We start from the raw sequence: 144,179 nt of genomic DNA on the forward strand, positions 1-144,179 counted from the left end.
AATCCATCTGGAACATTATCAGAGATAATATCTCCAAATTCCCCTAATAAATCTGAAACTTCAAATGGTATTTCACTACTACCTTCTTTATCTTTCCTAGGAATCAAAGCATAGCACATATGTTGATGTTTCATGCCATCTAAAAACTTCCTGCCATCAATAAGACAAATCCTAGCACTACTACATACCTTTTCACCTTCCTTTTTCATAGGCTTCAATTTGTGGTGAACTCCATCCTTTGTCAGAGAGTATGTGTTTGCATGTCCATCATGTATTGCATGTCTATCAAACTGCCATGGTCTACCCAACAATAGATGGCAAACATCCATTGAAATAACATCACAGAGAACTTCATCATGGTAACTCCCAATTTTGAATTTTACTAAACATTGTTCACTTACCAGGACCTTATGATCATCTTTTACCCAAGAAATCCGATAGGGTTGGGGATGTTTCTCCCTCTTGAGCTTTAGCTTAGAGACCATCTCTTCTGATACCAAGTTATCAGTGCTACCACCATCAATGATCACGTCACAACATTTATCCTCACACTTGCATCTGGTACGGAACAAACTCCTCCGCTGTCCTGGTTCATTTTCACCGCTTAGTAGGACTCTTTCATTTACCAAGGTCTCTCCTCTTTATGCATCATTTGAATGTGATGATTGTGCATCCTCATCCACATGAGCAACCCTAGCTTGGCCCTCAGCTCTCCTATCTGTCCTTCCTTGTCGTTGAGGGCATTCAAAGGCACGATGACCTTCTTCATTGCAATGGAAACAGGTACCACGGAAGCCTCCTCTTCCTTGTCCACGTCCTCTACCTCTTCCTCTTTGATTTCCAAAGTCACCCTCATTCATCTGGTTTCTGCTAGTACCCACATCTTCATTTTTCTTTTGGGTTTCATTGCGGCCTCCAGATGATCTACCGCTTCCCCTTCCTCCTTGACAGCGCCCTCTTTGTCTTCCTTCAAACCTTTTACTCAGCTTCTCTTCAACTCGTAGGGCAAACTGGTATGCCTCTTCAACGCTGGTCATTCTTACCAGACTTAATTCCTCCTGGATGCTAGGTCGCAACCCACTAATATAACGAGCAACCTTCTCCTTATTTGCTTCTGCATGCCCCGCTCTAATCAAGAGTCGGTAAAACTCCTCTGTATATTCTTGGACTGATCTTCCTGCTTGCTTTAACCCATGCATCTTCTTAAACAGATCAAGCTCGTAGTCCACAAGAATGAACTGCTTCTTCAATTTGTCCACCATGCGATCCCATCTTGTGATCTTCTCCTTTCCTCTTCTAAGTCTTTCCAGTTGAACCTCTTGCCACCAGATTTTGGCATGGCCTTTCAGTTTGGCCTTTGCAAACTTAACCCTATCTGGGTCCCTTATATCCTCATACTCAAAGTATTCTTCCAGTTCATTGATCCAATCGATCAACTCATCTAGTTTCAGATTTCCTGAAAATATACCCATTTCAATTGTAGATCTTTTCCCAAACTTAGTAATGGCCCTAAAAAGCCTTTCCTCTACAGGATTCAGAACTTCCCCGTCAACTTCCTCTTCTGGTCCCATTACTTCCTCTTCATTGTCATCCTCATTATTGTCACCTGCGGCAACATTTGCTCCTCTACGAAGCTCCTCTTGCAATGCTTGTACCTGCCTCTAGAGGGCTCTAACCTCCTCAGGATCAATAGCTCTGGCCCTTCCGCCACGCTCTCTTCGTGGAGGCATCTTCTAACTCGAACCCACAACCACACAGTCCTGGTGCAAACTGCCTCACAGTCGGCGCTCTGTCTACACACTCAAGAAAACCCGCTCTGATACCACTTGACGGGGACACAACCCAAGAACAGAATGGACACAACAAAAAAGAGAAATTATATTAACTGAGAAAATAAGCTAGTACAAATAGTACAGAGAAAATAAACTTCAGAACATGCCCTAAGGGCTTACAATAGCATAAATCTGGAGAATATTTCTCCTTTTAGCACCTCCTCTCAAGCTCCACTCCGAACTGCCTTTTACAACGCCAAAAATCTCCTTAAATAGACCCCGAAGGGTTAAGGACTACGAGTACATTCTAGAAAGTGCTAGTAGGCATCCACCGACAAAATAGAAGGTTTCAGAAGCTGCGTTAGAAGTCGGTGCAAATCTAGAAGAATCCAAAAACGGTAGCCGAACTTCCGGGAGGCATAACTTTTGAACCGTAGCTCCGATTGATGAACCGTTTACATTTTCGAAAAGCTCTCGAAGCGCTCTATAGCCCTATGGACTAGCTTCGCTCGTCCCCCATTTTTCGACCCTTTTCGAGGTCATTTAATGCCCCAAACCTGACTTTGAAGCATTCTTAAGAGGTCTCCAAAATCCGAAAAAACTGCAATAACTTTCAAACCGTGGGGCCTATTGACCTGATTCATTTTTTGGAATGCTCTAAATCATGATTACATTCATCTGGCCAATTCACACCTAGTTTACCGAAATGATGGCCCAAATACATGCTCCTATTTTTTCGAAATTTTCAAACGCACTGATAGTTGAACTATGAGAGTTGGAACCTTTATTTGAGCCAAATGGGTATCCAAAAATGTAAAGACATGAAATAGAAACTAAGTCTAAGTACATTTTTTTTGGGTGACACAGGATTGCCTTTATACCTCTGGGTGCTCCTGCATCAGAGAGGCTGGAAGGTCGAGGGCCCATTAGCCTGTTAAAATAATAATACAAGATTTTACAGGTTGTACAAGGTGCTAGTGAGATTGATAGTGTAGAAAAGCAAAATATAACAAAGCAAGAAGGCAGAGGATGGGGCTTGATATTATCTATGTAGATTACAGAGTGTTTGCAGCTTCAGGTATCACTGCTGAATGTGATGATTGGCATCATTTCTCAGATGTTTTTTTGATATCATGAATAGTTTGGTGCCACACTGCAGTGGGAGTTTTAGCAAGATTTGTTTTTAGTTGTCATGAGATGGTTTCCTCCATGTGATTGGAGATGTACGTTATTGTGTCATCATGAGCTCTTGATTCTAGATTAGAACGTTGACATGATACAGGTTCTCATGGCAGGTTATGCTCTTTAGAGCATGAGGTTCTAATTTGTGGAGATCAAGTTGTCATGTTGTGTTCCAAGGCTACGCAGGTGTGCAGTGGGAGTTTTGACAATTGATCTTGGTTAGTGCTCTTGGTATCATGCAGTTTGGCAGATTCGTCTTTATGAAACAAAAGCTGACCACTAGATGATGTACACAATCCTAAGGAATGTTCAACCTAGAAATTTCACAAAATGCCAGTGTTGAAAATGCTCCACCCATGTACCTATCTGAATCTTTTAAAACTTAAGGATAAGACTGCCATTATTTGAATATGCTTTCTACACGTACAGAAAATGAGTCGTCATTACATCGTAATTGTGTAACTGTCTTCAGTGAACAATAAATAATCAGCAAATTTTATAATATAACCGTATTCCATCAAAGGTTTCAAAATATGGATTACAAAGGTAGCCTATTGTGATGAATTTCCATAGTACCAAATTGTATTCCTTCAAAGGTCTGAAAAAATGGATCACAAGAAGATATCCTATTGGTGTAATGGCTCCCATCCTACTATACTAGAACTTACATTTCCAAGTACACATGATCCTATTTTTCCAGAAAGTTGACTGGAAAAAGCTTCCCCACAAACAGATAATGTTACTCAATTCCCAAGCACTGCCCAAAAATAACTTGAAAACATGATCGCATGGATCCCTGTAGTGAGGTTCACTCACAGAAGGAGGTGCTTCAAAATAATCCTTGCTTTGATGAAAATGATTCAAAATGAAGCCACACTTAATGAATCTCAGACCAAACCACAAAGCAAGAATGTTCCAGAGCGCAAAACTGGATCTTTCAGATCATGAAGATGCATGGGACATTGAAAACCAGTTATTCCTATTAAAAAAGGTAAACTAAGCTGAAAGGGGGAATGACATCAAAAACGTTGATGCCTCCCTTCTCATAATGGAACAACCATGTCCTTCCTTCAATATGTTTGTACACGCTAAATCCAGTTTCCTGTGCGAACCACTTTAATGGGAAAGATGAAAGCCATGGAATCAAAAACTTAAAAATATGTATGTGAAGCTACTCTTGAAGTGGAACAGCATGTGTAGGTCCCCCACCTCTACTACCTCGCCCTCGTCTGCTGTAGTAGTTCCTAGGGGGCTGGGTACCCTGGTCATAATATAGACCATATCCATTAGAATAACCAACTCTGGCTCCACGATCTCCTCGTCCATTTCTATATCCTCGACCTCGACCTCTGCTTCCTTGGCCCATACTCCTTCCTCCTCTCTGGCTCTGATTACTTCTAAAATATCCCCCATTCTGTGCATAATATTGCTGCTGCTGTTGCCCAGTGTTCTGCTCCTGAGGCTTTGGCTGTTGATTTAGTTGTGATGTATGTGCAGGACAATGCAACAGCTCCTGACGAGACTTATCCTGTTGTTGTTCAAGAATAACACCAGCAGGAATTTGATTCTCTTCATTCTGCAAAACACAAAAAACAGCCTTTATGGGTATTTCTGACAAGATATATGAAAAATGGAAATGAAATATTAGCCCAGTTCGATTTAGAATTTTGAAGTCGATTCCACCTGCAGAACTTCTGATGAACCACTGCTCTCTCCAACATACTGAGAAGATGCATTGCCATCCCCAACAATATCTGATGCTTCGCTCGTACCAACTGGTTCAGAAGGTTGTTCCTCTTGGTTCTGTTGCTGCTCTGTTTCAATACGGTTCTGCAAAATTATTGCAACACCATTTAGTAAAACTAGCAGGAAGTTCTGTTAGGGACAGAGGATTGATAAAACTAGCATCTAACATAGAATGTATAGGAAATATCAGGCTAACTTCAAACACATTGCACTTTCATACATCCAACTGCAATAGAAGTTGTATAAAGGCCAAAAACACAGATAATTATCTTACAGACATGAATAAAGTGTCAAAAATAGATTCAGACCTCAAAAGCTTAGAAACTACTGCAAGAAGAAAGAAACAGACTTGTTTGCAAAAACATAGCAACTTTGCTCCACTTTCATAGCATTTCTCCACAATAAATCAAAAAGATAAATAGCCATGTTTTGTGCATGCTATTACAAATCTTCTGATGGAAATTCAGTTAAGGAAAAAGACTTGATTTAACTTCATTTCCTCCTTTATCTAGTCCCACAAGCATGCAGATGCCCTACCTCATTTGATTGTCTTACATCTATAACAATTCACTTCTCTGCATGTTAATACTCAGACTTAAGGTAAACTTCAGTATTTAAATTTGTTAAATTTTGAAACATCATAGACATGAAAGAACAAATCAGGATCAGTCAAAGAAAATAGTAGGCATAACTGGCATTGCAGCACCAATCCCCAGACATAAAAGATGAGAGAAAAAGTATTAACTAACATGCTTGTTTGAATGAATTGGTAGCTGTGGGACAATAGTACTTGTGGACAGGATACAAATTGGAAATTGAGTATTGTTGTGAAGTTTTCACACCATCACCCCATTGCAAATGGCAACCCTTCTTTTTGGTTCAGTTGTAGGAGTAGGTAGTCTAGGAGCCTTAGGTGATAAAAAAAATTCAAGCCTTTGGGCCTTAGTAGGAGGTATAATGGTTGCAAGATCTAGTCAGGGGGATCAACTTTGGAATCAGCCAAATCTTAAGAGTAGTAGGTAATGACGTCTTAGGAGACGGCCGATCAGATTAAAAGTGAGGCAGGCACAGGGCAATTTGTCTTCATCTTGAGCATGAAAAGAAGATCTGCTCAGGCCCAATGCATGGTCTTGTTTCCAGCCAAAGAATTAGGTACAACTTCAGAGAAAAAAATGACCAAGACTAAGGGGGGTGTGATTGTGTACATATGGAATTCTGATCAGAATTCCTCTTATTAGAGGAATTCTGCCATGTAAATTCCTCTATTTAGATATCTTCACCTTCACAAAGACTTAAAAACTAGGTAAAAAGTAAGTCTTTGGGTTTGTGAAAGGGTCAAATTTGAAAGATAAAGGTGAAGTTTGGATGATTTGAAAGTTTGGGAAGGTTTTGAGTGCCAAGAATTCTGGCAGAATTCCTCTGAAAGAGGATTTCCACCATGGAATTTCTACCCAGCATGATTGCCTTAATTTTGGTAGTGATTAAAATTAAGTGTCAAGCAAAAATCAAGGTGATGAAGAGGGTAACTTTGGAAATTTTTGACATTAGAAAGACAGTTTTGATGCATGCTGGAATTCTGGCATAATTCCTCTGATTAGAGGATTTCCGCCATGGAAATTCCTTTATCAAAAGAATCTCCACCCAGCCTTGAATCTTCTAATTTTTGATGTGATTGGAAGTTTGATAGAGGAGAAAGGAGTTGCAATAGGCAACAAAGTTTTGATGTGATTTGAAGTTTGGCTTAAGTGTTGAGATAGGCAACAAATTTTTGAGATAAGTTGCAACTGCTAGAGGTTGGCAGAACTCCTCTGATTAGAGGAATTCTGCCCATGAATTCCCCAAATCATGAAAACTTTTCCTATGAAGGACGAATTCCCCTATAATGGAAAATTTCTTAAGTTGCTAAGGGACCGATAAACAAAGATAAGAAGCCAACAAACTAAGCCAAAGTGAGCATGAAGGAACATTGACAATTACTCATATCTCAGGAATTCTGCCAGTCATTATTGTTCCTCAAATCATAGGACATCTGCCCCTTACAAGGGAAGATAATTAGGATGAAAGCTCAATAACAAGGTGCTGAAGAAAAAAATTGGAAGCAGGAAGCATAAAATTTAGCAACGGAACAATCTGCACTGAGATGTTAAGCTTGAGGGAGGCCAACATTAGCAAAATTCCTATGATTAGAAGAATTTGGCCCCCATAGATTGCTCAAAAGTTCAAAGCTCCGCCTCTTCATGTATTAGATTTGCATCAAATTTGATTGAGTAACCTTTATGAAGGTTGAGAGGGGTGATACTTAAATTGCTGGAGGAAGTTTACCCAAGCATTGAACAAAGAGAGCAAAGAAACTATTGGCAGAATTCCGCTAATATTCCTCTGATTAGAGGAATTCCGCCCAGGATGATCTCCAAGCGGGTTGGGTGAATTTCAATTGAATTTAAATTTTCTTCCCTCCATTAAGGTCAGCCTAGAGGGCTTAAAAACAATTAAATAAAACCAAATTCATTGGCCAATCAGGGCTATGTTGGCCTGCATTGAATTAAGTGCCTCTTCAAGAAGGCAGTGACTATAAAGAAGACTAAAGTGAATTCATTTTGACATCACCAGTTCAAAACAATTTTATTTCTGTAATAAGGGCAGCAAGCTACAGGCAGAAAAATGCTCTCTGATAAGCTCAGATACCAATACCTGCTGGGAGGCAGTGGAGGCAGAAGCTGATGCAGACGGAAGCCTAGAGGCGGATGGGTGCCCTGTGGGTACCCCCCGGATGCCACCCACAGGCACCCGGATGCCATGACATGCAGCATTCACTTTCAACTTCAAATTCACAGGCTATAAATCCTCAACAAAATCAACAAATTGCAGGTTTGCCCCAATTGCAATCATCTTCTGCATCATGTGATCTCCAATCACTCATATGAAACCAAATAAAGCAGCAGCAAATAACTTCCTAAGTTATTCCTCTTAATCAGCAGGATTATCAGACACAGAGTATTCAAAAATTGCAATTGCTTATGCAACAACAGGCAGTGCAGAGCTTTCAACCGAACAAATCAGCATCAGTTCAACAACAGCAACAATCACCCCAATCCTAGGTGGTACATCATCAGCAGAATCACCAACATTATACATATGCATACACACAGTATAACTGTGTATATATATATACACGCGCGCACACGCATCAACATCCACCCCAAAAAAGAAAATCCTGCATCTGCTTCCAGATCCACATCCGAATCAGTAACTTAGCTAATAAATGTCAAATTGGCCTTCATTCAGTGAATTGTATCCTCGGTCAACAGCAAATCATCATAAGAAGGCAGTGCAGCTTGTATAGAAGCAATATATTTGGGCGAATTCATTCCCAAAGGTAAGATTTGTGAGTAGGAAAAGGAAATCTGAATGTGCTATATAGTACAACATCCGTCATCTTAGGTTTAATTTTGTCTGAATTCTTAGTGGCCAATCTGAATTAATTAATTAAATTCCCAATTCTTTCAAGCCAGAATGCTAGATGCTTTAGGTAGGAAACCAGATTTGCATAAGAGGGGATTACAGATGACGTAAATTCATTGAAATCCTACCCAAGTCAATGAGTTGGAAATTGCAAGGAAGAGGTTAGATCTTGTAGTTATGAAATTTCATTTTGTCTCTTCGATGTTGATACAAAATGATTTTCAGGTTTACTCTCTTTTTCTTATCAATTTTACAAACTAGATGCACTCTTCTCTCTTGTTGTGTGAGGTGAGTTGCTGGAAAGGAAAGCTGACGAACACTCAAAGATCCTAGATGAAAAGGAGATCCAATCCAAATTATCAAAGTACAAATTCAGATGAAGATCACAAGATAAGGTTCAGGAGAGCAAGAAGGATCAGATCTCGTGAAGGCACCATCAAGAAGCTCAAGATAGATCATGTTTACAAATTCAAGATACAAGTTCAGTTCAAAGTTATCAGAAAATCTCAGATGATGGAATAGATTCGAGGGAAGCACTTTGAAAAGCATGAGCCATCGCAATTATCCTCAAGGAGTTGAAGAGTTAATCGAAGTTACTTCCTAACCTAAGTTACCATATTTGCCCCTCGGAATGCAAATTTGACATTCGATTCATAGCTAATTTGAAGTCGGCTCCGGTTCTTGTGTTTGATGAATCCTGTCATCGGTAAATATTGTGTAGCGGACGGGTTGATGTCGTCGGTAAATACTATGTAACCGATGGCCCCTTCGGGAAAGTTCTTGTTATGTAGCCAACGGACCCCTTCGGGAAGGTTTTTCGGAAAGTATATATACACCCTCCGAGATCATTGCAATCATCATTGTAAGCATTATGTAATCTCTCTGGCATATATGCAAATAAAAGGGGTAATGCTGTTACATGTTCTTATTTCATTGTCTGTATACATTAATTCACTTACCCCATACGGTTAACATTTGGCATCGTTGCCCATGGACTTGGAACAAAGGCAAAGGCATGAAGACTATGCCAAATCAGCTTAACAAGGATAGAAATAAGATAAAAGGAAAAGATGGAATACGCACCGCACAAAAAAATTTAATTTTGGCACAACAAGCCAAACGCAGACAAAGGTTTCAGCAGATTGCCGACGGACACTGAAGCACCGAGGAATTGTTGGAAGAGACTCGACAATGGGTGAAATTGGTGGAAGAAGCAAGGGAAGAATTTTTGAACCTATATTCGCCGAGGGAAGAGAATCCAGACGAAAGGGAAATAGCTCACACAGCTCAGAGTGCCCAGGGAGCACAAGCGTGGAGTGAACTCTTTGTCCGCAATACACTTCCGGAATGAACAATTTCGCTTAACAAAAACCCTTCTTCACCAAACAACGCAATTTTTGGGAATAAGACGACTGCCCAAAACAATGTCAGTGTCGGAGTGCAGAGTGTTGGTGTCAAAATACAAAATGTCGATGTCAAAGTGCAGAGCGTTGGTGTCGAAATACAAAGCATCAATACCTGAGTGCAAAATGTCACTGTCAAAGTGTTGAACTGCGCCGATGCCGTAGTGTCGAACAACGCCCATACACAAAATCAAGTAATAATGGCAGGGCCAAAAGAGAAGTTGCCAAAGTTTGATGGTGATGGAACGGTCGATCCAATCAGACACTGTAAGACATGCGAAACAATTTGGACGGCGAATGGCGTAACTGACACAAATGAATGGGTGCGACAATTTCCAACAACCCTAAGGGTTGTAGCAATCAATTGGTTTTCCAATACAGATCCCCAAAAATTAACCAATTGGGCGGAAGTTAAAAAAAAATTTATCACCGAATTTCAATAGTTGCGCGACAACAATGAGATTGTAACAGAGATATACAATAGAAAGCAAGCAAAACATGAAACAGTTTGAGTTTATGCCAAAAAATTAAAAGAATTAATAAACAAGATAGAAAGTGAGCCGGCAGATGAGCTGCAAAAGAGATGGTTCATTGAAGGACTACACCCGAAGTTATAGAAGAAAATGAAGATTGTGTCACCATCGTCATACACTAAAGCATACAATCGGGCAATGAACTTAGAAAGTGAGCAAAAAACAAAAAAGAAGAAGAGTAGCTCATTCGATTCAGATGACGACGTGTCTTTGGAAGAAGATAACAGCGATGACGAAAAGGGCAGGAAGAAGGTCCGAGCTCTCCAGAAGGATATGATCTGAATGATGAAGGAATTTAAGAACATGCAGAAAAAGATGAAGGGAAACGAGCTATGGTGCACAGAATGTAAGACAAAAGGTCACACGAAGGGATCCTGTCCAAGGAACCAGTTTTGCAAGATCTATCAAATCATGGGACATTCCACAAAAGAATGCCCCTTCGATATGAAAACAAGAAGACCTCAACAAGTGCTCCTGACCCAGGAGGCTTCCACATTAGGAGGGAGCAGAAACAACAATAATGAGGATGCCACATTGGGAGGGTACAGAAATAATAGACGACAGCAAAAAAACAACAATGCCAACAATAATAATGGGAACCGCAGCCGAATTCAATACAATGCGAACGGCCGCCCAATGGTTCAATGCCGAGCATGCAATTTGTAGGGCCACTTTGCTCGAGACTGTACAATGACAAACACACCAAAGTTGTTATGTAGATGGTGTAGTCCTGGAGATCATGAAGATGCCAAGTACCCGAAATTAGGAGTGAATTTGATCACCATCGGGACGAATGAAGAGGAGGTTCTGGCAATCACATGGAAGCAAGCAAAATTGTATATATACTTTCCAAAGAACCTTCCCAAAGGGGTCCGTCGACTACATAACAAGAACCTTCCCGAAGGGGCTGTCGACTACACTATTTACCGACGACATCAACCCGTCGGCTACACAATATTTACCAACAATATCATCCCCCCAAAAAGAAAAGTCGTCTTCGGACGACAACACAACAAAACTCAAAAACAACTAATTACATTAATGCATAGATACTAGACAGACAAATGTGTCTCTGACTATATAGATCGGCTTTGTCGTAGCTGATACCCTTGTTCTATCTAGACCTTTAGATCAACTCTGATTTGAGAATTCTCTTAAACTACCTCCTTCATCATCATCGTGACCTCATGGCATTCAGCTTCTTTCTGATCATGTGCTTTCTTTGCTAATTGCTTTTCCTGTAGTGCTGCTGCAAGTTGTTGTTCTGCTTCCTGCTTCCCTCGTACAATTTCCTCAAGTTGTGCCAATAATGTTGTCTGCTTCGTTTCCCATGCAATTTGCTGGGTGGCAAGTCTGTCGAGGAGCCTTCTCTACAGCCTCTCAAGCTTCTTGCCCAACCTCTGCTCGTCGTCTCTCTGTGAGCACCAACTCTGCCAAAAACTTGCCTCTCTCGATGATGTCACTAAGGCATGAATGGATATCCTTATCCTTTTCCTCCGCTACTAGTATAGGACCCTGTGTCCGTACCCTTCCTGCTTTTTCTGGTACTACTGCACTCTAATCTCCTACCTCTGGTGATGTAGGGACCTCGACAATCTCATTGTTCGACCAAATCACCTCTAACTGAAGGTCCTCTCATGGGAGACTGAATGGAAGGACCTCTAGCAACAGGGGGAAGTAGTCGTCGTCTCAGATACTCACTTGCCCAACTCGCTGAGCTAATCTGTACAGCTATTGGCGCTTAGTGCTTAGCTTCTGGCATGCTCAAATCAACACCCTGATCTACTGCATCATCCAACAGTGTGTCGGCTATCATGACTACTGCATCTGTCCCAATCACCTCTAATCGGACCTGCTCTTGTGCCCTTCTCTGACTATCTCCTCCCTCTGTGGCCATCAACTCTACTACTAGATGTGGCTAAGGCAGACTCATTGCTACTGACTGAGGTGATCCATGCTCTTAAGGTTCAAAGGTTGATTCTCTCCCCTCCTGAACCGCTGGTTGAGGTTGCGTTTCCGTAGGTTGCATTCCCGTAGGTGTGCCCGCTGATGATGCTGTCCTCCAGCTTCCTGAAGGTTGGGTGGCCACTGAGTGTGAAATTGATCCTGTCACTCCTGTTGTTGTCAGTGATCTGGGGTTTAGGGCGACCGGGGTCATTAGGACTGGTTGCCTAAACTGCCCAAACCCTGGAATGTGAACATTTGCAATAGTGTGTACATGCGGTGCTAAAAAAGATGCCGTAGCTATCATTGGGGCAGTCATCAACTACTATGGAAAGCAAAGTGGGGTTGCTGAAATCACCTCGAATTCCTCATCATCTTCCTCCTCATCTTGCTCCACCTCCTCCATCTCCTCTAAGTCATCCTCCTCACAAGACGTACCTATCAGCCACTATCTGTGTTTCTGGATTCCTCTATCTCTTGCCGTATCCTCTTCTGGCCAATGCCTTTCTACCCTCCAGGTGTGTCTAAATGCCTCCACTGCATTATTGGAGGCTCGTCGGGTACTGTCGAGCTTGGCTAAATTTCCAATTTTTCTTTGGGTATCATCCTCGCAGTTGCCTCCAAAAAGAATCTGATGGCATAGTGTGGCATGTAAAATGTTTTATGTTGCAAAGTCATGAACTCATCCATGTGTGTGGCCAATAAAAAAGCCCAATCATAAACCCTCCCATTCATGAGTCCGTTCATCATACTGACCAGTGGAAAGGAGATGTTTGACGCCCTACTAGACCCTGTAAGTCGACTCTTTATTACATCCATGAGGCATCTCCAATGGCCTTCTCCAAAATCTGATTTCCGCAACCCTCTTCCCCTCGAGGTGTCAGCAAGGGCATCTTTCTTCTGTTGTACCTGATCCTTGCACACTAATTCCACCAACTTCTATTTTCTCTTCTTGTCCATCTTTCTTGGCTTGCTGTCAATTTTCTTTCCTCCTTGTGTCGTCCCTAGTATGTCGAATACCATGGTAAAGTCAATTGGCCGAAATGATACCACTACGTCGTATCCCAAGTACGAAACTGTACTTTTACGAGAGTGCCTATCATAAACCTCAATCATGATACGCAAAACACCTTCAAAATCTCAAATACAAAAAACTAGCATCCGAATTTTCATTCCACCATTTCCTGCATTTCAGCCCATTCAACCCTTTGAATGCTACGTTCTATGGTGTTATCTGTACATCTGGCTAGTTCTGCACTTTGGCTCTTTGTTTGCCCTTGTCTTTTCTGCCTAGCCGTGCTCTAGAAGGCCCTGCTTGTGTATTCTGACTCATAGCTGAATCGTGATCGAGTTTCTTCCTCCAAGCCCTTTTTCCGACTGACTTCATACCTAATACTCCTTTGTCAGTATGCGAAATAAATTACCGTTCAATCAGTTACTTTTCCCCCCTGACCTTCGGCGGTACCAACCCCAAGCCACTTATGTATTTTTATTATTACTTTTCTGCTTCTCCTATACGTCGTACGACTATACAGTCACCTTTCTCTACTGGTGTACCATACAGACACTATGCAGACCTGTAGCAACTCAACGCACCCCTCTAGAAACAATTCGCAGGCCACTGGAATTTACTTGCAGGCCTCCAAATTTCGTACATAGCCTGCCTAGGCTTAGTCACAATCACCAAAGATGATCACTGACAACGTGGCCCTGAATTCTCAAATGTAGGCTAACACAAATATTCAATCCCAAGTCCAACATGCCATGACCCAATTGATCTCGCACCTGGATATGAAATTCTCCTTCCTTCAGTTGTGATAGTCGACTCCTTCCTTATGCCTATTGTATCAGCTACTTATACGGTGGACTGAATGATTCAATATATTGATGAACCCCTTCAATCAAATAGCCCTTCATAAGTTCGCAACTCCTCTGCCGATAGATGTACTGATACCCTGATACTTATTTATCCTGCATACGGTGAAGTGGCGTTAAAAGGAACACCATTCGGCAACATTAAAAAAGCATTGTTCAATGAAATTAAAAACGTCATACGGTGGCATCCTGTCATGGCGTACAGTGAAGGTGTACGGTGGAGGGGCCGTACGGTACACTCGACTTTGCACATGGTGTCGACTTGATCATCGTACGGTGTCTTCATATTGCCATATGGTGACTTTAATGAATTTTTTATTTTTATTTTTTATTTTTTACTCACATTTTTACTACTACTCGACATTCAGCAACGACAAAACAATTCAGCCAACATATATCTTCAACTTGGAACCATTCACCGTTTCTAGAATTTCCTGCCCGTCCAGCGTCCATAACTTTATTGCTCTGTTATCACCTACTTCCCAGATCTGATACAGCCCAACCCATTTGACTTTAAACTTGTCTGACTTGATTTAGTTCCGGTTGTCATGCTTCAACACTAGCTGTCTTGGTTGGAGCTTGTTCAGTTTTAGGTGTTTATCATGCCACGCTTTGCGCCGATTCTTTGTCACCTCCATGGCCCATTGTGCCAATAGCCACTTCTCCTCGAGCTTGTTCAGATTATGTACCATTTCCCTCAAGCTTGCCATGTCACCTAACTTATTCTCCAGTGCAATCCTCAAACTCGATATCATGAATTCCACTTGTACCACTGCCTCTTGTCCAAACATCAACTAGAACGATGTGTCCCGTTGTCACCTTGTATGTCGTGCGGTATGCCCAGAGGGCAGAGGGTAGTTTTTCCTGTCAATCTTCACCTTCGACCACACAACTTGTAGATGATTGCTACCAGGATCTTGTTTGTGGCTTCCGCTTGTCCGATGGCTCTTGGATAGTGCGGGCTCAACAATGAATGATAGATCTTGAATTCAGTAGTGAGCAATCGAATAACATGGTTAACGAAGTGTCCTCCCCTATCACTTGTCAACTACAGTGGAATCCCGTACCTGGTAACTATTTGCTCATAAATAAATCTCGCTGTGCTTACTGCCGAGTTATCTGGTAGTGCGCATGCCTCCACCCACTTGGTCAGGTACTCTGTTGCTACGACAATGTATCAGCACCTAATTTTGCTTACCTTCAGAGGTCCGATGAAGTCCAATCCCCATCTTTCAAAAAGTTCCTGCACATGCAAAGGATTCAGAGGCATGAAGTCCCTTTTTAACGATTTCCCGGCTCACTAACATGTGTCACATGCAACGACCCACTCCCTCACGTCGTTGTGTACGGTTGGCCACCATAGTCCTGCCAGGAGTATCTTTCGCGCAATTGTGTCTGGCCCCATGTGTCCTCCTGCCGATGCTTCATGTGATTCCTTAAGTACCCTTGAAATTTCCTCCTCTAGGACGCATCGCCTTAGGATCTGGTCAGGTCCCATTTTTTATCATAGCCCATTGATTAATTGAAATGTTCGGCTCCTCAACACCAATTTCCTTCTCTCATTTGGTGGCATTTCACTCGGAAACTGTCCTGTCGAAAGGTACTCTCCAATGCTCATGTACCATTTCGGCAGTACTGCAATCTGAAATAACTGTGCATCAGGAAAATCGGTGTTCACTCCATCCGCCGGTTCTCCTATTTTAATTCGCGACAGATGGTCTAGCTGACATGTTTCTTCCCGGCCCATACAATGATTTTGAAGGTGAATTCCTATAGCAAAAGTAGCCACCAGCTGATTCTTCCTTGGATGACAGGTTTATTCACTACGTACAACAAAGCTTGATGATCTACATAGAACACGAACGGTGTCACCAGCAAGTAATGTCGAAACTTCTACACCACGTAAACCATTCCTAATGCCTCTCGTTCCATTGTACTGTAATTTTTCTCTTCCTTAGATAGTAGTCGACTAGCAAAATACACTGGGTGATCTAGCACGTGGTTACTTGTCTACACTAGAGTTGGTCCTATTGCATAGTTGGATGCATCGATGTGAACATAAAATTCCTTGTTCCAATTCGATTACGCCAAGATAAGTGTTGTGGCCAATCGTACCTTCAACCCTTCAAATGACTCGTCCTATTCTTTCTCCCATTTGAATGGTTCCCTTTTGCATGTTAACCTGTCCAGTGGGTATGATACTTTGGCAAAGTTTTTGATGAATCTTCTATAACAGCCTATGTCCCAGGAATGACTTTACCTTTGTTACATTTGTAGATGGCTGCATTTTCATTATCACTCTAACTTTGTCTGGATCTGATTTCAATCCCTCCTTACAGACTATATGCCCTAGCAATCTTCCTTGCGGAACCATGAATCTACATTTCTTTGGATTTAAGGCTAGTCATGCCCTTCGACATCTTTCCATGCATTCGCCCAACGCCGTCAGATGTTTGTCTTCAGTGCTGAATACGGACCAGTCATCCAAGAATGCTTTGAAATATCCGACTAGCATTTTTTGAATGTGTAGTATGCATCTTTGGAACGTCGCCAGCGCATTGCACAAGCCGAATGGCATCCAGTTGTATGCATACACCCTGTCTTCTACCACAAATGTCGTTTTCAGCTTCTCCTCTTCTGCTCTGCAAATTTGCATAAATGAATAAATCTCATGTCCAGCTACCTCCTCCAACATACTGTCTGTAATGGTATCAAGAAGGGGTCATTGATCGTTACGGCATTGAGACATCTGAACTCAATACATATCCTGATTTGGGTGGTATCCTTCTTGAGGGATATTACTATGGGTGACACCCATTCACTTGTTTGAACCTTAAAGATAATACCTTCCTCCAACATTCGGTTGATTTCTTCTGTAACTCGTGCCGCATAATTTTTATTCATCCTGTAAGGTCGCTTCCATACGGGCACTGCACCTTCGACTAGTGGGATGCGGTGAACACAGCTCCGACGGGACTCCTTTCAAATCCTTATATGTCCAGGGGAATACATTTTTGTATTCCAAGAATATTTTTAATGTCACTGCTTTTAGTACTGCATCCAAGTTATCCTCCACTAGTACATTTTTTGGTTCGACCTCATCTCCCAAATTCATTGTTTGTACTGTGCCTTCATTATATTTGATCGGCTTCCCCTCACCGAATACATGTGCAGGTGTTCCATCCAACAGTGCATCCCCTTCTTTTATTTCCGTGAACTCTTTTGGAAATCCGTCTCCGTTGTGCCCTTCCTCTATCATTAGTATGTTGCAGCTCCGAAATAGCTCATAATCCTTCATCTGCCAATGAAATAATCCGTTCACCGAGTCCAAATCATCGTCCGTTGATCCACATTCCAACAGTAGGACTCCATGATCCGGTTCCATTCGCTGCTTCCCTTCATTCTCGTCTTCAGAATTAGATGATAGTGCTTCTTCGCCCACCATTTGCATGTGTAAATCAATGATGAATTTTCGCCTTTTACTTTCCAATGAGTGTATTCTTCTTCCAATCATGCTTGACCTTTGCTTGTACGAGCCATCCGCCGCCCTAAATGTCGTCATATCCTCTCCTCTTCAATGGGATGACGACGAAACCGAGTAGGAATGATTGTGTTCCAATCTCGACGTCCTGATGGCACAACTAGTGACAATTGGAACACAATCATTTCTACTCGACTTCGTCATCATTCCGCTGAAAAGGAGAGGATAAGACGCCATTGTGGGCCGAGGATGGCTTATACAAGCAAAGGTGAAGCATGACTGGAAGAAAAATACACTATCACTGGAAAGTAAAGGGCGAAAATTCATCATCGATTTACACACGCAAATGGTGGGCGAAGAAGCTCTATCATCTGATTCCGAAGACAAGGATGAAGGGAAGCAATGAATGGAACCAGATCACGAGAGTCTTATGGTTGGAAGGTGGATCAACGGACAATGATTTGGATTCGATGAACAGATTATTTCACTGGCAAATGGAGGATTATGAGCTATTTTAGAGTTGCAACATACTAACGATAGAGGAAGGGCACAGCGGAGACAGATTTCCAAAAGATTTCATGGAAATAAAAGAAGGGGACGCATAGCTGGATGAAACACCCGCACATGTATTCGGTGAGGGGAAGCCAATCAAATATAACGAAGCCATAGTGCAAACCATGAATTTGGGAGATGAGGCCGAACCAAAAAACATATTGGTGGGGGATAACTGGGATGCAGTACTAAAAGCAGCGACATTTAAAATATTCTTGGAATACAAAGATGTATTCGCCTGGACATAAGGATTTGAAAGGAGTCCCGCCGGAGCTGTGTTCACCATATCCTGCTAGTCGAAGGTGCAATGCTAGTATGGAAGCGGCCTTACAAGATGAACAAGAACTATGCCATACAGGTCACAAAAGAAATCAACCGAATGCTGGAGGTAGGTATTATCTTTAAGGTTCAAACAAATGAATGGGTATCACCCATAGTCATATCCCTAAAGAAGGATACCACCCAAATCAGGATGTGTCAATTTCAAATGCCTCAATGTGGTAACAATCAAGGACCCCTTCTCGATACAGTTCACAGAGAACATATTGGAGGAGGTAGCTAGACATTAGATTTACTCATTTATGGATGGGTTTTCAGGATAAAACCAAATTTGCATAACAAAGCAGGACAAACTGAAAACAACATTTGTTGTAGAAAGCGGGGTGTACGCGTACAACCGAATCCCATTCGGCCTGTGCAATGCGCTAGCTACGTTCCAACAGATCATACTGCACATTCGACAAGATCTTTGTCCAAAACTTGAAGGTGTTCCTGGATGACTGGTCTATATTCAGCACCAAGGACAAACATCTGGTGGCATTAGGCAAATGCATGGAAAGATGTCGAAGGGCGCAACTAGCCTTAAACCCAAAGGAATGCAGATTTATGGTTCTGCAGGGAAGATTGCTCGAACATATAGTCGAAAAAAAAGGATTGAAAACAAATCCGGACAAAGTCAGAGTCATAATGGAAATGCAACCATCCACAAATGTAATGGAGGTAAAGTCATTTCGGACACATAGGCTATTATAGAAGATTCATCAAAAATTTTGCTAAAGTATCATACCCACTAGACAGGTTAACATGTAAAGGGGAACCGTTCAAATGGGACAAAGAACAAGATGAGTCATTTGAAGGATTGAAGGTATAGTTGACCACAGCACCCATATTGGTGTACTCAGATGAGAACAAGGAATTTCATGTTCACGTGGACGCATCCAACTATGCAATCGGAGCAACTTTGGCGCAAACAAGTAGCCACGGGTTAGATCACCCGATATATTTTGCCGGCCAACTACTGTCAAAAGCATAATAGAATTACAATACAACAGAACGGAAAGCCTTAGGAATGGTCTACGCCATGCAGAAGTTTCGTCATTACTTGTTGGCGACACCGTTCGTATTTTATGTCGACCATCAGGCTCTGTTGTATCTGGTCAATAAACTTATCATCCAAGGAACAATCAGCCGTTGGTTACTTTTGTTGCAGGAGTTCCACCTTCAAGATCACTGTACGGCCTAGGAAGAAACATATCAGTGCAGACCATCTGTCGCATCTCAAAACAGGGAAACCGACAAATGGAGTGAATGACGATTTTCTTGATGCACAATTATTTCAGATTGTAGTACTGCCGAAATGGTACACGAGCATTGGAGAGTACCTTTCAACAGGACAGTTTTCGAGTGAAATGCCACCAAATGAGAGAAGGAAATTGGTGTTGAGGAGCCGAACGTTTCAATTAATCAATGGGACAGGACAATTTCCAAGTGAAATGCCACCAAATGAGAGAAGGAAATTGGTGTTGAGGAGTTGAACGTTTCAATTAATCAATGGGCTATTATACAAAATGGGACTTGACCAAATCCTAAGGTGATGCGTCCTAGAGGAGGAAATTCCAAAGGTTCTAAAGGAAGCACATGAAGGATTGAAAGGAGGACACATGGGGCCAAACACAACTACGCAAAAGATACTCCTAGCAGGACTATAGTGGCCAATCGTACACAACAACGCGAGGGAGTGGGTCGTTGCATGCGACACATGTCAACGAGCAAGGAAACCATTAAAAAGGGACTTCATCCCTCTAAATCCCTGGCATGCGTAGGAACTCTTTGAAAGATGGGGATTGGACTTCATCGAACCTCTGAAGGTAAGCAAAACTAGAAGGTGTCAATACATTGTTGTAGCGATGGAGTACCTGACCAAGTGGGTGGAGGCACGCACACTACCATATAACTCGGCAGTAAGCACAGCGAGATTTATTTATAAGCAAATAATTACCAAGTATGGGATTCCACTGCAGTTGATAAGTGATAGGGAAGGACAATTCGTTAACCACGTTATCCAACTGCTCACTACTGAATTTAAGATCTATCATTCATTGTCGAGCCCGTACTATCTGAGAGCCAACTGACAAGCGTAAGCCACGAACAAGATCCTGGTAGCAATCATCTACAAGTCATGTGCAGTCGAAGGTGAAGACTGGGAGGAAAAACTAGCCTCTACTCTCTGGGCATACCGCATGGCATACAAGGTGACAATGGGACACACACTGTTCCAATTGATGTTTGGACAAGAGGCAATGGTACCAACAGAATTCATGATACCGAATCTGAGGATCGCACTAGAGAATAAGTTAGGCGACATGGCAAGCCTGAGGTAAAGGCTACATAATCTGAAAAAGCTCGAGAAGAAGCAGCTATTGACACAATGGGCCATGAAGGTGACACAAAAGCGGTGCAAAGCATGGCATGATAAACATTTAAAACTAAACAAGTTCCAACTAGGACAGCTAGTGTTGAAGTATGACGGCCGAAACAAAATCAAGCCAGGCAAGTTTAAAGTCAAATGGGTCGGGTCGTATCAAATCTTGGAAGTAGGTGATAACGGAGCAATAAAGTTATGGACGTTGGACGGGCAAGAAATTCCAGAAACGGTGAACGGTTCCAAGTTGAAGATATATCATGCCCGAACTATTCCAAAGTGCAGAACCAGCTGGATGTACAGAGAACACCATAGAAAGTAGCGTTCGAAGGGGTGAATGGGCTGGAATGAAGGAAATGGTGGAATGAAAATCTGAATGATCACCTCGTCAAAGCAAGCATATGGAAGGCGCAGGTAGAGTGGGCAATCCATATGCCTGTTTTCTATATCTGAGATTTCGAAGGTGTCTTGCATATCATGATTGAGGCATATGATAGGCACTCTCATAAAAGTACAGTGCTGTACTTGGGATACAACGTAGTGATATCATTCCGGCCAACTGACTTTACCAAGGTATTTGGCATACCAGGAACAGCTCAAGGAGGAAAGAAAATTGACAATAAGCCAAGAAAGATGAACAAGGAGAGAAAATGGAAGCTAGTGGAATTAGTGTGCAAAGATCAAGTACAGCAACAGAAAGATGCCCTTACTGACACCTCGAGGGGAAGAGGGTTGCAGAAATCTGACATCAGAGGTGGTCATTGGAGGTGTCTCATGGGCATGATAAAGAGTAGACTTACAGGGTCCAGTAAGGCGTCAGATATATCCTTTCCGTTGGTCAGTATGATGAACGGACTCATAAATGGGCGGGTTTATGACTAGGCTTCTCTATTGGCTACACGCATGGATGAGTTCATGACATTGCAGCATAAAACATTTTACATGCCGCACTACGCCATCGGATTCTTTTTGGAGGCGACTACCAGGATGATACCCAAAGAAAAGTTGAAAATCTAGCCAAGTCCGATAGTACCTAGCAAGCCTCCGATAATGCAGTGGACGCATTTAGACACACCTGGAGGGGAGAAAGGCGTTGGCTAGAAGAGGGTATGACAAGAGATAGAGGAATCTGAAAACACGAACAGTGGCCGGTAGGATACATCGTGAAGAGGACGACTCAGAGGAAATGGAGGAGGTGAAACAGGTTGAGGAGGAAGATGATGAGGAAGTCGAGATGATTTCAGCAACCCCACTTCACATTCCGTGACAGTTGACGACTGCAACATTAATAGCTACGCCATCATTTTCAGCTCCGCATGTGCACACTATGGCAGATTTTCACATCCCAGGGTTTGAGCAGTTAAGACATCCAGTGGTGATGACCCCAATCACCCTAAACCCCAAATCATGGATAGCAGCAGTAACAGGATCAATTTCACATTCACTGGCTGCCCAACCTTCAAGAAGCTGGAGGACAGCATCACCAGCGAACACACCTACGGGCATGCAACCTAGGGGAACGCAACCTCAACTAGCGGTTCAAGAATCGACCTCCGTACCTCAAGAGCAAGGATCACTTCAATCAGTAGCAATAAGTCTGCCTCAGCCAAATCCAGTAGCAAAGTCAACAGCCATGAAGGGAGGAGATGGTCAAGAAAGGGCACAAGACCAAGTCCGGTTAGAGGTGATTGGGATGGATGCAATAGTCACGATAGACAACACACTATTGGATGATGCAACGGATCAAGGTGCTGATTTGAGCATTCCGGAGGGTGAACACCAGGTGCCAGCAGCCGCACAGATTAGCTCAGCAAGCTAGGCGAGTGAGTATCTGAGACGACAACTATTTGCCCCTGTTACAAAAGGTCCTTCCATTCAGTCTCCCATGCGAGAGGATCTTCAGTTAGAGGCAATTTGGTCAAACAGAGTGCAGCAACACGAGAGAGCAGAAGGAAGGGTACAGACGCAAGGTCCTATACCAGTAGCGAAGGAAAAGGATAAGGATGTCCATTCATGCCTCAGCGACATCACCGAGAGAAGCCAGTGCCTGGCAGAGTTGGTGCTCACAGAGAGACTGCAGGAAAAGGCTGGGCAAGAAGCTCGGGAGGCCACAGAGAAAGCTCGGGAGGAGATGGCCAACCAACTTGCCACCCAACAGATTGCATGGGAAACAGAGCTGACAACACTGTTAGCACAACTCAAGGAAATTGCATGAGGGAAGCAAGAGGCAGATCAGCAACTTGCAGCAATGCTATAGGAGAAGGAAACAACAAAGAAAGCACATGATCAAAAAGAAGTGGAATGCCATGAGGTCACATTGATGCTGAAGGAGGTAGTGGAGGAGAACTCACAGATCAGAGTTGATTTAAAGGTCCAGACGGAACAAGTGTATCAGCGACGACGCAGCCGATCTACACAATCAGAGACACAGCCTTCTAGTTCATGATGTTTATGTTGTTTTTTATCTATGAATGAATGTAATTAGTTGTTTTTGAGTTTTGTTGTGTTGTCGTCCGAAGACGACTTCTTTTTGGGGGGGATGATGTCGTCAGTAAATATTGTGTAGCCGACGGGTTGATGTCGTCGGTAAATACTATGTAGCCGATGGCCCTTTCGGGAAAGTTCTTGTTATGTAGCCGATGGACCTCTTTGGGAAGATTCTTCGGAAAGTATATATAAACCCTTCGAGATCATTGTAATCATCATTGTAAGCATTATGTAATCTCTTCGGCATATATGCGAATAAAAGGAGTACTGCTATTACATGTTCTTGTTTCATTATCTGTATGCATTAATTCATTTACCCCATATGGTAAACAAATCCCTTGCAAATTCTCTTCTTCGGACCCTGGATGAATTTGGGCGAATGTCGAGTGTAATGTCCCCATTTTTAGCAAGTCTACACAATTGATGGAGTTAGCTCATCATAGCAACCCTCGTGAACTGACAAGATGTTTTGGGGGTCCCAGTTGTGAACTTACTATTTTTAGTAGGTCTATTTTTGGCAGCTGCTATTATTGGCAATGCAGTGGGTGGCTCTGCCAATTGGTCGTCACTTGCAATAAACAAGGTTAATAATTGTATGAGCTCTTATTTATTCAATAATTATTAAGTGCATTATTATAATGATATTTGTTAGTGAAAAAGGATTTGAACTTGTAATAGCACTTGTGGAGTTTTATGTGTTTTATAAGTTACTATTCCAATTAATATATATATGATATAAAGAGGCATGCATCTTGAAGAGACATGTCTCTTTAATATATTAACTTACATTAGTTATAACACAATAATATACTCTCAATATATTATAATGAAATATATATATATATATATAATAAGATATATATATCACTCTTAATATAAGTTAATTATTCCATATATAACATTGTCATATATTATATATCTCATATATATAAAATATAATTTATCCAACAAAATTATAACATTAACACTTCCTCTTAATGAAGAAGGATAGAACACATAGATATTACACCATAGGTAATACTTCAAAAATAATACATATAGGAAATCTTTGATCAGAAGATTTCTAGAATATAATATCATGTAAGTATTGGTCTATCAGAATATCAACATATGATATTCACCAATTACTATTTAATATCATTTTTGGTAACATGAGCATTGGCCTATCAGAATATCAATCAAATGACATTCACCAAATACTCTGAGTAATGGCCTATCAGAACATCAACTAAATGATATCCACCAAGTACTCAATGTGGTGATGGCCTATCAGAATATCGAGGCAAGATATACACCATGTACCGAAAAATATATCTATACAAGCAACTTGTAGATAATCAAATTAATGATATCAACCGCCTAGTTGTTGATTTATAAGATAAAGCCTTTACATGAAACAATTTTGCAAAAATGAATCATGCTACAAATTATTGTAAGGACATCACTTTACAACAACTTCTCCTAATACAAGTGATAATCATTTGGAAGTCGTCACCTCTTCATGATGTACACAGGGGACAGGCTCATACATGTATGACATCAAAAGTTCACATGAAGTCTCCATGAATACTATCATGTGGTGTTGTCACAACATTCACCATAAGCATATCAGAGAATAAGGTTTCTCCCTCTTAGTTTGATATCAACTTTTCTGACTTCTTAGTGCAAGGTTCTCTCCGATGAAGTATTAGACTTCCTCTAAATCTGTTATCATCCTTCTACTTTCTTGGTAGCAAGTCACGTCATGCTTCCCTAGTTCAATGGGTATCCAGATAGCATAAAGCCTTCCAGCCTACATACATGAGACTTTATCCCATGAATCAGTCTTTTAGCTATTATAGTTTCTGACCAGTGTTGAATCCATCAATAAGGTCTACTCCTTTTGAACCATTATCATCAAAAGTTTGATTTAAGCATTTTTATTTTTTGTTCCCTCTCTTTTTCCAAGGTTGCCTCTAATGAACTATCAGACTCCCTCTCATAATTTCACTCATCAAGGATATTTGTTTCAAGAAACTCACATTATCCAACCTAATCATTAGATGATTCGTGAATCCTAAATCACAACTTCTTTGGAGCTACTATCATAAGATTGAGTCTGCACAATATTTGGTAGCATACCTAATGTACCAATCTTCTTTTCCTGCAAGAACATCCTCAGAGACAAAGGAAAAGATCAAGGCAAATAGCTCTTTATAGTAATTATAGAAATATAAAATAAGAGAGATTACAATGGGTAATACATGCAATACCCGAGGATAATAAATACTTATCTGCAATAATAATATAAGTTGCTCCAATGAAAGTCCATATGCATCAAATCAGGAAATGCCTCCATGTAAGAATTAAACAATTTGACTACGTCTTTTCTGCTCCCATATAAGAATGGTTCAAATGGGAATGGAACATAGGTTATCATACCCCCTTACAATGTTGGATACCCACTCTTATATCATTAAACATATAAGTACGCCAAAAACATTGCATATTATATGGTTGGATTCACCAAAGTTTAACTGAATCATATCTACTCCCTCTTTTTCCTGCATGAACATTCTCGAAGAAAAGGATCAAGGCACATAGCTCTTATAATACATAAAATAATAAGAGAGAGACTAATAGAATACTCAAATAATAGAAGACCGTTCGAATAAAATATAGATAAAAATCCAAAATATATACTTTGAACATATATGCATATAAGCATTCAATATTCTAAGTATATATTTTTATTCTATATTTTAACACATTATTTTCTAAGGTGATCAATTTCCAAATCTATAATCACCTAAATTTTTAAGAGATTGTTGCACATCAATTTATCCTCTTATGTTAATAACATTTGTTATTATCCACTCTTGAATATATGAAACAAATAATTTCATCACTATCATCAACCAATATAATTAACTTATTCTTAATATATGAAATAACATCTATATTCAATATTGTCCATAATGAATTATTTCATATACCTAATAATATTATTAGAATTTTGTTCCAATTAATATTATCATTAACATTGAGTAAAATTATAAATAGATTATTTGTATTGATACTCTATCAATTAAATAATCATACTTACCTTCACTTTCCATTTCATGTGATACCTTCACTAAAAATATCTTCCCTTGTGAAATAAAGAGTTTTCGCAAGTCTTTGCACTTACCTCCCATAAGCTCTCCGGATTCTTTGATATCAGATTTAGGTTTTAAGAATATCCATGTATAGATATGGTATTTCTTGTATTCGCCGTGGCTTTAATGTGCTCGGTACCCGAAACCCTTAATTAATATTTGGTGTATGTTAGCGATTAAATTGGTATGTTCTTTTCAAAGTCTTTCCCACACTCGGTGATTGATGGTCTTTGCACGCAGGTAGATGAGATCTCCTGCTACTTTCCCTTGGATTGTTCAGTATGTTTGCTTATTTCAAACGAATGTCTATGGTTGTCTTCCGTTTGAATTGTTCAACATCCAAGCCAAGTGGAGGCCTATCAACCCTCAAGACTGAGTGTCTTTTGACCCACATTATGTATTCCCGTGGTCCATTTCCTAATTTTGTGGCGGATATTTGGTTTCGCTACTGAGACTTCTTTCCAATCTATCCTGCAAAAATTCCCTTTGGAACCAATGCCGAGTTATTCTTGATGACGTTCCTTTCAATCGCCTTGCTAGAGTATTGTAATCCAATCGAAGTAAGTGTATGTATGTTATTTTCTTTCTCTTTCCTATCCAATAGTCACCTCCCCTTGTACCGTCCACAGACTGATCCACATGGAAGCTTTTCGTACCTTAACAGTGGGGTCTTTATGTGCGTTGTAAAATTTTAATCCGCCTCTTACACAATACACAAAGACCTTTCTGTAGCTTGCCCTAGACCTTATAATCTTTCTTGCACAAGGGAGAAGTCGATACATGATGCCTGGAACCAATACCCACTTTGATTGAGTGGTAATTTTCACATTGTCATTGTAATAAACGTTTATGGACATAAAAATCAAATCTTCTGCAACACTTTTAATGAGAATCGGGCCTTTGATACTTGAAGATACTTTGACATTGATATCAAAAATAGTCAATATGTGATTGATCATCGCCCATCCTATAACATTATTTGTATCCTATACACGATAGCGAATGTCAGCGATACATTTCTTATCACCAATCAATAATCTTTGTTATTTATTTCATGATTTAGATGACAGTCAATGAAGGTAAGGAGGTTGATCTAGTGGATGCTCTAGTCTTCCATCATAAGCATAATCATTGATTATTGTAGTCTATGACACTACATTCCTTACAGGCAGGAAGGGAACCTGCTCCGATACCATGTTAGTGAAAAAGGATTTGAACTTGTAATAGCACTTGTGGAGTTTTATGTGTTTTCCAAATTACTATTCCAATGAATATATATATGATATAAAGAGGCATGCCTCTTGAAGAGATATTGTCTCTTTAATATATTAACTTACATTAGTTATAACACAATAATATACTCTCAATATATTATAATGAAATATATATATAATAAGAGTGATATATATATATAAACATTAACAATATTTATATTATTATAATAATGACATTTAGAGATATTTCTAAATAATATGTTGGAAAGTTTCAAGTGTTGAGTTCTTTTGGGAAACTTCCACGATTTCTAAAATGGAGTTTCATGAAACTTTGGCCAACGAAAAGTTATAAATGAGAGCTCATTTCATTGGGAAAAGCACGCTTGAATATATACTTTTGCTTTTGTTGCCTTTGTGGCTTTTCCTGAATTCTAAATTGTGTGCCCTTGCTGAAGTATACAATTGGCCAACGTCTCCTACTGTATTTGCTCTAGCTAAGGAGAATAATCTTGAATATTATATTTCTCATTGATTTTCTAGCTAAGGGTTGGTGAAGTTTTCCTGAAGATTGTTCAAATTAGGTGGTGGAAGCGATTTGTTGCTGAGTTATAATATATTGCAATTGTCTCCTACTGTGTCTACAGTGGCTTGGAGATTTTGATTGTGTTCATTCTGTGAATTGTGGAGGCCTGCAATTTTCTTTGCTGAGGATCTAGATTGATTTTTGGGTAAACGAATTGTGCTTGGTGGTCTGCAAACTTCTGAATATTAGTAGCTGTGGTAGGCAGACTACATGATGGTAGTGTAGGGCAATATTTTTTGAGTCCCAGCCTTGCATTAGAAGTGGGACGGCTGTGGTGAAGCCAGCGTTAGCAATTGCTAGGCCTGCAATCCAACATAGCAGCCATGTGGTGGTAATTGGGAGGCACGGTTTAGCTCTAGCCCTCACATGTCATTCTTCCAGCATTCTGCATTTCCAGTGGACGGCTAAAATACAACCATTGTCTGCGGTTGGGTGTTCATATTGGGAAGTCAACGTGAACCATAAGAGAATAATTTGGTGGCACAGCTGTCAAACATATTTGCAATCCATTTGCTTTTTTTATAATAAATACTTCTGACTTATGATTGTTCAAATTAAGTGCACAAAGTATTTCTATTCAAATATAGCCTGATTTTATATTCTCATTTCAAACTTTTGGAGTTGTTGATCTGGAAAATACCAAAAAATTATTAAAAACTTTTAAAATTGCAAAAACAATAATTTGCGCATTAATATTCAAATTGGAAGCCAGTTTGGATTTTCACATTGAGTGAATTTTGTAGTTGATAGAAGAGCCCAAGAGGAATTTGGAGCGAATTTGAACATGCAACCAAAAAAGTTTGACTTTTCAATGTTTTTATTGTTTTGAAAAGGCGTTTTTTTGGTCTAAATATAATCTGATTCATTATCCAAACCCTTAAACACGCCCGCACTTTATATGGTGGTATAAGAATTATTTCCTGCGGCATAATTTTACATATATATAAAAAAAATTAAAAAATAAAAATTCTTGTATGGAGGAACCCAAAACGAACCCGAACCCAACCCAAAAAAAATTTGATTGAATTTTGAACCCAAATGTCGAACCCGCATCCGAAACAGAATCCAAACCAGCAACTTAGTTCCTATCAATCGAGGAAAAAATTGTTTGCAGTTTTAACAGACGTTCAACAAGATAGGATTCAACGAACATATTCTTAACTAGAGCTACAAAGGTAAAGATGATGAGGTGGCACCAAGCTATCTTCTCCATTCTGAAAATTCCAAATTTAAGCACATTCATCAAATCAGGACAAGTGTCCAAGCTTTTCAGTGGCTATCAAATATACTGTAATTTTCATAAATTGGTTGTAAATTTGGCAACCCCAATTAGTGTTTGTAAGGTTAAATCTTGGCCCTTAATCTTGGATCCATCCTGGCCCTTCATTGTAACTGAACATCTATAAAAAGCCAAGGCCTTCTCATTTGTGGCAATTAGACAGCTAGTAGAAGAGATTGGCATATGATTAGAAGAGAAGCATTAGATAGCTATAAGTAGAATATGCTAGCCAGTGGAAGACTTTGATCAAATTGTTGCTATGATGCAATCAAAGGAATTGATAGTTCTTTGTTTCTTCCTCATGGTGGATTAGTTAGTCTTGCACAGTTTCCTCAATCTTCCAATTGTCTAGAACATATATACATATACATATATACATACACACACACACACACACACACACACATATATATATATATAAAAAAAAAAAAAAAATTCAAAGAAATGCAAGAAAAATATACAAATTTATATCATCTGACAGTATGATACTCATTCTTCACAGTTGTATCCAGTTGTCTAGAACAGCTTAAGTACAAGATTGTATTTAAGCTGTTTTGAGCATTTCCATGACATTTCTACATGTCTAGAACAGATTAAGTAGAAGGCATATTGTACTCAATCTGACAGTTGTTTACATCGCTCTTGTCTACACATAAACAATTGCCAAGTTGAGCAATAAAATTGGCAACCTTGAGTAATTAAGCAGCTGTTTACATTAGGCTGGTCTGCATAGAAGCAGTTTCTGTTGTTGGTAAAATGTATAGTGCAGCCGACGGGTAGAGTAGTATCCGAATGGGCGCGTGATGCTTGAGTCACCCCTTCGGAAGGGTATATGTACACGTCTGAGATAGACTTTGGAATCATCATTGTGATCATTGTAGTCATTGTATTCGGATTGTAATCAGTAAATGCATATATGAATAAAGTATCTGTTCTATGTTGAATCATGCTATACTACATGTGTTAAGTTCTTACCCTGTACGGTAAACAGTTTCTAGATTGAGTAATCGATATTGAAAAGTTTCAACAACTTAGGTCATCAGACTCTACTTGTAAGATTGACAAATTGCATAAGAGAAATGGTCTAGCCAAAAGCAATGAAGCAAGCTGAAAGTCATGGCTCATGCATTGTGAAGACAATACAAGAATGATGTTGAATTAAGGATGTTGCAAAATCCTGCATTGTGGAGTGCAACTCCTGCATACAATTGCAAAAGGTAAACTCGAATTTTATGGAAACTATTTGCTTTTATTTTTGGTTTTCCAGAATGTGATCTTACCTGGAAGAACTTAAGTAATCAACATATTTTAATTATCTAGAACAGCTTTAATAAAAGACATATCGTACACACTCTGGTAGTTGTTTACATCAGCCTTGTCTACATATAAACAGTTGTCAAGTTGAGCAATAAAATTAACAAGCTCCAGAAACTAAGCAGATGATTCACATCAGGCTAGTCTGAATATAAGCAGTTGTTTGGATTAGTAATCAAAGTTGACAAGTCTCAACAGCTTATGTCATCAGACTCTACATTGCAAAAAAAAATGTACATTGCATAATAATATCAAGCTGTTTTTTTATTAATAATAAAACATTCATTTTGATGCTGGGCCCTCAGATGCTTGAGGAAGCTGACAGGTGCCCTCTAGATGCATGCAGGAAGGCATCCTGGGCACTCGGATGCTCCACTGGGTGCCCAGGATGCACTTCCTACACCCATCCACAGGGCTCCAGCATCAGCATCAGACCAAATCTGCTTCCCAATACAGGCAGGATGTTGTGAATTGGTAACTAAGGTAAGAAACATTTGAGTGTTTCTTAGAAGCTTGCCCCAGGTGGGTGGAGTCACTGATTAAGCTACATCTAGTAAATGTGTAATCCAGTTTCTGGGATGAGATTGTGTGTGAATTTTTATCATTAACGTTTTGGATCATAATCCACGATCCATCATCATGGATTGTGGAAATCTCCTTTCATCAATACATCTTGTAGAGTTCAAGTTCATCAATTCCTTGCATTCCTAGTTAGAAGTAGAAAAAGAAATTTAGTTTGAGTTGAAGTGGACGTAAACTATATTTTCATTGCACATTGTGAAGCCAAAACTTTAGAAGAGCAAACAGTTGATATCCAGCAAATCACATATTTCACTGAGCAAGTATCCATGGTAAATGGAACCTTGAAGTCATTTGTGGATCTTACATTGCAAGCCTAGCATGAAAGATGACCTTATTTCAAGAGGGGATTGGATATTTCATGTTTCGCCTTGAAACATTGAGTGTTTGATTCTGAATGTTGTAGTGGAACAAAACTCACATCAACAGGTATAAAGCTTGCATATTAAATATTTGTTACAGCCTTGGTCAAGTCCACGCTTCCTAAAGATTGTCAGATTGGCTAGAATGGACCAAAGGTGTGCACAACAGTTGTTCTTGTTCCAGTTAATCAGAATCTAGCTCCTGAATATTCATATTTTCCAGAGATGGAGCTAAGGTTATATAGGCTCGGTTAAAACCCACTGAGCTCATTTACTGATATAAAGACCCTACCAGACAATCACCAGTTTCAGATTTGCTCATGCCAGTCTACTCTGATGTCTGTCAGAGACCAATGGCATTGCCATGCTTCTTCGATTTCTTAATTCAGGTAGGCATGTAGGGTATGATTTGTCATGCCTCAAATTTGGCTCGCCCATTATCATAGATATTTTTTGACATCAAAGCAAGAGCTTATATATTAAGAAAAGGATTAGAACCATGACACACATTGAAATAGCCTGGCTTATATTAACAACAAAATTAAAAGCTTCTAATCTAGAACTCAATTACAACATTTCTCAATTCAAATATATATCATGAATATTCTAAGTTTCAGAGATAGCATTTATAGTCAGGAAAACACCGTTAGACTTAATCTTTAATGTAAATAATATTTTCCAATTCAATACCAAATGGATATTTTCAGACTGACTGTTTCTGTAGCAGCAAAATGATGATAGTTCCTACATACAGTGACCTTGACAGCTCCAGGTGCCTGAAAATCAATTTATTCTTATTGCTTGCACTTGCACTTGCAGACAATCCCATGATAGGCACACCTTCAGTCCACCGGAACTTTATTGTTCCTTTTCATTGGGTTGGTTCTCTCTTTAATAAGTGTAATATCTGATTGCATCCCCTTCTGCAACCTGTGGGCTCTGTCGTGCAAATTGCTGGAGCTGGCCTTACCTGTTGAAGACAAAGCAAGGATGCAAATTGCCTTCCTTGCACCTCAATTATGTTGTCACCCTTCTGTATTTATCCTAGGACAGCAAACCCTTCTATCCTTGCCCCGTGGGCACATGAATTATTGTCCCTCTACTGTAGCTGCAATCTGCTACTGCCTCAAAAGCACCAAATGGAAATTAGGCATTGAAGGTGAAATTGGAAAACTCAATTTAACAATAAGCAAGGGCAGGGGCTGCATCTTAACCTGCAAATGACCTGGGATGTTGTCCAGAATCAGAGTCGTGTGCAAAAGAAAGGTGTTGATTCTCAAAAGCATGTCCAAACTAAACAACAGCCTCATGTTAACTGGGCGATCCACAAGGTCAGCCAAGCTGGCCCAAAATAAGAATTAAAAACAAACATTTTATTTAAAATTATTATTTATCTCCCAAGTCAGCCAGGACCGACCCAACATATAATTGTTAATTCCTATTAAATACAATCACCTCACACACCCCATTATTAATTTTTTTTTGAAAAACACTGCCACTTCTTAGTCTTTGGTCAAACTTCCCATATTTTATTCTCAAAAACATTGTGACCAACATAAAACCACTCTCTTCCATGGATATTTATATAGAGCAAATCAAAAGGGGGCTTTAGGGCACCACCTGGTTGGTCGGCCAGCCCTTTAAATTAGGTTCATCATTTTCCTCCCATCTCATTAATATATCCCACTTCTTTCTTCTCTTGTATACATCCTGTATTTTCTGACAATTCTCACATCTTCCTCGTAAAGTACTTCATGCTTAAAAACTCTTGTCCTCAAATGATTCTTTGTAAAATTCTCCATATATCCCTCATAGTCACGGAATGTCACAAGAGCAGTCTGCAAATGATACCTTGACCAGCAATAAGTACGAACATGCTCAAGTCCACCATCTCCAACAGAGAAATCAGAAAATTCCAAAGTCTGAGGCAGAAGTGTGCCCTTCCTCTGACTTTCCATATGCCCTTTCTCAACTCACATTAGTTGCCAAAATAACTCAAGAAATGGAATCTGCAGGGAACAAACACAGGTAGAATGTGAGAAGCTTGGGAACAGCCATACAATTTCATAACAGTTGAATATGTATGGATGAACCAATCACCTAGTTGTATTCATGGCCAACCTTAGGTCTGATCTCCTTTGGCCTCAGCAATGCTACAACTAACTGGGATAACCTTTGAACTTTAACTCCTAAAAGATGAAGAATCCTTATCAAAAATTAGTGTGGAAAGTGACAAAATGAGATACACATCCCAAATATACGTCCAGCATTGTACAGGTAGCCTTTGTCCACTCTCATCATATGTCGTCAATGTTGGATTCTTATCCCAATAGCTTATGTTCTCATAGAGAATAAAAGTGCATAGCAGAGAATAAAAGTTGAGATTAGTTGTTCTTTGATTATCCTTAATTCTCATTACTCCCTCATGAATCTGCTTGATGATATTAGAAACAAAGTCATACTCCACATTGACTTCAGGAATTTGAATATGCATTCCACTGCACATCATTCCAGCTGACATTTTTTATGCATGGTAGATATAAATGAAATACCTCTTGAAACAAGTTGTATCTGAAATGCTTAGCAGTCCATTTTTATGTCCCTTTGGTCTGATGGAGCATCTTCCACCCTTTCAGTTCTCTTTGGATGCCCCTGCTCACCTCCTTCCCTCCCAACAGAAGCTGAATGAGCACATCAAGCTTGATAGCTACAGGCAGTATATTGCTGCAACATATAGGAACCCTCTAGGGGAACTCTGCCCAAGGATGGCCTTTTATGCAGAGCACTACATGATTATTCAAGACGGGATTATTGTGCACCCCTAGTACCTCACTCACCATTGGACTCATGACCTCCATATTTCTTTGGGTTCCTTTAGGGTGGGCTCTCACCGCTTCGTATTCAAACTGACCACCAAACTAACAGGGATGATAGGATTTGCCGCCTCTACCCCACTGGGGAGGCGGAATCTGAGATCCATTTTATCTTTCGGTGTCCTATCTACTATGAGATTAGGAAGAGGTTTCATTGTCTTTTCAAAGACTGCAGGTCCCTCTCCTCTTCCTTCAGCTACACTAATCAGTGGTGTCTTGCTCTCTATCTCCAAAAGGCCCTGCAACTTCATGAGCATACATTAGAGCCTTTGTTTCTGTCGAGGCAAACCCCTGACCTGCCCATCACCTCTTTCTTCACACTCGTAAGAAGCAGTTGCTCGACCTTGTCTCTTTGGACCACACTAGATCTGTGAGGCCTTGCAGAGGACGCACTCAGCAGCTTCCCTCTTCTTCCAGCAGATCCTCCAGACAGTCCGGGATACATCGCCCCAAACCATATCCTTCGATTTGGCCTACTTCTCACCTATGATGAGTATTTAGTATTTTCTAGCTCTGTTCTTTTGCTTTCTTGCTTGTTCTTTTTGCGGACACCTTGTGGTGCTCTGGGTGCTGGTTATTGCCTTGTACATTCTCCAGTCTCTTGGACCCTCGTGGTCTCACTTGGACATTAATAATTTATCTTATCTTCATCCAAAAATCTTAGTTGCAAAAGTCCAACTCAGCATAAAAGTCTCGAAAATTCTTCTTTTGCCAAGTTCAGTCAACAAGGAAGTATTTCTTTCTGAAAACCTATATATATGAATCATAAAACCTAGCTAGAACCCTCAAGATATCCACATTGACAAAGTCATAATGCCATTTCCCTGTCTAAACTGCTTACAAGTACTTGTATGTCCCTTTGGTTTGTACCTAGGAACTTCTGCAAATCTTAAACTTTCTTTGTGTTTCTTAGAGTGCTTTTCTTCTTCACCCAAATTAATCTTAGTTACAAAAGCCCCACTCAACATAATTACCTCATAAATTCTTCTTCTGCCAAGTTCAACCAACAACTAATTGTCTTTCTTTCTGATAACATAGGTATATGAATCATGAAACCTAGCTAGAACCCATAATGTCATAATGTCATTCTTTGCAAACAAGGATCTCCAAACCCATTTTGATAAAAATATTGAGCAAGTTCCAACCAGAAATAGGTATTTTTACATCTCAACATTCTTTGCAAGACTCTCTCCACAAATCTTAATTATAAGACATTTCCATGGTTCATCTTGGGATGTCTAAGAAATTGCGATATAAAGGCCACTCTTTGCTACCAAAGGCAAAGACTTGGTTGGATTTACTCATTGCTATAAACTTCAGGCTTCTAGAGATACTAGGGTTATAAAGCTTAAAACATAAGACACATTCTATTTTATACCAAAAATAGAGCAAGAATATTAATGCAGAGCAATTCTTCACTTGAAAACACAAGTAACAAGTTGACAAAACTTACTATTTGATCATTGCTAAGAAACGCTACTCAATACAAGAATCATTTACAAGATGCTCTGTCTTCAATTAAATGCCAAGCGAATGAATTTGGGGAATCATACTAATATTCAATCAACTTGAACTGCACTTAAGCCACAGTCTTTTCTTCATTTAATTCAAACCTTGTGAACAAGTAGTGAATTTGGTAGTTGTGTTTGTCTTTTGAATTTGGACCATTGATCTGATTGGAATTGTTGGCTATTGACCAAGTCAACATTAGTTTCACTTCAAAGGTGACTCACAATTTCCATGGTGGCACCACGTTGTAGCCCTTTCTTACTCCTGCAAGCCCATAGGCTCAATGGCCTCCATCTAATTCTTCTTGTGGAGCCACAGGGAATATTTTCCTCTAGCCCAACTAATCCCACTAGACACTTGTAATCTTCCCACTATCTCACATCAAACTTGGCCTTTACGTCATTCTTCCTGCATGAGGACAGCATACATTCTTTTCATTCATAACCACGAGACATGGCCATATCCTACTACTTGACATGCCTCTTTGCTAGAGTACTCACGGGGCCATAGCGTGTAGATTATCTCCATCCATCTTGTCATCTTTGAACTCACCTACAATCCCATAAGGGCTTGGCAAATGACCCACTAATATTTGTTGGGCCACGAGGATGGCATCTCCATTAACCACAAGGTCAATCTTCCTTCATCCTATTGTCTTACAGGTCTTCCAACACTTGGCTCATTACCACCATGGGGTTGTGGGGTAACCTTCATGCTCAATATTTACACGAGCATGTCAATTTGTTAGCCTACAAGGGCTGGGATGTTAAGAAGTTAGCTCACACGGAAACATGGGGAGCGCAAAAACTTAAACACGAGTACATGGCATTGGTGACGACTAAACTTAACTTTGGTAGACTATTGTATATGTGTGGGGCACCAATGACTTAAGTCACTACTTGTACACATGAAGACTTTTCATGTTATAAAGAAGGGGACTTCACTAGGCAAAAGGTCAGAGACTTGAGAAATAAAAGATAAACTCTTTAGAATCACAAAACATGTGACCCCGAAAATTTAGACAGTAAACATGGGTTTGTAATCAGACAAGGGAATAAAGAGTCCCAACTGATAATATAAAGAAGTTCAAGACATGGGGCCAGTTAAAACTCGTTGGTTAATAGCTTGTCCTTCCCAATATTTGGCTTATACCTTGACTCTTTATGTGCCCAATGTGGAGGAAAAACAAGCTATAATCAACAAATGGGTAAGTGTATGGTTAATATCACAGAGCTCTGAATTTTAAGGGTTCAGCTCCCCTCTGCAAAGATTTGCAATGAATTTGATCCTACTTCCAACTTGGGCTATGCTCTTAACATAAGAGTAAGAGAGGAAATTACTAAGTCACCCAAAGCCTCGAGTAACATAGGCAGATTGACGAATATAATAGCCCACATCATGCACAACTATGAATGCATGTAAACCACTTTTCAATTCTCATACTCTAACCCCTAATATGCAATCTATTCTATCTTCTATATGCTCAACTACACTAACTGATGCAAACTAAAGGGGAGATGGAAATATAATCAATGACAAGACAACACTCAAATCGCCCAAGTTACTAAGCTTATAGCAACACTCGGATTACTTTTAAAACTTAACAACATCCCATTAACCATATCCCAACTCCTTGCACAAAAATGAACATGCAAATTACTCTAACTTATACAAGACAAGGAGAAATGAAAAATAATTGAAAAAGATAGCATGCTCAAATTACCAACTATTGGGTAGAACACATAGATTATTATTACCTTAAATAGAGTCATCAACAATCACATTCCACTCCAATGCACATCTAAACTAACATGAATAGCACAAATCTTAGTGCAAATGCAAAGTCTCACTCAATAGACACAGCTACAAGGGTTTGTTCACGCCAAAATTTGTCGATCCTCTATTCATCATTCGAAAAATTACGATTTTTAGGCCCTCTTAGAGATTTGCCCAGTTACATTAATGATTACAATCCAGAGCATTCACAGAGGCATAGCCCAAAATTAGGATTGACTAGTAGTCATCTATTACAACATAAATGCAAGGAGAATTGCCAAAAATGGCTACAATAGACAAAGAAAGACAAAGAGACACTTGTCAAAACTCAGACTGAAGAAGCATCATGAGAAGAAATTGTAACACTTATGGATGTGTTAGCTCTTCTTCTTGGGCATTATAGTTTTAGCCTTGTGTGCTTTCATGGCATCCAACACTATCTTCAGCTCTTTGATACCTGGTATGTAGATGTTGTCAGCTCTGACTACCCAATAGTCATAGTCTTCTATTAATTCCTCTATTGTGGCGACCTTGGATTGGAGCTTGTTTGATGCTTGCTTCAAAACGCCATCAATTGCAATAAGCTCTAGATCTTCGAGTCTTGGAAATTGGCAAGACTGATTCTTTCTTCAATGAACTCTTAAGTATTTTGATTTCATTCGCCCAATGTCCAACTGTTGCTTATTTGGAGCCACCTAGGATTCAGTGTTTAAATCTTTTAGGTACACATATCATTTTCAATCACCTTTGTCACTAATCTACATACACTTTTTAGTTCTTGCTCTGAATTCTCCAAGCTCTCTTCCTTGAACTCCACTGATTATTTCTAGTGGTGTAATGGCTCTTTTCCTATCCTCCATATGCCATGACTAATGGCAACATCATTCTTCATATCCAACACCTCCTATGACAGGGCCGATTCTTGCGTTAGATTCTCAACTTCCACTTGCATTGAGACTTGATGCTTAGATATAGCCTCTCTCAACTTATCCACATCTAACACTAGACTTCCAAGGTTCTCAATTAAAGGAGGACCTCGGGCCTTCAAGTCATCAGTACATGTGTGGCCTATTTGACCAAAATGCCTCTCCCATAGTAGCTTCACCAATAGGTTCTTACTTCCTCTACAGAAAGGTGCTCGAGGTAGCACTATATGTTGATACAATTACAAGGGGCCCGAGCATAGCTCTGATATAATCATTCAATTTCTTAGGCCTTCAAGGTTGCCTTTGTCTGCACCAACTCGTCCAATCTTGACATTGGAGGACTTCCATACGTTGAGCATGGTATCATGCATTGGAGGCCCCATATCATGTGTCTTTACTTGGTATCATGCATCGGAGGCCCCATGTCATGTGCCCTTCTGAGGCTCTGCTATCTCCATGATCATATGCCCTGTATTGACATCAGTAGCAAGAGCTGCTAATGTCTTCTGCTTCTTAGCCTTCTGGGATAGGGGTTGTGATTACATAGCCTAGGCTATGAGATTCTTAGGTGGGACACTGTCCTCCATCCCTCTCTTCTTCCTCTCAATAGTATCCTCCAACAAAGAGTTGGTTGCAAGGGCATTAGATGCAGATTGTAGCGTCACAAGATCAAACAACTTCCTTGCAATTGGAGGAGTCTCCTTCTAGATAAAGAAAGGAAACGTTACAGTCTTAGTTACAAAGTGAGCGGGTGGATTACCTTGATCAGTTGCTTGTTCTTGTTGCTATTGTGGAGTCTCTTGAACTTGTTGATCTCCATCAAGACCACCACTTGGCTGGTTGCTATCCCCGTCTAGGTTGATCACTGGAATTGTAGAGGAGTCCTTGGTTGTTGATTGTTCCTTTTCTTTCTCTGCCTTTGTATCTTCAACATTTCCAATGTTTGGCAGCGAACCTCCTCCATGAGTAGGAGTAACTTGAACATTCTTCTCTGGAGACTGGTCTCCTCCTCCAACTGATTGAGAAGCACCCATGGATGCAGAAGTGGTAGTTGCAATGGTAGAAGTAGGTGCTGAAGTCGTTTGAGCTCCTCCAGATACACTAGCAGATGAACCTGTATCTCTCGTTCTCTTTTTTCTGGCACTCGTCCACTCTACCCACTTATCAGTCCTTTTTTATGATTACATCCATGAGAACCTCCATATTGTCAATTATTGGGCCCTTAGGTGGAGTAGACAAAATAGGTTTGTCTTTCATCTCTCTTTCATCAGTAGAAGACTGCACATGAGAACCATCATCTTCAACATCACTAACATCAATGTTGACCTTATATAACTTCACTTGCTCAATTGTGAGCCTCGACCAGAACTTTTCTTGGGTATGGACTTCAAGGTAGCAATCAGCCCAATAATCTTCAATGTCAAGTACATGCTTGAAACTGGAGCCAAGCTGAAGATTGTCCCCTACATAATTCACAAGATCAGACTGAGGCCTTATCACTTGATAATCCTTCATCTTACATTTTCCTTCAAAGGCCTTTAACAAATTCCTTGCATCAAATCTAGATGCACATGAATATGCTCCAATGACAATTGGGAAAGGGGTTCCCACTTTCTTAACTATTGAACACAAGGTATTAACTCCTAACACTTGTCTACATAAATCAATTAAAACTATCTTATCTTCAAGGTACCTTGGTAGTCTCCATGGGAATCCGCTGATTCTAATGTAGGAGAAAGCTGGAAATTGAATAAACCAGCACCCAAATTGAGTGACTACCGAAATAACTTGTAGTGTGTTGGTTAACAATTTGTTCCCCTATTAGATTTGATAATCTTGACTCTTTGATACCTAATGTTTGGAGAAACAAAAGGATGTTTACCAACAAATGGGTAAGTATATATACTTTATCACTAACCTCTGAATTGATTAGGTACAGCTCCCTATGATTTGCAATGATATACAAAGAATATGTTTTTAAGAGATCAGAAGTCTTGACATCAAAAGCTCTTAACCTGAGAGCAATAAAGGATAACCAAATTGTTTGTAGCACAAACAACTCAGGCAAGACGTATATGAATAACCTATCACACTCAAGAGTAGTAAAAGATAACCCAATTGTTTGTAGGCACAAACAACTCAGGCAAGACGTATATGAATAACCTATCACACTCAATGGAATGATTGCAGTAGATTATCTTAATATTTTCTACCTTCTAATTCTATTCTAAATGCAAATTACTCATTTGAATGCAGAAGTAGGAAAGAAAGGATAATACATATGAGGGCAAGTGGAATTACTTTATCTATTAGCCTTGAATGAAATGGAATTCAACAAGTATCTAATAGATTCACATATATTATCCTTCAGTTTCCATATATTATCCTTCAATCTCCAATGGATTATCTAACATGTATGAAACTATCAAGAGAAGAAACAAAACCATATATGATGCAACAAATGGAATTATTATACTACAAAAATCAAAACGAAGTGGAATCCATCTGATTATTTACAAGATCATACACAATCATCTTTCAACTCCAAGTGCAAAGCTATCTGATGCATGGACCACAAAACATGAAAAGCAAATACTGCAAATGGAATTACAAAACCATACCTGTTATGTCAAATGAGATTACATTTATAGTTCTCTATCATTTCTTAATTCTGGCAGAGCAATAGTCACAAATAGAAAATATAATGAGGATAAAATGTGACGTGACATCTTCTCCATTGATGATTCTGAAATAGAGATATTCCTGAAAAATACTCCATGACCTTTCAGCTTCTTGTGATCTCAGAAAACCCTATGAAAATCGTTTATTCTTCATCTTTTGTTGTTTGGCACCAACTACGCAAATTTCATATTCCAACGTTCACTGCATTTTCAAATTCTGACTGTCAATGTTAAATCAACGATCATGATTTAAACGTTGAGATTTTCCTTTATGGTGTCCAACATGGGTCCACCGAGTACACGTGTCTTCTTGTTGTTTTGTCGCTAAGAATAACAGTCAAGCAACTTTGTATAGCGAAATAGCGACAACTGTGAATCTCTTTCCAATCTGACAATGATAACAGAATGATGTTAAATTTCTTTACTTCGCGGCGTGGGTCCCTCTTTCCAACTAGGTACACCATGGCAAACAAATAACAAACTTTTATTGTCTAACATCGGACTGGTTTGCTTTGTTGGCACCTCGTGACTAGACTTTGATTGTGCTTCGTGAAAAGTGATGGCCCACCGGACACGTCTCATTGTCACTTGCCCCCATTGTTTATTTCTCGAGCACTTCCAGAATGTGGGGAAGTATTGTGCGTTGTTCTTTCAAGATGTGACGATGCTTGCAAAACTGACCCACCTCTGTCACTGTCAGAGAATCTATCCAATCGCAATATGCCAATCTGACACCCATTCTTACATTTACCTTTTTGCGGCTCACAAACTAAATTTGGCCCCACAGCTCCACGTGTCGAATAGTAGCTTTTTCGCATTGTCTAAACCTCAAGCATCTTTGAAAAGCAAAAAAGCAACGGACGTCGATCTTGTAAGATTCGACGATTGAATGCATTCTCTTTTCGTTTAATATTTTAATTGGGACCCGATCTGACAAGTAAGTGTTTGACATTTCAACTAGCCAATAGCAAGCATTCTTTCATTCAATTGAGTTTTCAACTTGGTGATGTGGATGATCAGACGTGTTTTGATTCGTCAATCCAATTTCAAACCTTGGTCTTCGCCACCATTGACCGTGTTCTTCGCCATTTCTACGTTTTTGAGTATTCAATCTGTATTCAAATCAATTGATCTTGCTTTCGACTTGTGCTTGTTGTCTGTATATTAATCTTTGGCCTCAATCTTCAATGTCCTCTGTTGCATTTGCTCTATATATGCCCGTGATAATGTATCCTTCTCTAGATATAGATCTTTGACCATGGAATTAGAAACTTTCAAAGATGAAGAGTTGCTTTTCAACATGAATCTTTGCCTTAGACATGATTAGGAATAAGGAATTATGAATTATTAGAAACATCCAGACCTTCTCATCAGGAAAATGCATGACAAACCCTCCCAAAACCTATCACCTAGCCATGGACTAGGAATTTGGTCATATGAAATCCCGCATTAGTTAGCTAAAAGGAAAGATGAGAAGAAAGGCCATCCTATGGGCAATCTAGACTCGGACTCAAAACATTGATACTTGACTCAACTTCAAACCCTAAAGTAAAAATGATATGATTGAAACTTGGGCAACATGGTGAAAATCTTCTCTGGGCATCCTTGAAGCTCTCTACATGGCCTCGTAGTGAAGGCATCATTCACCTTTACAAACTCCTCATAACTCTTTTCCAACTGCAAGCAAGGCTAGAAGTCATAAACTTTTGTGGTCTCATCAAAATCTTCAATGCATGGCAAACCAAGCCATAGAGGATGTGTTTCCAAGACATATATAAGATAGGAAGACATATAGAATTGCTTATATACCATGGTCGAGCCCCATCCAACTAGTCAATTCATCACAGATAATTTGGGCCCAATCAATGTATTGGTCATCCGCACAAACTGCTTGCACCAGAAAGAAACAGTGCTCCATAAAATTTAGAACTTCCTCATAACCTTTTAGTTTTAGTAACGAGGCTAGAATGTCTACAATTTCCCTCTCGAGACTAGTTCTAAACAAGGTCTTGGGAAGCTTACTCTTCTTGCTCTTCGGTGGTAGGAACCATGTCATCAGAATGTCTCAAAGTCTTCTTTTCATTGAACATGGAGGCGCTCGACCCGAGATCTATGTCACAGAATTCAATAGTTTCTAGAATCCTGAATGCACCTCTGCATTAAACCTCTGTCAAATGTGTGTAAGACCAAGTTGTCTTGCATCATAATTTGCTTCGTTATTGGGTTATATCTGGTTATGCACTCCTTAATGAGCTCTAGTGCCTAGATGGCTATTGGAAAACCAACAGCCTCTACTAGCCCACTTTCTTTTAGATTCGAAGTGATGGGATGAATGGGTTGAGCGTTGAGTCTTCTATGCAGATCTCTGAGATTGTAAAATCTAAAAGACATGTTTCTATAGCTCGTTACCTCACTTCAAGACCTGGCAATCTATCAATTCCACCAATTCTCCCTACCACTCACTTTATAGCACACAAAACAAGAGAAATTTGTGCTTAACATGAAATTGTGCTCATTGCAAGATGAAGAAGTGAACTTACCAGCGATGTGATCTTATTGAATTAAAATTTGAACATAGGGCATTGGATTTCCTATGTCACATGAGTGAGAAACGGACCCTTAACTCAGATTTTTCTTTTAATGGTCCAACGATTTGGTTTGCATTTAATTTAGTAGGTTAACGGCTACTTTCCATATCAAATCCACCATTAATGGGGAGTCATACAATGAGTTTTAGAATTTAAGCTTTGGCGTAACGGGAAATGAGTGTTTCTGATTCTTCTTTACACTAGGTTTCAAAGGAGTAGCTTATCATAAGAGAATATGACTCTTAAGAAAACAATGTATTTTGGCTTAGTTGGGAAAGAAGCCTCACCTCTGCTTTAATTTACTTTTGTTAAGATTGTGGTCTTCGGGCTTCTTATTCAAGTAGGGAGAAGTTTGCTTTCTATTCTTTCGAAATCCTTCAATACTCAAGCACTTTTACTTGGGGAAGCATGCTATGAGAATCCTCGAAAGGATATTCATTCCCACTATCAAAAGATATACTCCAAGTATGCTTTGTAGAAATAGCAGCTTATAAGGTGCTCCTCCGGCGGAGGAGTAACTAAAATGATGCAACTTCAACACAACTCAAGCTTAATTGAAACTCGCTCATCTGAATGGATTCCTGGCTCGATCCTACTCTAAGAATCTTCAAAGGATGAAATCTTCATATGAATACCTCATGCAATTGATCAAATGTGCTCTTTCAGAGAAAGAAAGTCGTAGGTACTCTAGCACATTGAAGATGACCAAACTCCGAAATCGCTATTCATGTCTTTGAGACACTCCAAGGATTGATCTTTCTCGCTCAGGATGCCTCTACATACCTCTAGGAAGTGATGACTTAAGATGCATCATTTATACACTTCATCAAATGCTTGTTTCAAAAAATGAGGTTCGCGGGTGCTCCAACAAGCCACCACGCACTAGAAACAACCAATTTCCAACATTGTCAGTTCTAGCTCTAAGACATTCCAAAAATGATTCATTTTTTCTCAAAAAGTCTTAAAACATTTAATGGGCCACAAAATCCAACATCCATACTCCATAAAACAAGCAAGATCTGCACTTTCAAAAAAATGCCTTCCGGGGTGCTTTACTGTTCAGATCGCACTTGCAAGGGTGATTTCTCAACGAAGAATAAGTTTGTCATTTTTAGCTCTGGGGCACTTTGCCAATAGTTCTTCCTTGCTTGAAATCGCTCCAAACATCTTCAAAATGTGGAAATCACCTTCATACTTCATAGAATGTGCCTTTGGAAAATGGGAAAGTTAACTTCGATGCGCACCAAAAAGGGCTTGTTTCTGACTTCACTTCTTCTCCATCTTGAGGAAGCCTTAGGACACTGAATCCTCTTCAAGCAACATAACATGGAGTACTTATATTGTAAGGAAGCTTGCAACTAAGAATATTTGTTTCCACATAACCCATAATAGGTCTTAAATAAATATGTAATTGAAATCCACATACAAGAGAATAGGCAACATACCCACAAAAATGTGACATGATATACTCTAGGAAACCCTCATTGAGGGAAAAACCCAGCCTCCAAAAGTATTTATCACCATGTATTATTATTCAGCAAAAACACCATTGCAATACAACCATAAAAGCCTTCAAAGCCATAGCCACAACCAAGCAATTCATATCAACAAGCATGAATCCACACATCCCATGCCATGCTTCCAACCTTCACAAATGCTCCCTTGGTGAACCTGTCAAGCTTTGTCCTGCTTGACTCTTTTTTTTTGCTTTTGTCTTCCTCACACAACAACTACCCTTGTAGTTGCTTATATAGTAGCAAGTCCCACAAAACCACCAAGTGGTATTACATAAACCATGTCCTAAAACGATGTGCTACCTAAACCATTGACCCCACATTTAATATTGAAAATTTAATTGTTTTTCCCAATATTATATAATTACATGAAATATTATCGCAATATTACAATACAACTCATCAAGTATATCCCATGAGAATCTTTACATGTTATACGTCTATCTAGGTGCTCCTAGATACAACATTATATAATAAAATAAAATAATACAATATAACAATATTATGCAATGTGTGCAAAACCTATAATTAAAACAAACTCCCACTTCTTGTACCTATTGCATAGGGTCAACTTGTAGCCACATAAATGAACAAGGGAACAATCCCTTCTAGCACGTCCACCATCATGGATCAAAGTACACCATGTACTCCATCCTAGTAGCCGCAACGAAATCAAAGTATCTAGCATCTCAAACATGAATGATCTCACCTTTTATTATGCCAATGCCACCGAACATACATAGAAGCCATCCAAAGAGAAAGTCACCTAACCTATCACATTAGAAGATCATAAAATTTTGTACCAACTAAAATGCCAAGCACAAAAAACCCGATCCAAAGGTAATCACATGTATCCATAGCTGTCAGAATATCCATAGCTTAAATAACACCCATAGCAAGTGTCAAACCCATCCAATTATCCATACCTCCAAAGGTACACCAAGTGAATCTCACATTATCAACATATCCAATCTGTAACTTGTAATCACAAGCCTCAAGAGAAATACCTATCATATATATACCAAGAAGCTCCCACTGCAAAAAATAATGTCAAATCTGTAACCAATCCACTCACAACATCTTAACGAACTGAATCCATGTAGTCTCAAAGACATCTACAACACCAACCAATAACCTACAATAACAACTCTCATAAAAAGATCTCCAACAGTCTCCCAAGCTCTCCACAACCAACAGAGGAAAGAGATAAAGGAATAACCACGTCATCTCTCACATGACATACATGAACACAAACCAGTGACCACAATCTCCAGCTAATCTCAAATCTAATATAAATGAAACTAAACATCCTAAAAGATAACCAAGACTAACGAGAAACCATCCAAATCAGAACCTATATCATGTCCTACACACATGTAATGATCCCATCTTTTGGCCTTCACGTTCTCCAAAGTCTAAGTGGAGGATAAGAAGAAATTAAATTAATTTCTTATAAAGTCATTCAATTAAAATTAAAAGGTGGCTTTATATTTAATTAATTTAATTAATTATTGTATTACAAAGGAGATGTGTCTAGAGTGTGTATTAATTATTGGAAAGGTGGAAGCCTCTAGAAGCACAATTAATTATTGCAAGAGAGGAGTTTCTAGAGAGTGCATTAATTATTGGAAGGGGGAAGCTTCTAGCACTTGCAATTAATTAATGTTTTAGTTCTTTCTACAAGGGTGAAGGAATAGGATAAATAGGGGTGAGAGTCTCGTTGTTTAGCATGAGATTATTGTATCGGATGATTATGACTTGCATTTGATAAGAGCTTGGATGTGTGAATCACACTCTTTTTTGGCAATAGAGGACGTTCATTCTCTGTTGTAACATTCTAGACGTCATTCCCTTAGGGTTTGGCCTTTGGAATACGTCTCTTTGTACTTGATTGTAACATTTTTAAAATTAATATAATTTCAGTAGTTGATTCAGCTTTTGGGCATTCTTGGGTGTCCATTACAGTGGTATCAGAGCTTCCTTGCAAAGTCTTCCATAAAGTAATAACCGGTGTGTGCCCATTACAGTTTATAATGAAAATGCACTTCCAATTTCTCTTAACTTGAGATACACAAGTAATGGGAATGAAAGGAGAACAAATAATCAGCAAACAATTACTGCATGTACACAATCAAATAGATGTTCATTCTGATGTCAGTTGTTGCATAGGAAAAGAAAACTTCCAATATAACTACTCTAAATGATGTCAAACTTCGATCCAATGAGACTTGCCGGAAGCCCTATTGTGAGTTTTCACCCCATCGCCACATTGCAAATGGGGACCACCTCTTTCATCTTTTGCTCCTGCTATGGCAGGTCAATTTTGTCAAGTTCTAGGTTTTGTGCAAGGGTTTTAGGTGTCATTTTGAAGCTGTCTTGTTGCCTAACTCTTAGAGAAAGGGGCAGAATTTTGTCAAGAGGTGAGATGTTTTTTATTGGTTGAGGGAAGAAAGATTTTGAACCAAACTTACAAGTATGCCCCCTCTTAATGATGAGTTACGCTTTTAATGAATGGTGATTTTCCTAAAGATAACTACTGCAATTATTAACTAGGTGAAAGCCTCTCTCCTTAGGATTTCCACTCTTCTCCTCAGCAACTTGAAAATAAATGAAAGGACTACATGAAGGGGTGAAATGGCACGTTTTGGGAGTCTTAAGTGGCAAAATCCATGTTTGGTGGAAATCCCACCACATTAATCTTCCCAGACCCAATTTTCCTTTTTACATTGCACCAAAATCAGCTCCAACTAGTGTTAGAGATGAAGAATGTTAGAGTTAAAGTGACAACGATGAAGTTTTGGAAAGACGTAAGCCAACAAAGCTGAAGGCAATGAACTTGGTGGAAGTTCTCTAATCTTAGGATTTCCACCCATGGATTCCTCCCATGTCAAGAATTCCACCCCTCCATTTTTATAATTCTAAACAAGAATTGGAGATGAAGGATGCTAGTTCAAAGGAAATTTGATGATAACAACAGAAATGTTTGAAATTATTGAAGGAGAAAGCTAAATCGTGTTTGGTGGAAATCCTCTGGCCAAGTGATTCCCACCACATTAATCCTCCCAACTTGGAGTTTCCCCTTACCCTTATATTTTCTTTTTCTCATGCAAGGTGACAGACAAATCATCGGAGAGTTCAAGGAAAGCAATTTGGACACCAAATGAAAATATATCATGGATTCATTTCCTGATGAATCTTCCTGAATGAATAGATCATACAGATTCTGATGGCCCTCCCACAGATGTCAAAAGGGCTCCTTGAACACTGCCCAAATCTAAGCAAATGCTCCATAAAGGCTGAGGATATAAAAGAAACAATCTTCCATGCTTGCAACATTACTTTGTGTTCCAGGAGGAGACTCATGCTGCTATATTCACTTGCAAACACTAATATTCTCCCAATCCCCCATATTCCCATCGCTAAATCACATAGAGCCTCAAACAATCTTCCAATGATGGAGTATGAATTCATATTGGAGTTTGATATCAGTTATGACTATCAACTCCACTATACTTAAAATTATTATTTGCAAATATTAAGAGTCCCTTTAATTTTAATATTTAAGCATGCAGCTTTGTATAAACGCAATATATTCTGCAGAGGCACCAAATACAAAAATATAATTCATCAAGTAATATTCTTGGATGATCCTCGATAATGAGCAGCTTTCTGCACGACAAATAATCTTATATTATTATGCCAAATAATTATCATCTTTGGCATTATTAAAATCTTTGGTGGACCCCACACACAAAGTTTAATCATATTTCAAATCCCTCAACTTATCCCTACCTAAAACACACGATACAAGCTATCATTTCATCATGAAATCTCAGAGGTCAGTAGGGAACCCACTTTGATACCATGTTGATTTTTTCAGATTGTCTATGATAAGATATTGTGTGTGTATTGTTGGATAATGAGAGATTAAGAATTATTCTTCCTTTATATTTATTGGTGGTGCCCATTCCCTAAGGGTCACCACTCTTCCCTTAATATAATATATGATATGGTATAATTATTACTATTTTTTAGTATAATAATTATATTAAATAATAATACAATTATTATATTATCAATAATTATATCATCTCAAGAATAATCTAATCAAATAATATAGTTATATTATTATAATAATTACATTAAAATAATTGTATCACAATAAATTATATTATCACAACCTTTATGTTATCTAGATCAACTTTAAGGAATCCAACTATAGCTACCATAACATTAAAAGGTCTTTGATATCAAAACTTGGCTAACCATCTTTAGATCTCATAGATTCATCATTCTGCAAAACAGTAAATCTTAAACTTCAGTGTGACACAAACAACCAACACTCCCACAGATCAGCAAAGGTTTCAAACAGCGTTCACATTCAAAACTGGCAAAGGTAAAAGCAATTGTCGGCCATAATTACCAGGTGATGCAGGGGAATACCGGTACAGGGACAGCGATGCCAATCAAATTAGGTTGTGCAAGGCAATAGATAAGACGATGGCTATATTACATATTATTCATAACCACCAGAAATTGTGGGTTGGAGGATGGGGATACAATATGTTTCTACGATGGAATTTCCTGCTATCTACATTATACTCTAGTAGACAGATATCAAAGCTCATTCAAACTACATAATTCACAGAGCAATAGTCTTCTCTTAGACTTAATATTGAAAATGGAGGGAGTGAGTTGCAGACAAAAAATAAAGAACCATGCTTTGAATAATCTTAACAGGCATTTCATCTTCTGATAATGTCGTTTCCTGGTAACTACATTGTATTCTTGTAGACGATATCGAGGCTCATTCAATATTTATATAAATCATTCACACGCCCATAGTTTTCCGTAAGACTTGATAATGAGAAGTGGAAGGAGTAAGTTACAACAAAAAAATAAAGAACCATACTTGATGTAAATTCATTTATATAAATACTTGTAGCAGGAGTTCCAAAAGGGAACCACAAGACATCAAGAATGTAGTTGTCAAAAGAACTAGACAACCTGAAAATTTAACTTAAAAGATGCCAAATAATATAGTGCTCTCCAGTTAAATTGGCATTGCAGAATAAAGATACTAAAAAATAAAAGAGTAGGTTCACACAAAAATTGTTTCTGTAAGAGGGAGTACACATACTTGATACTGAAAGTAATTTGGTTCCCCTTCCATTTGAAGAATGTCACCTTCTGTAGAAGACTGATTTGATAAAACATTAGGAACATATAAAGAAACATCTGGTGCCACTGCAGATGCAGCCTGCTGACTGAGTATCTTTATTTCGGGAGTCATGACAAAATACTCCGATGAAGTAATTCTGTTTAGTCTCTCTCTCAAACCTGAGTCTACAAATTTGTTAACAAAAACATATAGAACATCCTAAGAACTCAATTTACCATGGACCATCTTTATAAATAGAAAACAATTGCAATAATGCAAAACGCACCTAAAAACATATGATAATATGATATTCTAACATGAAAAAATAATGATTTTTGAAAACTATTGTTACTAAATTCTCTGTGAAAAATAATTTATAAGACCAAAGTGATGGAACATCCTACAAAACATACTAAAAAGTTTTGTTACTTTTCTGTTATCTGACAGTAGAGTGGACCAGGTAAATAGAAGAGCTTAACTGTGATCACATTTAAATAAATTTAGTAATAAATAATCGATAATAATGTGCGATTGCACTTCAAATCTAAAAGCCTAAGAAAATGGTTTTTTTGTATGAAATGGCAAATCTGCACTACGAGAAAAAATATACTGATTTAATTGTTTAGAATTTTCCACTATCCAACTATGAAAAAAATGTGCACAAGTAACAGCTTTGACAACCTCTCAAGGATACAAGAAATAGGAATGTCTGGATGAATAGGCTGGTCCGAGTTGCATAGCCACTGTTGTGCATGATGAATGCAGTTCTGGAGGGCATCCTTGTGAGATATTGTTGTATTAAATGGCCTTGATGTCAACAATGAACCAAGGAATGACAGAGCATCAAGATCATCTTCTCTCAAATGATCTGTCGCATCTTCTGTAACAAAATCATAAGAAAGACAAGATATTCTTTCATGCATTTTCGTCCACATCATTGATGCAAATCCTTCATGAGAAGTGACATGAAATAGTTGAGCAAAATACAGAAATTTTAAGAGGCCCTCAAGTGAATCAGGGGCTTCATCATTCACAATAAGGCCCTCTTCCAATGCCTTGCCAGTTTCCTCTAAGCATCCATTGGGCAGAACATCGTTTCTGTCAGTCTCTGCATCCTCTATTATTTCACTGTTAGCATTGTTGTTTCCTGCCTCATTTGCAGAACTATTGTCTTCATCTCGTCTCTGAAAAAGAGATACCGTCAACAAGGGAAATTTAAAAAGAACCTTACATATTTAGGAAGTTGGAAATCACAACAGATACTCTCAACTATTAAGTTTTTAATTTCTTATTGCTAATAATAATGTATCTATTTTCCAATTTCCTTAAGATTTTATATGTTATATAAAAAAATCTGATGATTTCTCATGAGAAGAAAATAGCCCATAGGCAGATACAAGTCATCAAAATTTTCTTTACCATCAATTCTCTCTCCCTTTCTGCAAATTCTTCCTTCACGGCAATACTGAGTGGTTGCTTAAACTTCTCCAATTCATCAATAAGAGTCAACACACCAAGTTTGGACCGGAGAACATCTTCCTGTTCCTTGTTGATAGTTTTTCCCTTTAATTTGTTCTCCTCAATTTGGAGAATACGATTGTGCTTTTTCTTAAGAGCTCTCAGGCGTTTGTTGATGAAACAAAGAACAGGACCTTCTTTGCGAAAGGTTGAAGAATTCACAGAGCCATCAGGAGTTCCAGGGACAGCTTCCAAACTCACCATTGAGAATTTATATCGCTTTAAAATAAAGTTAAAACAAGCAGAAGAAAAAAATCAATGGTTTTACAAACTTCTCAAATATCTACAATCTGCATACACAAAATGATCATCTAGTTTTATAGAAAACTGTATTACTGCCAGTTCAGGCAAAATTATATCCCAAAATTAAAAATTTCTTTGTCAACAATTTTGACCTACCTTAACAAAGCTCTGGCTTGTAGAAACGTCAATATAATCTTCTTGATAACTGACTTACCAAAATTGAAATGCCTTGAACCAAGCAGAACAAAGGCAGGAGCACTCAAATGCAACCAAAGCTAAAACCTGCTAAATTTGTCCAAACTTCAAACCTCTGCAAAAGAATAACATTTGAGCGCTAAGTCAGACCTGTGTACAAATCACTCTAGTAAAATTGATCAAAAAAATCACTTCAATGCTAAAAATCCCAAAACTAGGAAACGCTAAACAAAGCTACGCTCTCTCTTCTGTTATATGTGGAGAATATTAGCAATTACATACAACTTTTCTTTTTCTTAATTTTGTCAAACTTTCAGTTTGCCAAAGAAGTTCCTAATTTAGGCAAATATGAAAAGAACTAAAAGAGCTTCTCAGCCTTGATTTTTACCACTACTCAATTCAAAAAAATTGTTTTAAGTGAAAGCAAATTTGAACAAAACTAACTCAACTCTTTTGTAATATGATGAAAATCTGTTAAACTCATGGAACTCTTTCAAGTTTTCCAAAATTTCAGTTCTACAGAAAACAATTTTGCAAACTAAACTGTGAGGCTTAACTAGTGCACTGGCTATCCTTTCCCTGGTTTACCTAATAAGAAGAAGACCTGGAGCATTACTGAGTAAGTGTGAACTCTTAGGCTTGTATTCTCATCTATTTTTAAGTTGAGGGTGCATTTTTTATGCAACTTTATGTGAATCTGAGTTCTAGTCATGCTTCTTATGCACTTAGTGGCTCCTAGCCAAAAGAGTTAAATTGTCCCCTTCTAATTTACTAAGTTTTTAAGTGATTTAAACTATGCTACCCCAACTTTCCAGGATGGGGAAATGGATTTCCAAGATGTGTTTTTTCCCCAGAGCAAGGGACAGCAGGAGACACCTGTGTGTGTGTGAGAGTGTGAGTGTGTATATATGTATGTATGTATTCATTGATTTCAGAATTACATAACATTGTCGCATTCATCATAGCAACATAATTTAAAATATCAATTCCATTCATCAAATCAATATAGAATATAGCATCAAATTGAATCGTCATCTAAGAATAAGAACATAGGATGACATCAAAAAACTCAAATGAGCGAATCAATCTACTGGTCGGTATTGAACGAATCAATCTGCCATAGCAGGGTGATATATTTAGACTTCAGAGCCCTTGCTTGTGGTTTGTGGAGAAGAATTGAATTTATTGTGCCAAACCATTCCTATACATGTAGCAGCCATCTTCTTCGTGGTAGACTAGTAGTAATAAACTACAACAGTGTATTTCTGGGTGCTTATTGCTGCTATTAGAGCACTACCAAAGCTGGAAACAATTTGAGTATTCCTCAACCCAGCGGCAGTCATTTCCAGGTCTGCAATATGAATATCATAGAGAAGTCTAATTTACAATCATTTTCAGGGCTGGTTTGTTCAACAGAAGTTTGAATTTTCAGTCATAGTTAGATGCTGAGCTTGTGACAACTTCCAAAAAAATAAACTTCCCAAATATGTTATGTTAAATATAACATATTTTATTATTTTAATTACTTCCAAAACATGGGCTCTTGGAATGGGCAAAAATCGTCATTTATTAATTTTTTTAAAACTAAATTTTATTTTGAAATCAGAAACTTCAAGCCATCCCTGGAACAAATGGGAAACAGCTACGGAGTCCATGGGATGGTCAACGCCAGCTGGAAATGTGTTGACAGTTGCCAAAGTTTCAGAGACGCATTTCCAACTTTCCTCTATGGGTGGGGACAACTTGGAAATGTTTCCGGCCATCCCCAAGTCCCCAAAACAAAGATTGATTTTGAAACCCAAGGCTTAAAGCCAAAAACACGTCCCCAAATAACATAGGATTTAAATAAGCATGTGACAAAAAGGTGTAAGTAGCATAGGCTTTTGTAATGCTCCCTTTCTAAAGTAAAATTTAGTAACAAGTGAACACAAGGTCTCGTACCCCCTCCCAAACCTTGAAGTACCCATCCCCAAGACATCCTCGCACTAGGACTTAAAATACCCAAGTTACCCCACCTCCACCATTCCACAACCATGTTGCTTCTAGGATGGGTAATTGAATTTTGATTTTTGACTGTTACTACTGGGTATGTACTATGTTACTATGTTGAATGTCCAATGGTTCTAGTTCATATTGCAATTATTTTATGTTCAAGTATTTTAATTTGGTAAGTTATATTGAATCGTCATTTCATGACTAACAATTCAAGTTCTATATATACAGTTTACAATACCCCTCCCTACCCCGTCATCCCCTCGCTTCCATGCCCTAGCCATCCCCCTGCTAGAAAGTATGTCCACCAAGATAACTAAGAGGGGAGCATTGAATCGGTTATGCAATTTAAACAACTCTCAATATCCTTATTAATTCTTAAATATGAAAACAGTAGATGCAACAACCACAAAAAGATAACCATACACAATAACACCGGATATGTTAACTAGGGAAACCCTTGATCAAAGGGAAAACCCCAATGGGGATGGTACCCACAAAATGATGTATTAATATAAAAGTTCTTTGTGAAAGGATGGACCCTGTTAGGATTCAATGAAATACAATCAGTACATATCAATCCCTGTTAGGGGACTTTGAATCAATGTTAGGAGATTCCAATCCTATTAAGAGTTGATAAGAAAACCACTGAACTCACTGTCCAAATAGCCTTTATACTATCCTCACTAAATAATACAATTGTACATCAACACTGTCCAACAACAACTTCTTCGCCAAATATAGTTCCTTGTAAGCTCATCGTGCATCAACTACACTAACCACTTCTCTGATCCAAAAGATATTCACATGTAAGTTCGCACAATACAGTATCTCATTGATTACATATTATCCGCACTGGATGATTACAACCAAGGAAATCATCCTTCCTTTATAGCAAGTCCTAGAATAAATTATTGAGTCGGGCTTGAGGCTTCTCAATTTACAATAATAATATAGGACCAACTTAAGATATTACATTTACACGTTACATTACAATATTACATTGTTTCACAATATTATACACAATTGTCGGCTCACAGCCTTCATAACTCTTCACTAGTTGCTCATTTAGATGTGTGATTAACCACACCATCTTCAACATGTCTTCTACCTTTGTCCAAGTCCACTTGACCAAATTCCATCTCTGTTAGGAGATATAATTCAAACAACAGTATTTGCTTCCCAAAGCTCTATCTGAACGCTGCCTTCACTAAATCCATCATAACTCTATCTAGTCTTCATAATTTCGTGCGTGCTCTTAACTATAGCATCTATACATTCCGTAGAACATTATCTCAAGTGTGCATAAGCTGATCTGCATTCCTCAAACCGCACAAAGCCAAACTCTATTTGCTTCTCAGCTAGTCTTCACAGAATAACTAATATGTTGACATCAATGACAAACTCTGTCATGAATGCAACACACAACTTCTAAATCATGTCTCTAGCACTACTAGAATACTCCCCCATAGGAATACCATAAGCATTCATGCTAACAATCTCTCCCTTTGGCATTGATGGCAATATTAATAAAAAAATATCCAAGTTCCATGAATACCAAATCTCTCTGTTCCAATTGCTCTCCCATTCATGTTGATCATGAATGTCATTTGTACAATAACCAACATACATAAGGAAGGTGTTAATATGCCTTATACACCGTCATCTTTTCAAATCCTCTTCGTCAATCTTATCTCTCTTCCAAGAACATCTCTCCCCATAGACATCAATAAGTATATAATCATGTGTTATTCTCTCCCATAAATATATAAAAGGATTTTCCATGTGTTACTCTCCCCATTGATATTAATCAATATATAAGGATGTTTTTCCTGTATTACTCTCCCCCATTTACATCAATATCAAAGGTATCATTATGTCAATTCTCTACATACGATTTGCAATAAGCTCAAGTGTCCAAAGACACCGTTAGATACCAGTTACCAAGAGTCCTTAATGACTCAGCTCAAGCACAAATACTCCCCCATAGAGGAAGCATCAAGCATCCAGTACAAATCAAAGAAACAATGCTCTATTACCACTGGACTAATGCAATCTCTACATCAACTACTCAAAAGTAAGATGGGGCATAATAACCCCAAGCATGCCTCTCAAGTCAAATGTGTTATTCGCCAAAGATTTTGTAAATATATCTGTTATCTGCTCCTTTGTCCTAATGTACTCCAATCTAATCTCTCTCTCTCTCTGAAACTTCCACTCTCAAAAAGTGATAATAGATATATACTTTGTCTTTGAATGTACCATTGGATTCTTTGACATACTTACTGTGCTTGTGTTATCACAATGAATGATAACAGGCTTTGTAAACTCAATCTCAATGTCCTTCAACATTTGTTTCATCCATATAATTTGATTACAATTGTTTGTTGCTGCTACATTCTCTGCTTCTGACGTACTCACTGAAATACAGTCTTGTTTCTTGCTTATCCAAGAAACCAATCTTCCTCCCAAGAAAAATGCTCCACCACTATTATTTTTTTGTCATCTACACTTCCTGCCCAATCCGCATCAGTGTATGCACATAAAGTGAAATCATTTGATGTAACAACTACATTTCCCGGGTCTTAATTAACAACTAACATACTCATAGAATATAGTTATTACTTCATTTCCATAGGAAGACAATTATATCAATCATGTTCGTGTGAATGAGATTTACCATTAAAATCAATTAAATAAAATTTCTTAACTAAGAACTTAAAACACCATTAATGAATTTATTGTAGAAATTAAAAACCACATACCATGGAATTTGAATCGATAAATCATTGTAAGAATGCTTCTGCAATCATCCAGATTAGTTCGCAAATACCACTATAACAATATCAAATAACAACTACCATCCAATACTGCTATAGCGAAATTAAATGACGAATACCACTGAATACCAATTTACAAAATTAGGGCATCACATACCACTGTATCAATTAGGGCATCAATTACCATTGGATCATTTAGGGCTCCTGATACCATTATATCACTTAGGAGTTTAGATACCATTGTATCATTTATGGCTTCAGATACCATTGTATCACTTAGAGCTTCAGATACCACTGATTTAATTAGGGCTTCAGATACCGCTGATTCAATTAGGGCTTCAGATACCACTGTATCATTTTTTTTCCTTCTAATTGCTTAACTGTGGGAATAACATAAGATTAGAAGATATGCTCATATTTATTATTCATATAAATAAAACATTGATATAACAATCCATTAGATAAATCTTTCTCTCGCATCTAAATGTAAAATAACTGTAATGATGAAAAAACTCAATTAATCTTACCCTCTTCTTGCATATACTTCATAAAAGTAAAACTACCTATTTCCGAAAACAATTGAATGCATAGCTTATCTTTGTCTGTTGTACGTCCGACAACTTGAGGAGAGGTGAAACATTGTCAAGGGCTTCACCACCCAACCTCAGGCCATAACTTTATTCCCCACACAATCTCTAATGAGAAAGGCCCTCCCTACCCAGAATTGGACTTGGAACATCTGTCATCTACCTAGCAATCCTGGTATCTATAACACTCAACTTGACAACAAGAGATTACAATAACATGACCATGCATGAGCTATTAAATGATATTATTCTAGATTATATGTATCATATCTAACTTTCATTTTCTAAGTCATTACAATCTCCATCTCACCTCTTCACCCTTTTCCATGGCTATACAGCCAGTGAATCTTATGTATTCGAATTTCAGAGCAATCGGCTCTATCAATTATACAAGAAGATTACATGCATCCAACATTTCACAATCTGGGATTACATGATTAGGTTCTTTAAAGATTCCAAAATTGATTCTAATATTGATTGGCATAATAATTTATGGATCCATACCATGGTTACTTGGCTTTCACTTGCCATGAACAAGGTTAAATTTAAAGAAGGTCAATCTGTCATGATAAATATTGAGAATTGCTGCTATGAAATTCAATGTTATTGCACTTTTTATTTCAGATTTATTGTATTGGAAAACTCTCCCATAAGAGATACTATTCGACTCTTTTATGATGAATCAGGAAACTATGAAGTAAGAAGAAGATTCATTAATCATATCATGGATTATTCAGCAAGCTTATAACGTAATCATGGGTAAGAAAGATAATCCTGAGCCTAGTCGGCTACTATAGAAATAAATAAACATAATGGAATGGTAATCCCATGACCTGTTAATGATTCGAAAATGTTTTGATGATATCGAACTCTGTTCGATCTCTTCAGCTGCTTGAGACATCACCTTCAATGCTCTCGGCCGTGAATCTCAACCGAAATTACTGGCATGGCAAGGAATACATATCACTCTGTTTATTCAAGTTATTAATCAATATTTGCAAGGGTAAATCATTGTATATTGCTATGAAGTCGGCTAAAGAAATCTGGAAATAAAACTACAGAAGGAATCCAAAACTATGGAGGTAATGCATCCAACACTTCTCTTGGCTTCCATATAAAGGAACAAGCCGTCACTTCTTGGCTCCCACCGATTACAAAAAGATTATTCGCCCATTTGAATTCCAAGTATTAAATCGATTGGAATAAGAGAGGGAAAAGAAAATAAAAAGGTTGGATGAGAAGTTGGAAAGATTATAATACAATTTGAATTGCTAAATATTAAATTGATTTTCATGCCAAGTGTTAATCAGTTAAAAGCAAGAAATTTAAATGGAAGATATTTAAATGGAAAGAATAGAGTTGGAAGATTATAATTCAAATGTTATTACATTTCGAATATTATTATAATCTTATATTTATTTATGTACATGTAAATATATTAATAGAGTAACATCACTTTATTAAAATTATTATAATAAAATGGTGCCATATCATTTTTATATTTATATGCACGTATATAAATATATCTATTATAATAATAAGGTGAAAGATCATATTAAATCCTTTAAGGTATGTTTTATATTTTAACTCAATTATTTATGTTTCTCAAATTATTTATTTAAATAGCTCATGCGGGTCTCACAAATGTTTCCTGTTCAAGTCGCTTGGTTCTCAACCCATCTGCCCAGTAATGGTGATGCTCATGTGCCTAATTCTTTTCTAACAATGCTTCCACCCCTTCGACGTGTTTTCTGCAAGGAAATTCTCCGTAATTAAATTATATATTATTTAATCATAAATAATCATAACAGTTAACCATCTTCTCTATTCCATGAATTCATGATAAATGATCAACTAGCTTGTTATCTTTACTTGAAATGATAACGACTAACCATCTTACCATTTTGCAAGATTATAACAAATTAATCTGCCAACTGACTTCATGTGAACCTCAACGGCTATATTTTAAATTAGGTCAAAAATTGGGATGTAACATTTGATCTATCATAACATAATCCATAATCAAATGTACCCTTCAAATATCTAAAGATTGTCTTTACTGCTACATAACATAAGTCTTTAGGATCGGCTTGAAATATTTCCACAATTCCAACTACTTTAGAAATCCACCAATCATAGATTTGTACTTTTTTTGCTCAAATGTAGGGGTTTCACCTTTGCTAGATAACTTATGTCCAATTATCGTAAGTGCTCTAATGGTTTTACAACTTTCCAAACCAAATCTCTTCAACAAATCCTTTAGATACTTGGCTTGTGATATGAAAATACCATCTTTTTTTCTGAACAATTTGCACTCCCAAGAAATACTTCAACTCACCAATCATACTCATCTCAAACTCTTTCTTGATCTCTTCTGCAAAAGCTTCACTTGCTTCATCATCACCTTCAAACATTATGTCCTCCACAAATACTTCAACAATTAGTAGGCCATTGTTAATCTTTTTCAAATATAAGTTACTAGCAACATTACCTTTTACAAATACCAAACTTGTCAAATACTTATCCAATCTCACATACCAAGCTCTAGGTGCTCGTTTCAGTCCATATAATGCTTTCTTTGATTTGCAAACCATATCTTCTTTGTTTGTCAAAGGAAAACCATCAAGCTGCTCAATGTATACCTCTTCCTCTAGTTCACCATTTAGAAAAGCTGATTTGACATCCATTTGATATACTTTGAAATTCTTGTAAGCTGCATATGCCAAAAACATTCTTATTACTTCTATTCTACAACAAGTGCAAATGTTTCTTCAAAATCAATTCCTTCTTGTTGTGAATAGCCTTTACATACCAATCTCGCTTTGTTTCTTACAACCTCACCTTGTTCATTCATCTTGTTTCTGAATACCCATTTAGTTCCAATAACATTCTTATCCTTAGGTCTAAGAACTAATTCCCATGTATTGTTCTTCTCAATTTGCTCTAGTTCTTCTTTCACAGCTTTAATCCAAAAGTCATCTTTACTAGCTTCATCAGCACTATTAGGTTCAACTTGAGAAATCAAGCATAGTTGTTCTTGTACCTTGTTTCTTGTCATAACTCCTATGTCTTTGCATCGAATAATCTATTCAACAAGGTGATTCTTGATCAAGTTTCTGTGAGGTGTCACCACTACAACTCTGAGTTCAGCTCTAGGTTCAATTCTTAGCTATTCTCTTTGTTCTTCTCTTTGTGCTTCTCTAAATTTCATTCTGCAAATCAATGTCAGTCTCATAAAATAATTCTTGTTCAGCATTTTTTCTATTAGGCCTTGGATTAGTATTATAATCAAGTATCCTTTCCTAAATTCTAAACTTTTCATCAAATCTCACATTTGCGCTCTCAACAATAATCTTAGTTCTCTGATTAAAACATCTATATGCTTTACTTTTCGATGATATCCAAAGAACATACTTTTATTGGTTCTTGAATCAAACATTTCAATATCATCATCTCTCTTAATGTAACATTTACTTCCAAAGATTCTGAAATATTTTACTAAGAGTGTATGTCCAAACCAAAGTTCACAGGGTGTCTTATTTTGTTCATAGTGTACACTGTTGTATTCACCGCTTCTCTCCAAAAGATCTTAGATACATTGTTCTCAAACATCATTTCTCTTGCTACTTATGTCACTGTTGTGTTTCTTCTTTCTACTATCCATTATGTTCAAGTGTCTTTGGGGCTGAAAGGTGTCTCTTTATACCATTATCTTCACAAAAATTACTAAACTCATTTGAAGTAAACTCTCCTCTATCAAATCAAAAACATCTAATCTTCAAACCAAATTCATTCTCAACTCTAATCTTAAATGTCTTGAATTTCTCAGAAAGCTTCAGATTTCTCTCTAAGAAATACGAACCACATCATTCTAGTGAAATCATCAACAAGACTCATAAGATACCTCTCACCATAGAATGCTCTGGCCTTTGTGGACCACTCAAGTTTGTGTGCACAATCTCCAACTTCGCTAAAGTAGTGAATTTCTTGCTTCGAAATGAGTTTTTCTTTTGTTGTGCCATTACACATTCCTTACACATCACAATAGTAGGTTTCATAATCATAGGCAAATCTCTTACTGCAAATGTAGTACTGACTATCACAATGTTATCAAAGTTGATATGACAAAATCTCTTATGCCACAACCAACAATCATCAACCTTAGCAACTAAACATGTCATCTCAATAGGATTCAATTGAAATGCATTACCTCTTGTCCTTGTACCAATACCAATCAATGAACCATCATTATCTTTGATAATACAAGTTTTCTCTGTAAATTGCAACTAATATCCCTTGTCCACTAGTTGTCCAATACCTAAAAGATTATGTTTCAAACCATCCACAAAGTAAACATCATCAGTGTTGTAATACCCCAAAATTGGCTCATTGCTATGACCACCAATTCTGGTCTATTTCAATCAATCCTAAGTCCTATGTCACTAGGCAATTATTATTCTGCTACTCGCTACTTGACTTAATTGTCAAATGCAGAAAACCCTAAATCTACATTAATCAAGACATCTACTTAATTCCTAAGTATTGACTCATATTAGTCACATTAAACGTATTTGATTAAGATTTAATTTAATTCGAAGTATTTATACTTTAATTAAATTAAGTTATATCCCAAGACTAATGTACCAAGGAATTAAAAATGTTTAATTTAATAATTATGCCCACTTTAATTAATTGAATGTGATTATTCAATTAAATGGAAAAAGCATTTATGAGGTCGTGTCTCATTTATTAAATTAAATAATATCTTCAAAATCCGCTCTTCAGTTCTAAATGGAAATTCTCAGTTAACTACTCATCGAACTATAGAAGTGACTTAATTCACTTACTCTCACACTAAAGTGAATCTGAGTTGAGCGTTTCTTGCACTCAGGATCTGAGACAGTTAACTGCATCTGTATTGGGAATCTTCCACTTTGATTGACAACATTGATATGATAGTGGACATGACGACAGGCTATGAGATGTACTCACTAATGGATGAGTTTTCTGGTTACAATCAGATAAAAATTGCGCCAAAGGATCAAAAGAAAACTGCTTTTACATGTGCATGGGGAACTTTCTGCTGGAATGTAATGTCGATGCATAAGACCATGGAGAACTATGTGGATGATACCTTGGTCAAAAGTCAAAACACAATACTCATCTGCAAGATTTGGGACCCATCCTAGATCGCATGGAAAAATTCAGTCTTCAGCTCAATCTTAAGAAATGCGCATTTGGTGTCACATCAAGAAAGTTGTTGGGATATATCGTGTCTGCAAAAGGAATTAAGGTGGATCCGAAGAGAGTTCAAGCAATTATGGATATGCCTCCACCTTGAAACATCAGTCAAATGAGAGGACTACAAGGAAGACTCCAATCTATTCGCAAGTTCATCTCACAGTTGGTGGATAGAGCACAACCCTTCACAAAGACTTTACACAAGGGTGTCAAATTCAACTAGAGTCAAGATTGTGAGCAAAGCTTAACACAGATTAAACAGTATCTTGCCAATCCACCATTCTCGATGCCTCCTATCTATGGGAAGCCTTTGATTTTGTACATTTCAGCAATTGAAACATCTCTGGGAATTCTATTAGCTGAAGAGGACAACGATAACAAGGAGAGCTATTTACTACTTGAGTCGCACACTGATCTCTTATGAGAGAAACTACAACATCATTGAGAAAGCTTGCTTGGCAGTTGTCTTTGCTTCCCAGAAGTTGAGATGCTACACGCTTGCCCACACTGCGTGTCTCATGGCTAAAATAGATCCACTAAAGTACTTGCTCAGTAAAGCAGGTCTCACAAGAAGATTGGCTAAATGGGTCATGATACTCAGCAAATTTGACATCCAGTATGTTGGACGAAAAGCCATCAAGGGACAAGTGATTGCAGATCAGCTAGCAGATGCACCTATGCAGAGTCTCCTACCAATGAACATTGATTTCCCCAATGAGTCAATTCTGACACACACACCAAACATGGGTCATGTTCTTCGATGGGTCCTTCACACACCAGGGATCTAGTGCTGGATTACTCTTCATAACACCACAGAGATATTCATTGCCCAAAGCATACAAGATTTTGTTCGCTTGTACAAATAACATTGTTGAATATGAGGCTTTGATCAATGGCATGAAAATTGTAGCTGAGTGGAGAGTGGATCAGTTAGACATCTTTGGAGACTCTCAGCTTGTAATCAACCAGGTTAATGATGTGTATCAAACAAAGGATGAGAAATTAGTTCCTTACAAACGCATGGTTGATGACTTGAAGAAGTATTTCGCACACAACCTTCCAGCAGATTCCTCGAACAGATAATAAAGCAACTGGTGCTATGGCTACTTTGGCCTCCTTGCTACAGATGCCTGAAAATGATCTCCGACATGAGTTCCTGGTGGAAGCGTTACACTACCCAACCTACGACACCCCTGATTCCAAGATGATGTATTCTATTGTAGGACAAGACTCATCCCGCTACCATCACATCTATTCCTACCTCCATAATCAAACCATTCCGAAAGCTCTGACCCGAAATGAGAAACGTTACCTTATCCGTAATGCTTCGCGGTATGTCATTATTGCTGATGATCTGTTTAGGAGAGGTCTCAACGGAACACTCCTTAGGTGTTTAGAACCAGACGAGTCCAAACGCGAATTAATTGACGTTCATGAGGGCATTTGCGAATCCCACTCAAATGGCTTGATGCTAGCTCGCAAACTCATTAGCACTGGTTACTATTTGCCTAAAATGGAGCAAGAAGCTATCAAGTACGCTTGGTCCTGCAAGCAGTGTCAGCTCCATTGGAATCTGATCCACGCTCCAACCAAGGAGTTGATTCCCTCTACTACAATGTGGCTATTTCAACAATGGGCCTTTGAATTGGTGGGTCAGATTCACCCAACCTCTTCTAATGGACATAAGTTCATTATCACGGCTACAGACTACTTCACGAAGTGGGTAGAGGCAATACCTCTCGCAATAGCAAATGGCAAAACTGTAGCTCTTTTTATCACAAACTACATCATCTGTAGGTATGGTGTACCATCCTCAATCATTACTGACAATGGAGGACAGTTCAAAAATAAAGACCTCAAGGAGCTATGCAAGCGATTCAAAATCACACAACATTGGTCTTTTATTTATTACCCCTAGGGTAATGGCCAAGCCGAGGCATCCAATAAGGTGATCCTCAAGATCCTCCATCGCACAGTCAGCAAATCTGGGGGAGATTGGCACCTCCAGGTTAATCCAGCCTTGTGGGCATACAGAACAAGCATCAAGACTCCAACGGGTACAATGCCCTATGCTTTGGTTTATGGAGTGGATGTTGTGCTTCCAATAGAGGTCGAGATTCCTACCTTAAGAATCTCTATGAAAGGCCTTATTACTGATGAAGAAAGAGCTAGTGCTACTAGATGAACGTCGACAAGTGGCATGTGATCATCTGCAAGCTTATCAACAGTGAATGTCAAGAAGCTACAATCGAAAAGTTAGGCTACGTGACTTCTAGCTGGGTGACCTCATCCTAAGAGAGAACCCCAAGAATCAACAACAGGGAGTCCAAAAAGAAAAGTTTGAACCAAACTGGCTTGGTCCTTACATCATTATTGCAGTGTATGGATCCAGTGCTTACCAGCTTTCCACAGTCAAGGGAGAAGTGCTCAAGGAACCTGTCAACACTCTCCACCTGAAGCGGTTTTACAGTTGATCTGATCTCAGTAGCTCTTTGTACATATCTATATGTCCTTAAAAAAATCCTAAAAATCAGAAAAGGTCCTGAAAAAATTGTTACCCTGGAGAAAACCTAGCAATACGCACCTTGGTAATACCAAAAAAAAAAATTAAAATTCAAAAAAATCCCAAAAAATTGAAAAACAAGAAAAGTGTCATTGGTGAAAACCTCGAAACAAGCATCATGGTAGCAAAAAAAGAATTTTTGCCAAGAAGGTGAATACCTGGTAAACAAGCGCCTCTTGTTCCCAATGCTCCATCTTGCAGCGCATCTTCTTGCTTTATGTACAGTTGTTCTACTGCTTTTCCTGCTTTCTGCTCATGTATCCATGGATTGAGTCTTGTCATAAGTCAAGGGCATTCCCCTTCAGTGTCATAAGAATCTTGCACAACAATCACTAGTGGTCCTCACTATGTTTGCCTATTGTCACCAATGTCAATCCTTGTCAAGATTCTCCTCATAGAATCTCTTTCGCAACAGTCACCAGTTGTTCTAATTGTATCTGCCTATTGTTGCTCAGGTCACATTTTGAGATTTCTTTATGGAAGATCTATCTTGCGTCAGTCACCAATCGTTTTGGCTGTGTCTATCTACTGTCGCTCGGTCCTCTTAGGTTCTTCACCTCGAAGATTCCTCCTTGACCTCAGTCACCAATCGTTCTGACTGCATCTGCCTACTGTTGTCACCCTATTGAAGAGATTTCTTTCATCCATGTTTTGGACGCTACCACTTGACATCAATTCCATGACAAACATTGAACTCAAAATGATATACTTGTCTGGATATGTTGAGCTTTTTCCTTGTTTGTTTTTCTTTTTGCTTTCATCATGTCTACTCGAACAACTCGATGATGCCATCTTTGACTAGAGAAGCGATGACTAGGGGCATGGTCTTTTCTTTGTTTTTTGTTTGTGGTTTAGTTCCAATAAGCTGACATATTCTTATAAGAGGGGTGTCCACTGTAAGAGCCTCCATCTCGTATTGGATGGTCGGGTGTACCTCGACTCCTTTTATATAGATACATCAATAACGTTGGTTCTTCTCCTTGTCTATTGGAGTGAACTCTTCATGCTACAGTACATACTGATACTCGTCCTACTAAGTGAACATATGGGTCACTACGAGTATATCTAGCACACTTTTGTCTCAGGTTACGAACGCAAAGGTCATTGCAGACAGAATAAATACTGAGTACTTAGCATAAGATGGATCTCTTGTGTGTTTGGTGTGTCTGCCATGCAAGCAACATTCTGGTCATCCTAGTGTTTATGCTCTGATGCTTATGTTAACTTGCTACATTAAAAGGGACAAATGTTCTGGTCATTCTGGCTTCTTGTGCCTTGAATGCTTACATTTAATCCCAACAAAACTAGAACAAATGTCATATTCATATTCCTATGATTGCAATGTCAGTGGGAATTGTATAGCATTTGGAATTTTGCTACATGCTCAGTGATGATAATTGTCGAGGCTTGGTAACTAGACCTAGGGTTGCATCTAGTTTAAGGTTGCATCTAGCTTAGGGTTGCATCTAGCATAGGGTTGCACTGCATGAGCACATGGTTCGATTACAAATCTACTTGCATCCTTTGTAATAAGGGATTGTCTGCTTCTTAAAAGCATCATGTTTCTTAATGATTGCACAAATGATCGATTAATCACCCTCTTGGCTATTTTGGCTGCTTTGAACTCATTTTCGGGACTGAATTCAAAATCTAACACACTAAAACAACTGAAAAACGCGTTTTAAAATTTTGGGACTGACACAATTGAACGCTTGTGCAGTCGCAATTTTTTTGATACTTTGCGATTCTTGGAATCTTTTCAACTCAAAATTCTTCAAATTTTCAAAATTAATTCTCGAAAAAGTCAACTCTAGTCAACTATTGGTCAAACTTGGTCTTTTGGACCTTGAAATCACTTCAGATCAACTTCCAAATTTCTTCTGATTGTTCTGATCTCTTCTATATTCTTCAGATCGTTCTGATCTTTTCTATATTTCTTTAGATCATTCTGATCTCTTCATATTTTCTTCTGATCATTTTGGTCCCTTCTACATTATGCTAAATCTCAGATTTCTTTTGCATATCTTTATCTACTACTTCAAATTATACTTTTGGTATGTCATCTTTCGATTTCGCTCTCGAGGGGGCAGGATGATTACATCATTGAACTGGAATTCCAAATCAATCTGAATCTTTATTGCTCAAGGGCATCTTGTTCCTATCTTATGCCCTCATCACTTGGGGCATCTTATTCCCCTCTTTCTGGCATCTTTGCCATCTATCACATCTTATAAAGAGTTCGATGGATAGGTATTGGAACAATCTAAACCCCTACTCCTGAGGATCAAGCCTCGTTCTGGGGATGATTCTATGACTCATAATTGGATTTTGTTATCTCTTATCAATTCAGGTATCTAGATGTTCTATCTGGATCCTTAAAGGTTAAGCTCCGTTCTGGAGATAATCTTTAAAATGCTTATCAATTCAAGTATCTAGATGCTCTATCTGGACCCTTAAAGATTAAGCTCTGTTCTGGAGATAATCTTTTAAATGCTATCAATTCGAGTATCTAGATGGATCCTTAAAGGTTAAACTCCGTTTTGGAGATAATCTTTAAAATGTTATCAATATTGGGTATCTAGATGTTCTATCTGGATCCTTAAAGGTTAAGCTCCGTTCAGGAAATAATCTTTAAAATGCTTATCAATTCAAGTATCTAGATGTTTTATCTGGATCCTTAAAGGTTAAACTCTGTTCTGGCGATAATCTTTTAAATGCTATCAATTCAAATATCTAGATGTTCTATCTGGATCCTTAAAGGTTAAGCTCTGTTCTGGAGATAATCTTTAAAATGCTATCAATCTTGGGTATCTAGATGTTCTATCTGGATCCTTAAAGGTTAAGCTCTATTCTGGAGATAATCTTTAAAATGCTTATCAATTCAGGTATCTAGATGTTCTATCTGAATCCTTAAAGGTTAAGCTCCGTTCTGGAGATAATCTTTTAAATGCTATCAATTTCAGGTGTCCAGATGTTCTATCTAGATCCTTAAAGGTTAAACTCCGTCCTGGAGATAATCTTTTAAATGCTATCAATTTCAGGCATCTAGATGTTCTATCTGGATCCTTAAAGGTTAAGCTCCGTTCTGGAGATAATCTTTTAAATGCTATCAACTTCAAGTATCTAGATGTTCTATCTGAATCCTTAAAGATTAAGCTCTGTTCTAGAGATAGTCTTTTAAATGCTTATCAACTTCAAGTATCTAGATGTTCTATCTGGATCCTTAAAGATTAAGCTCCGTTCTAAAGATAGTCTTTTAAATGCTTATCAAATCTTGGGCATCTAGATGTTCTATCTGGATCCTTAAAGGATAAACTTTGTTTTGAAGAAAACCTTTAAAATGCTTATTGAGTTAGGTATCTAGGTGTTCTACTTGGATTCCTTAGGATTAAGCTTCATTCTTATTTTCTTTGAATTGAACGTGTTACTCGCACATTCATTCAAAGAGGGGCAAAATGTAATACCCCAAAATTGGCTCATTGCCATGACCACCAATTCTGGTCTATTTCAATCAATTTTAAGTCCTATGTCACTAGGCAATTCTTATTCTGCTACTCGCTACTTGACTTAATTGGCAAATGCAGAAAACCCTAAATTTGCATTAATCAAGACATCTACTTAATTCCTAAGTATTGACTCATATTAGTCACATTAAACCTATTTGATTAAGATTTAATTTAATTCGAAGTATTTATACTTTAATTAAATTAAATTATATCCTAAGACTAATGTACTAAGGAATTAAAAATGTTTAATTTAATAATTATGCCCACTTTAATTAACTGAATGTGATTGTTCAATTAAATGGAAAAAGCATTTATGAGGTCATGTCTCATTTATTAAATTAAATAATATCTTCAAAATCCTCTCTTCAGTTCTAAATGAAAATTCTCAGTTAACTACTCATCAAATTAGAAATGACTTAATTCACTTACTCTCACACTAAAGTGGATTTGAGTTAACTGTTTCTTGCACTCAAGACCTAAGTCAATTAATTGCATATGTATTGAGAATTTTCCACTTTGACTGAATCTTGGCTTCAATCCTGACTGTCGATTTGAGTTGATCTCAATTGTTGATGGATTCCAAGAATTCTATTTAAGAGACTCCTAATTCCTCATTACAGAAGTTGAATTGAATTTGCATCGAATTTCTGTCAAATTGTGCACTCATTTGCTTACTATCATCATAGCTTTTTATTGCTTAGATTTAATATCATATAGTTTTAATAAGCATACTTATAGTCTAGTTTATTTTATATGCTATTAGATTAAGTGCATATCTCATCTAGATTACCTGCATCTCATATAGACTTAATTGCATTTAAACCCTTTGTTCTAGAATGGTCTGGTTGCCTACATCTCAACTCTGAGAGCATAAACAGGCAAAATCCTTCTGGATAGAAGGCAATAGGTCGCACTGTTGGACCTCTTGGATGAACCATCCCATGTTCATTCTAGGATGAATTCGCAGGTAAGGACCACGTTGAAGTGTGTGTGAGGTTCACAGGCCCACGAATTCACGCATACAACTGTTAGTCTTTCCATCAAGTGTTATAGATCATTTTCCTTTTATATGACAAATTGCATTATTTCAACTCTAACAATTCCTCCATCATAGCTATTGAATTCCACAAACTTATTTGTATCTCCAGTCATGTGATGGGAACAACCACTGTCAATAATCCAATCAGATTTCTTCTTTTCAACTTGTAATACTAATGCATTTCTTCTCTAACTTCTTCTTTTTCAGGGCTTTCTTCCTTAATAGCTACAAATCCTATTTCATCATTATCATCATCACTTTTACTCAAGAATTCTTCTAGTTGAGCATAAAATTTGTCATCATTTGCAAAAAGACAATCCTTGGGCATTCTTGATTTGTAGGTCTTCTTATACTTCTTTACTCTTATAGGACATTTAGAAGAATAATGACCAAGTTCATTACAAGTCCAACACAAAGATTTTGTTACCTTTACGTTCTCTCTTCGTAGGCAAGGCAAGACCTTCCTCAATCTTCTTGTCTTCTTCAACTTTTGTTTGGCTGCTACTGGCATAATCTCCACTTGTACTTGCACTCCCTATCAACATAGGCTAAACACTCAATGCGTTGAAAGCAATTTCAACTCTAGGCAGTTCTCCACTCTATCTCATCCACATTTCTGTTGATTAGTCTTCCAAGAAGAGTCTCTCTTGTAAAATCAGTTGTCAAAGGAATAACTTGTTCAATCATTTGTGTCATCTATCTATATGCAAACATCAAAGTTTTCCATATCTTCCATATACCTTCATTTTCAGATTTTTCTCCTCCACAACCTTTAATTCCTGTAACAATCTCTGATATTCTAGCATAATCACTTCTCACATATTCATCTTCCATCATTTTAGCAACCTGAAATAAGCATATCCAATTCTATAATCTAACCTTTTGAGCAACCTTCAAATGTACTTCCAAATTTCATGAGCTAATCTCAAAAATTTTACTTTAAAATATTCAGTTTCAAGAAGAGTTGATAATAGTACTTCTCTAGCAAGCATATTGAACATGAATACATCTTTTTGAGCTTCCTCAAAACCTTCAAGTTTGCCTTCTTCAATTGCATCCTTCAAAATTATACTAATCAACCAATAACTCGAACCCATGCTTAGCACGTGTGTCTTAATCTTCTCCTTCCAACTATCATAGTTAACTCCATCAGACTTTAGACTTTAGACTTTCTTTATTGAAATACACCATAGATCTCCTTAAGTTGTTAAGCTTTTCCTTTAAGAACCTGCTGCTCTGATACCAATTGTTAGATAAAGTCCACCAAGGTAACAAAAAGGAGGGGTTGAACCAATTATGCAATTAAAACAACTCTCAATATCCTTATTAATTCTAAATTATGTAAATAGTAGATACAACAACCATATAAAGATAACCATACACAATAACACCAAATTTGTTAACTAGTGAAACCCTTGATCAAAGGGAAAACCCCAGTGAAGATGATACCCCCAAAATGATGTACTACTATAAAAGTTCCTTGTGAAAGGATGGATCCTGTTAGGAGTCAATGAAAGACAATCAGTACATATCAATCCCTATTAGGAGACTCTGAATCCTTGTTAGAGGATTCCAACCTTGTTAGGAGTTGATAAGAAGACCATTGAACCCACTGCCCAAATAGCCTTTGTACCATGCTCACCAAATAATACAATTGTAGATCAACACTATCCAACAGCAACTTCTTTGCCAAATATAGTTCCTTTTAAGCTCACCATGCCTTAACTGCACCAATCACTTCTCTGATCGAAAAGATATTTGTATGTAAGATCGCACAATAAAATATCTCGTTGATCACATATTATCCGCACTAGATGATTACAACCAAAGAAATCATCCTTCCTTTACACCAAGTCCTAGAATAAATTATTGAGTCAACCTTGAGGCTTTCTCAATACACAATAATAATATAGGACCAACTTAAGATATTACATTTACACATTACATTACAATATTACATCATTTCACAGTATTAGACACAATTGTCGACTCAAATTCTTCATAACTCTTCACTCGCTGCTCATTTGGATGTGCGTGATTAACCACAATATCTTTAACATGTCTTCTACCTTTGTCCAAGTCTGCTTGACCAGATTTCATTTCTATTAGGAGATACAATCCAAGCAACAGTAATTGCTTCCCAGAAACTCTGTCTGAATGGTGCCTTCACTAAATCCATCATAACTTTGTCTAGTCTTCATATTTCCGTACGCAATCTTAATTGTAGCATCTATACACTCTGTAGAGCATCATAACAAGTGCACATAAGCTGATCTGCATTGCTCGAACCGCGCAAAACCAAACTCTGTTTGTTGCTCTGTCAGTCTTCACATAATAACTAGTATGTTGACATCGATGACAAACTCCTCCATGAATGCAACACACAACCTCTGAATCATGTCTCTGGCACTACTAGGATATTCCCCCATAGGAATACCATAAGCATTCATGCTAACACCAAACACCGTCCCAAAAAGTCGTCCTAACGTCCCACCATCCTGACATACCCTAGCGCTGGTGTTGCACTATTGCACTACAAATTAACAGTAAATAATAATAGAATTAAAAGGCTTGGGGGCAAATCTCAATTAGCGAGAGTTTGTTATGAAGCACAAGGTCACACGGTCCACTATCCCGCCAACCCACATGGTACTAGAGGGCGTGTCGCACAAGTGTCATTGGTCATGTTAATAAGTTTACCCAGTGTTTATAGGGGGTACCATCTATATATATATATATATATATATATATATATATATATATATATATACACACTTGAGATTGATATGAGAAATCTACATGCATTCGGCACAAGGATAAGTGATCAATTAATAACAGCAACTGCTATTACAGAACATTGACAATATGGAGATGGCTCGGATAATCGAATAAGACGGATTCATCAATTACAGTAGCATTTAAGGATAAGAGTTATTTAAGAATGCAAGAATTCATTTTAAATGCTGTAAATAATAATGTTGAGTCTAACGTGAATAGCTATATAAATACATCCTACTTATTGAAAACCGCAATAGCTGTCGGAAGTGGTTCGAAGAAGCTTTGAAGGATGAATTCTTCATTTGCATAATTGAGCTCCTTGCATTGGTGATAGGTGTTTAATGGTCAATCTATAGCAGGCTGGACACCTTTTATTGTTTCTGCAATTTATGAAGATTTAAGTCGATTGGGATATTGTCAACAGAGATTGTAAGGATTGGACAATTTGGAGAATAGTTTGGTCTGCAGTAAAAGACTTATGTGTGGGATGGGTCACTCCAAGTAGCTAGTTGTGTTCAAGCAGCATCAATAACAGAAGAAATAACATCCCATTCAGTTCAGGGACACAATATAACAGCGATCATAAATAAAGATTAATCGTAATAGAATGGATGGGATTGCCATACGGAAAAACCAATTAGTTAGTCCATCCAAATAGTGTGATGAATGGGATCCACAGTATGGATACAATAAAGAGATGCACTCTTAAGGTTTGATATTAAATGAGGATCAACTTCATTCAAAGGAGCAAGGAAGGAGATTATTATTTATATCTGGCATTCCTTGAATGGAAGAGATAGATTTACATATTGGATACTGATTTGATGGGAAAGGATAAGTAAAAAATGAAAGAGGTACCAGAAAGGTGTGCATGCGTGTGTGTGTGTGTATCCATATATATATAGATATATATAATACACACACACACACATATATATAGATATGTCACCTGCATTCATCATAGGAAATCAATTATATTATAATGCTGGCAAGCATCATGTGACAGCATAGTATGGTATAATGTATATATGAATCAATTCTGATCTACAGAATTCCATTAGCCTATCAGGGCTTAAGAACCATATTATAGTCTAATATATATTCTATCCTAACAAGACCAATATATACACTTCTAACAGCAAATCGTGGATTTCAAGCACCCTAAGGACAAATATAGAGCTTATAGATGTTTGGGAGAGAAGTAAGAATATAGAGCTTAAGTATGTATAATGTATTAGTGATTGTTTCTTAATTTAATCTGATTTAAACGCATACTGATGCATGCTAATTTTTGGGAATCAGCAGCCTCCCAGTAGGGGATGTTACAAATTGTCATTTCCAAGTACAATCCAAACCCTACTTGAAAACTTTACACAAGTAGAATCCTAATAGGGGGCATTACAGTTTTCAAGGAGCTTATTGGTTTACTTTTAGGGTTCAATATGGAACATTGGATTAAAAGGTGGTGGATCAATAGCCGAGATAATTTCATCTCTATGGGAGTTATTATATAACTCTCTAGGGTTCCTTTAAAGCTGATTATGTTCTGTTATGAGTTTGTTATTTATCGCTGCTGCAATCTTGGCTCAAGTTCTGAAACCTTTTACTATCCCTAGTTTTGGAAAGATATATGGGCTCCCTCTGATCAGAAGGGTATCTTTCAGTGGAGGAGATTTGATTTGTGAAACCCTATCAAATTCATTTTTCAGGGCTGCAATTGTTTATTGGGTTTGGAGACCAATTTAGAAGTGGAATGCAGAGTTCATGTTCCAATTTGGACTCACTATGGCAACATATCTTCATACCTCTGAGTATCATTGAGGACGACAGCAACAGAATAGACCAATTTATCAGACCTAGCGCTGCTTTACTGGGTGTTTGATAGGGTTGGCTAGGGTTTGAGGTCTTCTATAAAGACAGCTATTAATTCTCAGATATTTGCATGAAAATATAAATATTTTAACTATCCTTAAATCTAGAAAATTAGAGAAAACAATGTAATCCACTTTTTAAATTTCCAGGCTGAATTCAAGGGATTTTCTCTACTCTAAGTTCGGTAATAATCAAAATTTTATTTGTATTTGCAGAAAAACCAGTTGTATAATATAAAATAAACCTAAGTTCATAGGAGAATTTCTGTTATGCACAGAATTTCGGAACTTTGTGAGCCCTAATTTTGGACATATTGTTATTTTTCTATTATCCCTATTGGGATATTACACTAATCTTAACAAACACATCAGATTCTTTTATCAAAATGTGAAATGTGAGATAATTACAACAAGCTTCTTCCTATTTCCATGATTCTACCATAATTCCACTTCAGCAAACAAGCAAAAAAATGAAATTTACAATTAAAATCCCTCCATTCTTTTGGTAGAAAATGATGCTTAAGATGCTTAAGGTAATTACACTAATAAAACTCAATCCTGTCCAAAATTCCAAATCTGCAAAAATAAAATTTGGTGGCAAAATGGATGTAATTTTCTGGCATATGCTCAAATTAAAGAAATTGAAGAAGAATTAAATATTAACTGCTACAAAATTACCAGAATGTATCCTGTTGCCTTCTTTTTGACAAATTTAAGGTCACTCCAAATAATGTCAAATTCCAATCATCCCAATATTCTTTCTTGCAAATTTCGTCAGAATAACAGATGTTGCCTCTCAAGAATTCTTCAGATCAATGAATACTCTTCTAACAAGAGCCATGTACTATTATTCTTACAAAATACTGTTATTGTACAGCAAAACTCTAAGAATAAATCTAGCATTTTTTGAAAAATGTCAAGAATATGTATATTTAAACAAATTGGTTAAATTAGATCAGATCCTTTAAATTTCACAAAAGAATCTTGGCAAAGAAAATCAAATTTCATGCAAATTTCACCAATTTTTCACAAATTAACAAAATGTTTGTGAAAATATTCACCAATTTATTTTTCCCGCAAAAACAAAAGGTGGGACCTGCCTAAAAGAAACATTTGTGCATATTTCACCAAAATTTCCAAGAATATATCATGAAATATTGGCCAAACATTTTTCCAAATTAAGATAAAGAATGAGGAACCTGCAGAACTCACTCGGAAGGCAAGATTCATTAAAATCCCACCATAAAGTTAAATACATTTAAATTTGGCCATTTTTCGCAGATAAAGAAATTAAGAAGCCTATTCAAATTATTTTTCCAAACTTCAACGAATTTTTTGCAAGTTTCACGACTTTCTTTTACGAACTAAGGGAAAGCATTCATGGATTTTTCACCACTTTCCCCAAAATTAAACAGGGGTACAAATTTCTCGTAACTTTTCTCAAATTAAAGCCAAAAGGGGGATAACCAGTAAAGCCTTCTGAAAACAAAACAGATAAATTCCACCAATTTTTTTCCAGCTTGAACCAATATTCATGCGAGTTTCTCCACTTTTTTTATAAAGAAAATCAAAAAGTGGAAAGCATGCAAATCTCGCCTCAAAGCAAACATTCGTGCAAATTAGCAAAAACAACAAATTGCCAAAGGATGCAACCTCAACTTCAGTATGTTTTTCAAAAAATGAAAGTAAAAAATCCTACCAACTCGGCCAATAAAAAGGAAATAGCTTAACTCAAAATTCGGCAAGTTTCGCACCAATTTTTACGGCAAATAGAAGCAAATTGTAGAAAACCTGCAAAGCTCGCCTTATTCAAATTAAATCTAGTATTCTGTTAAAAAGGTAACAATTATGTCAAAATTCTTCAGATTGATGCAAATTTTTACTTCAATTTACTCCGAATTAAGACAACTGTTAAGGACAATTTGATATTTTAAGGAGCACAATTTGAAACGAAAATGTATAAACCTGAAACCAGATTTTGCCGCGATTCTTAATTCTTTCGACTTTCAAATTCGTCGCGGAAATCTGGTGTCCTCAGTATACTTGATGGCCATAAAATAAATATGAATTCTTCGCAGGGGAGCTTCGAGGGTTTCTCTTTCGGTTTCCGCTATCTTCACTTCTGTTTAGACTTTTTCAAAAGCATCTCATGACGTTTTCACCGCGAACTATAGCGCATCTCTAAATGCGCTTTAAAAAGACGACCTAATGAGGTGAAACGTATAAGCTTTTAAAAGGAAAAAAAAAAAAAAATTTAAATAGTCCTTTTCAATTAATAAAATTTACTAAGATTACAATTCACAAAAAAAGGGTCGGGAGATACAAGATCACCTCACGAAAGAGTTCAAACAGTCGAAGTCGAAATAAACAACATGGCCTCAGCCAGAAACTATAAACTATTCATCAAAAAAAATACAACCTCAAGCTGCCAATGCAATACAGCAAAGGGAGGAGGATCATTTTTATCTGGAAATCCCCACACATCAGTGAGATTGTGAGGCGGACTGGGAACAGTCCAGCCGTCAGCAGCATCTGCAGGATCCGAGGTAGTTTGAGTCTCAGCATCCTTCTTGTCTGGCCGCGGAGGAGAAATTGCCAAGGCCAGCTGAGGAAACTTGCCAGAGTGTGCCCGTCCAGGGGGAGGAGCCGAAAATTGGCCAGAAGCCCGCCCAGGGGGGGGAGCCAAGGACCAGCCAAAACCACCACGCGGTGGGAAAGCGGAGCGGCGCCTCCAACCGCCATGACCACCACTGGGAGAGCAATGGCGGGGACCTTGGGAGCGCGGCGTGTGTGAATGGCGGCCAGAGGACTGGCGTCGGGAACGGCGACCACGAGACGAGGAGGCATCGGCCGAGGCATCCGGAGGCACTCTGGCAATGGTGCAAGGAGCATTGCCACAATGATTTAACAAATCTTGTAAGTGTGCAACCTCCAGGGCAACTTTATTAGCTTGCACCTGTATCTGCATAATGACATTGTTACAAATGCATGCCTTAGTGTACATAGCAATGTTAACATCCAAAAAATTGTGAGTGAATAAAACTACATTCCTATCTTTCCATAGAAAAAACAAAATTTTCATCCTGAAAGTATACCAAATCTGGGAGAACTTCCAAGGAAATCTGGGGGAATAACCCAGCAGGATCATGTCCCATGAAAAAGGTTTGGGCCTGAAAGGCTTGAAAAAATCATGAATCCAGTGCCAATAATTCTGAGCACGCTTGCAAAACCAAAAAAATGCAAAAAGGACTCAGGTTGGCCACAGAAGGGGCATCTGGGATCAGGAACCCCAATGTGCTTGAGCCGAGGCCCTAGGGGAAGACCTTGGAAGGCAAGGCACCAAGCAAAGTGCGCAATCTTAGGTTCTGTAATGGCACTCCAAATGGTGTCGAATCGTTTTCTCCATTGAGAAAGCGAAGAATGCAGATGCCACCATTGATTAAATGTGTCCACCATTGGAAGGTGGGGCGTAAGCCATCTATATCCCATATTGGGCTTATAATTGGTAAATGGAGTGGCAGGAAACCACTTCTAATCATACCACCAAGGACGAACAGACTGAATCCCCACTTTATGAAGTAAGTGCACAGGGATGGAAGACAACAGAAGGTCATAAGTCTGGTGATCGACATGAACACGGTGGTATTGAACTTGCATATCCTCCCATGACCTGAAATTCATGGTGACTCTTGAAAAAATGTCCTTGGTAGTGCGGATGCCACGTTTAAAGAAACGCAAAGCACTGGCACCTTGAGTCTTGGCAAGAGGAGTACCCTGGAAGGCAAACAGGGGAGACCACCAAATGTTCTGTTGATTTAAGGACAGCCCATTGCGAAACTCATCACCAGCCCAACAAAGCCAAGGTTTAACAGTTTTCCAGGCTTTCCAGATGCTCTTTATAACAAAAGAACCCTGTATGACCACTGGTTCACGCATAGTGAGAAGGGTCTAAAAACCAATCCCCTTCCATGACGGTCTGTTAGCAGGGAAGCCTGAAGAGATGCAATGCCTAACAAGAATTTTTCAGGCTTCATCTCCAGAAATAGCTCTGATAATCTATTTAGCAAAGAGGGCAAGGCCCTGCTTCCGAGTGGAAAGCAGGCCGAGACCCCCAGATTCCCTTGGGAGACAACAAAAATCCCAAGCAACTCTGTGAAAACCATGATGGTCAGAACCAGAGGCCCAAAGAAAATCTCTGAGGAAACGTTCTAATTTGAGATAGGAAGCTTTGGAGGGAGCCCAACAAGAAGAATAATACACATGGGTGGCAGCCAAAATCTTAGAACAAATCTGGAATTTACCAGCAAGAGAAACTATTTTAATGTCTATAGGCAAAATTTATTTGGGCCTCGAGAAGGATGGTTATAACGACGGTCATGTCAAAATTTTATTTTATTTTTAGATAGATGTATATAATGAGGATCATGTAATAAATATAGAATGTAAATTACAATGACAGCAAGAGAATTCTCAAAACTAGCAATCTCACATTGAGATGCAATGGGTACGTCGAAGAGATATTGGAAGTCAATTAAAGAAAGAATCGGTCTAGTTTTTCATGTGTGTGTGCAACTAATACATAAGTTGGTAGACTATTTAAAATAACTATGCATCCATTTACATCACTTCAAACACAAATACATTGAAAAAACTCTTAATTAGGAAGATAATTATGCATCTTTAACATAAACCCAATCTTAAACCTTATCACAAACATTAAAGTGTGATCCTAATAATAATCTTAATCATAAACATAAACTCTAAACATACCCCAAACTCTAGTCATGAAATAAGCGTAATCATTATCCTAAACCTAATAAAAACCCCAATTTCAACCTTATTTCCAAATCTAACCTCAATCATAACCATATAGAAAATTGCAATTGTAACATTTAAAGTAATCATGTGTAACCCATTAACCTAACCATAATTATGATTATAAACCCTATTGAAACCTTAATCGGAACCTTAAATCTACCATTAACCTTAACCCTAAACCCTAACCCAACCTTAATGCTAAATAAGATCATAACCCAAACTCACCCAATCCTAACTCTGAAAATGAGATAAAGAAAAAATCTTATCCTAATCCTCACTCCTAATTTCAACTTAAAAATAATCTAACCCTATAAATAAACCTTCCTATAATCGTAATAATAAACTCTAAATGTAATCAAAATATTTAAAGAACTTACTTCCTAATCAAATATTACAAACAATAAATTATAATTACATCATTTATATGTAATAATTTAATTTGAAATATAAATTTTATGTATTTATCAATTTATTAAATATTACAAATTATAAATTATAATTACATCATTTATATGTAATAAATTTATTTAAAATATAAATTTAATGTATTTATCAATTTTAATATATGTTTATATACTAGTGCATTTAATAAATCATTTAGAAATAATTATAGATTTTTGTGAATAAATTTACTTACATCTCTAAACAAAATATATCTAACAGTTGCAATTTATCTCATAATTAGTAATAAACATAATAAGTCATAAATAGTAAATATTATTCTAATTTTTGACAATTTTATTAAACTGAATTAATAACTTTAATTTATAAAAATTAATACTATACGTTAAGTATGTAATATTTACACATTAAAAAAGTACATAATAATTAAATTAGAAATTCAATACATAATGTGATCAATAAAAATTTACATATTTAAATATGAAATCCAAAAAAGGTGTTGTGGTACAAAGCCATATATACAAACTATTATAAAATTAAACATAAAAATAATTAATTTCTTAAGTAATTTTAAAATTGGTCATAAACTTTGATTTAACCAAACTTGAATATGTATCAATAAATGAACAACTTCATATAATCTCACATTCAATTTTAAAGACAAATATTTGCAAATATATTTTAATATAAACATTTAATGTGATTAGAATATGCCTATAACTGAGTAGCAAAAGTTGGCAACAATGTGAGTGGATGTCCAGGAAAATGTGGGAAAAGTCGGTAACGATTATAACAGGTCTAGTTCGTTATCTTGATTTTTGTGTGGATGAATCACAAGCAAAAGATATTGTAGACACTTAAAATAGTCCCTAAACACTATATTAATTAATTTTAATATTTCCTGTGACGTTGTAATTAATTATTAATTAATTAATTATATTGTTCACATTCTTCTACTTATTTAATTATATTAATTAATTAAATAAGTTCATTCTCTTAAGTATTTAAATTTAATTTAAATACTCCTAGCTCTAGTGTGTTAAATTAATTTAACACATGATCCTCCATGTCTCCCCCCTCTTTAAATAAATTTTATTTATTTAAATCCTCACACCCCATTAATTCTTCTAAACCCATGATTAAATTAAATCTCATTTAATTTAATCTTAAGCCTAACCTAAAGCCTAGCCTAGAACCATCATTTTCATCCTCTTAAGCCTATTTCTTCTCTAATCCCACTTAATCATTTCTAATTATCTCCCTAATCCCCCTCATTAGCCTAAGAGTGTGCTCACACATTTGTGAGATGGCATGCCTACACACTCTTGTCTCCCACTCTTCTTCTCAAGTTTGCTCACACGTGTGAGCAAATTTTGAATTCTTGACCATTTGCATGGCTTGCATGTCACCTTATGTGGCACTTACTTGGATGCCACCTCACCAAGCCCTCCCTCAAGCCTATAAATAGAGGGCTTGTCTCAAGCATTTGCATCTCATTTTTATTGCATTGTTACCATGTTGGTTTGAGATTTGAGTTTGCATTCATAGTTTGAGCTTTCATGGTAGTTTGAGCTTGCATTGGTAGAGTCTCATAGTGATTTTGTAGGTTCATACTAACAATTTGGTAGCTGATTTAATTTACATCATGCATTGTTAATCTAGTTTCTACATGCATTTGTAGCTTCGTTTTAGCTTGCATTTTTATCATAGTTTGCATATCTAGTTAGGTCTTTCATTACATATCATCTTCATCTTTGAATGCCTTCAAGAATGGCTCTCTCCATAGTCATTTCTTGAGGTGTTATTCATCTCATTTAGTCTAGATTCATACCTTACTTGCATACACACTTGCACTCACTCACTCAAGAGATTCATTTATTGTTGTGTTTGGGAGAGCACATCAAACATCCCCCCCATCTTAACACACCAACAAGGCCTCTCATGGGTGCCTTTGTTGAGCTGTAGAGGTGGTTGGAAGGTTGGATTTTTTGGTTGTTTAGGGTTGCAAAACCCAAGCAAGCATTAGTTGATATTTTGTTTTTTTCATTTTGATGAATCTTTGATGCAATTTCAAAATTTTGAACTAGTGTTTATTTGTTAACTCATGCTTCTTGCAGGTCTCATTTTCTAGCACACATTTTGGCACACCCGGTGGGACCCACGTTCCTGTTTTCATTTCAAAAATTTGCAAATAACTCTGATTTAGTCGTAAAATATCGCATTGTCATCTCTGCAGGCCGCAGCGTCGTCTGCGTTTGTCGTCTACGCAAATCAACGTTAGCGTCTCCACAGTAGTTCCAAACAATACTCTTATTTTAGTTCTGTCGTCTGCGTTTTTTGTTCTATCATCTGTGTTTCTAGTTCTGTCGTCTACGTTTCTAGTTCTGTCATCTATGTTTCTAGTTCTGTCATCTGCGTTTCTAGTTCTGTCGTCTGCGTTTCTAGTTCTGTTGTCCCCGAGGTGAGTTTTGTCGTCTCCAAGATTAGTTCTGTCATCTCCAAGGTCTGTTTTGTTGTCTCCGAAGTTAGTTCTGTCGTCTCTGAGGTTTGTTCTGTTGTCTGCAACGCTAGTTTGTCGTCTACGAAGTTTGGCGTCTCCAAGTTTTGGCGTCTCTGCTTTTCAAATTATCGTCTGCATAGTTTAGCGTCTGCATGTTTCGTCGTCTGCACGTTTTGGCGTCTGCACCTGTATTTTGGCGTCTCCGCATTTTACCAGAATTGTTCAATTTTTAACAATAATTTTCACTAACTGATTGACTTGCAGGTTTTAACTAACGGTTTTCATGCAGAGAAGTAACCTTAAAAACATTAAAAGCAAAGCCAATAGTGATTTTAATCACTAAAGGAGATTTGTAGTGATTTTTATCACTTAAAAACTTAAGGGCTAATTGACTTGTATGGATTAAACACTTTCATTTGAATGCATGAATGTTTAGATTAGCTCACATTTGGACTTTGGTGCTAAAAATGGACATGAATGTTTAGATTAGCCAACATTTGAACTTTGGTGCTTAAAAAGGACATGAATGTTTAGGGTAGAAGATACCTTTGGATTTGGTGCTTAAAAAGAATTCACACCATCTTGAATGCTTTAAAGGATAATGGACATGTATGCCTAGGCTAGACAATATTTGGAATTGGTGCTTAAAATGGACATGTATGCCTAGGCTAGATTACATTTGGGTTTGGTGCTTAAAATGAAGTCATACACTCTTGAATGCCCTAAGGTAAATTAACTTTATTTCTTGCATTTTTCTTTTCAACATTTTACTTTCACGCACTCGCTTTAGTTTCTTGTTGACGAACCCGTATTTTCATTTACGTTGGCGCTATTTCAAGTTGGAAAGAACCTTGCATGTTTTAATCACGAGTGTCTTCAAGTAGATAGAAAACTTAAAGCTTCATTAAGAAAGAACAAGTGTCTTTTAAACCCCAAGACCACTTGCGTATTCTCTCCCCTCGCGCCTTTGGGCGATCTTGGGTGCACAAGAAATAAGTAGTTTTGTTTTTTTTAATTTTTAGGAGGCCTGCTTGGGGATTTCATCACCCCTTGGGACGACCTCAACTCTAGTGTTCTGGCGGAGTATAAAAATCAGGAGGTGAATCGAAAGACACCTCTCTTGGAAGTGGAATATTGTCACTCTTGGCTAAGCCCCAAAGAACTTTATACCTTTAGGAAGTGAAGGAGGAGATTTGGGTTACCGTCTCCCCCCGGCTATGTGGCAGTATTTCCTTTCATCTATAAATTTGGGCCTCACGTACCTTGTGTATATCGAGGACTCCCTCTAGATAAGCCTTGTTCATCCTAGAGATAGCCTTATTAGGGTTGTTGGCATGTTCAGCGTGCTTGTTCAAACATTCAAAAACCAAAGCCAAAACATCAAACAAGTTCTAAAACGAGTGAAATTGTGAGGTAACCTTTTATTGAGTGCATAGGTTAAGTGAGGTCTTCTTGACTCACGGCTACTTTTGGTAGTTTGCATTTTGGTTGAGTCTAGTCACTCTGAATTTGGGTTTTATTTTATTCCTACCATGACCAATAAAGTCAACCAAGTCAAATATAAGAAATTGAAATTGTCCAAACCACCTATCTACAAGGAAAGGAAGAACCTAGCATACAGTGACAAACAATTCCAATACGCTATCAAAGACATTCAAAAAGAAGAAGTTACACAAGACCATTATGATAGAATTGAATACAATGGAAAACTTGAAACTGGTCTGTTTTCCCAGGAGTGAACCCAAGGTTTTTATTTCCAGTAAACAAGGATTGAGATAGTCGCATTAGTGACCACAACCATATCTACCTCCATCTTTCCAAACTCCTAGTCCTCCACCTTCAAATTTTATTCTAAAGAGCTTAAAACTTAAAACATCTTTTGACAATACAACACTAGACCTTTCATCTATAAGCAAACATTTATCCTAATCACACATACTTATTTGGGATCACAAGTCTATCTCCAAACAGTAAGCAATCAATTTGGTGTCCTATCTTGCCTACAAGATCACTTCGCTATCTTTGGTAGGAGAAAGATACTATTATCCTCTAATCAGTCTTTGTTTGCTAAACCAAGGTCTTTTGTTCAAACTTGGGTAGTTGACCCTTTAATCACATAAGGTTAATAGCTCTTATCCTCATTTTCTTTTTCTTCCATAATCTTCCACCCATTGGCTTAATCACTCTTGTATGGTACACACATGATTAGGAAGGTTCACATTTAATCCCATGTCACATTTGTGGGAATCATTGAGGCAATCGGAGATGGAGAATCCTTTTCCTCCACTCACAACTTCATTAGGGAATACAATTCCCTCTAGTTCGAACCTTGGTATACCTAACTCAACATCCACACGAGAACCAGAAGATCCCTTCCATAACACAACTTTGCAGGATAATGATGAAGAAATATACCAAGATGAAGATCATATTGACCCTAACAATGTACCTAGTGATGTCAGGACATTCCTTGCAGACTCCTACAACGTGGAAATGATGGAAAAATCCATTAGGGCAAACAAAACTGAGATATTTCTAAATTTGGTCAAGGATGGTGTTAATGTTCCCCCAAGCTTTGATGAGAACACTTTGTTTAGACAAATTACAAAAGGTGGTGCACTCGTGCTGCCCACTTCAAATGCAGCTCCGACTTCTAGCAAAGGGAAAGAAACCATGGTGATAACTAATGCTATGCCTACATCTAGCACTTCAACACAACCTACATTTCAATTGAGTGCAGAACATATTCAACAGATCATTAGTGCCCTGCCCAATGTTACCACACATGCTAGCATTCCACAATCTACCTTGACAACTTCAACTGTGGGATGCTTAGGCATTGGACAAGTGCCTACTCAACCAATGGCAATTCTGACACAACCAATGCATTCTTCTTATTTACAAGTGCCAACCACTATGGTAAAGACATCCATGCCAATTCCAACAACTACATATCAATACATTGGCCAAAGTGGAGTGCCTCCACCACCTCATACTACCCACAATTTAGGAGGTGGATTTGTGAACACCCAACAATCACAAGTACAACCTAATCAAGATTTGGCTCAACAATTCCAAGAATTGCAAAATTTGGTCCTTAACATGAACAACAAAGGGGTGAAGGATGTCTCTTTTGAGGAAATTTGTCCTTTTCAATTTGATAAATCCATTAATATGGTGTCATTTCCAACCGGTTTTGAAATACCTAAATTTGACAAGTATACAGGAGAGACATGCCTCGTCACCCATCTCAAGGAATTTTCCATTTTGTGCCAAGAGGTAGCCTACAGTGATGACTATCTTAAGAGACTCTTTGCACGAAGTCTTGGAGGCCCCGCACTTGAGTGGTTAATGAATTTACCTAAGGGCTCCTTTACTTCTTTCAATGATTTGACAAGCAAGTTTATAGCACAATACTCTTACAACATTGAACATCATGCCTCATTGAGTGACTTGTGCAACACAAAACAACGAAATGGAGAAACTTTTGCCAACTTCCTACAAAGGTGGAGACATCTTGCTAATCGTATGCCATATAAAATTGAGGATTCCCATCTTGTGGATATATTTATCAAGAATTTGATACCTGAAATGTCCTTCCACATGAAAATGGCTAGCCTTGAAGACTTTTCCACTTTAGTCAAAAAGGGCAAGAATATTGAAAATGGACTTTTGGAAAAAGGTACCATCAAACATTATAATTCATCATCCTCCAACAATGAGTCAAACAACAATAGCAAACCCAAATTCTGGTCCAAGAATAAGGGTATTATGCATGATGGTGTTACTGATGTCAAAAACCTTCAAGGAGGGAACAACAACAACTACCACAATTGAAACAACAACAATTCAAATCATGACAATCAAAGCAATCAACAATCTAGGAATCAAACACAATTCTTTCCACGCAACAACTACAATCGTGACTATGATCGAAATAGAAAGTTCACTAACTTTCGTGAACCTTTGGAGATCATCTTTCACAAATTAGCGGATCACAACTTGATGGTATTTCCTAACACACGTCCTTTTGATGAAAATCAACCAAAGTCAAAGTGGTATAGGGAAAATGAATATTGTAAATACCACCGTATCAAAGGACATGACACCAACAAATGTATCAAGCTCAAAGTTTTTATCCAAAATTTTGTTGATGATGGGGAAATTGAAGTAGAAGGAGGTCCAACTTCTAAAAATGCTAAATTGAAGATATTTCAAAAACCATTTCCTGATCACAACAATGATAATAACAATACCAATAATGTGAATCAAGCATCCACATCAAATGCATTACCTTATGATTATTTTACTAACCACATCTCAGGGTTTGACTCCTTATGTGGTCACATTGAAGAATTAGATACTCATGTGAATACCCTTGTCTTGCAAGCGGCTGATTGTGATGCCACCACTCGACGAGGAAGACTCACTTTACAAGCTGCCACTCCCAATAACACAAATCCAACAATGCCACATGCGCCTGCTATGCCATCCACCTCACAAAGGCTCGCTTCTTGCTATGATGTTTTGTCCCAACTAGGTAAGACTCCTGCACAAATCTCCATTCTTGAGCTTCTTACCACATCACCCATCCATAAAGAGATCTTGGAGAAGGCTCTTTTAGAGTCTCGTGTCCCTAAAAATATTAATGCTTCCTAATTTAATGCTATGATTGGAAACCTTGCCGCTCAACAACACCTTGTCTTTACAGATAAATATTTCCAGGGTCCTGATCCCCACCATAATTTGTCACTCCACATTGAAGTCCTTATACAACGACATAAGATTAAAAGAGTCCTTATAGACAATGGATCCGGTTTGAACCTTTGTACCTTGAAAATGATTCATTTCTTGGGACTACTAGAGGATCTCCTAGATGTTAATAAAAGGATCACAATAAAAGCATATGATGAAAGAGAAAGAGAATCAAAAGGAGTCATCATGTTGCCTCTAAAGGTTGGACCAGCCATCATAAATACTGAATGCCATGTCTTAGACTTGGATTTGTCATATAACATCTTGCTTGGTAGACCATGGGTACATACACTAAAGGCGGTCCCATCCACCTATCATCAATGCTTGAAATTCCCCCACCAAGGAAGAGAAATCACAATCCCAAGGGATCCCACTCCTTTTGAATTTTGTAAAAGATTGGAAGGTGCACCAATGAATTTTTGTCCAATAAGTGAGTTTGCCAAAGTTGTACCTAAATCTCTCACCATAACAGAACCACCTTCCACAACAATACTAGAATTAGCTAATGAGGATTCAAGCTCCCACAAGGGAAAAGAGAAGGTTGAAGATACTAAAATTAACACCACAGGAAAGAAGGTCACTTTTGCTGATTTAGGAATGGGAGAGTATAAGTTTGAAAATGCCTTGTGTGTGGGACAACTACCACTCTCCCCTCGTTCCTTTGGAAAACCTTCTCAATTGTCACCTTCTGCTAATAAGGAAACCATGCAAGTTAGCAAGACAACATTTGAGCATTGGGTTCACTTAGTGATGAGCACATGGAAGATAATATCCAAGATTGGCTATATTATGATGGAAAAGATGAACCTGTGGAGTTTCCTAAGGATAAATATGTTAAAGCACCTCCCATTATTGAAAACATGGGATACCATGGTACTGGCCTTGGACCGAAAGAAGATGGAATTAGACAACCCTTAGAAGCTAATAGCTATCCTAAAGGACGAGGATTCTACTCCATTAAACCTAAGGTATCTTTTGTTGACAACTATTGTACGGTTGAACCTGATTCTGAGACTGAAGAGGAGGAATTCTTTGAAGTACCTTTCCAATACATTGAAGATGACCTAGATAATTATGTCCATGCCATTACCATAGATTACCTTTCATCCATTAACCTACCTCTCACCAATCCTGACATGATAGACTGGGACCTTCAAGATACACCACCAGCTCTTGATATCTGTAAGTTTGATGAAGCAGTGATGGCACTTTTTGGCCTTAAGAATCTTCGAGAATACGAACATGAGATCCAATACAATGAGGAAGCCTACTTTGGTAGCCAAGTCAACTCTCTTAGTCGCAAAAGTGAAAAAGAAAATAAAAATGGAAAAACAAAAAACACATCCTCTAGTTAAAACTCCCTTGGGGCACTTTTGCATGAAGGAAAAGATAAAATAAAGGACACATCTTCTGGTGAAAACCTCTTAGAGGCGCCAGAAGAGGGAGAGCTTGACTTGCCACTAGAAAAATCACCTATTTTGAATGAGGACACAATTCCAGTCAATTTGGGAACAGAGGATAGTCCACAAATCACCTACATTGCTGCTACCTTAAGTCTTGAGGAACAAAAAGCCATGACTAAATTCTTAAAAAAGGGAAAAATCAATTTTGCATGGACATACAAAGACATGCCTGGCTTAGATACAGATTTGGTTGTACATCATTTGACAGTTGATCCCAAGATTAAACTAGTAAAGCAAAAGTTGCGAAAAATGCACCCTAAGGTAGCACTCCTAGTAAAAGTAGAGTTACAGAAAATGTTAGAGGCAGAATTCATCCATCCTATTGACTATCCTGAGTGGGTCTCCAACATTGTTCTTGTAGGGAAAGCATCTGGGGGCATCCGTGTTTGTTCAGATTTTCGAGATTTAAATCTCGCATGTCCTAAGGATGATTTTCCACTTCCTAACATAGACATCATAGTGGATTTGACTATTGGACATGAGATGTTGTCTTTGATGGATGGGTTTTTTGGCTATAACCAAATCAGGATTGCAAAAGAGGATCAACATAAAATGACGTTCACCACCCCATGGGGAACCTTTTGTTATCAAGTCATGCCTTTTGGCCTGAAAAATGCTAGCGCCACTTATTAACGCGCAATGACTACCATATTCCATGTTCTTCTATATGTCATAATGGAGGACTATGTTGATGATATTCTAGGAAAGTCCAAGACAAGAGAATCCCACTTTGATGTCCTTACCATTATTTTTGATAGATTGGAGAAATATAAAGTATGCCTTAATCCTAAGAAATGTGTATTTGGGGTCAAATCAGGCAAACTATTAGGCTACATTGTGTCAAGAAGAGGTATTGAAGTAGATCCAGCAAAAGTGAAGGCCATCATGGATATGCCTCCACCTACCACATCGAAACAACTCCGCAGTTTTCAAGGAAAGTTACAATCTATTAGGAGATTTGTGTCACAACTAGCAGATAAAGTCCATCCACTTCAGTATTTTCTTCGCAAGGGAAACAAGTTTCAATGGGATTGCCTATGCCAAAAAGCATTTGAACAAATTAAGACATATTTGGCTAATCCTCCAGTTTTAGTACCTCTAGTTGCAGGATGACCATTGATTCTATACATTTCAGCTACTTCAGTTGCCTTAGGAGCACTTTTGGCACAGTTAGATGATAAGGGGAATGAGCAAGCCATATATTACCTCAGTCAAACACTAGTTGGCTATGAGTTAAACTACACTTCTATTGAGAAAGCATGTTTGGCTGTAGTCTTTTGTATGCAAAAACTACGTCACTATATGCTTAATCATACTACATATCTCATTGCCAAGATAGATCCACTCAAGTATTTGTTATCAAAAGCCGCCCTCACCGGCCGAGCAGCAAAATGGCTCTTAATTTTGAATGAATTCGACATTGTTTATAAGGATCGTAAGACCATTAAAGGACAAGTAATTGTAGATCAGCTTGTTGAAGCTATTAGATGGAATATCAAAAACTTTCTTGTCTTTGGAGACTCACAATTGGTCATTAAACAAGTCACAGATGAATACCACACCAAGGGTGAGAAATTGTTGCCCTACCGTAGAATAGTTGAGGATCTTAAGCAGCATTTTACAGAGATTGTTTTTCAGCAGATTCCAAGGGCCAATAATAAAGCAGTAGATGCCATGGCTACTATTACCTCTATGATTGCCATGCCAGAATATAGTCCTAAATGTGAGTTTCTCATCGAGAATCTTTTTACTCTTGCTTATGAGCAGACTGATTCCGAGTTGGTGTGTGAGATTGTCAGTCCTGAGTCTTCATGGTACGCTGACATCTTTGCCTATTTAGATCACAAAACCATTCCCATAGCCCTCACCCCAAACCAAAGCAAAACTTTTGTTGGCCGAACTGCCCGCTATACCATCCTAGGTGATACACTTTTTCGAAAACACTTTGATGGAACCCTCCTTCGATGTCTCAATTCAGATGAAGCCTAAACAATGTTAGAAGAGGTTCACCAAGGGATTTGTGGTGCCCACTCTAGCGGCCTTAAGTTAGCGAAAAAGCTTCTTAGGACAGGTTACTATTGGTCCACTATGGAAGCAGATGCATATCAGTTTGTGAAAAGATGTGTTCCATGTCAGCAACATGGTGATTTGATACACGCTCCCGCCCAAGACCTTTAGCCACCATCACTCCATGGCTCTTTTCCCGCTGAGGATTCGATCTTGTTGGTCAAGTATACCCAAATTCCTCAAATGGCCACAAGTACATTATTGGTGCCACTGAGTACTTCACAAAGTGGGTCGAGGCTATTCCATTAACCTACATCACTGGCAAACAGATTTCGAAGTTCATCCTGAATTACATTATTTGTCGTTTCGGTATACCTCAAGATATCATGACTGATAATGGAACCCATTTCAAAAATCAAGAGGTTGCCACACTATGTAGGAAATTTGACATCACCCAGCATTTTTCCACCAGATACTACCCCCAAGGCAATGGCCAAGCTAAAGCTACCAATAAAACCATCTTGAAAATCCTAAAGAAAACGGTTGATGCAGCTGGCCGTGATTGGCACATCCAAATTTCTCCCGCCCTTTGGGCCTACCATACCTCCATCTGTACCCCCACAGGAGCCACCCCATTTTCCCTTGTTTATGGTTCTGAAACCATCTTTCCCATTGAAATTGAGCTCCCTTCCCTCAGAATCTCTCTCAAGAATTTGATATCTGAAGAAGATTACCAAGTTGCTCGCTTGCAAGAGCTAGCACTCCTTGATGAGAGATGACTGAATGCCCTAAACCACCTCCGCATGTATCAAAATTGCCTTCAGCTTCAGTATCATAAGAAAGTCAAGCCACGAGAATTTGAAGTGGGTGACTTAGTTTTGCAGCATAACATGAAGAACCTCCAGAATCGTGAAAAGAAAGGAAAATTTGAGGCAAATTGGCTAGGTCCATTTATCATTACAGCCAAATATTGTTCTGGGGCCTATCAGATTGCTACTCCAGAGGGAGATCTGTTCCCTGAGCCTGTAAATATCCAGCATCTCAAGCGGTTCTATGCTTGAGCCTTTGTAGTTCTTGTACAGTGTTTATAGTCCCGCAAAAATCCAAAAAAATTAGAAAATCAAAAAATCCAAAAAAAATCACAAAATGTTCCTGAAAAAAGCCATAAAAAGCAAAAAAATATTCCTAAAAAAAGTATAGATTCATCCATTGTCTATAAGGCTCGTTTTGCTTCATTCCACTCCACCATTCCACTTCCCCTGTGCAAAGTCTTATCTAGCCTTTTGCGTTTCATGCATCTAATAAAAGACCTCTTGTCTGCGAGGCTCCATTTCACTTCCATCTTTTGAAAGACCTCTAGTTCGTGAGGCATTTTCTGTCGAGTGATTGTCATCCCATTACGCTGAGCTTTTTCACAATAGTGACCACCCTTGGCCTTACACAAAATCACCATTTGAGACTTAATGCTTCAAGAAACTTGTTCGCTTCACAACCCTTGCTGAAAACAAACAATTTTATGATTATTTGACATTTCAACTTGACACACTTTCATAGGATGAATCCTTCCTATAGGTAACATTGTGACATTCACTTCTAGACCTAAGGTTCTTGGCAGGAACTGTGGACTGAATGACTACTTGGTCATGAGGTTTCTTTTTGGATGATTTTATTTGTGTGTTAGTGATAGCCTTTTATGGTGCACCTTGATCTTCCATATTTTGGTTGTACCAGAATAGCTGTCATTAACTACACATGTTTTCATGGTATGATCTATTTTTTAGGCTTTACTTCATGTGTGTCAGTTTCAGGTTATGTTAATGCGTTGCGTAATGGGGGCAACGGGTTAGCACACATCCCACCAAAGATCCCTAAAAGACTTTGGGTTTGCCCAGACCTCTCCATTGCATTTATGACATTTGATCCCTCATGACTATGCAAACTACACCTATTGTCCTAAAGTCTCTATGGTTTTGTATGTCTAGCCCACGCAAAAGAGTCATGACATTTATGCTTCTATAGCATATAATGAATAAACTCATTTTGCAAAATCAACTTAAGGTGTGCTCTCCATATAAACACAACAGAATCTCTTGATATCATGTAGTTAGGATGCATGGAGTCTAGGGTTTCATTCGAGTCGTGCTTGAGACAAGGTCCTATTTATTTCCCCCCTCCTATGCTAGGCTACTAGGTTTCTATGAGTGACAGTTATGACATATATTCATTTATTAGTTCATTTCCATTAAGTTGCATTAACTTCTCATTATCGCATTCATTCATTTTCCATTACAATAGTATTCATTTGATTCATCTCATTTAGTGCTCCTTAGACTTTTTTAGTTCATTTTATCAGATTGCATTAGTTCATTAATTGCATACACTTTAGTTATCACATCTAGGGGCATATACATCATCTCACATATATATAGTGCATCACTGCATACATCTTATAAATCTGCATCACACACATGTTAGACATCATATATATATGCATACATCATAAATCCATACATATGCATCACATACATCCATACACATAGAATCATCAAATCATGTCATGTATATATCTCAAAAAAAAAAAAAAAAGTTTGTATAATCTATATACATCATGTAGGACAAATGCATCATCAAAATAGCTGCATCTGCACATATCTATCAAAAACACTAATCACCTTATACAATCAAGTAGCTGGCTGTGAGGGCCAGACTGTTATCCTATAGACTGCTCTGATCTGGCTCTGCCACCTGAGATCCATGAGCTGGCTCCCCTCTCAAAATTCGACTGCTGCTGGTCAGCAGGTACAGCCTCCCTATATAGTGACCTATAATAGGTTGCCTCTCGTATGGCTCGTGTCTCTGCTCGACTAGCTGTAAGGGCCTCTTGCATCACTACGACGGCTGCCCCAGGCTGTACCATCTGTATGGCTATATCCTGCTACCTGCGGTATCCGTCCAGCTACGCCTGATGGGTGGCTCGCTCAGCCTGTAGGGTAGCTACCTCTGATCGGATCCTCTCTGCCTCTGCTCGATCCCCCGCCTCTACATGGGTGCCCAACCTTGCAAACTCCCCCGCATCCACCCGTGCCTATAGGGCCGCTAAGGTCTCCTGTGCACTATCTCCTCTAGCCCTCTCCACCTACAACTCTGCCTGTATGGCCCCCATGGCCTGCTCTAAGCTGTCTCCTCTGGCCCTCTACACTTGCAGCTTTCCCTGTATGGCCCCCATGGCCTGCTCTAAGCTGACAGCTCATGCCTGTTGCACCTGTGCTACACCCTGTAGTCAAGCTACCTCTATCCGTAGGCTATCCCTCTCGGCCTTAACCATGTCTGGGTCCTCTCCCTATACTTGTCCCTGTGGTGGTGCCTGCGGAGGTGCTTGTAGTGGTGCCTGGGCTGTGCCTGTGCCTGTGCTTGTGGTTGTGCCTGGGGTACTCTTTGTGTTGGCCCTCGTGTTGGTGTTGCCCCTGGCCCTCTCCGCGCTCGGACTCTATGCTCGTGCGGTCCCTCCTGTGCCCCCTGTGCTGGTGGTGGCATCATAGTTGCCTGTCTACCATCCCCCGCTCCATCTCCCTCCCCCTGTGCCTGCTCTGCTAGTGGAGGTGCCCTTGGCACTATAAGCCTGACCGGCTGGTGAGCTACCCACCACTGTGTGTACGTCGGTGTCATACCTGCGTCTCCCCTATCCTGACCATGCAACCATGGCACTGTTATCATCCCCATCCAAGATGCTCGGGCCAATCGTACAGTGGTCCCATGTCCCCATAGCTGACCATACTCCTGTGACACCACAAGGTATAAGAATCTATCTGGTACTGTATCCTGTACCTTGCCAAACTGTCGTCGCACTCGAGAAGGCGTATAGCGCATAATCACACGCAGAGATCGACCAATGATCCAGTAGTCCATCTGTGTGTATGGGAGATACATCTGATCCTCCGTGTCATCCTCCCCACTTACTGCCAGTGTCTGCCCCCACTGCTCTACCCCGTCATAGGGAGTCCATTCGAACATAATGATCTCATCTATACACCGACACCAGAATCCCATAGACTTCGTCGATGTATATTGGATAGGAGGTTGGTATCTACAGGCATATGGCTCCCTAGGCTGTCTAGTCTCTCGTTGAGTAATCGATCTTGTGACTCCAATGTGCTCCCATGACTAGACCATCAATAGCGTCAGTCATGGTCCCATAGTGCGCTGGGTCCAATATGCACACATGTGCAAATCGTGATATAACTCAGCCAAGATAGTCTGTCCCCAACAGTAGACTGCTCCCTCCTCCTGTAGTAGAGTGCTCAACACTCGTGCCCACCCGATCGACCACTCGTGTCCTGTGTGATCTGGCAGCATCTGCCATATCAATGAAGCTAGGTACACTGCTAGCCTCAGTAGCCTCTACTCTAGTACACCCCTCCATGACAACCAGGATCGCTGGATGGGTAATCTCTGTTGTCGTCGGCCAAAGCACTCCCTCAAAAATAGATCTGACCCCTCTAGTACATACTCTAGATAGCACCTTTGATCGGTACTCACAGGATCTGCCACACATCCAGCAGTGTGACTGTAATCTCCCCCGTCGGAAGATGGAAACTCCCAGTTGGTGTGTGCCATCGCTCTATGAGAGCCGATAGCTGCACTGAATAGGCCCTCAAATTTGGCCACTCATGAACGTGCTCTAGCCCGCATAGTCGCACGTGTTCCCAATCTACATCCGTCAGCCTCTCCTGTATCGTCATGGTCGGAGGATAGTGCTCCCTCGACCTAAACACCACTGTCTCCTCCTGTAGCATAGACATGCAGAGCGTCAATTTTGCTAGCCTGTGATGTACCTACAGTGGGGCATCTTCCCTTGCCTCCCCCTATTCTACCCTCATTGGCGTGGCCATTTTTTGGCGCAAACACTAATCTGCGTAGACGACGATCAGCGGAGACGCTGATATGCATAGACGTCGCTCAGCGAAGCCGCTGATCAGCGCAGACGCCAGTTTGTCTATCTTCTGTCGTCTGCGGAGACGATGATGTAGTTTTGTCATCTCCACTTCCCTTTATCGTCTGTGCAGACGACAGGTTGGATCCTATCGTCTTCGCGGGCCCTCTTTCCTCTTTTGGCGTCTGCGTAGACAACAGAATGTATCCTGTCGTCTCCGCGAACGTCGAGATCCCTGCTTTGTCGTTTGTGTAGACAATAGGGTAGAGATTGTCGTCTCCGCCCATATCTTTTTTTAGTGCATTTATGGCCTCATAAATGCGCCTAGTCTAGCCTAACCTACCAAAACACAAAGAGGATCAGATGACTTACCGGTGGGCTCACCTCAGCTACTTGCTGGTACTCTCGCACACGCTCACCAAGCTGTAATCGATCAATGGGATCCATATCAGCTCTATGTGCTCTACTCGCGGTGTGATAATGACCTTCTTTGGGCCCCTCAGAGGCTTATATAGGCCCCCTGCGGACCCCGTTTGAACTCCGCTCTTCCCTGAGCCGTATCTGTCCTCCGTTTACCCGCAAGTCATGCAAATGTTGTCATTTATTCCCTTTTCTTATTTTCCTTCTTTCTTAAGACCTTTTTCGCAAAAATTGCCCAAATTTTATTTTTTGCTCAATTTTTGCGAGGGGGCACTCTCTTCCCTTGTCGTCGCTTCAACACAATTCCTAGAACTCCTATCCTTCTCTGGGGCAACTTATATTTTTTTCTTTGATATAATGTCGTCCTGACACCACATCAAAGAGGGGCAAAATGTAGACGCTTAAAATCATCCCTAAACACTATATTAATTAATTTTAATATTTTTCGTGACATTGTAATTAATTATATTGTTCACATTCTTCTACTTATTTAATTATATTAATTAATTAAATAAGTTCATTCTCTTAAGTATTTAAATTTAATTTAAATACTCCTAGCTCTAGTGTGTTAAATTAATTTAACACATGATCCTCCATGTCTCCCCCCTCTTTAAATAAATTTTATTTATTTAAATCCTCACACCCCATTAATTCCTCTAAACCCATGATTAAATTAAATCTCATTTAATTTAATCTTAAGCCTAACCTAGAGCCTAGCCTAGAACCATCATTTTCATCCTCTTAAGCCTATTTCTTCTCTAATCCCACTTAATCATTCCTAATTATCTCCCTAATCCCCCTCATTAGCCTAAGAGTGTGATCACACATGTGTGAGATGACATGCCTACACACTCTTGTCTCACACTCTTGCATGTCACCTTATGTAGCACTTACTTGGATGCCACCTCACCAAGCCCTCCCTCAAGCCTATAAATAGAGGGCTTGTCTCAAGCATTTGCATCTCATATTTATTTCATTGTTACCATGTTGGTTTGAGATTTGAGTTTGCATTCATAGTTTGAGCTTTCATGGTAGTTTGAGCTTACATTGGTAGAGTCTCATAGTGATTTTGTAAGTTCATACTAACAATTTTGTAGCTAATTTAGTTTACATCATGCATTGTTAATCTAGTTTTTATATGCATTTGTAGCTTCGTTTTAGCTTGCATTTTTATCATAGTTTGCATATTTAGTTAGGTCTTTCATTACATATCATCTTCATCTTTGAATGCCTTCAAGAATGGCTCTCTCCATAGCCATTTATTGAGGTGTTATTTATCTCATTTAGTCTAGATTCATACCTTACTTGCATACACACTTGCACTCACTCACTTAAGAGATTCATTTATTGTTGTGTTTGGGAGAGCACATCAAACATCCCCCCCATCTTAACACACCAACAAGGCCTCTCATGGGTGCCTTTGTTGAGCTGTAGAGGTGGCTGGAAGGTTGGATTTGCTGGTTGCTTAGGGTTTCAAAATCCAAGCAAGCATTAGTTGATATTTTGTTCTTTTCATTTTGATGAGTCTTTGATGCAATTTCAAGATTTTGAACTAGTGTTTGTTTGTTAACCCATGCTTCTTGCAGGTCTCATTTTCTAGCACACAGATATAAACAATGGTGATGCTTTCTATCGTCTTGCATCTTGTATTAACCATTTTAAACCATAGATGTTATTTTTGAAGCTTGAGAACTTCAAAATAGTACGTCTTTAAAGTAATTATAATATCGACAAAGACTGGAGCAACATGACCACACTGATAATTGACTTAAACAACTATTATCAAAACTTGGTCTCGAAAATCAGCTCTAATCTCATTCTTAAGATTTTGAATAGTTGGGTTATTGTCTATTTGGATAGGTCAAGGAAGATTATGTGAGATGCTACAAGATAGGACTAAATAAACAAGTTTTAACAAGATTATACTAGTTAATTTTTTTTTATCATTTTTTCTAAATTTTGAAGGTGAATTACTTGCATAAAGGTTTGCAATAAAGAAAAAAAATTCTAAATCCTAAATTAACAACTATTATGATTTCCAATATCAAATTATGTGTAAAAGGTGACAAGGTTGAGAGAATTTACAAAAATAACAAACTCTATCACAGAGATCAGCCACTAAACACTTAAATTACAAATTAGATGTTCATAATTTGTTGAGCAAATTTCGTGAATAGACACGCGATTCTTGAATATAAAATTTGTATTCAAATCTGCAAAGTTAGCTACTAAATGCATCGAAAATGTAATACTATGTTTATAAAGTTTAAACGTATAATTATCAACCCTTATTACATCAAAAACTCAAGTTTATATAAAGTATATTTTTTTAGATTTGTCAAACCCATAGAGTTTTTCCACATTATTTTATGGGAAAAATAAAAATAAAATAGTAGTTAACTTCATAAAACTACTCCCAAACTATTGCAATATGATTTCACATCAAGTTAAATGAGTTCACAACTCAAAATGACTCTTATTTAAGCAAAAAAAAAGCCTCATTATTTGGGGCAAAAAGTCTAGTCTTATGCATTTTAATTAGGTTTTATTATCATTTAACTAAGTTGTCTTGTGTGTACAACCTTGGATAAGGACTAAACACATGTTGACAAGAATCTAGAAGAAAATTTATGTATGAGAATACTCAAAAATAATTTTAAAAAATGACTACTACACTTACTTTTGTAGGTTGACAAAAATCTATAAAATGATAATTAGAAAACATCTCTATGGATTTAGAGACCTGTTACAAGATCTATTAAAGTATCATTGAATTCTTTCACAACTTTATCTACATCATTCATGTAAGGCATCATCATATACTCAAATTGGACTTGTTAGTTTTCTTAGAAGATTCTCAATATCTTGTTGGCATGCTCTAATTGTGTAAGTTTCTTTTTCATATTTGCCAGTGCATGTTTTATATTTATTGTTGAATCAATAGATTCTTTGGATTTTCTCCCTTGCAAAATGCCCTTGAGTTCTCAAATGGTTTTGTAAATACTTTTCATTTTAACTTGCACTTCCAATTCCCAAAATGCACAAGAAAGAGCCTTTACAAAATCTTCATCCTTCTATATCAACATGTTAATCAACTCACCTCTATCCAAGATTATGTTTTGTTGCTTTATGTGGTCTTTCACGGCCAACTTGATAGACCTTTACTAAACCACCTACGAATTAATATTCTCAAGCTCCAAAATTTTAGTTGTTCTAGAAATTTGTTTGCACTTATATACATTTTTTTATTGTGGTTTCACAACACGCGCCATTTCAAGCACCTACCTGAAAAAGGGACTCCTTTTTTTTCTTTTGGGTCTTTTTCTTTGGTTTGAGTTTTGGGCTTGTGAGGTTTCACTTGGTTTCTTGATGTGTCGGATTGAGTTGACTTTTTGAGTGTTCATGATAGATTGGTGTTATCTTAAGTAATCCCTTAAAATATTTCTAAGTCTTCTAGGTCTCTAGGGTTTGTCGAGTTTTCTAGTTTTTTTAGTATTTTACACAAGTATTCTAAGTCAGACATCTAGAGTTTCGGAGGTTCCAAGACTTGTGAAACCCTAAAGATCTGATTCATGTTTTTCCCCCTTCTCCTTCTTTTGTTAGTCTTTTGGGATTTTGGAGTATCAGATGTCCAAAACTCCAAAAGCTTTGTCTTTGGATTTTTGCCTTAAGTTTCTTTATGAACTTTGACTGTGGAATATCAAAGATGCAAAGGTTTGATGACCTCTAAAATGTTGATATCTCTGATTCTTTGTCACTTCACCCACACTTGATATTTTTCAGAGTTTTTAAACCCCAATGGTCTAAATTGGGGTTGATGCCACATCAATGTTGGTGTATACGGGGTTTATAAATGTAGTCTTCATAGCTCCTTTTTTCATCCTATGAGTTTGAGGTCTTCATCTTTTTCTTTGTAATTTTTATGCACTTTCTAGATTTATTAATTGTGCTTCAAACTAGATAATCAAGATATTTTCTGTGGCTTCTCATAAATTTTCTTTCATTGTTGTCATCTCAAGTAAGGTTTCTTAGTTTTTCTCCTTTGTTCCTTTTTCTTTCCATCTTTTTGTTATATTCATTATTGTTAATTTTTGGCTATGGTTTCTAGGTCATTAGGTTAGGATTTCATTTTTTGTCAAAGCGTAGCAAGTTTTTGTTGGCAGTGGGCTAGCGTCCCTCATAGAATCTGCAACATGGCTTAGCTAACTCCTATGGTTCTATAAGACTATTGGTTGTATCAAGCATTAACAAGTAGATCTTTTGGTGCAACGACAACCCTATCCTTTCAAACAATTGGTATCAAAGTTTGGTCACAGGTTTGAATCTTGCTAGCCATGGCGAGTGACACTTGGAGGGGGATTGTTGGCAGTGGGCCAGCGTCCCTCGTAGGATTCACGACATGGCTTAACCACATCCTGTGGTTCTATAAGACTATTGGTTGTATCAAGCATTAACAGGTGAATCTTTTGGTGCAACAACAACCTTTTCCTTTCTAACAATTTTTGCACTTGCCAGAGTTTTAGACCTCTAAAACTCTAACAACTCCATTACATCTGCAACCATCTTACAATCAAAACTGAGTTTTTAGACTTTTAGACCTTCCATTATTTTTGACTAATAACACCTCTACAAACTCTAACCACTCTGATATGCATAAACACATAAGTGCATGAGTTTTCATCCTTTTAGGCCTTTCAGAGTTTTGCACTCTGAAATTGTACTCTAGCTTTGACACTATGAAAGTCTGATTTTGGACCACTTTGACTTTTATACCATACCATATTAAATTGGAATCACTCTAATTTAATGAAGGTTTAGCACCTATTTAATGTGAGATCATCAATCTCCTTGCACCTTTCCTTCTTTCTTCCCTTTTTTTGTCCATTTTCCTAGGTGGAATTGGGGTAAAACCTAATAGATCCTCTTTAAATGTCCTATTTTAATGGTTTTATGCTTGACATAGGATCTATGCTCCTAGGTCCTCCCTTCCCTTCATTTAACCACTTGAAATCTTCTCTCTATACCAAAACTACTATATCTCAAACTCTGTGTCTGATTTATGGGATCTAGGGCATGTTTTGGGATCCCAGAGGTTCTGAGACCTAGTTGTAAGGGGTGTGGTGCACTCCCAATCAATCAAGGATGTAGTGTACCTTTGATGGGCCAATCAAGGTTATAATATGCCCTTGATTGGGTCCTTTGTTCAGGTCCCATGTCTAGATACCTTTTGGTGTTAATTCCTAGATAGATTGACCTATGAGAGTTAGTCAATTATGAGCTCTATATAAGACATTCCATTTGCTCCATTTCTCATCCAAGCATTTGTCTATGATCAAGCTCTCACAAACTCAAGCACTCAAGCATTCAAGTCTTCAAGTCTTCAAGCATTCTTCAAGCGTTCCTCCATTGGAGATCAAGGATTCAAGCATTCAAGCAACTATGGGAGCCATCTTCAAGATCTCCTTCAATCCATTTAAGATCATTTTTTGTTTCTTCTACATCCATTCATCTTCATCTTCTCGATCCAAATCAATTGATGAAGTAAGCACATTGCATTCAATTCGATAGATCCTACTATTGTAAGGTGAATTCATACATTTACTTTACAATCATTCTATTTTAATTGTTTTAATCCAAGGTTAATTGCTAAATTGGGGCTTGACCAAGGCAAAATCCCCATAAACAACAAAAAATGTTTCTTATTGTACATTGTGGATATCAGATCGACAAACAGGTTACAAATCTGAGAACCCTTTTTGAATTTATTTGGAATTATGAAATCAAAATTAGTGTCACACTCATTTTTTAGGGCTGATTGGGTCACCTCTGATCATCCAATTTAGCCTTGACAAATCACTAAACGATTTCTAGGTTTTGTTTGTTGTATAATTTTAGGCCTAGATCCGATGATTTTCATCCATTCTGATCATTATAACAAGCATAAAAATAGATTCTAAAGGTATGTTCTCCACCTTATTTGTCCTTTCATCATATTTTCTTATGTCTAGCTCTAGCTTATCATATCATTTAGGGTTTTCAAGGATTTGGTTATATTTTCCTTCTTTCTTTCTAGACCTAATTTGAATTAGTGCCCCTTTCTTGTTTGGTTAGCACTAACCTTTCTAGATTTAGTTCTTTAGAATTGGGATTGAAAGGACCTATCTCGTTGAATTCCCTCTCTTTTTAATGTAATGTACATGGTTATGTGATGAACTTAGGTCTCATATCCTTGATTCACATTTCCAACACTATATATACTCAATTCCTTGGCTTTTCAGTCTAGCAACCCTTTTAGCCTCTGAAACATTATTTGCACTCTAACACTGCAAAAGTTTGAAAAACTTGCTTCTTCTTTTTTTTGAGTCTTCTTAATTAGTTTTTTCAGTTTTACCTTAATGGTATGGCTCCTTGATTTAGAGTAAGTTACTTTATTGTTTCTTGATAAATTTAAAATATTATTTTCAATAAATATCACTAATGATTATGTTTTCATATAGGAATTGCTAATATGTCTACACCACATCCATTAAAGTACAATTATATGGGAAATAAGAAACCCTTAATGACAGGTAACAAGAACTTGGAGATCCAAGACATAGAGATTGGTTACATGGACTACGATACCTTCCTTCATCAGACACTTGGTTCAAAGTTTCAACTATGATGGTGTTGGTAGGTTTGGTGAATTGTGTCACTCAACCAATGTCAATCCAATTACTAGATATGATTTTGACCTTGGCATACCATTATGTTGAAGATGAATAGGTGGTCAAGAACTCAGTTGGAAGTATTTTTTTGGACTTGAAGTTGGACATCATTAACGACGTATTTCACATTCCTAAGGTAGATAACTTCTTCCCAATCTCCATTGAGATGGATATAAGTTGGTTTTAGGAGAACATAGAGTAGGCTTATAATTATGATTAATGAGAAGTATCACATTACATCGGTCAAGAGGGACAAATTTTTTTTAAAAATATTATGCACAAAGAATACTTGATTGATGATATTGACTATGCATTTGTATTACTAAGAAGGGCATATGGTCTCATTCATATAGATAGCTTGGAACCATACATGGTTCATATAATTAAAAGGATTAAGAGAATGAAGTATAAAATCGACTTAGCCAACATCATAAGTGATAATCTACATGGTAAGTTGAAAGGCATGAAAGACGACCCTCAATTCTACATGACCTCAAATATTTTTTACTTGCTAGCTTCTAGAGAATAGTATGGACTACTTTAACAAAGAGATTATCCTTCAATGATCCTAATGCTTGGCCATACATTGTGTACCCTTAGCTAGTAAAGAAAGACAAACTAAAAGAGGAAAGTTTAGAATTCAAGATTGTGAGTGATTTCTTTATCTTTTTCATCATTTGTTCAATTGCAGGTAACTATACAAAGAGGATTTTTGAGGAGGTTGTTTATAGGGTCTATTCCATTAGTGCTTATTATACACAAATTAGAACCTTCAAATATATTCAGATTGTTGGATGTACTTTTTACCCCAAGAAACTTTTGTGTTATCCATAAGATAGAGTAGTACTCTTGGAGATTCACATCCTTAGAATTGCATTCCATTAGAAAAGATACAAATATAAAGTAATGGAATCATTGACATTACTTGCAACCTACAATTTTTTTTGAACACTAAAGGCATTTTCATGAGTAATCATATAAGTCTTTTTTCAAGTTATCTAAGCAATTGACAAAAAACCTAAAGGAATCTTGGGAATAATCTTATTACTCTTCCACGAAATAATTTTTATCTCAAATTCCTATTGTTGCCTCATATAATAATGATGCTCAACAAAAGTGACACTAGAAGGAGTCCCAAATTTAAATTCTCTTATGGAAAATCTTGGAAAATTAGAGCGCTGGTGATGTATAAACCCTTCATCATCACACTAACAAAAGTTGTAGCATAAGGAGGACCAAATTGGAATTCACTTTTGGAACAACTTGGAAAATTTGAGTGCTGGCGATATACTAACCCTTCATCATCACAACAATATAAGTGATGTTAGAGGGAGGCCCCATAGAAATCAAGGCTATAAAACAATGAATCTTCCTCCCCTAAGAAGCTTTGATAGGTTTTTAGAGATCATCACTGAATAAGGGAGAGTTTATTGAACTCAACCATTTTCATAAAACCCTTAGTGACAAAGGGAGCTCTAAAGGAAATTCTTCATCATCTCCACTTTTCCTGCAAGGATCACCTTTTTAGCATGCTCAGAATATATTTTGTTAACCCCCATATAGTACTTCCATAAACATTTTGGCTAATCAAAATCCACCTCCACCACATCCAATGGCCTTCTTTGTCTAACACACAAAATTTACCATTGAACTTGGTGTCCCATCTTCATGAATTTCCCAAAAAAATTGAAAAATTTTGCACCCATTTTGTGTATGGAGAATCATAGATAATGAAGAGCACATATATCCTTTTAATGGAATATGAAATCACAAGGAGATTGTATATCAAGATGTGGTTTTCTACTTATTTCCATACACACTTGGTGAATTTTCTTACAAATAGTATTTGAATCTACCATGAGGATCCATTTCTATATTGGTAGAATTTAAGACCAAATTTCTTAATCAATTGAAGCCAATGTGGATTCTAGTACCTTGCATCACAAGTTTATTACTACAAGAAAGGAGCCCACTAAGCTTATTACAATTTTTAATCATCATTTCTACAAGATGCATCATAAGCTCAAAACTCCCTATATTGTACCTTAGGCAGTGGATATCCACATTTATCTTATGGCTTTGGATTCTGTTTAATTTTTTTGCAAAGGCTTCCACCCACTAACATTGATACTTTGGAAAAGGTGTACAATGAAGCCATAAAATCTTCTCAGCAAATGGATCCACAATGTAGACAATTTTTTGGCACTCGACCTTCCTTAGGTAATGTTTATGCTCTAGATCAATTTTCAGAAATCAATCAAGCTTTGAAAAATCATATGCTTATGTTGAACCTCATTTCAACACCTCAAATCACTACCCCACCACCAAAAATTACTTATCCCAACAACATTCTATGAACAATAAATTACACCGCAAACTGAACTTGACAATAACTTGGTTTACGAACTTGATGATATGAAAAAGACTTTGTCATAGTTGTCCAACAAACTTATATTGATGAAGTTAAATCCTTCTAAAAATTAATTTAATTATCAAAGATAGCCTATCACTCCAAATAATTATCCTCATAAGTAAAACCAAAATTATAACTCCTATAATAATAACAACAATAGTAATTGTACCGTCTTAAAATGGACACACCTCATTTCGAGACTTTTAGTTGTCCTTGGCATGGTTTTGGTCTCTTCCTCTCCACTCCCAATCTATGTTACACTTATATATCATTTCTTATCTCCTAGAATGGTCCCTTAGGTGTTATTTTGTCATCTTTTTTGTTATATCTCATCTACATTACATCACCTTCCTATTCTATTTGCACCTTCTCCTTCGAGGGCTCTTTCTACTCCCTTCTCTAGGAATAGGTTGACGTGTTCTAGAATAAGTTGACCTAATCCCTCCCAACTGAACCTTTTCCCTTTTAGGTTGACCTCTTCCCCAAAGATTTTGGCCTATGGGGCCTGATGTTTCTCGAAGTTTCAAATTATTTATTTATTTTTCTCAATCAACTTGTATTTTTTTCTTACCTAAAAACTAGTATAAAAGGAGGCTTGGGTATTCATTTTCACATAAAAAATTAGCAATCCATCAGGAAACCATTCACACTCAAGCTATGATCAAGCACTTAAGGAATCCTAGAGCTCAAGACATTCAAGCAAGCATCTTCAAGCATTCACTAATTCCAAGCATTTCCTCTTTGCATTATGATTATTCCTTCAAGGTGGCAGTGGAGTTTATCTTCAAAGAAGGAGATCTATCATTCCAAAATCCTTTAATAATGTTCTATCTTTCATCATGAAATGTCACATACATTCCTATTTATGAGGTTTTGAATTCTTTGATTCCCATTTGATTTCTTTGAGGCAAGTCTACTACATTTACATACTTGATCACACATCAAATTCAATTGCATCTATGAAGGCAATTGTATCTTTCATATTAAATTATTTATTCCTACTACATATTAGCATTTTTTTTCTTAATTATATTTAAATTCAAGTTTGATTCCTCAATCTAGGGCTTGAGCATGAGCAAGTCATTCAAGGTTGATTCCTCATACATTCCTCAATTTTATGTGTGCAAGAGCACAATAGAGAAATTTTCATTGCAGATCTGGAAATAACTCTAAGAAAGCTTTCTAATGAATATGAGTTGACCTTGTTATAGTGCCCTAGGAACACAAGGACATCATGGAATCATTTTGAAACAATTACCACCAAGTTGACTTGCTCTCTTATCCTTTGCTAGAAAAAAACATTTCTAATTTTTTTGGGTTTTCTGTTCTATTCAAAGATCTACAGTCAAATTTTCAATTTAAGTTTGGTTCCCCAATTTTTAGAGCTAAAACACAACTTACTCTATATAATTAAAGGTGACTCTTGTATCTTTCATTTCCATTCATAATTTTAGCAATAATTTATTTTTTAATTGGGCTTATTATATACACTTGACATCTAGATTTGCATTACTTGATCAATTAGTTCAATTTTGTAGACAAATTATCACACTTGAGATAAAGAGAATATTTCCTTCTATATAATTCCTTTTCTCAACTCAAACTTAGTATTGGTATCCTTTCCTTTTGGACCTTGCTATCTTATTTGGATTAAAAAAGGAATCATATTTGGAGATACTCCCTTTCCCTATACACATATTTTGAATGCTTTAATGAGTGAAGTGGAAGCCTAAATCCTATTAAAACATCTATATTTCACCCCTAAACATTTTGGGGAACCTGATGTGAAAACCCTCAAGATTTCTTGGAGTTAGATATTCCTCTCTTAAAGATCTCTCTTGTTTTGTATTGATTTCACCTAAACATTTTGGTTAACCCAACCTAGTGCCCCTTTGTTATTATAGAGTTGATTGTTTACACTTGGTGTTTACCTTGTTTTGGTGCACCTAATATCTTTCGCCCTTTTGTGGATTTTGGAGTTAGATCCTTTGATATCCCTTATTTCATTTCTTTTAGAGTTAGATGTTCTTGGTGGATCTAGATCTACTTATTTGCATAGTGACATTTAGATCTCCTTTTTCATTTACATTATTTTCATATAGATTGCATTTCATATGTTTGCACTATAAAAATACAAAAACAAACTGCATCTAGTTTCTTTAATAACCATTCCATCTCCTTTTGATGGGGCTGTTATCTTTATTTTCAAGATTTCTTCATGATCTTCAAGACATTCTATTTCATGCATATGACAATGCTTCAATATGTTCTTTAATTGAAGCTCGCCTTTTTTAAGATGATGTTAATCAACCTTTGGATGATAATGCTACTATTTGGGGTGAACCCTCATTTAAGGACATGAATCTTCTGTACAAGATACATTTGGATGATGATACCATTATTGTTTATGATCAACCACTTTCTATACATTTCATCAATATTCCTTCTCTAGATGAGGCTTTGATGAGTTATGTTTTTCCTTCTCCTAAGAGTACCTTAGTGGTGGAGGACCACACCCTTGATGCTTCTTCATATCTTGTTGAAAATTATGATAATTATGGCCTTAAATTTATAAATTTAAAATTGGAATCTAATCATCTTAATCACATTGACCCTATGGGTGGTTTCTTAACTATCAAGATTCCACACCCTTCAATTTCATACCAACATACATTCTTGACTTTGTGACTCCAACACCTTTATTTGATAAGTGTGTGCATATTAAGTTCTTCTCTTTATATTTCCATCTAATTACACCTAATAGATCTTCTTTTTCTATGCCCCATCCTTCTTTTCAATTCATTGTTTATGTTATGTTTCATATGACTTACACTGGTGAATGGTATGTTTTTTACAATCGTTTTACTTGATACATCTACATCCCTATTATGGTGTTCCTATTCGAACTACAATTGTGGAACAATTTTAATGTTTTTATTAATGTCAAACCTTACAAGTAAGATATTTTCTAATAGTGTAGAGTGCCATATCATTTGATTGATGGAGAGGATTTCAAAAGAAGAGATCATGAGATGACCCAGTGGAAGGTTGAGTTGAGATTTGAAAGTGGGATGGAATTATAATGGGCACTTGATAAGTTATTACCTAACAAGATAACGTGTTATGTATTCATTAAAATAAGAAAGGAAGAAAGATCAGTTGAGAAGCAAAAAAAGATAATTGAAACAACCAACCTATTAAACTTGACCAAGTATCTAAAGTAGAAAATTAAGGAACTTAAGAATTGTCAAGAAAAACAACGTTGGCTAAGTATCAATATTAGCTAAGTGATAGAGAATACCGAGTAACAATAATGATCGAGTTGCACAGTGTAAACTGAGTAAGATAGTTTAGTGATGATCGAGTGATCCGATGACGAGCAAGTAGAAAAACATAGTTATGACTAAGTGTCAACAAATTAATAGTTTGAGAAAGAATTAATATTTGTGGCTGACATAGTTGAATTATTGAAATAATGAAAACATTTTGATGATAAGGATTGATGAGTTGGATTATTTAATGCATGGAATGGATTGGTTGAGCAATCAAAGACTAAGATTTGAGGGAATGTTTCTAGAAATATCAAGGAAGAAGAACATAAGATGGCTAGATTCATGGAATCTGTTGAATATAATCATAACCCTAAGATCTATGGTTATGTCTAAGCTACCTATTTAAGGAGGCATATGAGATGTTTTATGTTACTATTTGACTAGAATTTGTGGAGACAAGTGTAGAACAAACTTGCAAAGGAGAAGTGAAAAGTTTGTGATATGTGAGATTGCTTGAAGATTCACTAAGAAAATCTAAGTTGTTGAGAATGATGTATTTTAGTTAATGAACCATGATTGAGCTAAATAAAGATCTGAGTTTGTAAAGTGAGTTGTATGTTATCAGATCAAACCTAGTTGTTACTTTCTAATCATTGTGGTGGTAGTAAAATCCTTTTGATTAAAGTTGATCTAATAGTCATTAGCAAATCCTTTAACAAGGTGACATTTGAAAAGAATTTTCTAAAGTTGTCTAACAAGGCCACTCTTAATAGGGTGATTAAATCCTTTAACAGGGTCACACCTAGCATTGTATTTTTTAATCTTAACAAGGTTGGCTCTTAATAGAGCTTACTTTAGAAGATTGAAAAAAAGCTAGCAAGTTACTTGGTGATTTTTTCCAAATTGGGTTTCCACATTAAAACTTGGTGTCAAACATTTGTGTGGATGTTTTTTTTATGTGTTTATACTACTCAATGATTTAAGTTTGAAGCTTATTGTTAACTCTGATATTATTTTTCTAGTTGGTACATATTGAACATAGAGCTAGAATGAAATGAATTAGTTGAATGGTGATGAACAATTTTATTTGATATGTTGTTCATGAGTTTGATTAAGTTTGTTGAAGTTGTTAAAAGTTGATTTTATACATCTAGACTTAAGGATAACTTATTCACTCCCCCTTTTAATTTATTCTAAATATTCTAACACCTCCTAGCTATGTTACATTGTTAGCATATCTTTTGGGGGGCTCTTTATCCTAGTTTGTGAGTAACATAATAGTTATTTCCCTTGTCTCCTCACTTGGGGGGCAAGGGCCCTATTTTCTCTATCTATCTATACAATAGGATCCATTTTCTCCCTTTGATGATTTTTTTCCTTTTATATGATGGCATATTTTCTTGCATTTATTTATTGTGATTACTTACATTGTAACATCCCAAGTGCAATCTTATGTTTCCTTGAAATTGCATGCTCAGTGTAAATTGAAACCACTTAGGGAGGTGTAATGTGTTATTTTTCTCTTCATTTTCAATACATCTAATATCCTTTATGAATTTTCACTCTCTTATAATTTGGAGTTTTCTCTTGCATGCATTTATTGTGTCATACAGGGATTGCCATCCTGAGTGCAATTTTATGCTTGCAAGTGCATCTTCATTATAAACAATCCATAATTTACGGTATATATTGTATTTTATTCCTCTTTTCTCTCAAGGATCCATTATCCTTTATTGTTCCTTTTGTGATAACTAAGTGGGCATAATGTGGTATCCTTTAATCTTCCTCCTTCATTTCTCTACAGATTGTGTTATTTTATGGTGCATTCTTATCTTTGGCTATGAAAAGATTTGTTACATCCATGGTTGTGTGTCTATGCATAGAAATGTATTTTTTTGCCTTAAATTTAAATGCTTATCATTTAATAATCATCTACAATTTACTTCATATTTGATATATTTTCTAACATCTTATTTTTGGAATTTATATCCTATGATGTTTCTTTCTTTAATTCTCTATGGTGTTGCATTATTTTATGATACGTCTTGTTGGATATGGAGTGTTTGTTTTTTGTGCATGGAAATTGATTGTTGCTTACACTTCATCTCTATATCTTGTAAAATTTTTTTATATAATCCACTTTAGATTTATCTTTCTTTCCTCATGTTTGGGGGGCAAGGTTTTTTGTACCTTATTTGTCTCTCTTTGTCCAAGGATTGATTTTCCTTAGTATAATGTAATTTTTTTAATATGTGGCATTCTTTTCCTACAAGGAATTGTGTCTTGATCACGACTCTCTCTCTCACACAAGAGGTGCATGTCCTTGATCCTCACTTCTTCTTTGTTTGCAAAACTATGTTCATTATACAAATTTTTCCTTACTATCTTTTTAAAAATATTGTCATCCTCCATCCTAGGGGGCTGAATATGTGCATTCTTACTCTTCTTCCCCTCTTTTGTCTTAAAGTTGGTATCTTTGTTCATGAAACTCCCCTTGAAGGTAGATGCCTTGCACACAAGATCCTCCTGTACAAGGTTCTCTTCTCATAAGAGACATATCCTTTATTAATTTATCTATTTCCTTAGCTTATAAGAGTCATTCTCTATGTTAGGCTTATGGCATACATTGTTGATAGAGGATATCTCCTTGTTGATAGAAGTAGTTATCATTGATTCTCTTCCTTATGATGTATATGGCTACATAGTCATCTTAAGGAGAGGGGCATACATACACCCTCCTTGTACATAGTTTCTATTGGCAGTCATGGGCTAGGAAATACATATCCTCAGTATGGCTTAGATTACTTTAGCCTTGTGAGCTTGGTATGCTTTCTAGGTTATCCTCAAATCTATGCATTGTTTCTTTATCTCTTTTGCATACATAATTGTATATACTAAATCACATATATGGGTGATGCATACATATTTTCTAAATCCTCAACATGTACTAGTGATACTTGTCCATCTTGAGGAAACAAATTTTTCATTTTTACCCTTTTTTGCTAAATCCTCAATGGGAATTAGTGATACTTCTCCATCTCAAGGAAATGCATTGCTAAACACTGGAGATTCCATCATCTTCAAGTTCTATTTGCACCTTCTCTAAGACCTTTGGGGGCCCTTACTACTTCTTTCTTTGGGAATAGGATGACTTGTTCCCTTCTAGGTTGACCCCTTCCCTAAATGTTTTTGGTTGTGGGGCTCGATATTTCTCAAACATGCAAATTTTTTATTTCTTTTCTCGAGTCAGCCTATATTGTTTTCCCGCCCAACAACTAGTATAAAATCAGGCTTGGGGTATTCATTTTCTCATCAAGCATTATCGATCCATCAAGAAATCATCCACACTCTCTCTGATCAAGAACTCAAGGCATCCAAGAGATCAATACATCCAAACAAGCAAGCATTTTCAAGCATTCATCAAGTCCAAGCATTTCCTCTTTGCATCAAGCTTCTTCCTTCAAAGTGGTAGTGGAGTTTGGCTTTGGTGGAGGATATCTATCATTCCAAAATCCATAAAGATTATTTTATCATTCATTAAGGCATATCACATACATCCCTACTCATGAGGTTTTGGCTTCTTTGATTTACCTTTGATTTCTTTGAGTCAGAGCAATTATATTTACATATTTGATCACATACCAAATTCAATTGCATCTATAAAGGTAATTGTGTCTTTTATTTGACATTATTAAGTTTTACTACATGTTAGCATTTCCTTTATTGATTATATTTCAATTCAAGATTGAATCCTTAATCTAAGGCTTGACCAAGGCAAGCCCTCATCTACCCAACAATAAAAACCTCAACTTTATGTGTGCAAGAGCAAGATAGAGAAATTGTGATTGCAGACATAAAAATAAGTCTCTAAAAGCTTTTCAACAAATTTGGGTCAACCTTGTTACATTTCCCTAGGAACATGGTACCATCATAGGAATTATTCTTGAACAATTACTACCAAGTCAATATGTTCTCTGCTCCTTGGCCAGAAAAATGATATATGGGCTTTTTTTGGTTTTCTATTATGTTTAGAGATCAACAATCAATTTTTTAGTTACATGTTTGGATCTGCACTTTTTAGAGCTAAAATACTATTTCCCTTGCATGATTCAAGGTGATTCTTCTATCTTTCATTTCCATTCATAATTTTAGCATAATTATGCACTTTAAGTGACCTAATTGTATACACTTGTTATCTAGATTTACATTGCTTAATCAATTAGTTCATTTTTGCATACATATTATTACACGTGGGCTAAAGAGAATATTTTCTTGTATTGTATTCCTTTCCACAATTTAAATTTATTATTGGCATGCTTTCCTTTTGGGCCATGCTAATCTAATTTGGATTAAGAAAGGAATCATATTTGGATATCCTCCCTTTTCCTACACACATATTATGTCCTATTAAAGCATCTCCATTTCACCCCTAAATATCCTTAGGTAATGTTTATGCTTTGAATTAATTTTTAGCAATCAATCAAGCTTTGTTAAATCATATGCTTATATTGAACCCGATTCAAACACCTCAACATGCTACCCCACCACCAAAAATTACTTGTCCCAACTATGAGCCTCATAAAACAACATTCTCTGAACAACAAATTATACTTCCAACTAAACTTGATAATAACTTGGTTTGTGAACTTTATGCTATGAAAAATAGCTTGTCTTAGTTGTCCAATGAACTTATAAGAATGAAGTTAAATCCTTCTCAAAATCAATGGATTTATCAAAGATAGCTTGTCACTCCAAATAATCATCCTTGAAAAACCAAATCATAGTTGGAACACTCACCCAAATAATGAAAGTATTCCTATTGAAAATACTAATATTTAAGAGCCCGTTGATGCAAATTTTGTATGTATGACAGAAGTGGGACAACAAGATAATACATTTATAAATAATGCTACTACACATCAACTCCCACAAAATATGGAAGATCTTCCTATATAACTCAATGTTATGGTATTTGAGTCATATGAACAATCGATAAGAAAATAAAGTTGTGAAAATAATCAAGAGGGGTTTGTGTTCTCTTTTCACTATGAAAGTGATTCTAAATATTTAGAGATACATGCATTCAAAAGTGATAATCAAAACACTTATGATCTGAGGAGTAGAAAAGAGCCTCTTATAGATGGTATCCCTCCTAGATCACATCCTAAGTCTCCTTGTCTGTGATCTATCAATAATACTATACCTCCTAAGGGTCCAACTAATGTTACCCAACATCTCAAAATACACCAACAACCTTGAAGAAACTTACTTGGTCTACTAAAAAGTATAGTAGCATTGAAGAACTAAAAAAGACCAAGGAAAATATTTATATGTGTATAGTGGGAAATGTGACTCAAGAATGTAAGACCTAATTTCATCGCATAACTCACCCTATACATGCAAGTGTGCGATATAGAAGAGAGGAAAATAAGAAAGAGAAACCATTAAGTCCCTACTCTAGAAGTCTAAGTCTAGAAAGAATAGTGCTAACCAAGTGAAAAAAGAGCACTAATGTAAACTAGATCTAGGAAGAATAGGGGAAAGATATCCAACTCCTTAAGGACCCTTAATGTGTGTGTATATATTAGATATAGATATGTTGAATTGACAATGGAGGGAGAAAGGATTCACCTTTGAAGTCTATTTTATGCTTGTTCATCTGATCAAAATGGGAGGAAACCTTTATGTCCAAGCATGAAATTGCGCAACAAATGAAACCCATAAATCTTTCAATGATCTATCATGGGTGAATTGGTGCATCAGGAGTGTAGTGCAACTTGATTGATTGTGTTCAGTGTTGTGTAATGCCTACCCCTAGTTGACTTTTTTGTTGTAATTTTTGGATTCTTTTAGGCCAATCATCTGAGTATGTTTTATGATTAGTAGTACTTGGTTACCGGATTTGATTAGATGTATTTCATATTTAGTTGATATATGTGTTGAGTTAGTTATTTGATGTGTTCATGATTATTTCGATGATACATATATGTTCATATAGCGATTTTAGTTATTTCATAATGTTAGTTAGATGATTGATGTATATGTAGTTTTTATGGTTACTTACCCCATACTTGCATGTGTATGGTGTACTTGTATATTTTACTTTAGATGTGGTTGAGGGAGGGAGTCATAGTCACCTGCTAGTCGGGATCTATATGATGCACCACTCCCACTATTGCCTATTTAGTTTAGATTATATGTGTATGTACATGAATGTATTTTATGTAGATTATGGGTACTAGACATCAACTTCTCTGAATTGCTAGGATGAGCATGCCCTATTATAGTATCTCAATGGTAAAAGTGGGGAGATAATTCTTGAGTCCAAATCCTAAGCCCTAAGCCAATTGTCCTAGAAAGTATCTCAGTTGTTTAATCGTCTGAATTCATCAAGTGACCTGAATTGGTGATTTTGACCCTAGAATTTGATTATATTCTTTGTCTTTAGTTGTCGTATTTAGTCTTGTGGTTCTATTGTGATTTTGTTATAATTAAATCAAGTTAAAAGATAATTTAATGAAAATTTTATTTTAAAAAATCCATATATAATTAATTGAGAAAAAAATTGAATTTAAAAGATTTTATTTAAAGTTCTAATTTTGGCATATTTATATTTATTTAATTTAATAATAATTTATTTAGGAGTTTGATTTTAATAATAAACTCTAAAAAATATTATTAGTTAAATTAATAAATATTTAATTTAAAGTGTCCCTTAATTTAATAAGAAAGAAAGAAATTGATTTAATAAAGTTACTTTAATTAAATTGCAAAAAGGTTGCACATGAAAATTAAAATAAAATAAAGTAATAAAGGAAAGGGGTTTCGCGTGATTGCACAATTGAAGCCCTAATTTGAGGAAAAACTATTTATTAGGAAATTAGAGTTCATTTCTTGATACCAAGATTTGGAGGACCCAATTTTCGAGAAGAGGGTTTCGAAGAAAAAGGGAATTGCTTGCATATCTATGCAGTCGGTTTTTTAACATCAAATCCAGGTAGGATCTAGTGGGTTTTGTGCAGTAGTTTTTGTTCTTTGAATTTTCTATATTCTTCGTGTCTGGATGAATTTGTTTTCTAAATTTGAATCAGGTTAAAACCCTTATATGTGAACTTATCATTCTTTGATTGAGAAATATCTGTATATAAATTGATGATTTTGAAACCCTTGTTTTGTAAGTTTAGAGATTCGTATTTTTGATTTGGGTAGGGTTTGAACAATAAAGAAATCAAGAATGTTACATATAGATTCGAGTAATTGTTCGTATTTTTTCTATAAATTTGAATTGGAAAATTATCAAAATATATATATTTAAATAATTACCACAATAATTTATAATTATTGTGATCATTATAAAATATACATTTTTTTAAAAAGTTGATTGACAAGTTTCAATTGGGGGGGGGGTGTGGGGGGGTTGTGAACATCTTTGTTTTAATTTAAAATATATATAAATTGGTGGGCAACCATCCCCTCACCCCCTTTCCCTCTTCTATTCCTTATCAAACTGGTAGCTCCCTTTACGGGACTATGTGTGACAGTCCTACTATTGTAGTAGTACGTATTGCTGACGTAGTACCTTGTTGATGTGTCAGCAGGGTTGCACACAACATCACCAACCTACAGGCTTTTAGATTTGTGGGAGGTAAGTTTTTTAAAAATGTTTTATTATTATTAAATTTTATTAATCTCTTTAATATATGTAAATTTTTATATATGTTATTTAAAAAATATATTAAATGTTAATTATTTTAAATACTAATTATTATTATTAATTAGTCTTCTTTTATTAATGGATTTCAAAATTTGTTTATTAATAAGTTAATATAAAATATTTTTATGAATAATTAATGATAATAATTCATTAATTATTGTTGAATATTTTTTATTAATTAAAAATATAGTTATAAAGTAAATGGAAAATTGTAATTCAATTTGGAAAATTGATTTTTCTTTAAAATAATAAACTCAGAGTTGTTTATATGGTTTAGTTTATATGAGTTTGATTTCTATTACTAGGGAGATTTATTATATTTTTTGATGATTCAGAAACCTTGGTAATTTTGATACTTTGGTAATGAAAACTGAAACCTTGATTGTAATAAAAAACCCTATCAACTGTAATACTTGTAAGCGAAAATGAAAACTCGAAAACCTATAGTGGAAAATTAACCTTTTATGTTTTCAAAACCTAATGAATTATAAAAGTTACTTTTGTATGTACTTTATGTGATGTGTGGTTTACTAATGTGGGTTTCGGGTTTGACTTAGTGCTTTGACCAAATTAGGATGTTTACTAGAGGCTTGGGGGTTTAGTTCTGTGATGATGCTATGTATACGATCTTTTATACCTAACCATGGTGATGTGTCACATATTTTCTATGATGAGTTTGTTCAAATATTTGTGGTGCTTTCCAATTTCTTATGTAGAACTAAGGTGAATGGTGTGACTTTTCTGGTGTAACCATTGAGTCTTTGATTAGTTATCTTTAATGCTTTCCAATTGCTTGTATAAGACTGAGATGATTATTATGTTTTATCTATAGGTGCTTTCCAATTGCTTGTAAAGGACTGAGGTGAATATTGTGTTTTATCTATAGGTGATTTCTAGTCACTTGTAAAGGGTTGAGGTGAAAACTATGATTTTATGATTTGTACTTTAATGAGCCTAGGGTAGGTAATGTATGTATACATTGGGAAGTGGCTTGTAATGGAGGTCGGAGCCCATAGTGGCTGCCTAGGTAACCTATTGTAAGTTTTTTTAATATGTGATAACATTTCATTAAATGAGTTTTAAAATGAATTAATAAGAGTCAATGTTTTTCCTTACCCATGCTTCAATTACTTGTACAATGTAGGATGGGAGTAGAGAGGATGCTTGGTTGCGACCTTGCTTCGTTAGTATGCCTTGTTTGTACGAGAGGATATTGGTGCCACATAGAGACACTAGGGGGCCAAAGTCTAGAGAGGTTTCTAGGGTAGCCATAGAGTTGGTTCATGCGATGACACTTGCTCACTTGCATAGTAGATTTCCTACATGTCTTTGTTTCCTATGGGATTAGATGATACTTGCATCTTGGTACCTTTGAGATAGTTTTCTTTTAGGTGTTTCCTTGACCTAGATGTTGGTTATGTATTTTGGGATTTTTTTGTATGGGGCTTGAGTTTATCTCCTCAGCATGGTGGGAGTGGGCCATTTAGGTTCCACGAGGTCAAGTGGTAGTACATTTTTCTTATACCATTGAGATCTGACAGTTAGATATCGTTGTTGGATGTACCTATGTAGTTATACCTTTATTTTTTATCTTGTATTTCTGTTGGATAGTTATACCTTGTTATATGTATTTGTTGATCATAGATCGTATGAGATGATGCATTTTATTGATGATGTATATTCTTTGAGCTTTTCATACCTTGTGACTTGTACAATGGATGATTATGCATTCTAGTTATGCCAAGTGGCATCCTATGTATTTGTACTTGTGATTATTCCATGATGTGGATTTGTTATGTATTATTTGCAGTATTAATAAAACTTACATGTGATTCAACATCATGGGACCCTTAGGAGATGTAATCTGTTTATGATGGTTGTATGTATGTGAGTTATTGCTTTTACTATTTTATCTCTTGTAATTATTGCTTCCACTATATTATATTTGTTGTTGTTTATTATCTTTAAAAATAATGTTTGACAAACTTAGTGAAAATTTTAGGTTAATTTATTTTGGGTTCCTTGGTGGGGCATTACATGATTCTATTTTCATAGTTTCCAAGAAAGCTAAAAAGTGTACTCTGATTTGCAACGTATTCATCGATTCGATATCTGAAACCCACAATAAAAAAGTTTTTTTTGTTGTTGATGGGGGATTCACATTGGTCAAACCCCAATTTTTTAATTAAGCTTGAATTGAAATAGCATGAATGCGAAGTAAATGTATGAATTTATCTTACAAAGTCAAATCTCTTGAATCAGATGCAATGTACTTGATTTCACCAATGAATTTGGACCACAAATATGAAGATGAATGGAAGTAGAAGATACACCAAAGGATCTTGAATAGATTGAAGAAGATATTGAAGATAAACTCCTTTAATTGCATGAATACTTGAATCCTTGATCTCCAATAGAATGCTTGAATGGATGCATAAAGGATTGAACTTGAAAGCTTGAATGCTTGAGAGCTTGAATGTTGTTGATCTCCAAGCCTTATTGCCTATTAGTGTCCAACACTTAGTCATTTTTCAGGCAACACTGGTCAGTCATCACTGTGATTGAGAAATCCAATTAAGGTTGAGCTACATGGACTTGTTTATATTTTACTACATGCTCAACAAGTCAAAGATTGTCGAGCACCCCACTATAGACCAAGTCACAATATATGCTGAGTGAAATATATGAAGAAAGAGAAATGTAAAGTTAGTTTATGCCGAATGAGTTAGTACATGTCGAGCATATAAAAGCCAAGGGACACACTGAATGTTAGTTATGATTGAGTGTTAAGACATTTAATTGCCGAGTAAACCAGTTCTAGCATATGTGTTTATGATGGCATAAACACTCATGAAAATAATTTTGGCCAACTTTTATATGCTACTTATGGATTTTAGAGATAACTAAGGAGATAGCTATGCATTTTGACAAAAGATGTCAATCCCTAGGAAGGCAGAGCAACCAATCAAAAAATAGAAGGACTAAATGACGAAAGGGTGAATTCTAGATCATTGATTTTGATCTAGAACCTTCCATAATTATCTATTTAAGAAGGTATCAAATATTAAACGAAGGAGTGTGTGAAGCATGATTGTGAATTACATGAAAAAGGCTAAGGACATAACGAGGAAGGCTAAGTTTGATAAAGTGATCAACCATAGCAACCTAATAATGAAGGGAAAAACAAAGCAAATTTGATAAGGAGATCAATTTAGACATTGAAGAGACAATATCTGTAATCAACTTCATAAGAGAAAACTGAAGGATTAGGTATTAAGACATTATAACTAGTGTATTAGGGAAAATTTCTTAACATAGTGGTTTTAATAGACCTAGTTAAATCTCCTAACAGAGTGCTTACTTCATTGCAAGTTTAAATCCTTTAATCAAGGTAGACTTAATAGTCTTGTAACCCTTTTAATTGAGCAGATCCGTCATAGGGGTAGATCATCAAAAGTGATCAAGATTGTAGCCCTAAAAAATGAACTTTATTACTATAATAGTGGAGATTTATGGGTGTCATCTCCACCCCATTTTTACCTTCACCTTGGAGGGTTTCTGGGTAACCAAAATCTTTGTGTTATGTGTTTATATTTTCATGCCGATGGATGTCATGCATAGTTAGATTTATTTCAGTTTTGTAGTTCATGATTATATGGTATATGATTTAAGATATGAGATGGATTAGGAGTGAATTCAATTAATTTTTTATTTTGTTCAAGGAGTTAAATTTTTTATAGATCCTCATTCACCCCCTCCCCTCTCAGTATCTTGCTTCCCAATAAGACTTCTAACAATTGGTATCAAAGCTTAGTCCTCTTTGAAGATGTCTAACATCTTGATGTTGGAAGTCTTGATTAGGAAACTATTTGGGGGGGGGGGGGGGGGGGGTGTGAATTAGAATCTGTAACACTTAAGCCTTTTTAGCTTCTAACAATAAATTTGGTGTATTCACTATATCTACCGTCTCATCTCTTATGCATGCATAACTGCATAACATAACTAATAAAATCAAATTGTAGTAACATTTAGATCTAATCTACAGTCAAATGCATGAAATGTAAGCACATAACACAAAGATTTGGTTACCCATAAACCCTCCAAGGTGAAGGTAAAACGAGGGTGGGGATGACACCCACAAATCTTCACTGCTACAGTAATAGAGTTAACCTGTTAGGGTTACATTGTTTGACCATATGTGATGATCTACCATGTGAGGGGTTTACTCTATTAAAGAATGTTAGGTCTTACCCTATGAGAGGATTTTACACTTACAACAAAGTAAGGACTTAGTTAACAGATTTACAAAGATCTGTTAAGACCACTTTATTAAGAGATTATCCCTAACTCAATCTATTAAAAATGATTCAGTACTTGATCCTCGGTCTACTTCTAATAAGCTAGTTTCAAATCTCCTCTCTTTAATCTAATTTGATTTCTAATCTAATATAACTTTTCTATCCTTCACTTCTTAGACAAGGTCACTTCCTCTATAATAACAAAGTTCTTTTGCCTACTTTCACACTTGATCTACTCTACGATCACATGAATAGCTTGTTCACTCTTTCTCATCACATCATCATCATCATACCAAAATAGGTTTCGATATGCTTTATTTAAAGATTGCATAAAGAGTGTTCTAGATGCTTCCTTATTTTGCCTCTTCATTTGATTGGTTAATCACAAAACATAGGGATCTATTATCCACATCATAAAATGTGTAATAACCTTTGTAAAAACCTCTATAAGAATTAAATATCTTGTCCACGTCAGTCTGAAACAATTTGCCTCAAAGTTTGTATCATTCTTGACTTGAATTTAATTTTTTTGTTAATTGACACTTACTATCTCTGATACTCGACATTCGTTGTACATGATAATGACGCTCAATATTTATTATACTCGACACATTCTATGTATCTCGACATTCATATGCTTGAACTACTTGACAATTATTAGGTTTGACTTAGACTAAAAATACTAAGAGACTAAAGACTTGCTCAGATCCTATAGAGCTTAACTTATACATGTTTATACACAAGTCTTTATATGACTTGGCCTATATAGAGTAGCTTGGTCATAGTGATGACCTTTTGACTTTGCCTAGTATATGACTAAGTGTTTGGCACTAATAGACAACAATAGTTAGAGATACAAACAATCTCCCCCTTTGACATTAGTGGAAAAAACACTTTTTCATGATTACATTGTTACAATGATAATAAGAGTACATCCCTTAAGCCTATGATTGATTTCACATAAAACTATAAAACTTTTGTTGAATAAACAATGAATAATGCAATAATATATATATGTACATGACTCTAAATAGTCTGATTGTTTCAGTGTCATACCATGTTTGCCTTTTGAATATTAGAGCAATAAGAGATTGCCTTATTAATTAAATCATTTTCATTTAATTATTAAATCACTTATTATCTCTAGTTTACTTAAACTAAACTTTAGACATAAAATAATTAATTTTTTTATTAATTATTATTTTGCAACCTAGAATATTTACCTATTGGGGTTTTGATCTCCTTTTACGAGGATTGATCTCTTTATAATCTATTCATTTACTTTTGATAATAGCAATTTCTCTTTTTGCTCATCAAGAATGTCTCATCTATGGATCTGGAAATTCCAACCTCCATAGCTTTTGCTTCTCTCTTTCTGTGACAGGCATTTGCATGCAAGTGATTCTTAGGAGCTGTGGGGTTGGTCTTTCATCAACTTCAACATGGTATCTAAGCTCCAAATTTGCATGCCCCTATTCTATTTATGAGAAGTTTGGCTTGGCTTTTGGATATGTATTTTTTTCTTTGAGAGGGTTTTATTTTTTAGAGTTATTTTGTATTGAATCTAGGAGGTCATTGATTTTTGGGCCATTTGAGCCAAAACAGACATCATTGTTGAGCTAAGAGTGCCCCAAAATCCCCATTTTCATATAAAATATGTCCAGTTTGGACATAGTTGGAATTTGAGGCTAAAACATTTTGCTCCTAGATTTGACATGTTTCTCGAGGTAGTGATTTTCTAATTTTTTGGCATGTTTCTTGAGGTAGGAATTTTTTTCATTTTTGGCATGCAAATCAAGATCTTTTGGTTTGAAAATTAAGATTTTGGCAAGTTTCCCGAGGCAGAGATTTTCTAATTTTTGTACACATGTCGAGATTTTTTGGTATGCAAACTAAGAATATTTTGGTAAGAAATTGACACATTTCTTGAGGTAATTTCTAGTGTTGATTGACATGATTCTTGATGTCTTCTAGCACAAATCCCAAGACAATGATTTATTTGCCCTTCCAACATTTTTTTAATGTACATGCAGTTTTTGGCCATAACTTGCTCATTCAGACTCTATTTTTTACAAACAAGATATTGTTGGAAAGCTAGTTCCAAACCCATCGTGATGGTGTAATTTATTTGGACTTTTGATGCTATTTGGTTGTTGGATTGTGTAGTCAAAATTAGAAGTTTATTTTTCACTCTGAGAGATATATTTTGAGACATTCTATTTCGAGATTCTACTCTAGACACATCCCATTAAGTTTTTTGCTTTTTTTGCATTTTGGTGGATATCTTGGTTGTTTCAGGTCCAAAGATTAACTTTGTTTCTTAAGAAGATTTTTCATGGGCTGTACTATCTCTTGTATTAGCCTTATGTCTCTTTTGATCTTTATTGACATCGTTTTGTAGTATTTTTGCAAACGTGCTGAGATAAAGTGTCACTCTAATACATTTTGAGATCTTGCACATCTTTGTATTATGTTGTACTCACACTATATTATAAAGTGCCTTGAGGAGTTTCATGTTGGCCATATTCACCATCTTCCTTTGTAAAGTGAGTGTTCCTTCCACGAAATTAGCCTCATGATGTGCCGATGTCACGTGCATTATAGATGTTTGTACTTCTTTTGCACTCTCAATGTTCCTAGCTCTTCTTTCTGCATGAGATATTGCATTCAGTTTTAGTGTTCATGTCTTCCCTCTCAACATTATAGGGGGTTTATGTTGGTTCTATAGCTTTTTTGGTTTTATAGAGTGAGATATGTATTCAATATTTGATCCTATGTACCGGGCAATTAGAGTGGTTGGATACCTATGCATTTTGGTGAGATGGATCATTTACCATATAGACATTCTTTCATTCCTATTTTTTGAGGCCATGAAGATACCTTCCATCTTTGATTGATTGGCTCTTTAGACTTAGTCTTCTCTACCTATTCATGTTCTATACACTGAAGGTTCTTCATATTAGTAGTTTGACAGTGTTTGCAACTTCATGCTTTAGTGGTGTTCTTCATGATCATCTTTTGTTCCTGTCTTCTGGGACATTCCCTAGTTTGGAGGCTTGTTCTGTCCTTCACTAGTTCTTTTCATCATTATTCCCATCTCTTTTTGGAGTAGGATTGTTCCCATGTGGTTTTCTCTATTTCTCCTCTTTTTAGAGATTTGGTTGTGCTTAGGTACCTCACAACGCCTTGTTGTTGGGACCCAATTTTACTTTCAATAGTAGTTTCTAGGTTTTTAGCTACTCTTTAAGTTTATCTTGGGGGGCAGGGTGTTAGAGCAATAAGATATTGCCTTATTAATTAAATCATTTTGATTTAATTATTAAGTCACTTATTATCTTTAGTTTACTTAAGCTAAACTTTAGGTATATAATAATTAATTATTTTATTAATTATTATTATACAACCTAGGATATTTACCTATTAAGGTTTTGATCTCCTTAGGATTGATCTCTTTGTAATTTATTCATTCAATTTTGATAATAGCAATTTCTCTTTTTGCTCATCAAGAATGTCTAATTTATGGATCTGGGAATTCCAGCCTCCACAGCTTTTACTTTTCTCTTTCCGTGACAAGTGTTTGTATGCAAGTGATTCTTGGGAGCTATGGGGTTGATCTTTCATCAATTTCAATACTAAACTCTGATCTTTGACTCTTCTAATTTTGTCTTTGACTGTTCTGATCTAACATTCTCCTTATGATCATTATTTCATTTAAAATATGTAATCATTATTACATTCCCCCTTATTTTTGTCGCTTATGGCTTTTGTTCGAATTGAATGGGTGGAATCAAATCATATTTCTCAATAAATGGTTTGTGAACTTGGTTAATCATGGAAAGTGCATGATCCGAAGTGGTTCTTGCTAATTCCAAAATGTGATTCTACAAACCCAATCTAGTGGCTAAATCAATTAGACTATTAGCAACCAAAATATTATGATCTTCTTAAATAAGATCTTGTGCTGACTTTAATTCTCACTGCATAACCTCCAAATGAGTATCAACATGGATTGGATGGAGATCAATTTTGACCTCATGTTGCTATCAGCTATTTGAAGCTTGGCCAATTTTCCTTGAGAATACAATAACTTATTATAATAGCTTGAGCTGGATTCTTCTAACTATGAAATGATGCTACTTGTTCTTTGCATATCAGCCTGAATCTACTAGATTTTTTTTGGAAGATCACTAGTGAATCTTGGAAAATCCCAAGAAATATTGTACTTTCTTTATAAGTTCACTAGTGTTCTATTCATATTCTTGTAATGCAACCTTTTTCTCGGTGATGTTTGTTGATACTTTCTCCACAATCTTATTTTCAAATTTCTTGGCTAACCAATCCATCAACTTCTCATTTGCTTCTATATCTCCAACATTTATTTGTTTAACAATACAAACAAGATGGTAAATAATTGGGGCTTTCCCATCAAAATTTTGTAAATCAAATGCTTCTACAAGAATATCCTTTACTTTATGTAATACTTGCCTCTATTGATGTTCTCTTCTCAACTCTTCTTGTTTCTTCTTTTGCACAAAAATATCTTGAAACACGATAGTTTTCTCAAGAGTGAGATTTTCCAAATTCCATTTTGGCATCTCAATGACTGTTAGATTGTGGTGACTGATCAGGAAAGTACTGTACATACTTCATAAATAGTGGGGTTCGGAGCGAATTTTTTTTTTTTTGGAAGTAGCCGACATGGTAGCCGACATATTATGGCCGACATATGGCCGACATGTTATAACCCTAAAGCGGTTTAATACTTGTATAAAAAGGGCTTAGGGTTGGGTATTTTTTGATGTGTGGTGATACGAAATTGGTTCTTGCGGCGGTATTGAGCTGTAAGGGATTATAGATTGTAATCAGGTTGTAATCACTGGATTGTAATAGGATCGGACTTGCTGTTTGGTGGACGTAGCCCAGGGATTGGGTGAACCACGTTAAATCTTGGTGCCTTGTGTTCAGTTCTCTGTGTTCTATTATTTTTGTTATTGGTTATATTTGCATGTAGTTTTTATTTCTGTCTGTGGTTTATCCTAACAAGTGGTATCAGAGCCTAGTTGTTTCTCAGTTATCCTCTGCAGGAAAGTCTCACGGTTAAGTGGGAGTCTCACGGTTGAGTGGGAGCAATGGCAGATGATGGTAAGCTGAGGGTTGATAGGTTTAATGGGCAGAACTTCCAGTTATGGAAGATGCAAATGGAAGACTATTTATATCAGAAGGATTTATGGAAGCCGTTGGAAGGAAAAGCCAAGAATCAGGGAACTATGTCAGAGGCTGAATGGGATCTTTTGGACAGAAAGGAACTCGGAAGCATTCGGTTATGCTTGGCACCATCGGTGGCATTTAATATTACAAAAGCAAAGACGACAAAAGATTTGATGAAAACCCTAGCGACACTGTATGAAAAGCCCTTCGCTTCAAATAAGGTATTTCTCATGAAGCGTTTATTTAATATGAAAATGGCAAAAGGTGGATCTGTTGCAGATCATTTAAATGAGTTTAATACTATTACTAGTCAATTATCTTCTGTGGGTATCAATTTTGATGAAGAAATTAGGGCTCTCTTGATTTTGTGTTCTTTGCCTGAAAGTTGGAATGGCTTGGTAATGGCGGTGAGTAATCTTGTTCTTGGATCAAGTAACCTAAAATATGATGATGTGATCGGTGTTATTTTAAGTGAGGAAACTCGTAGAAAATCCTCAGGTGGATCTACATCAGGAAGTTCTTTAAATGCACAAAGCAGGGGCAGAACGACTGAAAGAGGAAGTAACTCTGGAAATCGTGGGAAATCAAGAGGAAAGTCAAAGGGGAGGAGGTCTCAATCGAGAGGACCAAATGATTGCTGGTACTGTGGGAAACCAGGGCACAAAAAGAAAGATTGCTGGACTCGAAAGAAAAATGAAGGAGATAAATCAGATGGAGACAAAGAGGCAAATGTGGTAAGTAATAAATCCGAAGAGGATGCTTTGCTTCTGTCTTTAGAGAGTGTTGATGATTCATGGGTTTTAGATTCTGGTGCTTCTTTTCATACTACACCTCATAGAGGTTATTTCATTGATTATGTCCAAGGGGATTTTGGGCTTGTTTATTTGGGGGATAATGAACCCTGTCAGATTGTTGGAAAGGGAAAAATTAAGATTAAGTTGCAGAATGGGAATCATTGGCTACTACATGAGGTAAGACATGTTCCAAAGCTGAGTAGGAATTTAATTTCAACAGGGCAACTCGGTGATGAGGGTTGTGTAATTATTTTTAATGATAAAAATTGGAAGGTTTCAAAAGGTTCCCTTGTAGTAGCAAAAGGTGTGAAAGTAGGCACCTTATATCTTTGTACAGGTCATATTGTTCCTTCTACTTTGATTGTTTCAGAGAAAAATGAATATTTAGGAACAATTACTGCAGTTGAGCAGGGAGAACAAATAGCTGCTGTAGATTCTGATACAGTGCTGTGGCACAATAGACTTGGGCACATGAGTGAGAAAGGTATAAAAGTACTTCATTCAAGGAAAGTTTTACCAGGTCTAAAATGTGTGAATATGGATTTTTGTGAAAGTTGTGTGTATGGAAAACAAAAGAGAGTGAGTTTTGCAAAGACAGGGAAGGAAAACAAAAAGGAGAAATTAGAGCTTGTGCATACAGATGTATGGGGACCGGCTCAGGTATCTTCCCTTGGTGGCTCTCATTATTATGTTACATTTATTGATGACGCAACTAGAAAAGTATGGGTTTATTTCCTTAGACAGAAATCTGATGTATTTCAAACTTTTAAGAAATGGAAATGCTTGGTTGAAAATGAGACTAGTAAGAAATTAAAATGTCTCAGATCTGATAATGGTGGTGAGTATTGCAGTCATGAATTTGAAGATTATTGCTCCACTAATGGTATTCGTAGACAAAAAACTGTTCCAAGGACTCCACAGGAAAATGGAGTGGCTGAACGCATGAACAGGACTATAATGGAGCGCGCAAGGAGCATGAGGTTGCATGCTGGGTTGCCCTTACACATGTGGGCGGAGGCTGTCAATACTGCAGTGTATTTGATTAATAGAGGTCCCTCTATTCCTTTGGGCTGTGGTATTCCAGAGGAAGCATGGACTGGTAAGAAGGTGAGTTATTCTTTTCTCAAGACCTTCGGTTGTGAAGCTTTTGCTCATATAGACTCTGAAAATAGAACCAAGCTAGAAGCGAAATCAAAGAAATGTGTCTTTGTTGGATATGGCATTAATGAATTTGGCTATAGGCTTTGGAATTTTGAAAATCATAAAATTATAAGAAGTCGGGATGTCATATTCAATGAAAAAGTGTTGTACAAAGATCTGTTGCAGCAACATGAGAAGAAAGAAGATGATTATGTAGTGCTGGATGATACTCCAAAAGCTGATGTTCCAACCATTCCTCATGATGTGCAACAACTGCAACAACAAATACCACACACACCAGTGAATGTTAGACGGTCAACAAGGCCAATTAGACCTCCACAAAGGTTTTCTCCCTCTTTGTATTCTATTTTACTTACTGATGCTGGTGAACCTGAAAGTTATGATGAGGTTGTGCAGGTGGATACTAAGATTCAGTGGGAGTCTGCAATGAAAGATGAAATGGACTCTTTGCTGAAAAATAAGACATGGGATTTGTGCAAGTTGCCTGCAGGTAAAAAGGCTTTACAGAATAAACGGGTTTACAGGTTGAAAGAAGAGGAAGGAGGTAAGAAAAGATTTAAGGCCAGGTTAGTTGTAAAAGGATTTGCACAGAAAAAGGGAATTGATTTTGATGAGATATTTTCTCCTGTTGTTAAAATGACTTCTATTCATACTGTTTTAAGTCTTGTGGCTACTGAAGATTTGCATTTAGAGCAGATGGATGTTAAAACAGCCTTTCTTCATGGTGATTTGGATGAAGAAATATATATGGCTCAGCCACAGGGTTTTGGGGTGAAAGGTAAGGAGAACTTAGTGTGCAAATTGAAGAAAAGTTTATATGGCCTGAAGCAAGCACCTCGGCAATGGTATCTGAAATTTGATAGTTTTATGCATGAGCATGGATATAACAGGTGTCATTCAGATTATTGTGTTTATTTTAAGAGGTTGGATGATGATAGCTACATTATTTTATGTCTATATGTTGATGATATGCTTATAGCTGGGTCTAACATGCATCATATTAAGGGGCTAAAATGCCAATTAGCACATGCATTTGCTATGAAGGATTTGGGGGCAGCAAAACAAATCCTTGGTATGAAGATTTGTAGAGATAGGAAGAACAGAACATTGACGCTATCTCAAGCTGATTATGTTGAGAAGGTGTTGCAACGTTTCTCTATGGAGAATGCTAAAGCTGTCAGCACACCTTTACCTGGTCATTTGAAATTGACTAAGGAGATGTGTCCCAAGACACAGGAAGAGGAGGATAAGATGTCCAAGGTACCCTATGCTTCAGCTGTAGGAAGTTTGATGTATGCTATGGTATGCACTAGGCCAGATATTGCACATGCAGTGGGAGTCGTTAGCAGGTATATGAGTCATCCAAGTTTTGAGCATTGGAATGCTGTCAAGTGGATTCTCAGATATTTGAGAGGAACATCCAATAAGTGTTTACACTTTGGGGGCTCTACTACTGATTTACAGGGCTATGTTGATTCAGATTTGGCTGGGGATATTGATACCAGGTGGAGTACTACAGGTTATGTCTTTACTGTTGGTGGGGCAGCCGTGAGCTGCGTTTCTAGGCTACAAAAGATTAATGCTCTCTCCACTACAGAGGCAGAGTATGTTGCTGTTACAGAGGCAGCCAAAGAGATGATATGGCTTCAGTTCTTCTTGGAAGAATTGGGACATCCTCAGAAGGATAATTATTTGTTCACAGATAGTCAGAGTGCCATTCATCTTGCTAAGAATTCAGCTCTGCATTCTAAGACCAAACACATACAGTTGCGGTACCATTTCATTCGGTCAGTTTTGGAGGATGGACAGTTAAAGCTAGAGAAGATACATACCAATGAAAATCTAGCAGATATGTTGACAAAGGTTGTCACAAGGGAGAAGCTGAACTCCTCTTTAGCTTCAGTTGGTCTTTTAGACTAAATGTGAATAAAAGAACAACAGAGTCCAAGGTGGTTTGATCCAGTGGGAGCCCCATGTGGTAGTTGTATTGCTACAGGATCAGTCTCCAAGTGGGAGATTGTTGTTTAGTGTGGAGCCTGATCAGTCCCCAAGTGGGAGATTGTTAGATTGTGGTGACTGATCAGGAAAGTACTGTACATACTTCATAAATAGTGGGGTAAAAATTTTTTTTTTTGGAAGTAGCCGACATGGTAGCCGACATATTATGGCCGACATATGGCCGACATGTTATAACCCTAAAGCGGTTTAATACTTGTATAAAAAGGGCTTAGGGTTGGGTATTTTTTGATGTGTGGTGATACGAAATTGGTTCTTGTGGTGGTATTGAGCTGTAAGGGATTACAGATTGTAATCAGGTTGTAATCACTGGATTGTAATAGGATCGGACTTGCTGTTTGGTGGACGTAGCCCAGGGATTGGGTGAACCACGTTAAATCTTGGTGCCTTGTGTTCATTTCTCTGTGTTCTATTATTTTTGTTATTGGTTATATTTGCATGTAGTTTTTATTTCTGTCCGTGGTTTATCCTAACAATGACTTCATCTATACTAACTTGAATATTTGGAGAGCTATTCTTTTTCTCTTTCCCTTTATTTGGTGAAGGGGTGTTTCTACTCGACAATTCTTAGGAGATGGTGAGGGGGTATCACCACTCGGTCTTGCTTGTATATCAGTGCTAGAGAAACAATATTAGTACTCGACACTATATTATTTTTTTCTCAATATATGGTTTTGACACATTTGGTCCTTCTTGACCTTTGGTATAAATGTCTACACTTGTGTCTTTATTTGTTTCCTCTACCTCTTACTCCTCTTTGTCTGCATCTGAGGGATTTTCTTGCTTGGTAATTGGAGTGTCAGGGGTGTTAGCATGAATAGGTGAAATGTTGCCTTGTTGACTTGTCACACTTGAACTCATTTCATCACTTTGATCATCCTAGATGGTTACTATCTCAATTTCTTTTTCCTGTGTCACTTCGTTAGTGATGAGATGAAAATTGCTCTTCCATAGTAACTCATTCTACTGAACTACAACTTCAATATTATTTTGCAAAATCATAAAAATTCATACTTTTCCAAAAAATAACCTTTTGCTTCTTTGTTAAATCAGGCATAACTCTGGCTAATGTTCCTTCTCTAATATATTTCTCTATTGACATTGCCTGTTCCCATCTTTTATTTAGTCTATTGAACAAATCAATAGGAATCTTCTTCTCTACCTTATTAGAAACCAAATTATTACTTGCCATCATATTTGTCGCGAACTCTTTACCTTTAGTTCTATCAACATTATCCAATGTGTCATATTTCATAAATCTAAAATTGGATAAGCCTACAGAGCTTCTTAGGTCAGAACTTACCTTATCAGTATTCTTTCTCTTCTAGGTATTGCAGTCAGTTCATCTGATTTTGTCTTGTCCTCTCTACATCATCTTCTTTAACTTATTTTACCTTTACCAATATTCTCCTCTTTGGCTAGCTCACAAGCACTTGTGATTTCTTCTTCTCTACACTAGAGCTACTTAGTTTAGTGATTTTCACTACTCCTCTCTTTGCAGATGAATTGGTACTTGCTACAACTGCCCTGGTCCTTGGTTCGGTTGGTGATGAAGGAGAGAGGGATATCACCACTATTTTCTTTGCAACTTTCTTTACCTTGGGCTTGGCAGATTTAGGCTTCTTGGTGGGTTGTGTGACAACAACTAGGGCTTTATCCTGAACTCCTTCATCTTCTTCCTCTTCCTCATCACTACTATCTTTCTCTTCATCTTCTCCAAGACCTTGTGTGAGCTACAAAGGTTCCTTGCCTTTTCCTTGTGTGCCTAGTTTTTCCTCTAGGTCTTCAATCATTTTCTTTTTTCTTTTTTCTTTTCTTAGAATTTATTTTAATGTCATCAGTAATTCTTTACTTATCCTCTTCATACTTTCCAAAAGGTTCAGCTTTAGTATCAATCTCTTATTTTAATAATGCAACAATATTTGCACTAACTGTAACACTATCAATTTCATAGTCAAATGGTTGTAGTCATGCCTTCCTCGGCTTCACTACCTACATAAATGTGTTATCTGTTACCAATAAAAAGCATATATCATTGTAATGTTTCATTACCAAATCTTTTGGTATTCTCATCCTCATCTTCATTCTTTGTTTGAATTCCTTAAAATATTGTTTGAAATATTTAGAATAACTAGGGAGGAGTGAATTGGTTACTCAAGGTCTATAAGTACCATCTAAACAATCAAACATAAACATTCACTATTCTACTTATCCTATTATAGCTCGATCTCTACTGAATACTTATAAACAAAATTACTAGTAGTTCATTGTCCTATCATAACATACTTTACTGTATGTAAACATGTAAATGAAAAACATCATAAAACATTAAACAAATATTTGACACTAGGGTTTTATGTGGAAACCCAATTTAGGAAAAACCACTAGTAACTTTTTACCACTTTTTCACTCTTTCAAAGTGAGCTCTATTAGGAGCCAACCCTATTAAAGGTTACAATACACACTATTAAATGTGACCTGTTTAGAGGATTTAATCACCCTATTAAGAGTGGCCTTATTAGAGGACTTTGATCATTCCATTTAGAATGTCACCTTGCTAAAGGGTCTACAAAAGTTTTTAAGTACCTCAATGGCTATTAGGTCAACTTTTGATTAAAAGGATTTAAATACAAATTGTTTACAATAATTAGAAAGAAAATAATAGGTTTTGATTCGTATGATTTACAACTCACTTTTGCAGGTTCAGATCACTCTTCGACTCTTGTATTAATTCATTGATAAGTCCCCCTTGTCAACTCTATTTCTTAAATCACTTGGAAACCCTTCAAGTAGTCATCCCTCTTCATATTAGACTCAAGCCTTCTACTCAAATTTACTTATCAACTTCAACAAAATTTGTGCAAGCATTCCTTTTGGTTTGCTCTCACACTTGCTCATACACTCACACACACTTTGTTAGCATGAATGTTGATAGTATTCCTCTAGGGGAGTATCCTAACCATTAGAGAGCATTTGGTAGTATTGGCATGTTGCATTCATGACTATGTTTGTCATTGATATTAACATAGCAATAATTCTATGAAGACTGATAGAGTAGTAGAAAAAGATCAAGGTTGTATAGACAGAGGTTTAATAATCATATTACACAAAGCTAAGGACATCTTCCTCATAGTGTCCTGAGAGTGAGGTTAAGTGCACATAACCTAATTCAAAGAGATACATAACTTATACATGATTTATAGAGAACAATGCAAAAATAAAGTACCTATAAAGTAGCTTATGATGATTATGATTTATCTCTTTACAGTGATATAATCAAGATATACAAAGTTATACAATGGTGGAAGATAGTCTGATGATGATGTTTGTAAGTGTACATGCCCTGAAGTCGCACATGTGAAGAGTTGCATAGACTATGAGCCGACACTACTATTATAATTGTAAAATAATTAATTATATTTTTGTGGTCCTATTATAATTAATTGGGAAATCCTCAAGGCTGACTCAAGTAATTATTTTGAGGATGTGGTATAAAGGAAAGCATTTTCCTTGATTAAGAAGTGTTATTGGTGTGTGAGAAGTGAAGTTTTCAAGGAAGTGCGAACAATAGTAGAGTATTCAATAAATGTGAGTAAGCAATCCAAGGGATTAGTGGATGCGAAGTTCATGATCTGGTATCAAGATCAAAAGGAGCATAAGTCCATTTGATTGGATAGAGAAAGAGGAAGGAGTAGTACAGTTCAATTCTATTATTTTGCAAGGAATAATACATATATCATTTCAACAGTGGGTTCATTACTCTTACCCTTTAAGCTGTTTGGATAGTGAGTCCATCTACTTTCTACAACTCCAAGCAAAGTTGGAATCTCCTAACAGGGACTGATATGTACCAAATGTTTTTATAGAATTCTAATAGGGTCTATCATCTAAGAAGGAATATTTACATTAGTACATCATCTTGCGGATACAATTCCCATCGAGGTTTCCCCTCTGATCAAGGGTTTCCCTAGTTAACATATATGGTGTTATTGTGCATGAATATCTTGTTGTGCTTTATGATTATATTGCTTATATGGTTAAGATTTAAAAAGGTTGATAATTGTGATAGTAATTGTATAAATAATTTAGCCCCCCCCCCCATACCCTCTCAGTTATATTGGTGGAAGATAGAGTTTCTTGGCAAGTTATCAGATTTGTGTAGAGAACAGAGCATTGAGTTTCCAGATCCATAATTCTTTTGTTGCATACAAAAGAATAGAAGCACAAGTAAAGACAAATCCAAATCCAAAGAAGACATGAAGATCAAAGAAGGTATTTATCTTTTTATGAAAAGAAAGCCAAAAGGTATGAAAATTTTCATTTGTTGGACATGTAAAGAGTTTGGTCATTTTTCATCCAGATGTCCTAAGAGAGTAAGAAAATGTAGAAAGAATTCACTTTCTACTGAAGATGAAGAATTTAAAGAAAGTATGAAAATACTCTTAAATGACTATGGCGATAAAGATAATGAGCCTAAAATGGTTAAGAAAGAGGAACTAGTACAAGAGATAGCTTTGGTAACTACTATTGATCCAAAGGCTAACCATAAAAATGTGGAAGTTATCATTGAGAGTAACAATGATTTAAAAAATGGGAATTAAATTGAAGAGCAGAGAACTAAGCCTAGAGAAAAAGTAAGAGATCAGTTAGCAACTCCTACCTCTAATAAGAATCTAACAAAGAATCACCCTCCAAAGTAGATAATTGGAAGCAAAGAAAAAGTAGTGAGGATAAGAAACATAGTTAATGAAGAAATATGTTTGTTTTCTCAAGTTGAACCTAAGAGTACAAATGAAGCATGCAAAGATGATCATTAGATCCAAGAAATGAAGGGGGAATTAGATTGGATTATGAAGAATGATACATGGGAATTATTTCCAAGACCTAAAGACAGGAATGTTATTGGAACCAAATGGGTATTCAGAAACAAGATGAATGAACAATGGAAAGTTGTAAGAAACAAGGATAGACTTGTATGCAAAGGATATTCACATCAAGAAGGAATAGATTATGAGGAGACATATGCCCCTATATCTAGAATGGAAGTAGTGAAAATGTTGTTGGCTTATGCAACAAATAAAAAGTTCAAAGTGTATCAGATGGATGTTAAATCAGCCTTCCTGAATGTAGACCTTGAAGAAGAGTTATACATTAAGTAGTACCAATTCAATTCTATTATTCTGCAAGGAATAATACATAGACCATTTAGATAGTGGGTTCATTGATCTTTCCCCTTAAGCTATTTGGATAGTGGGTCCATCTGCCTTCTACAACTCCTAATAGGGTTGGAATCTCCTAATAGGGATTGATATGTACTGAATTTTTTTAAGATTCCTAATAGGGTCCATCCTTTAAGAAGGAATATTTATATTAGTACATCATCTTGTGGGTACAATTCCTACTAGGGTTTTCCCTCTAATCAAGGGCTTCCCTAGTTAACATATATGGTGTTATTGTGCATGAGTATCTTGTTGTGGTTTATGATTATATTTCTCATATGGCTAAGATTTAAAAAGGTTGATAATTGTGATAATAATTGTATAACCGATTCACCCCCCCCACCTAATTATATTGGTGGACTATATATTCTAACAATTGGTATCAGAGCATTAGGTCCTTGAAGAGAAATCTTAATAGCTTTAGGAGATCAATGGAAAGTCATTTTAGAAAGGATAGTCCTAATTTAGATAGAAGAAATTTTGATACATGGAAGATAGAGCTTCTTGGTGAGTTATCATATTTGTGCATAGAACAAAGCATTGAGTTTCTAGATCCATAATCCTTTTATTACATACAAAAGAATGGAAGCACAAGTAAAGATATATAAAAATTTGAAGAAGACATGAAGATCAAAGAAGGTATTGATCTACTTATGAAAAGAGAGCCAAAAGGTATGAAATTTTTTCATTTTGTTGGACATGTAAAGAGTTTGGTCATTTTTCATCCAGATGTCCTAAGAAAGCAAGAAAATCTAGAAATAATTCACTTTTTGATGAAGATGAAGAATTTAAAGAACGTATGGAAATATTCTTGAATGACTATGATGATAAAGATAATAAGCCCAAATTGGTTAAGAAAGAGGAACTAGTAGAAGAGATAACTTTGGTAACTATTGTTGATCCAAAGGCTAGCCATGAAAATGTGGAAGTTATCATCGAGAGTAACAATAATTTGTAAACTAGTAATCAAATTGAAGAGCAAAGAACTAAACCTAGAGAAGAAGTAAGAGATGAGTTAGAAACTCCTACCTCTAATAGGAATATGATAAAGAATCACCCTCTAGAGAAGATAATTGGAAGCAAAGAAAAAGTAGTGAGGACAAGAAACATAGTTAATGAAGAAATATGTTTGTTTTCTCGAGTTGAACCTAAGAGTATAGATGAATCATGCAAAGATGATCATTGGATTCAAGAAATGAAGGGGGAATAAGATTAGATCATGAAGAATGATACATGGGAATTAGTTCCAAGACCTAAAGACAGGAATGTTATTAGAACCAAATGGGTATTTAGAAACAAGATGAATGAATAATGTGAAGTTATAAGAAACAAGGCTAGACTTGTATCCAAAGGATATTCACATCAAGAAGGAATAGATTATGAGGAGACATATGCCCCTATATCTAGAATGGAAGCAATGAGAACGTTCTTGGCTTATGCAACAAATAAGAATTTCAAAGCGTATTAGATGGATGTTAAATCAACCTTCCTGAATGGAGACCTTGAAGAAGAGGTATACATTGAGCAGTACCAGTTCAATTCTATTATTCTACAAGGAATAATACATAGATCATTTGGACAGTAGGTTCATTAGTCTTTCCCTTTAAGCTATTTGGATAGTGGGTCCATCTTCCTTCTACAAATCCTAACAAGGTTGGAATCTCCTAACAGGGACTGCTATGTACTGAATGTTTTTATAGACTCATAACAAGGTCCATCCTTTAAGAAAGAATATTTATATTAGTACATCATCTTTTGGGTACAATTCTTACTAGGGTTTTCCCTCTGATCAAGGGTTTCCCTAGTTAACATATATGGTGTTATTGTGCATGAGTATCTTGTTGTGGTTTATGATTATATTGCTCATATGGTTAAGTTCTAAAAAGGTTGATAATTGTGATAAGAATTGTATAACTGATTCACCTCCCCTCTCAATTATATTGGTGGATAATATATTCTAACAATTGGTATTAGAGCATCAGGTCCTTAAAGATAAATCTTAACAGCTTTGGGAGATTAATGGAAAGTCATTTTAGAAAGGATAGTTCTAATTCAAATAGAGGAAATTTTGATACACAGAAGATAGAGCTTCTTGGTGAGGTATCATATTTGTGTAGAGAACAGAGTTTCTAGATCCACAATTCTTTTGTTGCATACAAAAGGATAGAAGCATAAGTAAATACAGATCCAAATCTAAAGAAGACATGAAGATCAAAGAAGGTATTGAACTGCTTATGAAAAGAGAGCCAGAAGGTATGAAATTTTTCATTTGTTGGACATGTAAAGAGTTTGGTCATTTTTCATCTGGATGTCCTAAGAGAGTAGGAAAGTCTAGAAAGAATTTTCTTTCTAATGAAGATGAAGAATTTAAAGAAAGTATGAAAATATTCTTGAATGACTATGATGATAAAGTTAATGAGCCTGAATTAATTAAGAAAGAGGAACTAGTAGAAGAGATAGCTTTGGTAACTATTGTTGATCCAAAGGCTAACATTGAAAATGTGGAAGTTATCATTGAGAGTAAAAATGATTTGCAAAATGGTAATCAGATTGAAGAGCAAAGAATTGAGCCTAGAGCATAAGTAAGAGATGAGTTAGCAACTCCTACCTCTAATAGGAATTTGACAAAGAATTACCCTCTGAAGAAAATAATTGGAAGCAAAGAAAAAGGAGTGAGGACAAGAAACATAGTTAATGAAGAAATAGGTTTATTTTCTCAAGTTGAACCTAAGAGTATAGATGAAGCATGGAAAGATGATCACTGGATTCAAGTAATGAAGGGAGAATTAGATCAAATTATGAAGAATGACACATGGAAATTAGTTCCAAGACCTAAAGATAGGAATGTTATTGGAACCAAATGGGTATTTAGAAACAAGATGAATGAATAAGTCAAAGTTGTAAGAAACAAGGCTAGACTTATATGCAAAGGGTATTCAAAGAAAGAAGGAATAGATTATGAGGAGACATATGCACTTGTATCCAGAATGGAAGTAGTGAGAATGTTCTTGGCTTACGCAACAAATAAGAAGTTCAAAGTATATTAGATGGATGTTAAATTAGCCTTCTTGAATGGAGATCTTGAAGAAGAGGCATACATTGAGTAGCCTGAAGGGTTCCCTTTGACAAAAGAGAAAGATATGGTATGCATATTGAAGAAAGCTCTATATTTCCTAAAGTAAGCACCTAGAACCTAGTATGCAAGGTTGGACAAGTATTTGGAAAAGCTTGGATTTGCTAAAGCTATGCCAAATAGTAACTTGTACTTGAAAGAAACAAGATTGCATTTCACAGAGTACAACTTAGGCAAAGTATGTAGCAACAACAAATAATTGTAATTAGGTTATGTGGATGGCGTAGATGCTAAAAGATATTGGGATAGAATTTTTAGAACCTATTATCATATATTGTAATAACACAAGTACAATAAGAATGCCTAAAATAATGTATTGCATTCTAAGACTTAGCATATATCTATTAAGTATCATGTTTTGAGAGAGATGGTGGTAGAAAAGGAGATCATATTGGAGTATGTTAGTACTAAAGATTAGATTGTAGATATCTTTACAAAGCCCTTACCTAGAGATAAATTGAGTTATTGAGAGGTATGCTTGGAGTTATGCCCTTGCCTACATCAGAGTAGATGATATAGATATTGCACCAGTCTAGTGGTACAAAGCACTATTGTTTGACTGAATTGAATGTTGATGCTTCCTATATGGGGGAGTATCTATGATGAGCTATAATGAGAAGAGTCATTAAGCACTCTTGATAATTGATCTTGAACAATGTCTTTGGACACTTGAGCTAGTTAAAGACTTGAAGGAGTTGATTGACATAATGAGGTCTTTGTCATTGATGGCGATGGGGGAGAAATATACATTAAAAACATCCTCTAGTTGAATAAGGAGAGAGATGAGCACATCCTTATTCTTCATTAGGGATATTTAAAAAGATTCATGTAAGAAAGAAGAAGTAATATCTCTATGGGGGAGATATAAAGGATGAAGAGTTTTGATGAATGGGGAAGAAGTATAATGTCAACAAAAGATGTAGAACAAAGAAGTGTTCCAGAGGATTTTAGATTTTATTGATGAAGAGGATTTGAAAATATGAAAGCAACAACAACAACAAAGTATTGTTTGGTATTTTTGGAACCTAGATGTTTTTCATCTATGTTGCCATCAATGTCAAAGGGGGAGATTGTTAGCATGAATGCTGATGGTATTCCTTTAGGGGAGTATCCTAATCATTGGAGAGCATGTGGTAGTATTAACATGTTGCATTCATAACTATGTTTTTCATTGATGTCAACATAATAGTAATTCTATGAAGATTGGCAGAGTAGTAGACCGAGATCAAGGTCATACAAATAGAGGTTTGACAATCAAATTATGCAAAGTTAAGGAAATGTTCCTCATAGTGTCCTGATAGTGAGGTTAAGTGCATGTAACCTAAGTCGAATAGATATGAAATTTATGTGTGATTTATAGAGAACAATGCAAAAATAAAGCACATGTAAAGAAATTTTTGATGATTATGATTTATCTCTTTATAGAGATATAATTGGGATACATGAAGTTATACAGTGGTAGAAGACAATCTAATGATGATGTTTGTAAGTGTGTAAGCCTTGAAGTTGCATGTGTGAAGAGTTGCATAGACTATGGGGTGACAATGCTATTGTAATTGTGAAATAATTAATTATATTTTTGTGGTCCTATAATAATTAATTGGGAAAGCCTCAAGGCTAAATCAAGTTATTTTTTTGAGGATGTGGTCTAAAGGAAATTATTTTCCTTGATTGAGAAGTGTGATTAGTGTGTGAGATGTAAAGTGTTCAAGGAAGTGCGAACAAGAGCAGAGTATTTGATAAATGTGATTAAGCGATCCAAGGGATTATTGGATGTGAAGTTCATGATCAACTAACAAGATTAGAAGGAGCTAAATTTTGGTTGATAGGATAAAGAAAGAGGAAGGAGTAGTATAGTTCAATTCTATTACTTTGAAAGGAATAATACATAGATCATTTAGATAGTGTGTTCATTGGTCTTACCCCTGAAGCTGTTTGGATAGGGGTCCATCTACCTTCTACAACTCCTAATAGGGTTGGCACAACTCCTAATAGGTTGGAATCTCCTAACAGGGATTCAAAGTCTCCTAATAGGGATTGATATGCACTGAATGTTTTTATACTCTTAACAGGGTCCATCATCTAACAAGGAATATTTATATTAGTACATCATCTTGTAGGTACTATTCCCACCAGATTTTTTCCTTTGATCAATGGTTTCCCTAGTTAACATATCTAGTGTTATTATGCATAAGTATCTTGTTGTGGTTTTTGATTATATTTCTCATATGGTTAAGATTTAATAAGGTTGATAATTATGATAAGAATTGTATAACTAATTCACCCCCGACTCTCAGTTATATTGGTGGACTATATATTCTAACACACTTTTGCATTCACCTTGTGCATCTATTTTCCACCTTTCTCTATATGTGTGTATATCTAAAGTTTGGCTCTATACCTCCTTAAATAGGTAATTTTGGCTTTCTATTTTCCATGATCACTGTAGATCTTAGGGTTTATGATCTGGTTCATCAGGTTCATTATATCTGTCCATCTTTTTCTTCTTCTAAAAACTTCTCTTCTATCGAATTTGATCTTAGATATAATACCTAATCCTCACCTTTAATTCAATGATCCAACTCATCAATCTTATCCTCAACATGGTTTCCATATCCCAAGAAATCAATTGAGTTGGCTGCAAATCATCATTCCTTAAATGTATTCAAAACAGTGTTACTCAACAATCACTAAGTTCTAACACTTGGGCATCACTTAATCACTCAGTTGCTGTAAAACTCTTGACTCATCATCAACTAGCTTGCTCAGTCGATACAGATGCTTGGTCAACACTAAATTTTCTCAACACTTACTGTGACTTAGTTGACACTAGCATCGCTCGATATTCCATGATCTTTCACTTTATTGTTTGGTTACAATTTACATCAATGATATAAACAATCACTTTGTCTTATCAATATCTAACTAATCAAATGTCCATTGTAACTTCCTTTTCATAACTCAACCTTTCCTCTAGGTGCTATTGTTATGAGTAACTTCTCAAATCCTCTTCATCAATCAAAATATATATGACATTTAGATAAGATAACAACATGACACATTAGTAGATTTGACATCAATAAAAAAACAAAAATTATTCCAACTGTATGTTTCCAACAATCTCTCTCTTTGGCATTGATGGCAACACCTCAATACATCTTATGTACAATACAATAATACAATCTCCCTCTTTGTTACCATGCAATCCAAACTAATTCTTTAATATGAATGAACAATATCAAATTCAAATCTCTCCCTCTAAATCTTTCTCTCTTTGGTTATAGTTCTTTTGTAATTCTCTCTCTTCTTTAGTGAATCTCTCCCTCTTTGACAATAATGCCAAAGACACTAGCTTTCTTGGCTTCAATTACTTTATGCATCTTGATCATGTAGATATTTGCATATCTGGTTGAATTCTATCATTTGTCTAGGACTAATCCGTTATGATGGTCTTCTTTACTACCTTAGGTACTTCCTAAAGTAGAACTATCTGCATCAATGTGTATGATATTTTGATTAGCACATTTGATGCAATGCACCTTATCTCCTTAAGTTGCTTTGTTTAGGGGAATCACCCCTAATTTATGTCTAAGATATTCATAAGAATATTTAGGTAAGGCTTTACTAAATATGTCAACAATTTGTTCTTTGGTGTTCACATATTCTAACTTCACTTCTTTGTCTTGAACTATTTCTCTCAAGTAATGATATTTGATAGCAATGTGATTGGTCTTAGTGTGCATCACTATATTCTTTGAAATGTTGATAGCACTTGTGTTATCACAACAGATAACCTCTAGATATATAATTTATTCCTTCATTACTTTAAGTAATTGCTTGATCCACATAATGTTTGAGCAGTTCACTACATCAACCACATATTTAGCTTCAATTATTTATTGGGAAATACAATTATGTTTCTTGTCCATGAAATCAATCTCTTTCCTAGAAAGAATGCACCTCCACTAGTGCTTTTTCTGACATCAACATTTCTTGCCCATTCAGAGTCAGTGAATGCCTTCAATTCAAACTTATCACTTCTCTTGTAACACAATACATAATCTTCTTTACCTTTTAGATATCTTAATATCCTTTTCACTGCTATCATGTAATTCTCTTTAGGATTTTCTCAAAATCTAGCAACTAGCCCAATTGCTAATGCAATATTAGATCTACTATGAACAACATATTGCAATTTTCCAATCAATGATATGTAAAGTGTTTGGTTCACATCATCAGATTCATCATTTTTAGATATCTTATGTCCCATAGACATTGGCGTGCTTGTTGGTCTTGAATCTTCCATTCCAAAAGTTTTTAGTATCCCCTTGATATATTTGGACTGAGTAATAAAAATACCAAACTTCATTTTACATACTTGCAAGGTAATAAAGAATTTGATTTCACCAAATGTAGACATTTCAAATTCCTTCTTCATTTTATCAACAAATAATTTGCATAATGCTTCTTTACTTCCAAATATAATGTCATCAACAAATATTTTAGATAGCAGTACTTCATTGTTCTTACTAGTCTTCAAATATAGGTTACTATTATCATTTGTCCTTTCAAAATTAATCTTCACCAAATAATTATGCAATCTTTCATCCCATGCTCTTGGGGCTTGTTTGAATCCATAAAGAGCTTTGTTTAGTTTATATACCATGTTCTTCTTATTTGGATCCACAAGTCCTTCAGACTATTCAATGTACATTTCTTCCTCAAGTATACCATTCAGAAATGCAGATTTGACATCCATATGATATACCTTGAAATTCTTATAGGCTGAGTATGCAAGTAGAGTTCTAACTTATTCTAGTATTGCATTAGGAGAAGAAGTTTCTCCATGGTCAACTCCTTCTTGAGCATATCCTTTGCATACCAGTCTTGTCTTGTTCCTTGTTACTTCATCATTTTCATTCAACTTATTCCTGAAACCCCACTTTGTTCCAATAAAATTTTTGTCTTTTGGTCTTGGTACCAGGGTCCAAGTATTGTTCTTCTCAAATTGTTCAATTTATTCATTCATTTCATGAATCCAATATTCATTTTCTAGAGCATCCTTCACTGATTTAGGCTCAAATTCACATAGTAAGAATCTATCATCTTTGAGTCTTTTCCTTGTCATAACAATTGATTCAACACCTCCAATGATTTGTTCAAGTTTATGATGTCATCTTAAAAACTTGGCTAGCACAGGTGGCTTCCTTCTTTGTTCTTCAATAGGCTCATCTTGAAAGATAATCTCAGGCTCATTAACTCTTTCTTGTTCAAGTTCTGGTCCAGGCCTTGCATGCTTGACATTGTCTCACTGAAGGTCGACATTACTTGTCCATGACTCAACATCTTTAGCCTATTGCTTGACACCCATTATTTGTTGTTTGACAACCTATTGTTGTACCTTGGCATTCCCTGTCTGTTGGGAAATTGTATCTTTGTTGGCTTGATTAGTAGGAGTGATTGGAGCATGATCATCCACATAGACGAATGAGTTGTAATCTTCCAATTCTTCCTTACATGTACGATCATTTCTCTCTACAAATTCATTAACTTCACATTTGCACTTTCCACAACTTTGTTAGTGTCAGAGTTCAAACACTTATAAGCTTTACTCTTAGTAGAATATCCTGGGAATGTACCTTCATCACTCTTTGCATCAAGTTCTCCATTCCTATTATCTTTTAATATATAGCATTTTCTTCCAAAGATTTTGAAATTTTTACATTAGAAGCATATCCATACCATAGTTCAAAATGTGTAGCATTTGTACCTTTCTTGACTTGTACTTTGTTCAGGGTATAGACAATAGTACTAAAATCTTCTCTCCAATAATTATGTGATGCATTCTTCTCCATCATCAATGTTCTTGCACAATCCATTATCGATCTATTTCTCCTTTCAACTATCCCATTCTGAGGAGGGGTTCTTGGTACTGATACCTGTCTTTTAATTCTATTGTTGTTGCAGTATGTATTAAACTCATTGGAAATGAATTCACCACC

The 144,179-nt window shown here is 36.7% G+C and overlaps 1 protein-coding gene across 6 annotated transcripts; it reads right to left on the reverse strand.

Annotated features, from left to right (window-relative positions):
• Window positions 1–3,426: 3,426 nt before the first annotated feature.
• LOC149559765 (uncharacterized) lies at window positions 3,427–77,152 on the reverse strand. 6 transcript variants are annotated; one of them, XM_089824284.1, is made up of 8 exons: window positions 76,913–77,107; window positions 76,702–76,775; window positions 52,610–52,705; window positions 52,054–52,371; window positions 51,329–51,818; window positions 50,614–50,819; window positions 4,638–4,784; window positions 3,427–4,530 (listed from the first exon to the last, which is right to left on the reverse strand). In XM_089824284.1, exons 4-8 carry the CDS (start codon window positions 52,354–52,356, stop codon window positions 4,126–4,128), a joined length of 1,551 nt encoding a protein of 516 aa, XP_089680410.1. In that variant the 5' UTR covers window positions 52,357–52,371; window positions 52,610–52,705; window positions 76,702–76,775; window positions 76,913–77,107; the 3' UTR covers window positions 3,427–4,125. The 6 variants fall into 6 exon arrangements, with proteins under 6 accessions (XP_089680410.1, XP_089680407.1, XP_089680405.1 ...); XM_089824281.1 differs by having other exon boundaries at window positions 52,552–52,705; XM_089824279.1 differs by lacking the exon at window positions 76,702–76,775 and having other exon boundaries at window positions 52,552–52,705; window positions 76,913–77,152.
• Window positions 77,153–144,179: the final 67,027 nt, after the last annotated feature.

This window comes from Cupressus sempervirens, chromosome 4 (assembly GCF_028749045.1).
Source record: "Cupressus sempervirens isolate cs-2001-9-10 chromosome 4, ASM2874904v1, whole genome shotgun sequence".
NCBI classification, from domain to species: domain Eukaryota; kingdom Viridiplantae; phylum Streptophyta; class Pinopsida; order Cupressales; family Cupressaceae; genus Cupressus; species Cupressus sempervirens.

What these genes read in the sequence shown, in the direction of transcription:
- LOC149559765 (XM_089824279.1), bottom strand. Translation starts at nt 52,356, where the DNA reads ATGGTGAGTTTGGAAGCTGTCCCTGGAACTCCTGATGGCTCTGTGAAT. An exon ending in CAAATTACTTTCAGTATCAA is followed by an intron (nt 4,785 to 50,613) that starts GTATGTGTACTC and finishes ATAATTTTGCAG; the next exon opens with AACCGTATTGAAACAGAGCA. An exon ending in GTTCATCAGAAGTTCTGCAG is followed by an intron (nt 4,531 to 4,637) that starts GTGGAATCGACT and finishes TGTGTTTTGCAG; the next exon opens with AATGAAGAGAATCAAATTCC.